The sequence below is a fragment of the Gasterosteus aculeatus genome, chromosome 16, assembly GCF_964276395.1.
Source record: "Gasterosteus aculeatus chromosome 16, fGasAcu3.hap1.1, whole genome shotgun sequence".
NCBI classification, from domain to species: domain Eukaryota; kingdom Metazoa; phylum Chordata; class Actinopteri; order Perciformes; family Gasterosteidae; genus Gasterosteus; species Gasterosteus aculeatus.
Genome location: NC_135704.1, coordinates 4,130,271 through 4,274,449, shown reverse-complemented (window position 1 = coordinate 4,274,449; position 144,179 = coordinate 4,130,271). Strand labels below are relative to the sequence as shown.

Below are 144,179 nucleotides of genomic sequence, written 5' to 3'. Positions count from 1 at the left end.
AAATACAGTTGACTTACACTTCATCGTCCAAAGCTCCTGATCCAATTTGTAAGCTCTGACTTAAAGCTATTACTGGTTTTCTACAGCTCCCATTTGGCAGAACGTACCGTTTACACAATTATTTTGAGGGGGCGTGAGACTTCAGATTTTCAACCTAGTACACAGTTTCTGCTCACATTTCTATCCAGTCAATTTATGCCAAGATATAACCCAGTTTTCTATTCCCCCGTTAGCTCTGCTGTTCTTTGCAATTAGCGTCCCACGCTAACTGGCTCTTAGTTAGCAATTAATCTCTTCTCCCACAATATAACATTTCAATAATAACTGCAGGTCTCTTTTCTCCTTCCCATCTGAAAAATATATAAACACATCAAAGCGATTCAATTAGGAGCCCACAGAACATAGATTATAACATTAGGCAAACAAGGATGCCATTAGCAGCGCAGCTCAGATGAGTTAATTAGATAATTTGCAGAGATTTGCCAGGAGAGGGCGCCGACCAAGTGTATACAAACTTTTCAATTCAATGATTAAAAAATAAATGCAAAAATATAGTTAAATATGTAAAACAGGAGACAGAAATTGTAAACTCATTATAATAATAGAAAAAAATCCCGATAACGAGTCTTTTATAGGTGACCATTTGGACCTTGACTGTTGCCCACTGGCTGGAACGAGCTTACAAGGGAATTGACTTTTCGTAATTAAGGATGCTATCGTGAAGGACATTTCTCAAATAAAGCAAGGAATTCAGACTCCTCTTCTGGAACAAACTCATTTTTTGGTTTTGTAGCGTATTACAAAGGAAAAAAATGACAGAATGACAGAAATTTTGAATTTCACATGAGGTCGAAGAATAGACAGTTGCACATCCATCCCGCCGTGTATTTCTCTGACAGCACCTGCTCATTAACAGATCCCACCCAGCCGGAGAGACACGGCATTACCATTGGAAAGAAACGTTATGGGTTATAACAGGGTTTGAAAGCTGGTTAACTAAGAGGAAAACAGATTTGCAGCCTAGGGGCAAAAAAAAATCAAGCGCCCCCTTCTTTTTATCCTCCAGTGCAACACTCAAACAGTTCAAGCGGTTGGCAGTCGCTCAGCAATTAGAACTTGGATAAATCAATACCTTCCAGGATGTGACACAGTGAAAAGGCTTCCTTTCACACAAGCAAAGAACTTTAAAGCTCAGTTAAATATATATTTATGGTGTGATCGGAGAAAAGATGGGAACTCAGTTATCGTGCGTTATATGCAGCACAGAGCAGATTATCAGTCAATGTGCACAGGGATTGCAGAATACTTGCGGATGATTGTTTGATATTTAACCGCCACAAACCATAAGCAAGTCACCTTAGTTGTCTGACCTTAATCAGACCTTAACTTTAGAGCATTGTTCATTGTCCAGCATTCTCTACGGTTATTGGATTCCTTTGGTCGCTTTTTAAAATTCTTATTACCTAAAGGACTTCAGGACTTAGTAGAGATCTAAAATCAATTAAAAATGGGAAATGATTAATATAAAATTTGCTTTAAAAGATTCACAGTTGTCCCGATGGCTTCCTCAGTTTGGTTTTTCTCACCTGAAGCTAAATCATGTAGCCCACTTGTTTATGTATCAGCCAAACAGCTCTGTTGTCCGGGGTTTGGGTCGATTCCCTGTGGCCTCCTACTCACTTCCCTCAAACAAACCTCCCATTGTGCATTTCATTCTGAAAAGTTGTTTAATCAGATGTGAGCAGTGAAAATAATTTCAGAGATTTTTAAATTCAGATATTTGCAAAAATTAGAAGCTATGAAGTGATTAACCGCACCGTTTTCAAAGCTCAATTCTACGTCTTTATCTGTAATATTTACTTGTATTCTCCGTTTTCCTACAGTAACGTAGTGAACACGAGCCCCGACTCTGAGGAAGACTGTGAAGATGTTTTCATCCTTCTTTTACCTAAACATGCATAAATGTGACAACCGGGGTGAAGATGGCTGCTTTCATCTCGTTCTCGGTGCCCCACCTTCAGTTTGTCAATTAATGTGATGCAAAGCAAAGACTTTTAAATTGGGTGTTTTGCATTTTAAGTGTGAAGATATTTTGATCTTTCCTCGGCTGACTTTTTGGAAGCGCACATAAACTCTTTGCCTTCTTCTGTGTCAAAAAACTTTTCCTTTTACGGATGATGTGACCCTCCAGCCTTCACATTACAGCATTTGATGACACATTAACATGTCGGAATGGAAGCAAAACCATATAATACCAAAACATACGTTTTGTTTTCTTGTGTATTAGATTAAAAAATCCCTCCAATCAGAAACTCATTGGTTCCACTACAAATGTGCATTAGAACATTCAGGGTGTTAATGTCGCAGCAAACAGCTATTGTCTGTGCAGAGATAAAGGGGAGTAATGGCTGGTAGAGAATTAAGACTCCCTGTGTGTGTGTGTGTGTGTGTGTGTGTGTGTGTGTGTGTGTGTGTGTGTGTGTGTGTGTGTGTGTGTGTGTGTGTGTGTGTGTGTGTCCTCCTATCTGGGATTTGCTGTGCTTTGTTGTTACGGCCACAGCCTTCTGAGTTTGTTTTTGTGATTATTAATTGGTTTGGCCCTTCTGAGTGCAGGCTCCGCCCCTGCGCACCTGAGAGCGGTTGCGGTGATGGCTCAGGCTGAGCATATAGAGGGGAGAGCGACTGAGCGCCGGGAAGGAGGAGACCTGCGAGAGCGCCAGGCCCCGGCCTCAACACCAGGAGACCAGTGTTTTGTGTTCGAGCTACTATTGTGATATATTAATGTGTGAAACGGAGAGGCTGGAGGTTGGAAAACTATAAAAAGAACTTTGCATCGCTTCCTGCCTATCGCGTTTCTTTATGTGGCTGACCCCTCGGCTGAACGAGCCGTCACCTTATCGAGGGGTCCGTAACATAAATGGGACTTTATGTTACGGACCCCTCGATAAGGTGACGGCTCGTTCAGCCGAGGGGTCAGCCACATAAAGAAACGCGATAGGCAGGAAGCGATGCAAAGTTCTTTTTATAGTTTTCCAACCTCCAGCCTCTCCGTTTCACACATTAATATATCACAATAGTAGCTCGAACACAAAACACTGGTCTCCTGGTGTTGAGGCCGGGGCCTGGCGCTCTCGCAGGTCTCCTCCTTCCCGGCGCTCAGTCGCTCTCCCCTCTATATGCTCAGCCTGAGCCATCACCGCAACCGCTCTCAGGTGCGCAGGGGCGGAGCCTGCACTCAGAAGGGCCAAACCAATTAATAATCACAAAAACAAACTCAGAAGGCTGTGGCCGTAACACTTCCCCCCCTAGAGGAAGAATCATTTTTTTTTTTTTTTCTTTTCCTCCTTCCTTAGAGGGAAAAAGAAAAACTGATTCTGCATGGGTTCATACAGAAAATCCTGTTCCTAAATTAATCCGCGAGACAACGCATCTGCAACTACGTTGTCAGAGCCTCTTTTATGACGGATCTCAAGATTGTACGGCTGAACCATTAAGGCCCAACGCATGAGTCGTTGATTTTGGTTATACATTTTGCTCAGAAAAACAAGTGGATTATGATCTGTATAAACAACGACAGGAGACGCACTAGCCCCCACGTAAACGTTAAACTGTTGTAATGCTAGCAACAGAGCTAAGGTCTCTTTTTCAATGGTTGAATAATTCAACTGATGACTGTTGAACTTAGCTGAGAAGTATGATACGGGGTGGCCTTACTGGTGGAAATTGTACCATTATTTACATTGGTGGATTTCTTCGCACATTTTAAAGTATTGATTATCTGTTTGCCAACATGACCGTGATTTAACACGTATACATTATTAAAACACATTCCATTGCATGAGTTCCCTTCACTGTGACCAGCGTGGCCGACGCTGTCGACCCGGCAACCAAACAATCATCCACATGTCACCCGGTGCAGCAGCGTTTCCCTTTCACGTGTCGTTTGATGGTGTTTTGACAACAAGAAATCTACGACAACATGAAAAGATGAAATATTGAATTTTGGATTTCTGGCTAGAGGACCACCCATGCAACGTTAAAACAACAGGCAGGGGTTAACACCGTCAATGCGCATGGGAATAAACCATTGTCATTCTTCTCATTACTTTAAAATAAAATGTTAATGCTAAACATGTGACTAGTGAATGTTGGAATGAATGGGGCTTTTCTTAAATTATATCTATATATTTCATTGTGACTCGTGTGAATGCTAGCTCAGCCTCTGCAAACAGTTTTTATCTACTGGTAAGGTGCACAGCAAAGGTCTGAAAATAATGATCAATAAAGGCCACTTTAGCATCACATCAACCTTTGGCAAAACGTGTGTGTGTGTGTGTGTGTGTGTTTGTCTGTTTGTGAGGCGGGTTAGAGGAGAAAGGGGTCAATTTGTTCCTTCCTTCCTCCGTCGCTTCCCCTCGTTCTCTTTCCCTCTCAGTCTGTAATTACCTGACAGTTGATTGCATCCGTCTTCTTACGCCTTCTCCTTCTTCATTTGTCTATTTCAAACATTTATCTGTTTAAAAGAAATAGCTTGTTGCCCCCTTTTCTCTTTTTTAGATGTCTTCTCTTTCCTCTACTGTTTCATGTTTGTTTTCCCCTAAAGACTTTAATACAATTCTGCTTTATTATTTGATATCCCTCATGATGAAATGTTCTAATAATAACGAAAAAGACTTATTTTTTAATTGTGAGTTTACGGACGATGTTAAGGCGCTCTGGTGAAGATCAGCTCATCCTTTGTGTGAGCATTACTTTGGATGTGGGACGATATCAGTGCCCACATGAAGTGGACTAAAGCGCTAGCGTGGAGTTCGCGCTACGCTTGGGGGGGTTTAACCGTCTGCCAAGTTATTTAGAAACCTCTCAAGGAATACGTTCTTTATCTGCTCTCTGCGGTTTTCTGTTGTATTGAAGATGTCTTGCAGTAAGCAGCTCACCACCAGAAGGCGTCTTCTCAGAGATGGTCTTCACTCTTCTTCCAATTAAAATAAATGCCCACACCTCCTGATCACATGCGGCCCGTGATGCTGACGTAGCAGAGTGTTTAAAGTTTGGGCTGTTTGTGGTTGAATAAATGGCTCCTGCCTTCCACCTGCTGATTTCATGATTTTGGTTTCTTCTACTAGCAGCTGCTGTGTGTTCCAAAGGCAAAGCGCCGTCAGCCCTTTACTACTGAATTGCCTTCAATTTCTCTCCGTTCGTAGACACACACACGGTCGGGGTGTCCGTGTGTGTGTGTGTGTGTGTGTGACGGCTTCCTCGCTGTCACACACACAGGATTCATGATACAGTACAGTGACTGGCCTGAGGCACTGCAGCATACTGGATGAACTGATGTTCTCTCCTCACACTCTGGCTGCCCTTATTATGGAGCGACTGGATTACAAACCGCCGCGGAGGGTCGGAGAGCAGCGAGCGCTTGGGTCTGACAGTTGAGGGAGCATTTAAAGGAAGCAGGTCGACGCGTTCGGAGGGACGGATCGGATCATTCGGCTCTGAGAGGTCCGGAGTGTGTTTAGCCTCGTGTCACACAATTCACCGCGATGAGACCAATCCGTCTGAAGCAGAAAAACAAATGGTGGCCTTTGCCTTTACCTACACCAACTCAACCCTGGTGATGATCTACGCCTTGTTATGTCAAGCTTTTGGAGGAGACGTGGTTGGAATCTATGTGTTGGGCCCTGAACTATAAAGCACACCATTTTTAAAACTGTTTAAATTTGGACAATGTTGCCAAAACTTTTTTTATTAATCCTTCTTATGTCAATGGAGTACTCAACATTTTGTACTTCTTATTAAATAAATCGTCATCTTCTGTGACGTCAGGTCATTATTTCCAACCAGGTGGAGAAGCCTTTTGCACTGGATCTTGCTGGAGTGACGGAGCTCTACAGGGGATTTGTGTGGTTTCCATAAAAGGATGGATGAGGAAAAGGATGATTACGTATTGTGTAAGACACAGATCTGAGATAACGCTCACTTGTTTCACTATGGCTAATCAAACTAATTATGTTCAAATCCTAATAAAAATGTATTGAACTACACAATAGCACGCAAGGTATAACAAGTGTGTAGAAGACGTCATTATCTTAAATACACCACTTGTCTTCGTATCGTGAGAGGGGTTCTTTGTGCGTTTGATTACGGCAAAAGCTCAACTGCAGCGAGTTCCATATTGACCCAATGTGATTTTTAAGCTCCATTTAAAGTGTGTGTATGTGTGTGTGTGTGTGTGTGTGTCCATCCATCTTCCTTCCTCTCTCCTCCCTCCCAGTTTTAAGCCCAGTACTGAGCCACTAATGGAGGACAAGCCTGTTAGAGCAACACGCCACGCTTTAGTAGCAGCACGCCAGGGACTCACACACACACACACACACACACACACACACAGACCGACAACACTCACACTCAAATTTCATCCAAAAAGATAACGCACAGAAATGCACCAACGCTTTAGCACACACACACACACACACACACACACACACACACACACACACACACACACACACACACACACACAGACACAGACACATAGATGAGAACTCTGGAAAACGGCAGCATTCAGCTCCATTGTAAGCCACTGACACACACACACACACACACACACACACACACACACACACACACACACACACACACACACACACACACCAAACACTAAACACCCCCTCACACACATCCCAGTAGAGTATAACACCATAGCAACAGACTGCAAACAGCTAATCTATTGCGTGATGCAGCAGTCGTCCCTCAGCGTGAGCACAGGCTCCAATTATACCTTCATTTGTTTGTCAGTTGTTTTGAAGTCCACATGAGAAGCGAGCAGAAGAGCGGCTCGCGGTTTGAGAGCAGCGTCAGACCTCAGCACCACACATCACATCACACGACGCGGCTTTTGTTCTCTGGAGCACACGAAGGCCAGAGAGGACGGTGGTGCTGGGTCGGTTTTTGTGCCCAGAATACTAAAGGCTCCTACGCGGCGTGTGATGACAGTAATCGTGTGCAGCTGCCTGGTTGGGCGACAGCCTAGATACCGGTCACATGGGTCTCTCTCAAGTATTTAACGTGTCTAACGTGGCATTGGACGAGTTCTGATTCATCAAACCTTACCTTGAAATGACTTGAAGAGATGTGGAATAATGTAAAAAGGGAACGTTCATTTACAACCAACCTGTCCGTCACTTTTCCCAAACTTTACACTAATTATCCCCAAAGCTGAAGAGTGTAAAACTTGTCTTGGTGTTTCTAAAAAAATTCTATGTCCTCTTGCTTGATGTATTACCACGGTAACTATAGTAAACCTGTGTTTATTCTCTCTCACTGGTTTAGACACAAAGTAGACCACAAAGCAGAGGGCAGCGCTACCTGGTGACTGGCGGCGCGCTGCCACTGCTCTGCATCATCCGTCGACTTAGCCGGTTGCAAAAAAACAAGATGGCAAACCCCGTTCTTCAACGAGCCAGTCTAAAAACCAACGGAGGGCGTCTCCAAGTTCCCAATCTTTCCAGTGGCGCCACCGTGAAGCGATCATCTGCAAACTGCTGTGAGCTCGGCATGAATATTGTTGGTTTATAGTCAGCTGGTACCAGCTCTTCTTGTTTTTCCTTTTGATGAAATGTAATTTGATATTCAAATCAGCTGCTGTGTAGATTCAGTGTGAGCACCCACATTGTGACACCTCAGTTTATCCGCCCGATGCGGCTCGCGAGTCAAAAGTTAAGGTTGTATTAGAAACAGCGTCCGTCCAGCATTACTCATCTCGTTATCGACAACAGTCCAATTGCTTTGTAAAACATATGTTAAGGCATCTAATGTCCATGTATTAGTCATCTCATTGGCAGCTATGTAGGTGCATCTTATTGACAATGAATGCAAACAAATAAGCAGCTGGACATTGAACTATAAACCAAAGGCTGGCATGTAAACATTTTTGCACTTGTCTGTCCAATCTTCTATAGACATCACAATCATTTTGCCACTAAAGATCATGTAATGAAAATTTGATTATCAATGCCCCTTGTTTGCGTGTGTGTGTGTGTGTGTGTGTGTGTGTGTGTGTGTGTGTGTGTGCTTTTTTAAATGAGCAGAACGTTATCTACATAATTTGATGGAACCGAGATGGAACAGGAGCGGAGGAAGCAAGGACGTAGCGGCCGTGTGGTAACAGGAGCTAAGCGGGGCAAATTGGACTGAATTTTCCGCCTGTGCGCTTTCAATACACAAACGCGGGCGTACATAACCGCGCTTAATAAGTGCCGGGCTAATGCATTGTATAATCTCCTCTAAATTAATATGTTAGACACAATTGCCTGGTAATTAATTCCCGTCACAGCGTATCCAAACGAGGAGATTTATTCGGTTACGTCAATCACGAAACCCTGGAGCTCGAGGCAGATGATTGGCCGGCTGGTGGTCGCATGTGTCTGCATGTGTCTGCTCTGTACAAACATACACTTCTCGGACCTTTTCCGAGAGCCGGCGATCCGAAGAAGGTCATTGGGACGACGGGATGAAGAGAGCAGCCTTTTGTTTTACGGCTTCATAAAGAACAAAAGGTCTCCGCGGCCTCTTCAACCATTCGACCCTCCCCTCGGGGGCTTTTCCTTTACTGCACTTGCCTTTCTTTATAAACGTTTCTCAGAATTCCTTTTAGGTAAATTTGCAGCTGCATTGCTACAGGCTCACCATCCGCATGAAGAATAGCAGAAAGAGCAACACATTTATAGCTCTGCGACTGAATGACTCGCTCCCTCTGGCACAGAATAATAATGGGATTTGATGGAGATGACAAACCCTAATTTTTACACTTTATTATGTGCATATTTCATCAAATAGGCTGTTAATACTAAGCTCTTAGTTGTCTATCTTTGATGAGAACCTTTATCCCTGATCCAAGCTGCTTGCACAGTGGATGCATGATTTATTTGGGCTATATGTTCTTATGTATTTTAGTATCTACCAAACTGTCAGTGTAGCGGCGTTCCTTCGGTCCCGAACATTATTAAGCCGCAACTGAGCTGCAGACACACTGAGTCCATTTCCTTGACGCGAATGACAGGAGATCTTTATATTCTTTTCGATTGGTGTTTATTTCCGCAACAGAAGTGACGTCAACACAAGAAAGAAAATAAATATATATATATATATATATATATATATATATATATATATATATATATATATATATATATATATATCCAATATAATGTCTTCAATATAAGAACATACACACTTTGTGCTCTGACAGTCAGTAAGTCGACTGCATTTGCTGATGTTTGGATCACGTGACAAGAATGTTTGGAACCTGATGTTTTTAATGTAAACACGTCGTAAACAACTTAGAGTCAAATTGGACGCCAGCAGTTTCAGCTGAAAGTACACTGTGACTTTTCATTCACAAAGTCATTATCTTTGACATATACACGTGATAAACCGACCACACTTGGGGAATTTAAATATTTCATATAAAAAATCAAGATAACTTAAATTGACTTTGTGTTGTAAACGGCGAGTACTCAGCCAATCAAAAATGAACTTTCAAACTAGCTCCATTCCCACCAGGGACGTTTCCGAGAGGTAATGTCTAAAACTTAGTTTTAACTCTGATCCCTGAGCTTTAAACACAAAGTCTCCAGGGAAAAGCGAGTGTCGCTGAGAAGAGATTACTGGTTTATTTCCACGCTTTCTCCTTCGTCTACTTCCAGCTACACGCGACCACGTGACTGATACCAGCCAAGCAAGTCAGCGGTAGTCTCAATGTGTCCTGTGTGCAGGATCTACGTTCTAGCAGAACGGGAAGGTTCATAATGATGTTTTCATTAAAGTACAAATACTTTGGAGCCATTGGGTACGTGTCCTCTTGAGAACTACAAGAGGAGGCTGTTTCAAATGTTACGGCTTCAGAAATTCGAGGATTTGCTCTTTTCTTAAATCTCTATGTCTTTGCAAATTAAATGTATGTTTGTTTTGGACTGTTGGATGGAAAATACATTGTTTGAGAACGGTGTGGGTTTTTCTACAGTTTCTTTTTTTCATGGAAAGTCTAATCAATTTAAAATGCTTTTTTACAAAGTGGGCTAATTGATTATGCACACAATTGCTGGCAACTATTCTCTAATTAATAGAGACTGATTGTCATTGCTCCAGCACACACACACACACACACACACACACACACATACACACATACACACACACACACACACACACACATACAGACACACACACACAGATACTGAGTACAAGTTTCCCCAAATACACAAAGCCAAAAGGATATTTCATTTTTCAACTACTTGCTCATGCTGATACTGGTTTGAACACACACACACACACACACACACACACACACACACACACACACACACACACACACAGGCCTGCAGGTGTGTATTTTTTCTTTATTAAAAACCAGAAAGTGCAATTAGCTACAGAATATGCTTAACCCTTTATCGCTCCCCCAGCCCGAGAACATATTACTTCTTCCCCTCCATTATTAAAAATATCACAGACATGAGAGGAGGAGGGGAGCAGACAGGAAATATTACAGCTACATGTTTGGATGGTGGAGGATGGGAATGTAGTGCTATGAAGGGAGAGTTTGCATTGTGTGTGTTTGAACTGTGTGGATGGGAGGCTTGATGCATGTTTGTCCATTATCTTTTTAATAATCTCTACTTCTACTGATGGGGAGTTTAATCTATGAAAACATTTTATATTTTCAAAACTAATCGTTTGATCTTTTTATTGAATCATTTTGTTCATTTATTTTCAACACTAAATACCAACTATATGTTCATCACTAGGATGACGTTTGAAGATAAATAAATAACTGAATCACAGCATGATCATAAAACCAATCAATACAAAAATGACATTTAAAAAGCATAAAGCACCTACATAAAGTAAATATAGATTAGTATAAAATGTTTCTCTCTGTATTGTAGCTGTGTGGAAGTATTGTTTGAATACAACATACTTTAGTCACAGTACTCAAGTCCATATAATAGAATTCCCTTCAACATACTGTAGATATGAAAACACACGTTTAACGTGTATCTTACACACTGGTACCTGATTTAATCACCATTAAAGGGTGAAAACAAACCCTCAGAAAAAACCTTGTTCAACGCATGGAAAAGGCACAGGGATGTATTTCAATCTTTTAATCAGACCAACTGAACGTTATATTCTGGATGTGCAGAGTCATTCCTGTCTTTAGGTTTTAGGTCCAACATGTTCTTCACGTCTGGTTCATTCGGGCCGACCGACACTTCTTGCTGCGCCCTGATCTCCTGCTCGGTATTCCAGCTGTGACACAGGGTGTCTGCATCATCTCCTCAGATCGGGGTCCGGGGGACACAAGGTTTGTGTTTTTGGTTCGTTGTCCACTTTGACTTGGTTTGGTGCGCTCCACTCTGTCGGGAGGAGGACTTCAGAGTCCCTCTCTGCTCAGTTGCTCTAAAGTTATTCTGTCTTAAAAAGGTTTTTTTTTTGTTAATGTAAGCTCTGAATATATTTGGATGCATGTCCAAAGCATAGAAGGCCACGGCTGGGCTGTACAGATTTATCCTAACTTCTTGTGTTTAATCATTCAAGCGATAAAAGTTCATATGTATTTTTTTCAAAAAATATTTATTACTTTTTCAAATCGCAATTTAAGAATATTCAACACCCCCAGCAAATTGTCCAACCAATCAAAATAACGCAGCTTGTTTGATATCCTAAGCTCTCCAAACCGTAATGTGTAAAGGACTTACAAACACCCTTTGGTGCACATGTCAATGACAGGGTGTCAATGTACGCATTAAGAATAATGTCAATATCAAATATCAAAATTAGCTTTACAGTAAGACAACAAGACCACTTTTGGAAAAAAACCTTTACTGACAAAATGAATCCTGTTCACATCCACCGCTCTTAGCTGTACCTACAAAAAATGATGCTATTTTAATTTATACATACAAGCCATTCATATGTAATGAATGTGATTATGCAGAAAGTATAGCGAACATAAAAAGCCACACAGGAGGGGACCAACAGACACGAGTCGTTGCAGATCGCTGTTTGTGCCGCATGTGAAGCTATAACTTTGGTTAATTTACAAAAGACTGCATGCATGTAATGAACAAATATTTAGAAAATCCTTTTTGTATGATTTCATACAAACCGTTGTGTGACGATACATTGCTAGATGTGAGAAACGGTCTCCCAGACGATAGTCTGACCCGATGACCTCAGAGACGAGGGTTTGGTCCTCAGTCACTAATAGTGCTTCTTTTTAACTCATGACAAAAAAGGATTTGCACAGCTGATTTGTGCGGGTAGGTAACAACCGTGTTCAGTATCTGATCCTGCTTTTAAAGTCAAATTGGAGCAGAGCATGAAGACGTCTTGTGGCCGTCAAGGTCTGCTAACATCATGACAACCAAACCCCCGCCGGATGTCTTCAGTCGGCCTCTAACACTCCTTCTCTCCAACGGTTTTATGAAGGACTCAAATGAGTTTACTTCATTCATTAAATTTATATGGTTTCATCTTTCTCTATTGACTTTTTTGCTTCATTCCAACAAAACTCTTTTTAACCGTGTGTTCATATAAACATATGTGTAAATGTGGTTCCTAATAAGAATATCAAAGAGGAACCCACTGTTTGATTAATTAAAAAATACATTTAACATATCTTATTCTTGATTAATCATCCTCAGGTTCCAGCTCTGATTAGAGGATGAAATACTTTTCCTCTGTCTCCCCTTTAGTCCGTCTACATCGCAAAACCACGCACCACTGGTGTATCATTACGACACTGAGTGGGCTAAAAGGTTTCTTGGTAGAAAAAGACTCACACACTGAATCACAGACACACACACACAGGTTTTGTATTTCATGTTCTTATGTCGTTTGTGTTTTTTTTCGCCAGAAACTGAAAACATGGAATGACTTTATCCATTTTACTGTGAAATTATTCCTCTACCTCTGCTCTCTATCTGTTCTCTTTATCCTCTTTTTGTCTTTCTGATAGTTAACAGAGGGGACAAAGAGGAAAAAGAAACCAGAGTTCGGGGTAAAGGAAGAGTGAGGTGTCGATAGTCGCTGTTTGTGGTACTGATATATGAATATTAATAACTACCACAGTTGTAGCTATAGTAGTAAAAAAAGGGTCAGTTTTAGAAGTAATAATCGTAGTAGTGTAAGTACGAGTACCAATGAAGTAATAGTGGTAGTAGCATGGTGGTAATAGAAGCTGTTGTAGTAATAGTTGTTAGCATTCATAAATGTTCGTCAATAACAACAGAAAACCGGTCAGTTGTAGTGCTGGTGATGGTGAAAGTAGTAGTAGGTGGAGTACTTTTAGTTACCATACCTGCTGTAGTACTAGTGGGATATGAGGGCGCAGTAGAGAGAGAAGGAGAAGAACTAGTGGGAGGAGCAGGAATGGTTGGAGAACAAAAGTAGTAATGGTAGTAGGGGTAGTGGTCATAGTGGTAATAGTAGGAGTGGTAGGACTAGTAGTAGTAATGGTAGTGGGGGTAGTGGTAATAGTGGTAATAGTAGTAGTGGAAGGGCTAGTAGTAGTAGTGGTAGTAGGGGTAATGGTTATTGTGGTAGTAGTAGGACTGGTAGGGCTAGTAGTAGTAATGGTAGTGGGGTAGTGGTCATAGTGGTTATAGTAGTAGTGGAAGGGCTAGTAGTAGTAATGGTAGCAGGGGTACTGGTCATAGTGGTAATAGTAAGAGTGGTAGGGCTAGTAGTAGTACTGGTAGTAGGGGTAGTGGTCATAGTGGTTATAGTAGGAGTGGTATGAATAGTAGTAATGGTAGTAGGGGTAATGGCTATCGTGGTAGTAGTAGGACTGGTAGGGCTAGTAGTAGTAATGGTAGTAGGGGTAGTGGTCATAGTGGTTATAGTAGGAGTGGTATGAATAGTAGTAATGGTAGTAGGGGTAATGGCTATCGTGGTAGTAGTAGGACTGGTAGGGCTAGTAGTAGTAATGGTAGTAGGGGTAATGGTCATCGTGGTAGTAGTAGGAGTGGTAGGGATAGTAATAGTAATGGTAGTAGGGGTAGTGGTCATAGTGGTAATAGTAGTAGTGGAAGGGCTAGTAGTAGTAGTGGTAGTAGGGGTAATGGCTATCGTGGTAGTAGCAGGACTGGTAGGGCTAGTAGTAGTAATGGTAGTAGGGGTAATGGCTATCGTGGTAGTAGCAGGACTGGTAGGGCTAGTAGTAGTAATGGTAGTAGGGTTAGTGGTCATAGTGGTAATAGTAGGAGTGGTATGAATAGTAGTAATGGTAGTAGGGGTAGTGGTCATAGTGGTTATAGTAGGAGTGGTATGAATAGTAGTAATGGTAGTAGGGGTAATGGCTATCGTGGTAGTAGTAGGAGTGGTAGGGCTAGTAGTAGTAATGGTAGTAGGGTTAGTGGTCATAGTGGTAATAGTAGGAGTGGTATGAATAGTAGTAATGGTAGTAGGGGTAGTGGTCATAGTGGTTATAGTAGGAGTGGTATGAATAGTAGTAATGGTAGTAGGGGTAATGGCTATCGTGGTAGTAGTAGGACTGGTAGGGCTAGTAGTAGTAATGGTAGTAGGGTTAGTGGTCATAGTGGTTATAGTAGGAGTGGTATGAATAGTAGTAATGGTAGTAGGGGTAATGGCTATCGTGGTAGTAGCAGGACTGGTAGGGCTAGTAGTAGTAATGGTAGTAGGGTTAGTGGTCATAGTGGTAATAGTAGGAGTGGTATGAATAGTAGTAATGGTAGTAGGGGTAGTGGTCATAGTGGTTATAGTAGGAGTGGTATGAATAGTAGTAATGGTAGTAGGGGTAATGGCTATCGTGGTAGTAGTAGGAGTGGTAGGGCTAGTAGTAGTAATGGTAGTAGGGTTAGTGGTCATAGTGGTAATAGTAGGAGTGGTATGAATAGTAGTAATGGTAGTAGGGGTAGTGGTCATAGTGGTTATAGTAGGAGTGGTATGAATAGTAGTAATGGTAGTAGGGGTAATGGCTATCGTGGTAGTAGTAGGACTGGTAGGGCTAGTAGTAGTAATGGTAGTAGGGTTAGTGGTCATAGTGGTAATAGTAGGAGTGGTATGGATAGTAGTAATGGTAATAGGGTTAGTGGTCATAGTGGTAATAGTAGGAGAGGTATGGATAGTAGTAATGGTAGTAGGGGTAATCGTCACATAATAATAGTCAATGTAATGTTGATACTACCCTTCTGTCGTTACCTATTGAAGAAGGTGGTGATTGGTTAGGGTTAGGGTTAGTGCAGTGGAGGTAGTAGGAATTGAAGTGTGCGCGGGAGAAAAGCAAATAAAGGTACTAGTAGGTGTAATAGTAGTTGGCTGGTTGTAGATCTAAAAAAAATAAGAATAAAACCTGATTAAGGTTTATCATTGAATGTTGAATATTGAAGATATTGCATGAGAGCGTGTTAAGGGCTTCTCATGGGCTTTCGTAGTATCGACCCATACTTCACCAGCTCCCCACCCCCATAACACACACACAGACACACACACACACACACACACACACAAACACACGCGCACACTTGCCATCTCCTTCCGGACTCCCTCCTCCTTCCTGTCTCCCTTCCTCTTTTCTTCCAGTGGCAGACTTAGCTGTGGAAATCAATAGGGAAAATGTCCTGAAACAGTCGATCTAGGAGCCATCTGGCCCTTGTTGTCCTCGGAGACCGGCAGCATGTCCCCCTGGGGGACAAGACAGGCGAAGAAGAAGCTGAGTGAGTAAGCGCAGGAGAGAGGCAGAGAGGGAGGGAGAGAGAGAGAGGAGCTCAAGCAGACAACCTCACAAAGCAAGTGTTAACTCACTAGCATGCAAATTGCGGGTGTGGGCAACACATGGCTGTTACATAAGAGAAGGAAATGTGCGGATTAAAATCATGCAATTTCCATAAAGTTTCAGTCGTTCATTTTGACCTCATAGTAATACCACCTCTATCCGTACAAGCTATTTGTCCAACTCTAAAACCAAGTGGCAGCTGTCAGAATCACAAAGTTATAGCAGTTTTATGAAAAAAAGGTTTTATATAAATACACTGCATGTATTATAATTATTCTCCCATTAGCTTATTTTCTCATTGCACAGCTTCTGTGCAGCTTGTTTTAAAGAGCTTTTATCCAATCAGATTCAGCCCCTGCGGTTGTATGTAAGAGAGGTCTGAGATCCTCTAGGTACCTTTTTTTTAAACATTAAAGTATATGATTTTGTAGGTATTGAGCCTCATGTGACTTTTTATTTCACTTTAAATGTCACAGTGTTAACAAATAATAACCTGTAACTGTGGCGTCAAACTGAGGTTATTAGGCTATTCAACAGATGGAAAAAGAGGAATTATGAAGGCCAAATGAAGCAACAGAAGGAAAAGTATTAAAGAGAAAGGGGCGATAGAATCACAGGGAGAAATAAAGGGATGAGAAGTGGGATGTCTGCAGAATAGAAAACTTGGTGGTCAAGTAACAATTTCCTGGTTAACAAACCAAAGAGAGGAGACGTGTTCCTGTTCTTGTCCGTGTTACAGTTCAAGCAGTCACAAGTGTATTGAAAAACAGCTCACTGATCACATGGTCACATCAACAGCGATTTACAGCATGAATGGAGGATTCACTTCACTTCAAGACACTTAAGGGCAAACAGCTATAAGGATCTAAAGTTGTATTTTGAGATATAAAAATCCCACAAAACCACACACAAAACTGTGAGCTCATTTCAAACTCTTTATGATAAAGTGCATTCATTTAAAGTCCCTTGATCGTGATATTGTAAAGAAGTAAAACTCACTGGAACAGGAGGACAATTTTTTGAGAATCATCAATTATTGACGAAGTCACTGCTTTCTGAGTAGTAAAATGAATCCCATTTGAACACCTTTCATGTACCATATGTTCACTCGCCCCAAGTTGTCCATATACTTTATTGATGGGAATAAATAAATGCATTTGGGCAGAGTTCACGTATTATATCATGCATTTAATTTATTCTAATCAGCAAAACATTAACTCTCTTATTTCATTCCATGTTGTAAGTAGGCTACAATTATCAGAACTTGACGGTTCTCACTTGTGGCTCAAACGTGTACTGCAGATATGAATGTTCAATTGTAGAAATCCTGCGGATGTATTTTGGTCCCTTCAAAATACTTTGTGCTACTTATAGCAGCAGTGGATCACCGTAAAGCAGGGTAAGGACACATTGTCTGCATATCTGAAAGTATAACAAATTGGGAAGGCATCACCCAAATGTTAAAAACTTGAGTAACGTCGGCGGCGCCTGACTGTCATCTTATTTACCACACTAATATGAGTGAGAAACATCTGTAAGAATACGTGTTCAAGATTTGGAGCCTGGTCGGGGTTATCAAAAATTCAGCCGAATAACTTCTCTCGTTCTGGAAAATTTATTTGTCAGATCACAGGTCAAGTATCAGCGCTGCGTTTGCAAAGGCAGGAGCAGTTCAGGCAGCACACAGGCCAGAAGAACAACTAACTAACATCAGCAAGAACATCATGTTTTATAACCCTTGAAAGACAGAGAAGGAAATATTTCTATTGGCCCTAAACTGGCGTAGAGGAGGACCTTCCACCTCCCGCATCTAAGATCCGGTCACATCCAATGTCCAGACTCCTGACTTAACGTAAACATCGTAAACAGAGTGTGTATGTTGAATAGTGTTGGTGTGTCTCTAACCCCCCTTTGGCTGGTAAATCTTCTAGTTGACCCGCAGACCTTACATTCCTCAGCCAGGACAGAAACTGACTCCCCATCCTGTCAGACTCGTGTCTGCCTGCTTGGCAGATCCTGCTTCCCCCCTTACCTAACTCTTAAATCAAGACAAGACAGCAAACCCCCAACTAAGCCCATGAAAATAACTTTTGATTATCAATTCCCCCTTTTTACATAATTCATTATGTAAACCAAAAAAAAATCAAAAGAAACCACCAATCTAAACGCTAAATATTTATATCAGTGAATACGGGTGAATGCAGCAGTCATGGAAATCCCTAAACAGTACAAAAAATCTACACCACATCTAAACCGAGTATAATAGACACAGAATACATCCTAGCCTAGAAATATCACACCATCTACGTGTATGCATCCACTATATATGATGTGTGCAACAGTTAGCAGATCACGCGGACAGGAATGTTGAACCTAAAAGGATTTCTTCTTCGGGTCCCTCGAAGTCGGTTCTTACCATACCTATCTCCTCTCCAATCTCCTCCGGCCCTAACAATTGGATCCTTTCATGTAACAAAGCCATCTGGTATGGCAGGGGTATTTTAGCATCTATTGCAGAGGTGATGCGTCGGAGACATAGTTGTCTGATAAAGGGGATGCAGCGGCATCCACAAAGGGCAAAAACCACTATTGCGATTACTAAGGTCAGAAAAACTGACAGGAAGAAGCCCTTCCATTGTCCAAAGTATTTATCAAACCAATTACCGACGGTGCCGTCTATACCAGAGTGTTCAGCTAATTCAACAGACATGGCTCTGAGTCCGTGTAATGCTCTAGTAAAGGATCCATCTGGGGCGGTGTTATTGGGGATAAAAGTGCAGCACGCTTGGCCAAACATCGCACACACTCCTCCTTTTTCAGCTAATAACATATCCAAAGCCACCCGGTTCTGGTAAGTCATCAATGAGGTGGCCGATAGTTGGCTGTGCACCCCTTCCAGAGCATCTCTTGTCATATTAGTGAGCCGCTGGATATTGAAATGTACATAATTTAGTCGATCCACATTTTTGTTTACAGTTATAAAAAGGGAACAATGATTCCCATCCGGCCGCTATCTGATCCGTTAACTTGTATTGATCAGGTACCCCTCTCGGCACACTATCACACAGTGCGTGGTTACTTCTGCAACTTTGTATGGACCTTCCTAGCGGGGATCAGTCCAACTGAATCTGGCTACTTTACGTAGTACCCAGTCATCCACCTCCACTGGTGCACACTCTCCTTCTTCTTCAGAAAGGATCTCTGTCACCTGTTGAGAGATACTCATCACAGTATTATTACACATTCTCATATAGTCAGATATTTCCACATGTTGGTACTGCAATGGGCTGACAGTGGTAGGCAAAGTGGTTGTTACCGGACTAGGCATCTTTCTTCCCGTTCATACCTCATGGGGGCTTATCCCTAACTTAGAGTTAGGACATGATCTTATCCCATACAGCACTATCGGCAGGGCTGCCACCCACGTCAGCTTCGTTTCAGCACAGACTTTAGCCAAACCTTCCTTTATGGTTCTGTTAGCTCTCTCAACTAGCCCTTGAGACTGAGGATGATAAACTGCCCCGAATTTATGTTTGATCCCAAACGTTTTCTCTATTTCTTGTAGTTCAGCGTTCGAGAAGTGTGAACCATTATCCGATCGTATGACTTCTGGAATACCAAATCTGGGTATTAGTTCTCTGGTCAGCCATTTTACTACGTCTGCTGCTCTTTCTGATTTTGTGGGGATCACCTCCACCCACCTAGAAAAAGGATCAACGCATACCAACAAATACCTCTTGCCCTCAACTCGATTCTTCATTCCCATGTCTGTGAAGTCAATTACCACCTCTTTCCATGGTGCCATAGGGGCAGGGAAACTTCCAAGTCCAGCCTTCAGTGTTAATCTCCACTTTTATTGCTCTTCAGCCCAAAAGCAAAGCAGAGGGTGGGAGACATGTCTGTTACTTGCAGATACAACTCAGCTCATGCTCAGTTTGATCCAATCCATTTATTCATTACTGATAGATCACCAACCTCTCATGGTTAGCGTATCCAAATGTAAGGGTGTACTACTTGTTGAACATTACAGGATGACCGTCTGTAACAAGTTTCCATATTTCGTGTACTGGTGCTATAAATGTTCCTTTGATCAGACATTTGCTTCCATCATCAAGATACTGTATCAAGTGTATCGTGCACTATACACTCAATAGCAGCACTCAACAATTTACCGCCCATCTCTGAATTTAGGAGAAAACTCGAAAAACTACAAACATTAATCCAAAAAATGGACAATATATACAACAACTCTCCTAATTCCTTATCACCTTCATTCCTCATTTAAATCTTACACAACCTTATCTCTTAATTTTCAATGACTGATTGTCTTGCCGTGGAAAGTGTGAACGCGTTTGACTGTAAGAACGCAACTATTCCATGCGATGTGTGCACAACAGTCTGGTGTTCCATTGTTATATGGGCCGTTTTAATCAACGCTCAATAGCAGCTACGTTTCTGACACACGAGGGATGCCCTGTTTCCACGTTATCCAGCTTACCACTATAGCACATCAAAACCTTACGATCTGTGTTACCCTCCCCCTTTGAAACAGAACGGAATTCACCAATCCGTTCTTTTCATCAGCATCCAGATGGATGGGTCTCGAGTAGTCAGAGGGGTGAAACGTGGCTGCGCTGGCCATGGCCTGCTTGGTGGCAATAAATGCAGCCTCCGCCTCCCGGGTCCTCACCAAAGGCTTTGAGTAGTTTTTATAGCCTGCACCCAATATTAGCGCCCTCAAAGGAGCGACCTGCACCGAGAAATCAGGTATATCATTCTAGCTCCATGTTACAAGTCCTCAGAATTTCATCATTTCTCTAACCGTCGTGGGCCGAGGATGTTGCAAAATGGACGACTTCTGTGTGTCAGTCATAGCTTGCCCTGCTGGTGACACAATTCTCCCCAGAAAATTCACCTTCTGTCTCCCAATCTGCAATTTCAATTTAGACACTTTGAAGCCGTTTTCCCGTAACCACTGCAGAACCGTTCTGGTAACCGCGTATATGTAAATTGGCGCCCCTTATACGTAAACGCAAACATTTGTCTCGAGCGCACAGCTAGAGGGACACAGAAAAAAGCATTCGCCAGGTCAATGCAGGTGAACCATTTTTTATCAGGGCCTATTGCATTTAACATTGTATAAGGATTTGGGGTGTCATAGTGAGTTGGTACTACAACTTTGTTGACGAGCCTCAAATCATGCACCATTCTATAGTCAGGCTTTCCGGGTTTAGGGACCGGGTTAATCGGGGTATTCCAGGGGGACCCCGTCCTCTCCAATACACCTGCCTGCAGCAACCCTTCAATTGTTTTTTCTATCCTTGCGATTTGTTCCTCCCTTAAGGGGTACTGAGGACGGTAAATTGGGACCGTTCCGGTTTTTAATTCAATTACCACTGGGGCCATTGGAATCAATCCCACATCAGCTCCCCCTTTTGTCCAAAATGTATCAGGAAAATTATCTAGCATGAGCTGTGTGTTCTCATGGTCAGTATTTTCCCTACCATGTGTGCGGCTTAGCAGGTGTTTCTCTGGTATAAGTTTTACTTCTGAGGTATGTGCAATACGGTACATGTCATTAGCCTGAGAGTAATGTAAGTTAACATTTTGAGTGGGCACCCAGTCCGTGGCATCAACCCCCGCTTTAACCATCGGCCCCATGTTCTTAGCTTCTCCTCCGCTTTGGATGAGCAAGGTGATGTGAGGAGCAGAGGTCTCTTGTAGCGCATATAGAACTTGTAACTCAGAGGTTAGTTCCACCGCAGCTGCCACACCTTGTTTCCCCACATAGATCTCTCGGACCTTAACAGCAGGATGTCCATGGACCTCGCTTTCAAACTCAAGTCCACTCCACAGGGTGTCATAGTTCTCATCAGGAGACAGCGAATAGTTCATCGTGCAATGAGGAGGATCCGCAGGTGGTTCAGTCGGGTGTAATACCTTGAACCATGGGCCCCAACGGCGGACAGTCTCATGCAGAACAGTTCGATCATAGTCCTCCACTCTCCCCCACCAGACCTCTGCTTCGTCATTCAGCGTCTGTTGAACTTCAGCTTGCAGCAACTGGTGGCCATAAGAGTGGGGTGTGGCACATCGTTGCTGTGTCCCATCCGGGAATGTTACAGTGATACATCCCTTCGTCATTTGCATAATGATATTTTGGGAACACAAAATGTCTCTTCCGTTGATTGTCAGAGTCACCATGGGTTCTGGAAACAGGTTACCGTCAGCCGTCGGATCTGGGCACCCCTATGGCATTTGCTGATGACCTGGGGCCTGATGCCGCAGGCTATTACCCTGTTGTAGTGTATGTGGTGCTTGTGGTGGATAGATATCATAAGAGTATTGAGCTGGGTTGGACTGAGGCCTCTGACCCTGAGGTGGATGGGGGCATGCGTCGGACCAATGTCCAAGCTGCCCACAGCTGAAACAAGTATTCTGTCGTTGTCTAAACTGCCCTAAATTGTTTGGAACTCGGCCACAATTTCCCCCTCCCCACTGTCTTTTCGGTTGCCTGAAGCCACCGTACAGTGGGGCCCCCATCATGTGTTGTGGTTGCGGGGCATAAGGTTGGGGATAGTAAGCCTGTGGAGGAGTGTACGCGGCCTGTTGTGGCTGCTGGCAGGCTGGCGCACATGGGAAGGGAGGGGGGTCTGGATCAGGGTCATATTGAGGTGGCCCTTCCCCCTGAGATGGCGCTGTTGTTTGGGTCATCTGTTTGGCTTCACTCTTGCCCTGGTTCACCTTCTCTCTGCTTTACTCTAGCTGTGCTTTCGCCAATTGTAACTGAATATTGTTTAATTCACCCTTTTCCTTATCATATTTTTCTTTGCTCCGGTCCACATAGTGTTTAATCTGTGAGGACCAAGCATCAAAATTCATGTCAGACAACCCCACTATTCCTCTTAGTTGGGTCTTCATTGTCTCCGAGACAGATGACTCTATGGCGCCACGAAAAAGAAGCTCGGTTCTGTGATCATCCATGACATCTTCCCCTAACTTGTTGTCCCATAATTCTCTGACTCTCCTTAAATAACTATTTCCACCCTCACTGTCGTGTGGGGGAACATAAGTGAGTTCCGTGGTAGCCACCTTCACAGGATATTGGAGTCTGAGCTTTGGCCAGAGCACTGACACTGAATTTGCCAGAGGCTCCCCGTCAGGGAGGTCAGAGGTCCTGGCTTCCCCCTCTAACTTCTGGAGGTCAGCTAGTGAGGCACACGCCACAAAAATTCTTCTAAGATCCCCCAAACCGGGAACACTACCCGCACACTGAGCAAGGAACCCACGAATCCACACTGCACCACCCTTCTCTATTTTAGGTAATGCGAGCTTCATCATGCTTAGGTCTGACAATGCGAGTGGCGCATATGTTGTTTTTTCACTTCCGTCTCTACAAATAGCCGTTAACAGTGGTAGATGATGAGAGGCCTGAGCATCCCGTCTGATTTTTGACTTCAAATCATTACATTGATGCACATTAGTTCTGGCTGCATTCCCCTGATAATATCTGTTCCTATTACCTCTTAACCCCCCTGTCTCATGGCGCTCCATCGGAGTAGATGACTGTGGTTTTTGTGACTCTAGCTCTGCTCCATGCTCCTGAAATTCCTCGTCCCAATCATCTGCAGGGCCAGGCTCATCTTCCTCTGACTCAACCTGCCTCCCCCGCTCATCCTATCCACGCCGGGTGATTGATTGCCGCTCTGCCTGGGCTATGACTAACAAAGTTTCTTCTCCTGAAACTCTTTCTCCCCCTACATTAAATGAGGTCATAGGTCTGTGCTCGGGTTGCCGCTTCTTTACGACTGTCGAGTGACCCTGTGTTGTGTTAGGATTACTCCAATGACAGGCTGCGACTGGGGCCTGTCCTCCAAATATTGTACCGTCTCTGAGAGAAAAGCAGAAACCTTCTCCACCCCATCATTCTCTTCATGTGGATATAAGGTTACCTGTAACAACCCTTTTTGAACTACCAAAACCTGAGATTCTCCTGGATTAGTAGCTTTCCCTTGCCTCAGTGGCATCTGATGTGGTTCATTTGACAACCGATTAGCCTCCGCATATGGGCCTGTCGAGTAGGTAGGAGGCGCACTAGATTTACAACCGGTCTCATGCACTTTCTCTTCTCCTGCTTTGGTTTGCGGCAACTGCATTGCCGTCTTACTCACGAATACCGCATTTATTTCTCCCAGAAATGTTCTACAGTCCACTAAGAACTCATCTGCCTTTTCTGCACTTTCCTTCTCTTTTCCACAAAATCTCCCCTTAACGGCAAGGAGCGCATGCGCTTGGTCTTTTCCTCTTCTCGCCATCCTAAGATGGTCCTGCAGCTGCTCGCCTGTTGGTTGAGAATCTATCTCCCTTCCAAACATTCCTCTTTCCTGCATCTGTGCAACCCACTTCACATATTTTTGTTACACATTTCCTATCTTTTTCTAGGGTTTTATCCATATGTCTCTTATAAGTCTTAAATAGGGCGAAACCCAGAGTGCCTTCTTTACACCTCTCCCATATCGTTATGGTTTCCTCCATTTTCATCACAGGTTATTTATTTATTCACACGTGGTTTTTGAACACAAGAGAAAGGACTCAATGCCCAATACTGTGAACCCAATCAAGAACCTTCTACTGTATTAGAGGAATACAGCGCTCGATTGTTGAGGCTTATAACACCAGTTCACTCGTATTGTTTTATTTCTCTCGTATTTATACCACCATCATTTAACTATGATTTTCCCTTTTACCCTTTAATACATATCCCCACAGATGTGTAATCCGGTCAAACACTTTTCACTGTCGGATTCTCAGTCCTTTTTCAAGTCCTGATACGCACAGCTTCCAGGTTCGGTAAAACACCAGGAGTTACACCAACCACCCACACATTTCCCAGTATGAAAAACAACAAATCTTTCCCTGTGTCCTTATTTCTTCATCTAATATTCTAACCTGCCAGTCCAAGAATCACACGAGTAGGACTGCAGGACCAGAGGTATCTACGTACCACACGGATTGCAACTTGGATTTCTACAGACTAAGATTAACATAAATCCCTGCTCTATTCTAAACTGCCAGCCCACTGCATGCAAACGTGGGACCCCAGTCACCAGAGGTATCTACGTACCACACGGATTGTAACTTGGATTTCTACAGACTAAGAGTCGACCTCAGGGAACTCAAGTGAGCCCCGTCATTCCTTTTTAAACTCCTCATATATTTACCTAAGTCCCTAAACCTAAACCTAAACCTAAACCCCTACACTGTCTAAACTGCCAGTCCACTGCATGCAAACGTGGGACTGCAGTTACCAGAGGTATCTACGTACCACACGGATTGCAACTTGGATTTCTACAGACTAAGAGTCGACCTCAGGGAACTCAAGTGAGCCCCGTCATTCCTTTTTAAACTCTTCATGTATTTACCTAAGTCCCTACCTAAATCCCTACACTATTCTAAACTGCCAGTCCACTGCATGAAAACGTGGGACTGCAGTTACCAGAGGTATCTACGTACCACACGGATTGTAACTTGGATTTCTACCGACTAAGATTATATATATTTTTACCTAAATCCCTAAACCTATGGACACTTATTCACTTTCCCTAACGTTGAATTCAGTGTGAGTATGTGCTTATACTTTACATGTGATCAACAGGAAATTTTCAAATTTAGTTTTAAATTTAATGGTCTTATAACGACCTTATTCAGTCAATGGACAGAGACGAATTCTGCAGTTGACAACAAATCTTTTTAGAAGTATCCAATCACAGACATTTTATTCATTTAGAACAAAAGGTTGTCTGCTCACCTGATTCTGTTTGCGCGCCTGTTGTCAATGCTGAACCACGCCGCTGGTCCTTTCGGCTCGGTCCGGAAAACGGACGTCCCCGTCTTTCTTTGTCCAGGTCAGCAAATCACGTCGGGGTCACCAAATTGTAAGAATACGTGTTCAAGATTTGGAGCCTGGTCGGGGTTATCAAAAATTCAGCCGAATAACTTCTCTCGTTCTGGAAAATTTATTTGTCAGATCACAGGTCAAGTATCAGCGCTGCGTTTGCAAAGGCAGGAGCAGTTCAGGCAGCACACAGGCCAGAAGAACAACTAACTAACATCAGCAAGAACATCATGTTTTATAACCCTTGAAAGACAGAGAAGGAAATATTTCTATTGGCCCTAAACTGGCGTAGAGGAGGACCTTCCACCTCCCGCATCTAAGATCCGGTCACATCCAATGTCCAGACTCCTGACTTAACGTAAACATCGTAAACAGAGTGTGTATGTTGAATAGTGTTGGTGTGTCTCTAACCCCCCTTTGGCTGGTAAATCTTCTAGTTGACCCGCAGACCTTACATTCCTCAGCCAGGACAGAAACTGACTCCCCATCCTGTCAGACTCGTGTCTGCCTGCTTGGCAGATCCTGCTTCCCCCCTTACCTAACTCTTAAATCAAGACAAGACAGCAAACCCCCAACTAAGCCCATGAAAATAACTTTTGATTATCACATCTGTTTCTGCCATTTCTTGCATCGGTAGCACAGGTGAAATGTAACTAAGTGCATCTAACTCTGTTTACTCAAGTTGAACTTTGGACTACTTTAACTTGCAGTGTGGTGCTAATGAAGGACAACTTCCTCCCCTACTGATCGTTAGCACGTGGTGCTGTGGTAGTTGCACAACAGTGATGGGCCTTTAAAGTGATAGCATGAAAAACAAGACATTGCCCTCCAGACAGATAGGTGGGAGGACCTCCTCCACGGCGTCCCTGCTCTCCTGCACGGGAACCACCAGCATGCAAACCACGTGGAGGACTTTTAATGGTGCAGCCCTCGCACTTCAGAACAAAATAAAAACTTCTCATCGCAGGCGTTTTCTTTCCCTGCGTGTTCACACATGTGTCTTTGGGGTCTCGCAGGGGGGGGAGCTTTCTGCTGCTCGTGGGTTTCTCTCCTCTCTGGCCGCGCTGCCCGTAATGACTGAGAGAAGAATGCAGAACGCTTTTATATAGCCCTCTAAAAATAACTCACCCCCATCGCTGCCATCTAGGGCCGGACTCCCAGCCTCCCGCAGCCAATGGCAGTCCCCGCCTCCACGGAAGCCCCGCCCCTCCCCCTCAGTCTCAGCGCCTCCTTAATTGGATGCTAGTGACATCATCAACCCTATTTACCTTATTAGGTCACGCATGAAATTGACTGACAGGTGGCTCCTCCCTAGCCCATCAGCCCCCCCCAACTCCCTCCCCTCTCTCTCTCTCTCTCTCTCTCTCTCTCTCACTCTCTCTCTCACACCCTCTCTCTCGCGAGCGCGCTGGTCGCCCGTATTGCAGCGTGCTCCGGTCTGCTGCTGGTGGAAAGCAAACCTGGCAACCTGGCAGCTCGTACGGAGACCGACTGGCAATCTGGCAATGCGGAAATAGATCTGCTGCCCCCCCCCCCTCTCTCTCTCTCCGGCCTCCCCCCCCCCCCCCCCCCCCTCCCACGCCCCCTCCGTGCGCGGACTGAGGAGAGAGGCGTGACGGCGCGAGCAGAGAGGAGAGGGGAGCGCATTGATAAAAAAAAAAATAATAATCAACTCTTTCCTTCCTGTGAGCTTTTTTTATTTTTTTATTCAAATGCTCAGGTGCGCTGAACTTCACCAGCTTGGATTTATTTCCCCCCGACGTTCGCTTAGTTGTTTTCAACCTGACGCGAAGGAGAGAAGAAGTGCGTTTTTTAATCGTTTGGATTCCGGACTTCTGCACTGACTTTTCCCTAGTTTTGTTTTGTTTTTTCATCAAAAATGGACGTGTTGGCGAATTACAGTATTTTCCAAGAACTGCAACTCGTTCACGACACTGGTTATTTCTCCGCGATGCCTTCCCTGGAGGAGAACTGGCAGCAGGTCAGAAATGATGCGCTTTCTCTTCCTTTTCCGGGAAATTGGAGCGGGTTAGAAACCGGGATGAAATACCACGCGTGCGCTGGTCGCTGTCTTTCTGTGTGCGTGTGCGTGTGTTCATAGTGTTTTGCGTCAGCAGAGCGCTCAGCGGCAGCGGCCCGGCGTAGTTTTTCCGCTCACTTGGAACACGGCGAGGTCCGCTGACAGGAGAAAACACACATACACACAGAGAGAGAGAGAGGGGGAGAGAGAGGGGGAGAGAATGGGAGAAGGGGGCGAGGAGGAGGGAGACCAGGGACAGGAGACAGACAGCTTTACGCACCCATGCAACTAATGGAAAAAAAACATTCTTCTTTTTTAAATGCGTAAAAACCATCGCACTCCCCGAACATTTACGCACGCGCCCCCTTAACTACACGCACGTTTTAACACACACACACATTTAATCAATGATGTAAAAGCAGGAAGGTGAAATCCCTCTTGATGATAACCGGATAGTTTGAAAGAGAATGAAGATAGTCTTGACGCCTGATTTGATTGACAGTTGATGCAGTGAGAGCGCACGAGGGGAACGTGGAGGGATTTCTGTTGTGCAGCCGGAGCTCATGATGAAGAATGCAGCTCGTATAATGCCGCTGATCTCACCACTGATACACCAGTCCGACCGCTTGATGTGTTTGGAGTGGTCACACACACACACACACACACACACACACACACACACACACACACACACACACACAGTCTGTGGAAGATGGACGCATGCTTAATAGCAAGTGACTTGTCTTAAATAATATATCCACATCTGCCGCCGTTTGTTTGCAGATAATCCTGGTGAATAATGCATGATGAGCCACTATGGAACGTATAGCAGCCTGAGAGGCATCGCCGTCGTTGGGACACGCTCCGGTCTACAGAGTAGCACATCTCACCACGTGGTGTCTTTTTGTGGTCTGCGGGAGTTCGAAGTGTTGAAAAGGACCTTCTTTTTTTCTCTCGCTGGCTTTAGACTGGAAATGAGAATTAAATAACCTAAGATTAGGTGATACAAATTGTTTCCCCACGGGTCTCCTTCTCTTTGAACTCGGGAAATAGGATCTGTTAATTGGAAGCCATCTTCGGCCATGTGTGCGAAAGTGTTTTGCCACCTTTTTTTTTTTTATATGCCATTTAATTTTCTGTGAACCAATACACTGAAAGTCTTTGTCCCAGCATGTGACACAGTCCACTGGGACGGGGCTGGTTCATTGTGTGTATTCAAAAACGCTGGACTGTTTGTGTGTGTGTGTGTGTGTGTGTGTGTGTGTGTGTGTGTGTGTGTGTGTGTGTGTGTGTGTGTGTGTGTGTGTGTGTGTTTATAGTCCTGAATTGAGCCCAGACTGCATCTCTTCGCCCCGACTGTCTTACTGACACAAATTCACACATTGCCTCGTCCTATTTTTAGCCCCAACAGCACATGTTTCATCCCGTGTAAATCACTTCCCCTCCGTCTGTAATCATTTTGTTAAACCACCGAGACGTTTCATATTTCACAAGATGGCCGGAAAAGCTGATTTTAAGGAGGCGAATGTAAAGCTGCAGCGGGAAACTTATTCCACTCGGTTTATCCACAGTTTTTATTTACAGTAAACAGTTTCCCATGTCGACAAGTGAACACGAACGAGGCATCTTGTTCAGAAAGAAACAGTAGAATGTCTCCCGTTCGGCGTGAGAGGATGAAGCGACTTGAGTGCAACGAGTTCCTTGTTCATTTGTGTCCCCACGTGTCGTTACCTTGGCAACAACTTGGGGAAATTGGAATGTGATTATATTTGATTCAAATATACTTATTTGTGTTCTTATCTAGAATTTTTTAAGAAGAAGTAGTTTTTACATTCATTGCGTGCTGAATGCTAATGTTGCTTTAGGCACTTTTTTACCCCCTTCTGTTGGTGGAGGCTAGCAGTTTGCACTCGCTTCCCATCTTTGTGCTAAGCTAGGCTAACGGCCTCCCTTCGATGCATTGGCAAGAGGTGAAACAGACATTGATTTTCTCATCCGACCATCGCATACGTGCGTCATTATTACCTTTGGGATTATTTGTGCGTCTCCATTTCACGCGTAGGAACCACTTTGTGAGCTTTTAACACGCTTTAACGCGGAGAGCGTGTCCTGACACAACCCCGGCTTCTCAGACAGCCTCATGCTGCTAAGCAAAAATAATGGGAAAAGATGTGTTTCGTCCATTTCATCGGCTCTAGTGGGAACAGTTTCAGAGAGCGGAGACACACACACACACACACACACACACACACACACAGAGCAGACGCACGCACCCATCTTTTCGTCTTTTCCACTCTTGTTCCTTCTGTCTCCCCTTTATCCCCTCATTCAGTCCATCACACACACACACACACACGCACACACACACGCACACACATGAACACGCGCTCGGCTGGCATGCACTAATGGAAAGCTATGGTCTGGCAGGACTCATCCCGCCACTTTCGACAGTAATTGGCCGTTTGCTGTCAGACGGACGGAGAAACAGACACACACTCGGCCAAACACACACAAATGCACGCGCTCACACACACAAACACACGCGCGCACACACGAAAACAACCAGGTTTGTGTGTGTGTGTCGTTGTCTCCCTTGTCTGTCCCTGCATCACTGCGTGTCTTTGATTCCTTGTAGCGACTTCTTTTATCAGCTGGCTTGCATCATTGCTGAACGTGTAGAAAACACAATCTCACTCTCTCTTTCTCTCTCACACACACACACGCACACACGCACACACACACACACACACACACACACACACACACATTTCTCACCTGTCTATCAGCCTTGTTGCCTCTGACAGTCAGAGCCCATGTTCTGCATATAATTGCTGCATCTTTGCAGGTCTGAAATGATGTGATGGGCTTTAGGGATGTGTGTGTGTGTGTGTGTGCGCGTGTGTGTGTGTGTGTCTGTGGAGTGTCCAGGATAAAATGGAAAACCCAGACATCCCAATTAGATATAATCCATTTATTTCAAAGCAGAGCCCTGCCAAAGTCTGATGAGTTGGAGGGGAAAATAGAGCGTGACTACAAAGGGTCTCAGGAGATGGAAACCGAAGCGGAGGTGTGTTTGTTTCTCGGGTTTGTTGTGAGTAAACATCTGCATTTACGGATTCCTGCTGAACGGTAAATGGACGCGCTGCAGACCGGCTCCCTCCGCCACCGTCTCGTCTCGTCCCTCGGTTTATATGCTCTGCATGTCTGTGCTTCCTCTCGGGCTGATTGATTCATTTGCAGTGGCGGCGTTACAGCACGGCGCGAGACCCACCGCCGCGGCGTCACAGATACACGGCGTCTCCATTAGGCCCGACAAGCCTGCAGAATGCAGCCCTGCATCTTGTCCTGCGGAGCGGCGGCTGTCAGTGGAGCGGCGGCGGCGGACCGTGGCCGGTTCTCCCGTCCAGTCCTCGCGAGCATTTCAACAACTGATTGCTTGTCCTTCCACATTAAATCATCCAGTTCTAGAAGATGAACAAAAGCCGCGGTCAAATATGATGAACGCCATCGTTTCATGTCTCTGTAACTATTAATAACACGATACTGTGTCAGTCACCCTGAACACATCAACTCATTTCACTAGCTGAGGAAATACTGACACGTAGTTTACACTTTTTTATCATTAATTATTATGCATTAGACATGCTTGTGTATTGTTATGATTATGATCATTATCATGATTTAGATTATTTACTGCATCCCTGTTGGTATTGATTGCAACATTCTGGAACCAACGCTATATTCCATAAACACATTTCATACCAGACTGAACGTAATGCTGTAACCTCACAACGCCGCGTCACATGACATCACAACAACGCTACGTTTACTGTTGTTTCCACACGGCGGCTCTCCTGCGTCACGTGTGTCACATTAACGCGTACAATGCCAACATGGTTTTTGGGAGATTGGTCCGCATTACTTTCATCACCGACATATTCTGGCAACACATTTCAACAGTTAATTGGAAGAATGAAATTTGCTCCATGTCGTTTGTACTTGAACATTATAGTCGCACTTATATCAATGATCATAACAGTCTGCTGGCTGTGCAGCTTCTCGCGTGCGGCGTCTCTTCTCCTCGGTGACCTGTTGACCCCACTGCGAGGACCACTGCATGGACGCCCTCCTTTCTCTCTCTCTCTCTCTCTCTCTCTTTCCCCGAGGTTCGAAGCCGCGATTTGGAAGTTTGACAAGATAATGAATTGCGATGCACGCTGCAGTTTTTCACATTTCACAGCCCAGTAACTCTGTACGGGGGGACGGGGAGGGACGGGGGGGGAGGGAGGAGTAAATAAGTGGAGGAGAGAAGGAGGGAAGGAGAAAGCAGCGGTAGACACCAAACAGCAGGGACAGGGACAGGCAGGGAAAAGGCAGTCGGGGAGACTTTCTTCACCCCATCGCCTCGTCGTGTCCGTCTGGCCGTCCTTCCTGCGTTGCCACAGACCACTTACGCAATTGTCTGGTCCGCGGCTGCTTCCTCAAAGTCCGACCCGGCGGAAGAAAAGAGGAAGACGAGAGAGGAAAAAAAACGAAGGAATGGAGAGAAAAGGTGGAAAGAGACGACGCAGAACTAAGAGGGTCGCAGAGGAAGAACGGAAGACGGCTCATTATTTCCTCTCAATGTCTAAAAGAAAAACCTTTTTAAAACTCACTTTAGAACTTTAGTCATGATATTCTCCTGATTATAAACGTCTATTGAGGAGGATGCAACTTGTCGTGTATAAATGACAACATGCTGGTTCTATATTTTCAATGTAATGAGCTGCTTTTCTGGTATAATTTAAATGATTTAGGCCTCGTTGACTCTGAAGCGTAGTCTACAATGGGGAACTTCTTGTTCCTTTAAGTTTTAATGGCTCTGACTCTTCATCGAGCGTCACACCAAGAGGCCAAAGCTTCCACTTGTGATTCTAGTGATTCATCGTCTGCAAATACCAGGATTTCAACACGCTTAATACACACGGTCAAGGCCCGATTTATGGAAATTAAACCTAAAGCAGAGGTTTGTTAGTGAAAGTCGATGCGTTGCTCCACAGCCGATACAAGTGTCAATAAAATCAGATTTCCTTTGGATGTAACTGTCAGAAGTGATGTTTTTTGCAGTCATAGTTTCACAGGTTTGACACTTTAATGGTCTTTTTTCGGGGGGGCGGGGGACGGGGAAGGGGAGGGGGGGGGCGCGGGACCCATTGTAGCCGTCAAAAATGACCCACAAACAACAACTTTGGAGTTGCAACAAGGAGGCTGACATGGTTTTATTCAGCTGCTCGCGGTTTCCTTTTCCGAAGTGAACCCGCCAGGCTCAGGCGGTCTCTGTGTGTCGGCCCCGTGATGGACTGGCGACCTGTCAAGTGTGACCTGCCTCCTGCCCACTGCATGCTGGGACTGACTACAGCCCGCTGTGACTCTGAGCACGACAAGCTGTACAGGAAACGGATGGATGGGGGTCTGAAAATATGATTTCGCTGCACATTATGAGGCGTTCCTTTGAGCATTTTTGGTGGCCATTCCTCTTAGATTCTTATCCAGTGACTTCAACAACAAAAGAACTGTAAAATAAGTCCCGTCTGTAAAAGCAGAGCTTCCAGCGCGGAAGCTGGTGCCATTATTACCCTCAATATGAGCCGCTTTAATCACTGCATTCATTCATTCACAAACGCGATTGTCGTTTTGTCCTCGTTATTTGAAATGACTTGAGTGAACGACACACGCGCACATTTGCCCGCGTGACACTTATTCAATAAGTGAATCAGGCCCTTTGGTGGCAGAGATCAGACGAGGGAGCGAGCAGTCAGACCGGCCGCTGCAGGAAAGCAGAACAAATGAACAGTTGGAGGGAGCTGATACTGTGAAAGCTGAAGCCCTGATCTTTCGAGATGAGTGTGTGTGTGTTTTTTATTTCTCCTTATGGAGGGAAACTCTCCAGCACTCTCTAGTTTACAAGGCGATCTACGCCTTCATCTCGGCGCGCCGGCCTTTGTGGAGCACCACTCTGTTAGAGGGAGAAGCGACATGGCAGGAGTCGTGCTCGTGTGCGGTTTTTACCTTCTGCTGGACGAAATAACTGACGTATCCGTGTTAATCTCTGTGGTTTAGAGCCACGGCGTTGAGCCTATAGTCTATCAGAGAAAGAGTGCTGTCGCACCGCTGCAGGGCTGCTGTGTCAGCTGGACACACATATCCGGTACTGTAGTCACTGGTTAAATGGTACCACAATGCATAATCACATTACCAAAAGAGGCAAACAGCCAGGATTATATTTAAAGAGTTACATTGTCGTGGAATTACTTGCATTTGTGATCACGTTTTCAAAATGTCCGTTTATCTCTCAGGTTGACAGTTTTTTAACCTTGACCCAAATAATGTATTTTATTTCCTTGTATTTTATTGAGTTGAAAATATAATACTTTGGGGAAAAGGGAAGAGCCGTGTGTCTCCAACAGGTTAGCAGTGTGTACAAACATATTCATCATGTCTAACTTGCACGCGTTGGAGACAAGAGGACCAAACTATGAGGATTACAGGAAGATTAAAGTGTTGCTGTATTTGTCTTCGGTACAGTTTTCACTTCATTTCTAACTGCCCTCTTTTCTCTCGTGACACTGGATTTAGTGGTCAAACACACTTCAGTGGAAGTTATTTCACAACAGGACAGTGTTTGATTTCATTCTTTCTTATGAAGAGGAATCCTCCTGGAGATCACAGGCTGAGCTGTGTTGACACACACACACACACACACACACTCAGGTGCGTTGCGTTGTGTTGTGTGCGTTTGTGTGTCCCTACATCCTGCTGAGCCAGTGTTTGCGGACCAATTGGCTCAGGGATGAAGCCTGGTGACCTGGCATCCCTCCAACCAACCCCCCCTCGTCCTCATCCTCAGCTCACCCAGCGCTCACTCGCTGTCTCTGGCTTTCTCCTCCCTGCAAACCTTTTGTCCATGCGCACATACAAAAGCCTAAGAATTACCCCAAAGTAAAGAGTATACCTGAGGAAGAAGTTGTGAAAATAACCCCCACCATTGAAATGAACTGTATTCTTTCCATGATGCTGAAAATCCGTATAGGGTTTAGTTTTAGTTGATAAACATTGATTCATATTTCAATTTGCAGACTTTCAGTCTTTGGCAAAGAGTCTAATATCTGCACATCTGGTCCTAAATACGCTCTCTTCCTGTCTCTTTAGTTCTCAGGTCCTGTGCTGCACCAACAGCCACCAGTACAGCACGCGCGCGCGTGTGTGTGTGTGTGTGTGTGTGTGTGTGTGTGTGTCTGTGTGTGTGTGTGTGTGTTTTGGTAATGACATCATTCGTAGTGTGCAAAGGATGTTGACAGTGGCAGAGGATGTGCATGTATGTGTGCTAGCTTGGCACAGAACAGCATTCAGGATGCGCACACACACACACACACACACACACACACACACACACACATTTGTCGACATTTCATTTTGCTCTTGAGATAGTTTAAAGTAAGTTGAGCCCTTTGTATTTTGATCCCGATACGTTCACCACCACCTCTCCGCATGCAGTTTGAATAAGACCAGCGTGCCCTTGTAACTTAACATTGTAATTGTGTAATTGTGTGTCCTCTCAGATTGTTCCCCAAGGCGTAGCATCAAAGCCGAGCACAGGACCTGCCTTTAAAGGGAGCTCATGACATTTCTTTGGCATGGGAGCCAAACAATAGTGCATGTTGTTTGCCAGAATCTTTTTCGGGATTGTCCCACTTGATGAAAGGTAAAAAGCATAGCCTGCTTTCTCGTCCACTTTACTTTTTATACATGGAATCATATTGTGTAAAAGCTATAGAAGACCTCTGAAAGTCTCGGCCAGTCAAAGTGCGTCTTCATAAAACCAGGTCCCGCTGAACTGCTTCATTTGGGATGTGTGTTTCTGTGTGTCCGTGTGTGTGCGTTTGTGTTGTCTTGAGAGACATAGTTGCAACAAGGATGGGGCGTGTCAGCATCCATTGGGTCTTTATGCATGCTTGGGTAGTGTGCGTGTGTGTGTGTGTGCCGAGTGGGAACACAGTAAATGGGTCACATGCAGTGGAGGCGGATGACCTTGGGAATTTGTCCTGTTTTTCTTTACGAGTCTGCCAACGCAGTTCTTTGTCTCAGGGAGACGGAGGTAGAAATACAGCGACTTGCGCTAAAGGAGGTTTGTAGAGACAAAACTCTTATCCGCACTTTTAGAAGGAAGTTTCCACTTTAGAGCTTTTGTCTGGCTCCCTGTCTTGATGCACAAGGACGCATACACACGACAACCAATGACCTCACGCCAGGCGACAACCTTTTGTGCTCTAAAAGTGACTTGAACTTGCATTCTTTCTCACGGCCAGCAGGGGGCGACTGTTCAAGTCAGATTGCATAGACGTCTATCAGACTTCTCACCTGATTTATTACCTCAGTGAATATAGTCAACATCAGATTATGGTGGCTGTAATTTCTGTTTTAAAGTCTTCGGACAAGCACGATGAGGGCATGGCCATGTAAGACAACTTCTACAGGGGACTTTTGGTTGTAACTAAGGACACGAGAGTGCGTACCACATGGTGTCCACATTCAACCTCGTGGCCTTTCTCCAGCCGTCTTTGACGTCGTTGCATGTGTTTGAAGTGTTCAACACGAGCTCGCACCTCCTCCAACTGTCTTCCCATCAAAGCCCTCACACGCGTAGCGTTCTCGCCAGTGTCGCGTTCTCTCTTCGGCGTTTTCCTCTGGCTCTCATTGGCTGGATCCACCTGATCCGATCGCTGGATATCAAACGGAAAATGAAAAGCAGCTGCTGTGCAACGTTAAATGTCTGAGTCACTAACGGAGTCTAAATCATCATGTCGTTTCCTCTAATGTGTTTCCTGCTGCAGCTTCTAATGATCCGACTTTGGAACTAGAACATTCCTCATCGGATCATTTAGTTTTTCTTCATGATGTCTTACTGAAGAGAAAGAAACCCCTCCTATCCAATTACTATCACTCTGAAATATTTCCTTCTATCCTTCATTTCCTATTCCCCGATACACAAGCCCATATTGATTACTATTTAATATTCAAATGGTGGCTCATCAAGTCACTATTTCAAAACGTTTGCGACAACTGCATGTTATGCAAGTATTTAAAAATGAGGCCAGCTGTGCACAGCTGTATGTGGACTAGTGTGTGTGGCGGCGTCTGGCCCAGCAGTGCCCTGCCTGCTATACTGGGATATGTGGGTCGTCAGCTATTTTAATCCACAATGTTGTCAGCAATACCTGAGGGAATGGACAAGTGCTGCAGTGTGTGTGTGTGTGTGTGCACGTACATACGTACTTGTACGCAGACAGGAACAAAGAGACAAAGCAGAGAAAGGCGGCGTGTGATGGCTCGATCACAACGTTGTTTCTCGGTGGTTTTCGCTTGGTGGAGCAGCTGGTACACGAGGAGAGAAACTCCTCCACGACCTTCTCAAGTAAGGATTCCAGTCGCCCCGATGCCGCCGTCGATCCAAAACTCCGTTTAACTAAATGTTAACTTGGAAGCGTAGAGAGTAAAAGCTGCATCTTGCTCGGCCCTCTCGCCCCGGCAGGGCGGCTGATCACACGATACACGTGTTGTTATTAACGCACTGTATCTCTCTGACATGTTTATGGCTAGATGATTGCACAAATAAAAGCCAGTGATGAGATCGGGGAGGTGGGGGTGGGGGGGGTCATAAATGCAACCTCTTAACTGAGGCCGCGGCTGCATCGAGGCCCCCGAGGCAACTCGCTTGTTTTTGATACGTCGTTGGTGGAGAAGTGTAAAACCAGAAATGATATCATTGATTGCACAGTCAAAGTCGGCCCCCGGGTGGGCTCGATGAGGTGGGATACAGGCTGCATGGATTGCAGTTAAAGGTCCGAGGTCTGTGTATTCAAGGCCCCAACCCCTACTACTAACATTACTACTACTAGCAGTACTCCTACTGTACTACTACTACTAGTCGCTACATCCCGGCAGGCCTGAAAAGTGTCTTTTGAACAGTCTTTGTCCTCTGGGTGACTTTTTTTTTTCCAGCCACCTTTGAGCGTGGACATCTTTGCATTATTTTTTGAAATGAGTGTGTTGATTGTCCCCCAGTCCAAGTTACAAAAGCTGCAGAGAGACGAGACGGGAATTCCAGAGCAAAGACAAAAAGATGCATCTTCAGATTCGTGCACGTTGGATGTTGACGTGGCCTCCGGTTTCCTGCTGGATGAAAAGCAAACTTCACTTTGATGCCATTCGTGGAGATGACATGCGTGTGCGTGCGTGCGTGCGTGTGTGTGTGTGTGTGTGTGTGTGCGTGTGCATCGAGGGCAGAGGCGATATATTTGAATTATTTAAGGGTGAACTGCAGGACACAGCAAAGTGGAGAAAGAGGGTGTTTCTCTTTCACCCCCAAGACAACTTTCCAATTCAGAGAATGCCTGTGTGGCAACGCACGCACACACAGCACACACACACACAATCATGTATGACTCATGCGTCACCAGCTTTGCTTTCCAGAAAGGCCAATGAGATCAGTTGCTTCCTCAAAATACAAAGACCTCAGGAGATAAAGAGGAGAGACGGAGGGAGAGACCCTGGTGTTTAAAAAAGAAAAGGTGTGACAGCAGAGGCCTCCCTGGAGTCACACACACACACACACACGCACTCCATGTCCACACTGACTCCATCTTAGGCGTAGAGCCTGAGCAAATAGTGAAGGCTACTCTCTTCATACGCATACTTCCTGTTTAAAATGTTTGTTAACCATATTGACGGTTAGTGACTCTCTAGCATACGCATCACCATGTTAAGCATCGCTGAGGAATAAAGAGCAGTGGAGCCTCATGACGCAACAACCAGTTACAGAGACTTCATGCTGCTTTCCTTTAAGAGTCTGTGAACTCACATTAGTGGTTTCTAAGAAAACGGATGAGACACAAATGTTCTCCTCTTTGCGGTCTGAACCCTTTTAGATGGCTTGTGTGTGTGTGTGTGTGTGTGTGTGTGTGTGTGTGTGTGATTAAACCGATATGAAGCAGCATAAAGCTTCTTGTTTGTATTCTTCTTAATCCTTTATCCAGTAAAGTCCCATTATTAAGTCCCAAGGCGGTTACACAGAACAATACACAATCGAAAGCCCTCCTTGTGAAATGATGCCTGTCACTGATAAAGGGCCAAAGGAGCTAAAAAGCAGATTCAGCAGATTCGTTTACCATGAAACACAACTTCTGTAATTCAGTTTCCTTCTGGAGACACTTAGGAAGGGAACAGGAAAACTTAATTTATGTCGTCAGGTTCTTTTTGAAGGTTTTTTTACGCAGTTGTCTGAACAGTTGAAATGACTCAGTGGGATTAAGATGGTTCGCTGCTCTTTGTGCAGTTTTACAGCTCATGTTGATCCAAAACAACTCCATGAAATGTACACAGGTACTCGAATTCCTGGGACAGCTTGAAATCGTATTGGTGATTGAATGTCACCGCATGGAACATAATGACTACTTTAATAATCCGCATATGATTTAAGCCCATTTTTTATTTATATGTAGTTCATTACAGACACGGACATGAATGAATTTAAAGGAGTGGAACATAAATGGAGGGATCAGCTGCTGCTCTGTCTTAATGGGTTGACCCTCTCTGTGTGCGTGTGTGTGTGTGTGTGTGTGTGTGTGTGTGTGTGTGTGTGTGTGTGTGTGTGTGTGTGTGTGTGTGTGTGTGTGTGTGTGTGGTGATGGGGTGGAGGAGGGACAATGTGAGGGATGAGGTCATTCTCCTGTGTGAGCATGCGTGACTCTGTGTGCACGTGAAACAAAGGCAGTTGGGAGTGCGTGTGTGTCTAAGTGATGACCTCACTCGTTTTGCATTTATTTATGATCAGTGTGTGTGTGTGTGTGTGTGTGTGTGTGTTACTCACATTGTGGGGACTACATGTAAGTCTCCATAACATAAATCATTCAATATTAGGGAGAGGACTTGGTACGAGGGGGGGTATGGTTAGGGGTTAGCCAGATAGTCCCCAGGTAATGTTATATATTTAAGCCACTTGACAAAGGACCTGGTATTTTTTAATCTATTCAACTATAATTTGTATATCAGCGGAGAGCAACGTGACACAAAATACCTTTTGTGGGGTTCTTAGAACATGTCCAACGTTTTCGCAGTCCGATACCAAAGTGGGGGGTCAGTCTGGAATTCAATAAATTAATAAATAAATAAAATCCGCTTCGACGAGTGCGCATCCGCCCGCAGCGACTACCCCCCCCCTCCGTCGCCCGCTCTCGCCCTCACAAAGTAGTAAACACTAAATGTTTTTAGTTTCCTGCAAAAAAAATCAATGACCTCGTCTGAAAAAAAACCTCATCAGTATTCTTTCAGTAGGAAGATCCGCCGTCTTCTTATTATGAAGAGCAGCTCAACAGAAAGATTCGCTATCAGCGCATTTTTCACCTTCATGTTTTATGGACATGCAACAGTGAAAGAGGAGTTCAGATGGAGTTTGTGAGCCTCTCTGGAAGCAGCATGTGTCTGCCAGGTGATGTTGTCTCATGAAGCCCTGCACTGGACTCAGCACACAGATGTGCGCACAGATGTGGTTTGCTGGAGTGAAAATAAGAGGCCGCTTTGCATAAAGTGGTTAAATCTTCCCAAACCGAATAAGATAGATGGATAGATACTTTATTGATCCCTCAAGAGGGAAATTTTGGTATCACAGCAGCATGTACAGGGAAGAAAATAGAATAAAAAGATACACATTATATACAATATAATAAGAGAAATATTAAATTATTAAATTAAATAAACTAAAACTGAAACAAAAGAATAACCTTCCAAAAGAGACAATAATAATAATTTGTAAACGGAGAAGAGGAAGAGCAGCAACATCACAGCAGTACAGGGTTGTTATTGTCATTATTTAGCCAGGGATGATTTATTGTAAAGTGTTATCGCACTGGGCAGGAATGATCTCCTGTATCGGTCCTAATAAGGAATAAGTGACGGTTTTGCCTTTTGTTCCGCCTCCAGAAAGGTCGTCGCTGACACTTGTGGTGGCTCACGGCGAGATGTGGCCTCGCTTTTAGAATCCATCCACTCTGACTTTCCAGCGGGGCCGAAAGCCGAGACGCCTCTACTACGTCTCTACATCTCTATACTACGTCTCTACTACGTCTCTACGCCTCTACTATGTCTCTACGTCTCTACGTCTCTACTCTACGGCTCGTGTGTTGGTTTAAATCTCTCTCTCTCTCGTGCTCTGCTTGCCTTTGCTTCTGTAAACACTTCTCCAAACATCATCTGCCGGACAGCAGTGTTGTTGACTCTCCGCCTCCGATACTAATCGCCAGGTCCTCTGCAAAGTCTCTTTGTTATCTCAGTGGGAACCACAGCGGAGAGGATCACGCATCGGGTCACGTGAGGATCACGCATCGGGTCACGTGAGGATCACGCTTCTCAGCGGAGGACAGTGTCGAGGTTCCGCCGCAGAAAATGTGCTAATCAAGCATCCAGATGAGGGCCGGATCCATTGCATGTTATCGTATTGTCATCGGGACGTCACATCTGGATCGCTCCTCCCACAAAGCTGAGAGCACAGCTGTGTGCAAGAATCAACGGCTGTGGACGTGAGTCTGCAGAGGAGACCCTTAAATGGTATTTGTGCGTACTTCTGATCTGTTGCGAGGACAAAAGATGCAACTGGTTGAGACTTTCATATACGATCATTTTCACAAATATCAGTTCAGTACTGAGTTGTAATGTTTGTTTTACACGTTCTGCTAATCAGGGCTTCAGTCAGGTCCAATGTTCTCCTCACATGAGAGAGAGAACACTCACATCCACTCATCATTTCCTTCTGTTTGTTTTTTCATTCTGAAAATCAACTTGATTTGGATCAAAGGCCTGAAATGCGTTTTTACCTGAACATCATCCTGGACCCTGTGTTCACTCATCGGTTTCCCCCGAACATCAAAGACGCCGTCTGTGGTGCGAGCCGGCAGACGGGCTGCAGACAGAGGCCGCACACACACACAGTGCACGGCAGCAAAGTGACCTTGCACGGGGGGAAAGGTGACGATCCTCTTTGTGTGCGCTGTGAGTGTCTGTGTGTGTGTGTGTGTGTGTGTTTGTTGTTCTACTCCATCTCCTCCCGCCTCTCGTCACGTCTGCCGTTGTTCGCCTTGCCGGCTGCTTTCCTTTGGTCCTCTCATCGCTCCGAGCAATGAAGATTAGCTTGGCACATGGTGCACGCACGCACACACACACACACACACACACACACACACAATCCAGCGTCTTATAACAAGCTGTTAACCCCCGTTTAGAAGTGCGGCCTTTGAATCGGCTCGGTGAAAGGGAGTGTAATCCGTGCCGGACGATTTAATGGTAATCTCCATATCCTGATTAGATTACACACACACACACACACACACACACACGTCGTCTGGAACACTTCTAAAGGAACTGAATTGAAACCAAATGTCATTGATGTAAGCAGGAGATGTCTTTATATCTTCTGTAATTTATTTATTTTCTCCGTTCTCGGGTCATTCAGAGTTTTTGATGCTTTGTTCTTATTTTCTTTTTTAAGGATAATGCATCGTCAGGACGGCCTACAAAGACCATTGTTGTTGTTGATGTCTTTTTATAGCACCGTTTCTTTTATGCTTTGGTAACTGACAGTACAGAGTGAAGTGCAGAAATGCCTTCATACATCCGACATTCTACTATATTTTTAGACTGATTCTAAACGTCAAATAAACCTTTTTAGTGTCGCCGGTTCACTCGTTTACTCAAATGATGTTTCACACGTTCCCGTTCGAGGGTCTGGCTCTCCACGGATAATGAAAAGGGGAAGTAAGTGTCAATAAATGTGTGAACTGATCTGTGTATGCAGAGTGGGTACAGCGCTGTATATCTGATGTCTATTCCATTAAAACACAGTTAACAGCGTATCACCTAGAAATGTGTCCTCTGTATCCATAGAGACACACCTCCAACACCCTCTGGGATTTGTTCATTCCGTGCCAACACAATCTGTAGTGTTGTTTTCATTTGAACAGATATCTTCTAATTCTTACATTTTTATTTTTTTATTCTTTTATAATTTATTGTTGTGCACCGTTCCAGGCTGCTAAGGACACTCTTTAGGAGACGTAGAGTCTCACTTCCATTAATTGACATCATGAATCATTCAAATCAGTCGGGTCAAACCCGCGCTGGAAGGTAAACAGATGTGATATTATTATTCTAATATGTCTATCTGCCGTGTGTGTTCAATTTAATCTGCTCCATCTGTTCTCAATAAAATATATGATGGCGAAAGTCTGTCAAGTTTTTGGTGCTGTGACCTCCACGCACGGATCCACCGGCTCAGCGAGCAGCGGGGCGGCTGTTTGCACACTACTGCTGACACACACACACACACACACACATGAACCCAGCAATCATTAAATGAATGTATTCTTCAGACTGCAGGCTGTCAGCAATATACCATGAATACATCAGGGGGTGAAAGTCAGCATGTGTGCTGTGCAGTCTGTCTTCACACACACACACACACACACACACACACACACAGCACCAGGGCACTGACATCATATATAAACACCATCATCATGCAGAACATCATTTAACAGCTTGCGGTGTCTGTTTGCGCTCAGACTGATGTGTGGGTGATAAAAATCAAGCTTGTTGTTCAGGGTCGCCGCCATTTAAAGCTAAACGATCGTCGCCAACAATAACCTCATTTAACGGGATGAGAAATGGCCGCTGAACGCCGGCTCACCAGGGCGACTGCTGTGTGGGCTAATGAGCGCTCTGCCCCTGTGGGGGGGATCAGGGAGTTATTTTCTTAACGTGATGTATTTATTTATATGTCACTATGGGTTAGAAAGGGTTGATCTTATTGCGCATTGACTGGGCAAAGCGCTGCTGTTTGAGGCAACATTTCAATTTGGCCCTTTGGCGGCAATACCATCGACCCCCGGAAGATGCTGTGAACATTCGTGGTCCTCCTTATCAGACTATTTTGACCCCCGAGGTTGAAGGCTTTCCATATTGGGATCTTTCCTGTAGCGCCACTATCAAAAGAAACTTTGTGTTTTTAAGTCTGCATGGATTTGACCCTCGTGACGATGTGAGACGGCCGTTTGAGAGACGACGTGTGCGAACAGCTTCATTCACGAGAAGCCAGTTTGAAAGATAAGTTTAAATCACCATCATAGCCGTCGAGTTCCCAGATCGCTTTTTGGCAAATCAGCTCCTGCTCTTTTTTTGTTCCCTGCAAGTAAAGCGTGCTGCAGCTTGATTGGTCAGCGCTATTCAGTATTTGTTCTTGATTCCAACCTTACGTGATGCCTTAAATGTGACGCCTCTTTTGACATTTTTTTTAGCCGTAATTTGTAGCAACCGCTGTTATTTTAAAATGTCAAAAAAAATTGCCGTTACTTAAATTCTAGACTTCATATGAGAATGTCCGGTAGGTGTTGTGTGTAACAATAGGAACTATAAGTAGGAACTATTGTTTAGTTCTGTGAGTCACACGGACTGTTATTGTGAAACACTGCCTTGTAACCAGACCGAGCACGATGGACCGTACACGCGACGTGAGAATGTATTAAAGTTTACAACCCAGTGAGGTGAGACCTGAAGAGTGTCCTCGTGTTTGTGATTAAACACCGCATTATAACATGGTGGCAGCGGGAGAGGACTCGGTCTGAGTACGTACTGGTTTACTCCGGTCTGAAGAGTGTTAACTGCTGCTAGGTTGAGCCGCTAGCGCGCGACTGCCGTGTGATTCCATGGAGGGACTTAAGCCGCCACAGACGTTGTGTTTGGGCTCCAGCAACCTCTCTAAAACATGGAAGAATTGGAGGGATGAGTTTGTCCTGTATCTGGATCTAACAATGGCTGAAGCTGATGATAAACAGAAGGTAAAACTGTTCAGCTATCTTGTCGGCGAGAGTGGCAGAGAACTTTTGGATACCCTGATGGGCGACACAGCTAGGGATGCATGGAGGATAGAGGACATCGTCACAAAGTTTGATGATCATTGCAACCCCAGTGTGAACGAGATCGTCGAACGCTATTGTTTCTTCACGAGAAATCAGGGCGCCAGTGAAAATATAGACAGTTATGTCACAGAACTGAGACTGCTGGCCAAAACATGCAACTTTGGGACTTTGAGAGACTCGCTCATTCGTGATAGGATTGTGTGTGGTGGTAACAACACGATCATGAGAGAAAGGCTGCTGCGGGAGAAAAACTTGACACTGGACACATGTTTACAACTGTGCAGAGCAGCAGAGCTCTCCAAGGAGAACGTTAAAACCATCACCGGGCCGATGGTTGAAGAGGTGCATGCTGTGCAAGGGGCACAGTACCAGTGGAAAGGCAACAACACAGTGGAGTGTAAATTCTGCGGAAGAACACACGAAAGGACCAAACAGAAATGTCCGGCGTTCGGAAAGAAGTGTGCAAAGTGTGGCAGAGAGAACCACTTTGCAGCCAAATGTAAAGCGAAACCAGACCAAAGGAGGAAGAAAAATGTGAGTACAATAGCAACAGAATATGTGAGTGATGAATATGTTGATATAACATGTATCACTGTGACAGACACTGAGATAGTGGATGCAGTGGAGACGGACTTGGGCAAAGATGAAGACCCAGAGAGAGAACAGGATGTGAAAGATAAAACTGTTAAAGAGGACAGTCAGCTTCTCTATGCTGGTATGCTACTAGGCAAAGACATGGTCAAATTCCAAATAGACTGTGGTGCTAGTTGCAACATCATCCCCATTAACCTGCTGAATCCAGACACCGAGCTGGAACACACTAAAAGTGTACTAGTTATGTACAACAAAAGCAAGCTGAAGCCAATGGGGAAATGTAAGATTAAAATAAGGAATCCAAGAAATCACAAACTATATCGCTTGGAGTTCCAAGTGGTGAACACAGACGGTGCAGTGCCTCTGCTGGGTCGGAAAGCCAGTGAGGCGATGAAACTGATTAAAGTGCACCATGAGAATATCATGGCAATGGACAGTATAATCACAACAGGAAAACCGACAACAGGGTGGACGATGGAACAAATCAAAACAAGGTATGCTGACGTGTTCACTGGAGATGGCTGCCTTGGAGGAAAATACAAGATGGAGGTGGACAGCACAGTGAAGCCGGTGCAGCTGCCAAAGAGACGGGTTCCAGTGGCCCTGATGAAACCACTGAAGGAAGAGCTTAGAGACCTGCAACACAGAGGGATAATCACTCCTGTAGAATGCAGCACAGACTGGATCAGTGCTATGGTGGTAGTACAGAAACAGAATGGCAAGCCAAGGGTCTGTATTGATCCCAAACCCTTGAACAAAGCACTAAAACGCAGTCACTTTCCACTTCCAACCATCGAGGACATCTTACCAGATTTGTCAAAAGCTAAAGTGTTCACAGTGTGTGATGTCAAGAGTGGATTCTGGCATGTACAGCTGGAGGAGGAGTCCAGCTATTTGACAACGTTTGCCACTCCATTTGGAAGGTACAGATGGCGGAGGATGCCGATGGGGATAAGTCCGGCCCCTGAAATATTCCAGAGAAAGCTGACACAAGCGCTGGATAATGTACCTGGTCTGTACATTATAGCGGATGACATCCTGATCACAGGACAGGGGGAGACACAAGAGGAAGCGGAACGGGATCACGATGAAAAACTGAAACAGTTTCTCGACAGATGCAGGGAAAAGAACATAAAATTGAATGCAGAAAAATTCAGACTGCGACAGAAGGAGACCACATACATTGGACACCGCTTGACGACAGATGGACTCAAAGCGGATCCTGAAAAAGTGCGTGCTATCGGGCAGATGCCAGCACCGACGGATGTAAAAGCAGTGCAGAGGCTGATAGGTATGGTTAATTACCTCACCAAGTTTTGCCCACACCTCTCAGACCAATGCAAGGTATTGAGAGACCTGACACACAAGGACAGTGAGTGGACATGGACAACAGAACATGAGGAGGCATTCCTCAACCTGAAAGAGACAATTGCGAATGCTCCAGTATTGAGATATTACAACCCTGAGGAGGAGCTGACAGTACAGTGTGACGCTTCAGACACAGGTTTGGGCGCAGCACTGATGCAGATGGGGAAGCCAGTCGCTTTCGCAAGCAGGGCACTTACACAAACTGAGGGGCGCTATGCCCAAATAGAAAAAGAGTTTTTAGCAGTGGTTTTCAGCATGGAGAAATTCCACCAATACACATATGGCCGCAAAGTCACTGTACAGAGTGATCATAAGCCGTTAGAAACCATTGTACGCAAACCCCTGCTGAGTGCACCCAAAAGGCTGCAAAGCATGATGCTGCGCATACAAAAATATGACTTGGATGTCATTTATGTGCCTGGAAGAGACATGTTACTGGCAGACACTCTCAGCAGAGCCTATCTTCCTGAGAGTACACCGGTGGAAGCTGAGCTGGAGACTGTCAACATGGTGCAACACTTACCGATCTCCTCAGACAGACTACATGACATAAGGTCTGCCACAGAAAAAGACACCACATTGCAGCTTCTCATTAAAACAATGAGCCAGAGATGGCCCAAGGACAAATCACAAGTACCGAGTGAAATCAGGCCTTACTTCTCATTACAAGGAGAATTAAGCCACCAAGATGGAATAGTCTTCAGGGGTGAGCGTGCCGTAATTCCTGACAAGCTGAGATCAGACATCACTGGTCGATTACACTCATCGCATCTGGGTGTTGAAGGATGCCTACGTAGAGCTAGAGAGTGTGTCTACTGGCTGGGCATGAACGACCAGATTAAGACGTATATAGCCAAGTGTGATATCTGCAGGTCAATGGACAATAAACAGCAAAAAGAAACATTGATGTCACATGAGGTTCCAAGCAGGCCATGGGCGAAGGTGGGCACAGATCTGTTTGTGTTTGACAACAAGAACTATCTCATCACTGTGGATTATTGGTCGAACTTTTGGGAAATAGACTACCTGATAGATACCAAATCCACCACAGTGATAAAGAAACTGAAAGCTCATTTTGCCTGCCAAGGCATTCCGGATTCAGTGATGTCAGACAACGGCCCACAATACGCGTCCCAGGACTTCCAAAAATTCTGCGAACTGTGGGGATTTCAGCATGTGACCTCGTCACCTGGCTACCCACAGAGCAATGGCAAAGCAGAATCAGCTGTCAAGACGGCAAAGAGACTTCTCATGAAAGCCAAAGCAGCTGGACAGGATCCTTATCTTGCAATTCTGGACCACCGCAACACACCGTCACAGGGCCTGGATAGTAGCCCAGCACAGCGACTACTCAGTCGCCGTACCAAAACACTGCTGCCAACGAAAGCAACCCTGCTCAGGCCAGAAGTCGTTCAGGTCAGCCAGAAGCTGAAGAACAGGCAGCAACGTCAGGGTACATATTACAACAGATCAGCTAGAGACTTGGACACACTTGCCACGGGTGACTGTGTGAGGATACAGCCACTCCCACCCAACGCTGTCTGGAGACTAGGCAGGGTGCTGAAGCCAGTTGATGGGAGGTCCTATGAGGTTCAGTTGCAATCTGGAAGTGTCATTAGGAGAAATCGCAGACACCTCAGGCGTGCACCTGGTGTGACCTTTAGTGACCCTCTCGATATGGAGATCAGCATTCCCAGTCAGCCACAGGCTGTGAGACAGGAACCTGCAGAGTCTGTTCCTGTCCCCCACGGTGTAGCAACAGAACATACACCCAGAGACACTGGTGGCGGAGACACCCCTGTCACGACCAGAGCCGGGCGTACAGTGGTGCAGCCACGTCGATATAAGGACTGTGTGGTATCATGCAGATGAATGCTGATGTTTACATGCACCTGACACGTGAAAAGTGTACAAGCGCAAAAGTTATGGTTTATTTGATATTGTTGTGATCATTTGCACATTTCATGTTTGTAGCGAATGGTTGAGTGTTATCTCACTGTGAAATTGGTGATGCTGTGTTTTTAGTTAGTTATAAGCTATGTTCAGCAGTTGCTGAGAGAAGGTTTTATAGATGAGCATATTGAATTGTTTATAATTTAGCAATAGTCAGTGTCAGTATTATAATCGTGCTTGTTGGTCACAGTCAAATGTTGAGATAACAGCTCTAACTCTGAAAAGAGAAAGGATGTAACAATAGGAACTATAAGTAGGAACTATTGTTTAGTTCCGTGAGTCACACGGACTGTTATTGTGAAACACTGCCTTGTAACCAGACCGAGCACGATGGACCGTACACGCGACGTGAGAATGTATTAAAGTTTACAACCCAGTGAGGTGAGACCTGAAGAGTGTCCTCGTGTTTGTGATTAAACACCGCATTATAACATTGTGTAGTAATCACACACTGATCACTTTGATGTTGGTCGTCTTCAGATTCATTTATAAAGCAGTTCGTCCTGCTTCCGGAGAGTGTTGCACCAATGGCATCAATAGCTTATATACCTGAATCCGGCCTCCACAAAGTCAGCATGTCTTGGAGCAGCAGGGGGGGGGGGGGGGGGGGGTCCACAGCATGATGGTTACACTGCTCCTTACACTGTTACACTGCTCCTTGTCCTCTGACAGCATCTGCAGGTCTCGGTTGGCAAAGACTGATGCTTTCACTTCTTGTGCGTGACACCGACACCACACTTCAAAAAAAATGTCCGTGAACTCGGTCACGCAATGCGGACCGCCCTGCGGAGTGTGTGTGTGTGTGTGTGTGTGTGTGTGGGCGGGGAGGGGAGGGGCTGTAAAGGCCATGCTCGACACAGCTTGACTGACCTTAAACAGGCTTCTACTTCATCCCTCACACACACACACACACACACACGGCTACAGAGGGGTCGTCATATCGTCCCACGCTGTAGAAAATGCAGCAGTAATATCAGCATTTTCCTGGATTTAAAGGATGGAAAGCGGGCTACCTGCTGACAGACGCTGATTCCGAGCTGGAACTCACCTCGCTGCACGAGACACGGGTGTAACAGTAATCAAATGTTCAATTTGCATACTTATCATGATTGGACCAGCTGCCATGCGCACGCCGCGGTGAGTCTTTCATACTCCTAAATAAAGCCAGAAACCCCCCTGTGGATTTGGATGGAAGACTTGAGTGTGAAGATTGTGGGCGTGCGCGTGTGTGCGCACACCCGCACACACACACACCCACACACACACACACACACACACGCGCACACACATCTCCTCTCCTGGCTAGTTGGCAGAATTGCAGGCTCATGTCTCAGCATTAACATAATGTTGTACTTCAGCGGGTTGGTTGGGTTCAGTGCTGTGTGTCTACGTGAGGCTGGTGGATACTTCATATCATGTACTGTAACATATATCATCCTCTGGAAATATAATGTTCTCAAGAGCTTTGACTTTTAGTATGTGAGGACATTTTACAGTTCAGTAATGCAGCTTTAATGGAGTTCAACATGCCACTGTTCATATCGGCTCTCATTAGAGGATGAGCCGTTATTTGTTCTTAGTTTTAAACAGTCAAACCCAAACATGCTGTTTGGGATTCTGAATATTCTTTCGGAAATAAGCTTCACTTCTGTAATAGAAAATAGTTGTGAATTGAGTCGAGTGAAAAATCAGTGTCGCGTTTAAATATTTCAACAGTGAGTGAGAAAAGCTGCGAGTGATGTTATTTGAATGTTGATGCAGCAGCCTCAATGTCAGTCAAAGTCAATCTTGCACCGACGGAGCCAAACTCTTATAAACATGCATTTGAAAAGTTCATGTTGTCTTGTTCAAAGACCTGACAAATCATGAATTCAGACTACAAATCAGCAATATAGAGTCGTTGTTTTGGGATTGTTGTATCTGTTTATTGCAGGGAAAATACCACAAATCTGTCTACACCAATTAATTCAGCCAGCTTGTGATAGCTTGATCAAATGTACCTGGTAGGCAGGTAAAACGGGCGAAACATTTATCTTCCCATCATGTCGGTTTGTCTGTTGCTGGATCAATGGAAGTATTGGTGACATTTAGGCAATAAAATGCATCTAAAACCTTCAGATGATTATAGATAACCATCGTTGGTTTATATTATCATGGTATCAAACTACCGGCCGCAGCAAACGAGAGATGGCTGGTTTGGTTTCCACCAACACTCCACTCCAAGAACAAAGCGATGGAGTGAATGATTTAGCAAACGGTGCAGAAGCGCCGATTGTTCCGTGCCAAAGCAGAGCCAGCTGGCACATTTCAGACCTGGTCCCAGAGTGTCTCGGCCCCTGACAGGCCGGGGAGGGGACAAATGAGACTATGTCAATATTGAAACAGGCTAATGGGCTAATGAATGTGGAGAGTTCTGCCTAATGTTCCCAACAGAGCTCCTAGCGAAACCATTAAAGCACTTTTATATGACTAGACAGGCACAATGCAGTAACTCAATTTATGGGGTACTTTCATGGTCAATTAGGAAGAGAAAGAGAGCAGGGAGGGCTGATAGGGGAGGTTAGTGTGTGTGTGTGTGTGTGAGAGATATATGAGCTTATTGGCTTTAGACAGTTACGCCTGTTGTTGTCAATATTGTCCTACTACTTGTGATTGTGTCTTTACTGATCAGCATGTAGACAAACTGAACGTCGACACAATAAATTGTGTCAATCAAACATCATCATATATGTAAGATACTAGAGGGCACGCGTGAGTAACTGGACATTTGGAACAAAAGAGTGATACCAGTTAAAATACTCAACTGGGAACGTCAGTGTGTCAGACTAAATGATAAAGTTTGTTCCTATGAAGGAAGACGCTCTCTATGGGACCTTCCCTTCAGCCTCTTTTACACAGCTGACTGCAGCTTTGTCAGAATGTCCTTTCAACATGATAAATTTCCACATTTACCCCAGAGAGCTCTGGGAGACGATCACACCTATACAGGTGAGGTTAGCCAATTCAAGTAAAACAACCCATTTTATTCTTGACCTTCGTTCTTGTTGACATGAAATGAAGCGGGCAGAAACTGTTTCTGCAAAGCGTTCAAAGGGATCCATCAGGGTTCTCGGAAGCAGACTCGCCACCGTAAAGACTTCTGAACGGCCGATTTGCTCCAGTCCGAGACTCCGGTCATTACTTTTTCATTTTGGATGTGGGTAGTTGTATTTATTGGCCGTGGTGTGGACCAGCCTGGCCCTCTCAGGCCCACACAGCACAGATTGAAATGTCAGACCTGAAAATATAGTATTGAGGGGCCACGTGACCCGCCCCTCCTAATTTGGACCAATCCATTGTTTTTGTCAATTTCCATTGTGAATATGACAAAGTACGGCTTGTGTCCGGCCCACCGACGGCGGGATGACGAACCCTGCTGCTTTTCAGGCCGGATCCATCGTACTCTGCCTCTGGTTAGCAAGAACTCAATGCGTTTGTTGGTTGTATGAGTCAGGTTTGAGCTTGAGGCTTGAATTTGGTTATGGTTAGAGTGATAATATCAGGGAAAGACGTGATGCGGTGGAACAGGGATGCTGATGCCTTCACTGCGGTCACATAGAACATTTTACTGCCTCCTTTATGATTCAGTTCATTGGTGCTCAGAGACTGAGCAGGCAGGTGTCAGCGAGACATCCGGAAGCGTCTTGATGGTCTTCAGCATCAGCAGAAGGTGTATTGGGATTAAAAGAGAAATTACTGCCAAAAAAGTTACAGCCTGTTCCCTCTCGACGCTCGATTGAAAGGCGCCTCCATCCCAAAGCCTAGAACGGAATCTAGTCCCAGAACGTCGCTTCTTGTAATGGCTTCAGTTTTATGACCTGTATTGCTGAATGCGGTTTAATTGAACTGTGGTTTGTTTCTCAGCTGGTCGCCTCTGATCGCAGCTGCAGACGCTTCAGAAAGGATCTGTGTTACAAACCGTTCATTTGGGGAGGGGACGTTAAAGTACCACGATCCGACCCAACAGCAATTTAGACATGAGCCAGAAGGCCCCCATAGCCAGGTGGGTGTAGCCCTAGTGGGAGGGGGGGGGCTGTATGTTGAAAACAGTCTGAAACCTTTGTCGCCAGAGTGTTGAATTCAAGAGAGTATAAAGCGGAAATCCAGCTGAACCTCAAATATGTGGAAGCCTGTGGATGCAGTCACCCAACGTGTGCCTGGTTTCTAACTGTGCATTTAGCGAATACTTTGAAGTCAATGGAATTCATCTCCCCCATCAAAGGCTGTCTGCGCTTTGAATGTGGACCGTGCTTTGACTCTTCGGTTGAGCAGGGTTACATGAAATTGAAACCTGAGACGGCTAATATACAATCTTTCATCATTTCTGACTCGGGTTTTCCATTCTCTCACAGGTCAGTGCAGTTGAACCACGCGAAAGCTTCACATTGACTTCAGCCAGCAAATCCACCCATTACAAATCAAACCAGTTCATTTTTGATCAGAGAGTTTGCTTTTCACACATTAACGCTTGTTCGCGAGACCTTATGCAGTCTCTCGTGGTCACGGCGTTTCAGACAGATTGCTGCTTTCATTGTGTTGGAGGAAAAGGAAGAAGGAGATTTGAGACCTCAGCTAGAAAAAGACTCTTTGGGGAAAAAAAACATGTGGATTGACTGATTAGCACATTAACACTTTAGTGAGTCCTTTGTCTCATCAGTTGTGACACCTGCGGATGAAATGTGATGTTGAAGGTTGAAGTAGCCATACGTGGAGTTGGTCTTTACATCCAGTCGGAACAGACAGATTAAGGATTCAAAAGACCATCACAGAATCCAAAGTAGTGATGAACGCTTGTGTTTTTGTGGTGGGAAGGCGACGGTAGTCAGAAACGGTCCCCTGATGTCTCCCGTGTTGTCTCATCAATATCAGACCTGCCAAAAGATCAAGAGGAACCTGAAATGTGTTCGATCATCGGCAGCAAAGCGCGTTCTCTGAGTCGTGCAAATGCTGCTCTTTGCTCCACACGCTCCACCTCTCCAACCCTCATCTCACCGTGCAGCGCTGACGAACGCTAACGTCACGCTACGCTGCTGTGGTTTCTGGCTGGGCCTTTAGCATGCAGCTAGCGTGTGCAGCTAACGTGTACCAGAGAGCAGCACGGACGTGTTTATTCCCAGCGGCGATGGTAGCACTGCTTTCCCACGTCTTCGAGTCGTTTGCTTCCATGATGTTGTTAAAGTGATGTTTTGTGGCTTCAGGCTTCAAATATGCTTCTGCGTCAAGGTTTGGAAAGTGAAAGATTCGTCAAACAACGAGTTTCAACTATTTTTACGGTTACATAAATGAATGAAATTGCATGTTTTTATGGCGTACGATATGAAAAGAGCTCCACCAAGAGGCACATTCTCACAAGCATTCAGCAACCAGTGTGTTCACTTTATCATGTTTTATTATGAAACCGAGCCTCAGTAGATACAAACAGCTTTTACTACGCAATATGTGACGGGCCAGCAAAGCAGTTTTTCCATGAAGTTAATGTAGTTGTGATGACAAAACTACTAGAATCAGGCAACAAAACCAGGTATTAAATCTCAGGAAATACACCGTGGTTGATTGGTTCACTGAGGAAATGAGTTTGATTGGGTTCAGTTGGTCGATTACAGGCTAGTTTCATGAGATGCGGATCATCCGAGCTGAGCGTCAGGCAGTTTATGTTCTCATCCTTCTTTGTCCTTTAATCAGTGTGAAGCTCTTAACCGAACCACTTGGCAGAAGAGTCTCTTCACCTTTCTCCTTCACTGGTATTTAAGTTTGGGGTCGATGGTTCTCCTGAAGTCGAGCCTTTACACTCGGTGTCACTCGGTGGCTCTCAAACCAGGTGGCATGAATGAAGGTGGTTAAAAGCACTCGGGGCTTCAACGATCCCAGATGCACTTTGGCTGATAGAAATTTACATGAGAAGAAAAACACTTTTGCGACGTGTTCGCACGCTTTATTTTTAAATGAGATGAGGCCGAGTTTTTATGATCCCTGCGGGGAAATAAAGTCATTGCAGCGGAATACTGAGACGAGACACCAGAACGTATGAGTGGATTCATTTGATCACATTAGACTATTCAAACATGGCAAAATGACGTAAATCGTTGCACATAAAAAGTAGACTAAAGCTTTTATAGAAGGACTCGTGTCCGGGCTGCATTCAAGGTCAGACGTGTGCGGGTGTGTTTGTGTGTTTACACATATCTGCGTGCACTGTCTAGATGTGATGTGTGGACAGCCAGCCCATCATTTTTTCTGGATTGGACAAATGCCTCATGGTGGAGGACAGGCCGTCCCACATAACGAATGACCCGCAGACACAGACAGAGAGACGGAGACAGACAGAAACCTTTAAGCAGTATTAAATTATTCCTCAAACTAAAATGCTGTACCTGTTTTGTCCGAGAGTGTGTGTGTGTGTGTGTGTGTGTGAGCGATTAAGCTGTTAATTAATTTGATGTCCTTGTACTTAATAACCGTGGACAGTAAAGATGGAGTGTGTGTGATTGAAAGAGAGCGAGTGAGAGGGTGAGTGAGTGTCTTCTGGGAAATGTCTCCGCCGTAACATTTTGTCTTTGGAGGACAAAGAAAAGAAGACCCATCAAGTCAAGTTCACGGACACATTTTTTGAAGCTTTCGCCAAAATGTTTTTCCTCAAGCAGAAAAGTGCACAAATACTGAGCTGCAGCTGTAATATTTGGGCTTCCCAATGTGTCAACGGGACTCATTGTTGACTTAAGATTTAGAGGCAAAATGCAAAAGAAAACACGCGAGACGTGTGTAACATGTGCCGTGTGTAGTGGATGGAGGATTATGGATTGTGTTGCTCATGTAACGTGACAACATGCTGATGTGACGTAAAACAAAAGAAACTCGTGACAGTCAGATTGAGAAGCTCCACTGAAAGTTTCCTTCCATAATCTTAAATCAGGCGAGAGGCTTGTTTTTCATTCGACTGCTGTTTCTTATTCTCCACACAGTGGGAGAAATGTAATTACCGTTAATCACCGTCAATTCCAACCATTATCAGCTGGATTTGACTGTTTAACTTTCAGATCAGTAGTTCTGATCAGAAGTTTCTAGAGTTCACCGAGCCGACGAAGCGCTCTGAGACACCTGAGGAGGAGAAGCGACGGGAAAGACGTGAACGAGAAGCAGCGAAAAGAGGAGCGACCAACCTATTGCTTTGTCAACGAGGAAGGAGGAAGTGAAACGTGTGCAATGAAGGGAAAGGAGGAGGAGGAGGGAGGAGGCTCCTCACGAGCCCCGAAAGATGGAGAGAATAGAGAAGATGGAGAGAGCATTGACACAGCAGGAGAGTCTGAGTGCTCTCCTCCATCAGAGACTGTTGATTAAAATTTCATTGGCTGAGGCTGGAGGTTGGAGGTGATGCTCCCTGTGTGTGTGTGTGTGTGTGTGTGTGTGTGTGTGTGTGTGTGTGTGTGTGTGTGTGTGTGAGCAATAAAAGCTCTGCGCCTCTTCTCGCTCTCATTGGCTGATCGCCGTCCTTTGTCTCTTGAGCACCGCTGTTTTTTTTTAATTAGCTGCGTGCGCTGTAGTTACGACTCGCTCGCTGGTTAAAGCGGCGTGATGGCTTCCACCTCGCGTCCCGCTCGTCTCCCCCTTCGATCCCCACAAAGGGATGTTCAGCATTCATAATAATAATAATAATAATTTATAGATTACCCGAGTAGTGCTCTAAAACGTGTCTTTAAAGGCAGGTTTCTCAGAGCCGTGAATCTCTTCATCTCCATTTTCTTTACAGATTGTGTCTCATTCAAAACCTTTAACCACACGATTGCTTTGTTAATTTAAACACAATTCACTGATGAATTGAATTATTGCCAAATCTATACGTATGTTTTGCGGCCCTGGATTGAGTCTGGATTAATCTGTCAAGTCGAAAGTCTGAGAAATCCCAGCGATGTCGCCTCGTTCTTCCATCTGCTCTCGTCTCCATTAACCTGTTTTATCGAAGCCCCCGTCTGCCTTTTTTTTCATTCGGACCCCCCAGGTCTGAGCGCACTGCACACACACACACACACACACACACACACACACACACACACACACACACACAGCAACGTGGGGTCCTTATGCCCGCTGTGAGTGGCACACTAAATGCATTTACTGTTGTGTTTCGTCTGTGTGTGTCTGTGTTTGACTTTGTTGTCTTATTGTTTGTCTGAAGCTCATGATTATTATTTTATCTCGTCAAACAAAAAGCGACGTTTTCCTACATGAGCGAGCGCTAAATAATTCCAACCAATAACATCGTGACATCCATTAATGTGACGTTTTTATCAACAAGGGAGGACGGTGTGTGAACGCATCTCGCCCCAGTGGAGATCTGCACTAGCGAGTGCACTTAATATTGATTTGTATTGATCATTTCTTTGTTCATTGAAATGTCAAAAAGGCACCATGTTTTACTGGTTTTGAAAGCTCAACAGGGCGAATTCTGCTTTTGTTTGTCGCCAAGCAGAGGGTTGGTTTGTGTACTTGCCGTGCCAAATAAACACAGCAACGTGAAGGTCGTCCTGTTTTCAGCAGCAGGAGGAACGTTTCTCCGCATCACCGGAACTCACAGCTGATCAGCAGCTAAATCGACGGTACTATTTTGACCCGGGAGGAGAGGCGAGCGTCGTCTCGCTGTCCCGTTTTGGGGTGCACGATTTCATTCGCGGAACAGCGATCAAAACCCCGGTTCCACTGGCATTGTTGGCGGGCGCGGGTCGAGATGGACTTTGGCTCACGACTGCAGCTGGCCGGGTGCACGAGGAGGCTGGTGCCTGCAGGATGGCAGCCGTCCACCAGCAGGACGGCTTTTTGTCACAACATGGCTGGTCCGCTCAGAGCCACAATCTTACAGTTTTTTTCGATTGCTAAACGTCAGTGGGCACAACTGGAGTCACATGTGCAAAACTCTAACTACAGTCTGCACTACCAACAGTCACCTGAGCTAAACAGTTCACGTCACGTGCAAAACTCATTCCAAGCAACACAACTCTTAACACACGGCTCAAAACAGGCTCAGTGCAGCAAACACTGTGCACAAGCCTCACTGACAGAACACACACTGTCACTCAGAACACACTGAGAGTAAAAACACTAGCATCAAACACCAATACAGAAAATACTAAATTTTCATCTTTACAGTTTGAACAATTTCAGTGACTTCATAGAAAGTAATATTTTCTTCAATGAAAAGATTGACATTCTTTCACATGATTTATTTTATTTACATTTTTAGAACATAACAATTCTTTAAGGTAAATGAAAATTAGCAGTTTGCTTCAATAGTCTGTACTGTAATTTACAGAATTACAGTAATGAGAAAAAAAAGGTAGAAACTAAAAGTACATACTTTAATTCTAACAAATAATTGAGGGGCTAATCCTGCCTCTCTCTAGCATCAGGCCACAGGTTTTCGTCAACATCACATCTAATGTTCTCTCTTGCCATGCACCTGGGGAAGAACCTTCTGGAGTGCCTTATCCATCCCTGGCAGTCCTCTGGACTTGTGGCCTCACATCCGGCACGCATGGCTTCCAAAAGAGACATTTGGTCATGTGGGTGGTGATCAAACACTTTCCACCTCCAGGCAGAGAAAAACTCCTCTATTGGGTTGAGGAAGGGTGAATATGCAGGCAGGTACAAAACTATAAATCTGCAATGTGCTGCAAACCAATCTGTGACAGCTGCAGAGTGGTGAAAAGCAACGTTATTGCAAACTATGACAAAAACTTGGGGGTTTCTTACTGGCTCCCCCTGTTCTGCTGGCACTAGCTGAGCATAGAGCTGTTCTAGGAAAGCTATAAGCCTTTCTGTGTTGTATGAGCCAATGAGTGGTGTGTTGAGAAGCAAACCATCATTGGCCATTGCAGCACACATGGTTATATTTCCCCCCCTTTGGCCTGGAACCTCCACAGTGGCCCTTTGACCTATAACATTCCTTCCTCTGCGCCGTGTTTTGGCAAGGTTAAATCCAGCTTCATCGATAAATACAAATGAATGTGGTGTTTCCAGTGCTTCCACCTCCATTACTCTCTGAAAAACAGTAAGTGCACAGTTTACGTAACTGTAGTAATGCTAGTGGTTTTTTTACTGTAAATATTTTTACAGTAATAGCTGTGTATGTAACCTCAGACGTCTTACCTGGACATATTGGTATCTTTGCTCTTTTACCCGTTCACTGTTCCTCTCGAACAGTACAGTGTATAACTGTTTCATTGTAACTTGGTGTTTCTGTAGGACTCGAGCAATAGTTGTTGTGCTGACAGAATTAACATTTTCAAATATATCATTATCAGCCAGCACTCTATCTTGAATCTCCCGCAGTTTTATTGCATTGTTGACAACAACCATGTCAACAATAGCATTTTCCTGCGCATCTGAAAATATTTTTGCTCTTCCTCCTGTTGGGGGCAGCCTTTGGGTCCTATTGTAAAAATATTATATTTGTGTAAATATTCCATAATTGCAATACAAAATAAATTCCTGTAATGTTTTCATTTACTATAAGGATGTAACTCTCACCTGTTTGTATGATGGAAAATTCGCATTACAGATGCCACTGTGGATCTTTGCAGATTGGGTTGCACCCTCAACCCTGCCTCTCTCAATGAGAGACCATGGTTCACGACATGGTCTATAAGTGTAGCCCTTATTTCATCTGAAATAACAGCTCTTTGTCTTCTTTGTCTCCCTCCACAAACCCGCCCTCTCCCTGCCACCCTTCTCCCTCCACGAACCCGTCTTCCTTGTTCCATTTCCAAAATTAGTCTTTCTGAGCTTTACCTGTGTATATATATATATTTTGTGTGTGTTCACTAACAAGTCTAAAACAAGACACCTGCTTAGCCTTTCAGCTGAAATTGCAATCAGCAGTGTTTGAAAGGCACAAGGCTGAAATCTATTCCGTTTTGAATGTGTGGTTCACAGTTTTGACAGCAGTGTGTTAGCATTTGAACAAAGTGCTGTAAATCCACAGTGTTGTGCAGGTTGTGGTTAAAGTCATGGGATAAGTGTGTAGAGTTTTGAAAACTGTGTTCAAGCAATGAAAAATGAACTAGAGTTTGGTCCACATGAGCTGCTGCTGTGCAGACTGTAGTTAGAGTTTTGCACATGTAGTTCCAGTTGTGCTCACTGTCGTTTAGCAATCGAAAAAAACTGTAAGCCCATCCAGCAGCGTTTGGGAGGAACTGGAACATCGACGTCAGGCAAAAACTCCTGCTGGCTGAGTGGGAAGAAGAGACGCCTGTATCGTGTCACATTAATGCTCGTGGTTTTTAAAAGCAAATCAACATTTGCCTTTGTTTAGTAATGTCTGTTAGATTCATCACCACGCAAGAGTTCACTAGATTCGGGCGTATTAAGGCAATTATTTCAATTTGACAGTGTCAACGAGGGCAAACATCATGCATGTTAATCCAGACGTCCGCGGTTAAAGTTGTTCATTTCTACTTTCAGTCTTTATTTACTTCGTGGCTGAAAACAGGGAGAATATGAAAGAAAGCCCGTACATGTGCCTTCAGGACCTCTGTCTCGCTCAGCGGCCGACCGCAGCCTCAGAGCAGCAGGATGAGCTATTTTCCACATTCCTTTGGAGGTAAGTAATAAGTTTATGACCTTGATTTGGGATTTATTTCAGAGAAACTTCGCCCCTCCCCTTGCTCTGTAATTATGAATTTCCTTTACCCACAATTGCCCTAATACATGTCTTCTACTTAATAATTGCCCTAATACATGTCTTATACTTAACAATTGCCCTAATACATGTCTTATACTTAATAATTGCCATAATACATGTCTTATACTTAACAATTGCCCTAATACATGTATCAGTTCACCGATTCAAGGATTCACTGCCTCATTAAAGCAGAAGTCACTGCTCCTCTTCCTTCTTATTCATCATGAAATGATCTGCCGCTGAAGGAATGAGGCCTTCAAAGAACTAGAGGCAGCATCACTTCTCGTGCATCGTTTACAGAACTGAGACTGGAAACGACTCCGATGAGGAGGTGTGAGGTCAGGATGAGCGGCTGCAGGTCAACGTGGCTCAGCCGGCCTCCTCGCAGGCGTCTCAGTCTGTAAGGGAGCGCCGAGCGCGCCTCCTCCCCACGGCGCCTCCTCCTCCCCACGGCTCCTCCTCCCCACGGCACCTCCTCCCCACAGCGCCTCCTCCTCCCCACAGCGCCTCCTCACAGCGCCTCCTCAGAGCACCTCCTCCCCACGGCGCCACGCCTGCTCAGACATGAAGGAGGCGGTTTGATATTGAGCGCGCGAGGCGTTGCATAGTCAGACACATCAGATAAAAGTCATTACGCTCTTCTCACTCCTACAAACACTACACACACACACACACAAAACACACTACACGCACACACACACACAAACACACACACACACACATGCACACACACACACACGCACACATCTGCCGTGTACACAGCCGCATCAGCAAATTAGCTGAATAAAGAGGCTCTTTTTGCCTTCTCCTTTGAGTGGCTAATTAGCCATCAGAGCCCGCTGCGTTGAGAGAGCGAGATCCATCAAGAGGTAGAGCTTCAAAGAGCAGTTTATGGAAGCCCAAGCACTTTAATTAGGACCTATTTGTACGAGCGGGCGAAGAGAGAAAACTGAATTTGAAGCCAAAAGCCGTATCGGGATGTGGGAAAATAAACACTCTCTAACGCAAACATGGATCGAGAGAGACGGGAACAAACTGAAAGGATTAGAGAGACGAGAGGAAACGGACTCCTCGTTCTGCCACTTCACAATCATTTGTGTGATTTCACTGCAGCAACGGGTTCAATTACAAGGACGTGTGTTTGTTTAAAGGCATGAAGCACTTTGTTTGTCAATTATCTACAAATGACAAAAACTCTTATCAAGCTGCAATCATCCGCCGCCCCGTTGTTTTGTCCAAAAGATGCAAATTCCTCCATCTTCACCATGGCGCACCGCCGCCTTCTACGGTAGCCCAGGGGGGACAAAACTGAGGCGCTAGAGACGCCTCCGACGCCGCCGTGTTACACGTAGGCCACCGCGGTTCTCCGACACCTTTGCGAACGCCTCGATGTGCCGAGCTGGTTACGGTAAGGATGGGAGGCGAGGGGAACGCCGTGACCGTAGTCTTGGAAAGGGAGAAGTGTGGGAGGGTGGGATGCTCAGTGGGTTGCTATGAGCAACCACACAGCCAGAGGCCGCAGACTGGTCTCTCATTCCTTTACCTACTCAGCAATGTGAGGATGAGACAGGAGCTCTGCTCATTGTTGCTCTGAGGTTATCAGGAATAAAATCGTCTTTATTTAAGGCATTCTTTTTATTCACTTTTACTAGCGTGACATTTTGATCACGTGACTCCCATCCTTCCTGTATGGAAGCTCATGAATAATCATGAGCGAAGAGTTATTGTGAGGTGTCGCTGGTAACGGTGTAAAGCACTTCAAGTCATTGTGAAGGCTTTTAATGAGACGAGTGCTCCACTGTGTGTGTGTTGGTGATCATTTTAGGGTGAAATATTACACTGGTAATAGTACAGGACTCATTTGACTGCCTGGCTTCTACTCAACACCATAATTAGATGCGTCTCCTTGTTATATCTTAGTCTGGCAAAGCTGTTCTTTGTTTCAATGTGGTGAGTTCTGTTTCTATAATGGGAAAATAAAGCTGTAAAATTTTGTCTGAAGCTGTACACCAGAGTTTTGCATCAAACTGAAAAAAGAATAATTCTTGCAGAGGCAAGAATTTACAAAAGCCTGCTTCATTTTACAGAAGATACTTTGGATAAATAATGTGTTATTATCTAAACATTCATCAGCTGGTATCGGATGCATTCAAACGGGCTCCATGAGCATCGCAGGACATGAAACCTTGCAGAACTAAAGCTGCTGATGGCTACAATGTCGGTCGTTTATGTGGCAATAAGCACATGCAGAGCACACCATTACCGGAAGTGTCACTTCACAGAATCACGTAAATGGCTTAATTCCACCCTCGACCCGATGCTAATGTCGGTAATAGTCACACAACTGCGCGCGTGCAAACACAGGCGCAGCATCTCCTGCTCGACACACTTCAGTCTGTTTGCTCAGCATCTGTCCTCAGTGATCTTTTGTCCGTCAAAAGCTCTTAGCGCTTCCATCCAGAGCCCTCTGCTCTGTGCGTTTCATTATTAATGGAGCTCAGCAGGCCAGGAGCACACACACGGGCAGGGCCTGCACGTCACCGCTAGCTGTTCTAGACAAGATATGAAATCATACGCTCGCAATATAGAGGGAAATAAACGGTATAGAAAGGACGTGTTTATCTTCGGCTACTTGTATTGTATGAATGTGCACAGCAACATGAAGATGTCCTGCATGGATATTGACGCTGTCCATACAGGCCGTTACAATATAATATGCTGTGTTCAACACCAGCTGGCTTTTTCTTTGGCGGTGACACTGCTTTTGACCTTGTTCGCCGTTGACCTCATGCACACAGTGACCTAATTAAATCGGGTTACCTTGAAACGCGTGAAGTGAAAATAAAATCTATGTTAGTCTCCGTACACCTGAGCCGGACAAACACAGAGTAAAGGGCTTTACCGACGCCTGAATAAATAATAAGAAATAGAAGATTCCCACAGCGATGCATCAAATGTGAGCTTCACACATGGATACCGACTCGTGCTCCGCTGGCTGGCAGTCCAGTGTTGTTCCCCTTTGTTGTTGTTTTGTGGGTTTGCTTGTTATTTACCTGCAGTGGCGGTAGGGCCACGGTAACCATCTTCATATAAAGCACGATGGCCGAACAGTCAGCATAGCGGCAGGTTTTCCCATTCAAGATGACGTGAATGCAGCCTTAGTTATTATTTATTCATACTTTGTTCTACGGACCATCAGCTGCCAGTGACGGCGCGTGAAGCTCTCTGATTGGACGACTCTCACCGCAGCGAGTCTCTAGTTGACCTCAAAACTGTGGCGTTCGCTGCCTCGCACCTTTGACTTTCTGCCGTTGACGCAGGTTTCTTCCAGCTCGATATCTCATCGCTTGGGCCTGACGATTCAACCAGGAGAGCTTTGCGTTTGTATGTATTTTTTATGTCTACGGGAATGAGTGTTAGTGGCTTCCTGTGTGTGTGTGTGTGCGTGTTTTTCGATCTGACCTTTCCCCATATGGTGTGGGACTGAGGGGGGGGGCAGGAGCTGAGCCCTAGAAATGATATCAGCCCGAGTTGTTATCCATCTGACACACACACGGGCGCATGCACACGCTGCAGGCCATACAAGTCGTTGTTACCTGATATTCATGGTGTGTAGGAGAAACAGAGGGAAGGAGAAGGTCATACGTGTGATGTCGGAGGCGGCGCGTTCACTGCCGGCCGTGGGTTTGATTGCCGCTCGCTCCCCCTTCCACCGCCTTGGGCTCTCTCTCTCTCTCTCTCTCCCCTCTGTCCTCCCCCGCCCACCTCCCACAATCCTCAGCATCGGTCCGCCCCCCCGCCGGCAGACACACACGGGCCTTTCTATTTATTTATTTCAAGTCGTGAAAACAATGGTAGAGTCGTTGCGCCGTCGTAAATCACTAGTAGAGAACTGATGTTCGTGGTGCTTTGGTTGTGTCTGATGATGAATTCTGTCTCTTTCAGGCCCCCCTCACAAATGGTATGGGGGGGGGGGGCAGCATATTCTAATGATATGTCCCCTCTTAACTTTCACTGTATCAGCTTAAGGACCCTTATTTGCATTATTGGTTTGACAGGTTGGTTACTGTTTGTAAGTTGATACGGCTTCATGACGTCACCACGAGTGGTCAACGTGCACGGCGCTCATCATCCTAAAATCTATGTTGTCTTGAAATAAAGCACTCGGCTGTTTAAGTTCCACTCCAGATAACCTGATGTCTGTTTGATAATCTCCAGTATTGGTTTCCAGATGCATTAGCGAGGACTGATCTAATTTAAACAGATACATAATTACCTCCTTTAGCTTGACTGGATATTGTATTACATACACAGCGGTTACTCAAAGGAATACCAATGCTAGCAAATCATAGCAACCATCGAGACAAAAGGCCGACCCGATGGTTTCTCCTTACAGCACGAGTACCAGCGTTACTTGGCCTCGTCTTTGCGTCTAAAGACGTCCTCATGAAGAAGTGTAACCCTCCCAGAGAGATGCATCTGATTGATCTTCATATGCAAATCCAGTCTTTTAAGGGGAAGAAGAAAGGGAGAGGGAAGTTTAGCTTATCACCAACCAACAGATGTTCAGACCAGATGTGCGTTCTGTCTGTTTTGTCTCTGCGTCTGAGAAGAGCCGAGCTTCAGCGCTGGCCGGTCGGAATGGAGTCGACCAGCTGCTGCTGAGGAAATAAAATATAAAACCTTCTCACAGTGGCTGCTGGTTGATCTGATAGCCGAGGCAGAGCGAGCCAGAGGATCAGGATGAGAGCGTCTCGCTGGAGGAACCGACTTCAGTGTCGTAACGACGGGATGCTGCAGGATGCTGCTCGAGCAGCTTGCAAGAAGGTGCTGAGTGGACGGTTTGCGGGCCCTGGACCGCTGTCTTTAAAACTCCCCACCCCTCACCCCCACCCACCTCTCTCTCTCACCCTCTCATGTAAAACAAGCCAAGCCAAAATAACGAAAGTGACTTTTTCTGATCTACACATTTATTTGCTTATTTTTTTAGTTACATTCTGTAACTATCTGTTGTCCCAACATCGGATTGGCATCTGTATCATAGTAGCATTCAATAAACCTCATTTTTTGACATTTGGTGTCATACAGCTGTGAAAATCTCTTTTATTATCATTATTATCATCGGCTACAAGAGCTGCACACTGCGTCAAAAAGGCAACTGTTAGCTCCAGTGGGAGACGAACAGGATTACAGAATACAGAACAGATCGGAGAGCAGAGGTGCAGCCTTTCAAAAAGTAGGGTAGTGACCCATAAAGGTCTCTGCGTTAAATCCCTGGAGGTGTTGTGGCCCGGTGCCCATGACCGTGGAATTAAAGCCCCTGCAAACAAACAACTGGCTGCCAGAACCCGCCGCCGTGCAGTTGTTGCACTGCTAGAAGTTCAAGAAACAATTGTCCACTTGTTTCTCGCTTCTTATCTCCCTTCCTTCCCCTTTGTGTCTTTGTTTGACATTCCCTCCCTCATCCCGTCCTCACGCCTTCCCTCTATCTCGCATTATAACTTCCATGCCTAGTTGATTTGGGTGAGCGGAGGGAAACAGGCAAAGCTTCCGCGGTTCAGGGCTCTGGAGAGCTCGGCCGGGCAGCAGCAATCAATCACGGGCTAAATCCCTCCTCTCTCCGGACTGCCAGGTGACACGGTCAACAGCTGCAGAGGAATATAAAGCCTGCAGTGGGCATTTGAATCTGCAGGTTCAGAGTAAACAGGGTCTCTGAACGGCCTGACGTCTGGAGAAACCCCCCTGAATATTTAAGACCAGACCGTCTTCACCAATGCGTTGGTCAAAATTGGTTTTGATTTTATGATAACAATGTTTCCTTCTTGATACCATCATTTACGTATCGGCTGATAAAGAGTAACTTTTTAATACCAGTCTTAAAAACAAAACACAAATGCGTTTTCTTTTTTTCAAAGCTGTAAATGACAAAGCCTGTATGGATGTGATCAGGTTGATGTGGTTGTTGTCTGACCTGCTTCAGGTTAAAACCCTTTTAATGCAGATTTTCCAGTATTCATTTCATTTACCAGCTCGTTCTAATCTTAGCCTGCTGATGATGGAAGTGGCTAAGACCGAGCTATCTCCTTTCTGATACCTATCGGGTCTCGAGTGACGCGTGTTTTGGTCCCTGACAAACATAAATGAGCAGGGAAATGATATTTATGTGATATCGGATCGCTGCATAGAAACGCTTACTCCGATACTCATTCCAGCATTTTAGACTTCCAGAACAAGTTTAAGTTTAGACACATGCTAGCGAGACTTCCTTCCCTCTGGCGATCAGAAACGTGAAGGCTGCTCTTCCTGGCATCACAGTGCATGCTGCGTAGAACTTACAGAACGGAGTTCCAAGCTATGCTTTTGCTGTGAGTTCATTGGGGATAAGTGTTCCATTCACAGCTTATGGTAAATGAAAATGTGCGCTTGAAGCAGCAATGACGAATCCCCCACCAAATCAATTTTTATTACAGAGCATTTTAGTGTACTGAGTCTGGATACTGCCTCATACATCAACATTACACACTCGCAAAGAACGCATAACCAAAAAGCTTCAACGGATTATAAATTGAAGTGGTCGAATCCCCAGCAGAAGTACACAGGGTTATGATATGAGGCTATTTAAAGAAATATATACCGTACTTGTATCCTGGCAAATGAATGGATCCATTGCAACTTCAACGTTCTGCCTGAACTATAATGTACTGTATTTAAGGGTTGTGTTAAACCTGGTAACGCGGCATCCTGCGTGCGTTGACTCTAGTTGGTGGAAAGTATATTCACGTCTGACTCTGGGCCAATGTGCTTCTTCTTCTTGCAGACGTGTCTAGAGTTGGAGCGATACCTGCAGACGGAGCCCAAGCGCCTCTCGGAGCTCTTTGATGAGGAGCTGGACGGCCTCTTGACGCCCACCTTCATGCAAGGGGGCGACAGTGACGAGGACCTGATGGACCCCCTCCTTCCCAGCCTCTCTGACCAGCCCAGCCCGCCTCCGCTGCTGGTGTCAATCCCCAAGGTCCAGGCTAAATTTCTCCAGGTGGCCAACTCCAGCAAGATCCCAGCCGAGGTGGGGAGCGAAACCCTCACACCGAAGGACCACGTCCTGGCAGGAGTCAGTGCAGCACAGCTCAGCGCCGCTGTCACATCCCTGACACCGCCATCGTCACCGGAGCTCGGCCGCCACCTCATCAAGTCCACACAAACACTGACCGCGACGGCGGACGGCACGCTAACGCTCAAATTTGTGGCCAAGAAAGTAGGGTTGGGGGCGGCCAAACTGGTGGCGGCAACGGCGTTACCGTCGCCGCCGAGCCGAGGGGGGGCCCTCAGTGATGGCGAGCAGGGAGGAGGAGGAAGTCAGGGAGGAGACGTACCAGAGAACAAAAAGAGGGTGCACCGGTGCCAGTTTAATGGCTGCAGGAAGGTTTACACCAAGAGCTCCCATCTGAAGGCACACCAGAGGACTCACACAGGTAAGACCTTCATTACAAGCGTTGACATTACCCAGGATTCTGTCCTCCCCATCACACGTTTTGGAAACCATGCAAACGAACAGCAGTTTTTTGTGATCTGTGTTCAAAGATTGCTTGAATTAGACGAGTGCCCGGTCACCCAGTATTAGGACACTGCAGTGGGACAGAATACAGACGTGAAAAGCAAGCGTTTTTGTGGACAGATATTGTAACGTTCTTGGTGCAGGACTGGATGCAAAGTGCTCTGAAACGAGAAGCAAAGCTGGCTGCAGCACAGGTGTGACCGAACATCAGGACGATACCCAGCTGGTGATGTCAGTAGGACTTGGCAAGGCTTGAAAATGTTGACCTTGTTAGAAGTCGTAGAACTTCTCTGTTGACTTTCTGAACCCTGAAAGGAAAATACATACTGCATGTGCATAGAAATGGCCAAAAGGGCTCCACTCCACTAGGTGGTGTAGTTATATGTTGGCGAATGAGAAATGTCACAGCTACATTACAAACACCAGCACTGGGGTTTTGGCACTACCGGATGCCGTATGTTCAGCAATGTGACCAAAGATCTTAAACTTTCACCAAAGCCGATTCCTGCTTGGCTGAAATTACGTCACATCAGTTTTGTCCGTTCCGAGCAAGACATTTACCAACATCCAACATTTTCTAACGATGCATTTTTTATGTCCCAATTGGACTTTGGGAAGCTTTGACAAGGAGTGTTGGGAATGATTGTGCATGTCCATGCGACTCCCTTTTGGAGGAGTTTTTTTGGGGGAGATTATGACCTCGCCTCGTCTTCTTCCGCTTCTCAGGTGATTCTCTAGATCCCATAAATTTCCTCATGCGTCTTGATCCGAGCTCAGGGCCAAAAGGGCCTGCCACAGTAATTGCCGGATAAGTGATGGACTGGTAGTAAATGACATCGGTAATTCAGCCGTGTCCAACTGGGTATAAGACGGAGCTTTAGCTGCTAACTACAGCTGCCCTCTCAGTGACCCTCAGAGAGAACAGACAGCTGGCTGATGTGTCCGGGGGCCGTTGCAGCGAGCTTTGCAAAGTGCACGTAGTGACGAGCTCACAGTTCGTGAAGGGGACTCACGGATGCAGACTGGTTGGAATGATGCAGACGAATTTGGGATTTGCTTAAGTTTGCACAGCCAGAGGTGACCTAAGCTTAGATTTACATCTGTCAACGTGAAGAGGTCGCTGGATAAGGAACACGGTGTTGTTTTCTGAATGAGTTACTCAAAACCTTGAACCAATAATTTCAACAATTAAGTCTATTGACAAAAGAAGATGTTGTTTGACATATTGTAATGTAAAGGGGGAAAGATTCTGGCTGTAGACCAACCAAAGTAGAGTTAATAAAAATAGACAGGCCGTAGGTTCGGACTAAGTGGCAAGCTCCGGATTTAAAAAGGGACGCCATGCTGATTAAAAAGGTGGCAATATAGAGGCCATTATCGTGTCAGGCACTGGTTACCTATTGTTGGAGAAACATATCAGTTCAAAGGCTATCAGACGTATAAAAAAAAATACTGCACAGTATTTAACAATATCACAAGGAAGGAATTCACAACTCTGAGAAGTAATCACAAAGTCAGTCATGTTTTCAAAAGCAGCGAAGATCAGCAGGTATAAACCGTTTTTTAAAGTTTGCAGTAAACTTCTGTCACCGTACCCACACTTACAATCAATGAGGTCAATGTGTGCTTCAAGGCAATACTGTTACCTGTCTGACCTGTGGAACTATTTTACCAATTGTAAGTGGTAAGCAAAGAAAACATTGATTCATTCACAAAATAAACAGCTATTTGATTTACATTTACAATTTACAGTAAATCACTACTTTAAAGTTATACAAAATATTGTACCATCGGATTGGACATCCCTGTACATCCTTCCAACTTTTTTAAGGTCAAAATGCATTCTGGATTAAACATCTTTGAGCCAGAATAACTTGATCTGGGTCCATCACTTATCATCTTGCCCCACTGGGAGCTACATTATTCACCTTTAGCTTTAGCCGCAGCATCATTTAGAGAATCTGGAGTGGTTCACGGCCTCCGGTGGACATCATCTAGTGTTAGCAGTTTCCTTGGTGTTCATCAGGATTACGGTCCATAGCCTGCAGACCCCCAACTGTATTAATACTGGCAACCTTGGCACCATTAATCCGGCGTGTTACATGCTCATATGATCCCAGCGGCCATTGCTTTGCTTTAAGTATAGCATTACATTTCAGGGCAGCAGCTAGCATAGCCTCGGGAACCCGGTGCTGAGCCTTAATAATAGCTAATCCAGAATGGAGCAGCTAGATTCCTGGTAGCCTGGCGGCCGGCTGCAGTATCTCTCCTGGTGATTCTATAGTCGAGTCATGCTATCCAACGATGAGCTTTTCAGGGCAGAATCCTTCAGTGAGGGGGGAAAAAAAGACACCCTGGAGACACTGCAGCTTCTTCAGCGAGGGTGTGTGAGTATAAATGTGGGGGTGGCGTAGGCCCTCCCCATGTGTTCACTACAAGCACCGCACCGTGTTTAATTAGCTTAATCCTCTTTTGGGGTTATTATGACCATAAAGCATTGAACATACATGTGGTTGAGGGATTAGCGTAGCGGAGAGTGCAGGGAGGAGCGAGGGCAGAAAGCCTGCACAGCATCAATACTCTTACTGTCACATGGTGCACACCAGAGGCCATCGTGGCCCCGTCAGGCGTTCTACTCAACATGTGCAGCGATTCCACATAACGGCCGTAGCCGGGTTCCTGTGCCGGTGTCCAAAAGTATTTCTCTGAGCTACCGATTTAATTGGAGGCTTATTTTGTTACATGAAATGTTTAATTAGGGAAGGTTGAAACGGTAACAGATGTACAAATTAATTAAAGTAAGTCTCCAAAGTACCCAGTCAGAGCTGGTCTGAGTTGAAGCCAGCGTTTTTCTGGTTCTCCGGTGGTTTTCACTCTCCCTGATCCAATTTTATCTTTTAAAACATTGCATAGCGTGTTGTTCAAGCTGCCGTCCAAAACGATATGCTAAACTACATATTTGGAAACAGAGATAGTAGAATATATGAGCATTGGTCTCGTCTCGGCATGAACTCAGTAAGCAGTGTTTTCTAAAATAAGATGAAACAGAAGGAATATAGCAGAGACATGTTTAGTGAAGCACCAAGAGAGACGGGTGGAAACTACCTGCTTATAGCTACATCAGTGAAAAAATACACCCTCCACTTACTCCGAGAACAAGCTGCTTGTGTCAAAGATGATTGGCAGTTGTATCATTCCCTCACAACATAGAAGAAACACAAAAAACAAATACTACAAATACTATTGTGGTACAATATATAATACAGGGCGATGCCTACACTGGGTTCTCATTATGCATGTTAAACTATGTTCATCCTTCATTTGTGAAAGCAACTTTTTTATTGTTATTAACAATATGAGCATATCAAAAAAGGTCTTGATCTTTAAGTCTTTTTCAAACGTTTACAATTGACCTCTGCTCACGTGGAGCTCCGTCTCCATGGACCCACACAGTGAGCGCACACACTAGTGAGCACGATCCCACTAACGGGCCGAGAGCACTCGTTACAAAATGTTGGTATCCGGACGTCTGTCCGCAAAAAAAATCTCCAGCTTTAGACCTTGGACCCCTCCTTCCCTCCACCAGCCCACCAACCCCCCAATCCCCCGCACCACCACCTGAACACATCGGCTCCATCCCCCACTCTCCGCAGGTACCGTTACAACCTCATGTGGATTCAGGGAAAACCCTTCTGTAACCCCAGACCTCCACTCACACACACACAAACACACACACACACATGTATATATATATATACCTTAAAACTCCTCTTCACCCACTGGGTCCATTCTCCAACCTGAGCACTCTCTCTCTCTCCATTTGATCATTCAGTTTGGGTTGCCAAGCAACTGCATCACCCTCTTCCATAATTGGATGGTGGCTGGTTGATTGTCCATGCCTGTTAATCTCTCTCTCACTCTCTCACTCTCTCTCTCTCTCTCTCTCTCTCTCTCTCTGCAACCCCCCCTCCCCCTGTTCTCTCTTTCTCTCAGTTGCTAGGTGACTTAACCGCGCATCCTTGCCGTGCTATAATTGGCCGGCGTCATGGTTTCCGTGGCGTCGGGCCCGAGCTGGCCTTGCTTCATTCCACCAACTGTGTGTATGTGTGTGTTGTAGCATGTATACACGTGTGTGTGTGTACATGTGTGTGTGTGTGTGTGTTTTGGGTATGGGGAGGGGGGGTATTGAAGGAAGATGGGTGCTCTGGCCAATTACAGAAGACGGGTGTGAAACGGCCGCCTGTCTGGCACCTGCGGCCCCCACTCGTACCCCATATCACACACACACACACTCACACACACATGCAGGTTGAGAGTGTAACATTTCTCCAACAGGAGAAGCTGCCAAGTGGTTTGCTAATGCATATTGAAAATATTAGTCCCGTATTCATTCCTGTGGAGTGAGTAGGAGGATTCACTAGAATGCATCATGGGGGATGTTTCCTTCTCAACACAACCAAAAGAAAATCGGTTGTAGAGTCAAATGTTAGTGGAAAAAACATGTCGCATTTGTTGCAGGAGTCTTTTTGCTCCTGTATTGATTCATCTTTTTGAACAACATTTGTGGATGTGAAGTTCAATAGACCAAATATTTTAATTATACTGTTTTTATTCGACAACTAAGCCTTATTTTTTAAAACAGTAGAATATCACATGCTCACACGAGATTCCGCTGTTCTCACGTGTTGAGCTATACTCATGGTGACTAAGTATTGTGCTCTGAAGAGCCACCCACTTCCTCCGGCAAGTTCCTCGAGCTGTTCCTGGGGGGCCCGGCTCATGCTGACAGAGGAAGCCTCTCCAGCTGGCTGTAACCACATCTGACTCACTTATATCTGTTTTCTCCTATTCGCAGTCATCACAAATGGCTTGTGGTCACAGGATTTCTTCTTTCTCCCTGTCGATGGCTCCTTCAAGGCCTTCAACACTGCAGCCGAATGTCAGTCAAGCTCAAAAGCCTTGTAACCTGTAACAACCCATTAAGGCTTTCATAGTCTACGATGAGGCTTTCAATGTCCGAAAGAGCACCACACCGATCTAGCCCTGCACTCTCAGATGATGGCTGGTGGAAAAAGAGATATTGATGCAACTAAACCGTGGACACTTTTACCACGACAGTGCACTTAAATGTAACAGACGAATCAGAATTGAGACCAAGATTCGGTTCAGGAGGATACTCGACGGGACGGAGGGAGATATATCTCCAAAAGCGCACAACAACGAGACGGCAGCGATACCCGGATCCCTGTTGTGGAAATCAGCAACCGACGGCACGAAATTTGACTGCGACCATTTGAATAGGCAAATCCAGGAGGGCACCGCCCACGACCTGGAACTCATTCGGTCCGAGAATAACCAGGTCACCTTGTCACGTCGCGGCCGTGGATGAAAGACGACACTGATCAAAGAGAAACGGGAGCCGGGGGGAGAAACGGAGGGGTCGGGTGTTCCTGTAGGACATCATCTTTTACTTGCCGTTGCATCACCGCGCTGTCAGAGGCGCTTCAGATGCCGGTCCATGTGAAGGTGTGCTTTCTACAGCTTCCGTCATCCTGACACCGCGCTTCAAGGCGCCGAATTACGCCAAATACAATCTGGCACTTGTTTCATGTGTTGCTATGTGACCGAAAAGTACGATAAAGTCAAATACGGAACAAAGAAATCGGCATCTGCTGAAAAGTCTGCATTGAAATGCATCCAAACTTTCAGTTACACAATGAAATATTTGAATGGATTTTTTGCACCTGCGTTTGTTGGACACAATAGTGGCTTGTTTGAGTGTATCAGTAACGGACCCTGCGATTGGACGGTGCTTTTATTCGCAGTCGGGCCTTGCTTTGCAATACCGTATGTTGACCAAAAAGTCCCCTTGGCTGTAAAGTCTTTACTCTGGGAAATCATTTCAAACTGTTCATTTCTGCAAAAAAGTGATTTGCCATTTAGTTTTACCTGGCCGGAACGTTTGACGAGAGCCACAAACATCTCAGTCATCACAGCAGCTGCACTTCATTCATTCATCAAACTTATTTTCTTTCCTGCTTCCAGCGAGTGAAATGAATAACAAGTCTGTTCATTTGAAAAAGAATTTTCACTGCAAGATGAGTCATGGTCTTTTACTATTAAATCATTTTATCTGATAACTATTATTAACGTTTGTTTATTTAGTTGACCTTGGCCTCCTGTCGTTTTATAAGAGTCCATTTTAAATCCTTTCAAATCCCATAAATGCTCTTCATCTGCTGAGTGGTGAGCGAGGTCGACTCCCGTTCTGCCCTCGCTCCCTCACGGTCCCTTTTTCAGCTACTTTTTGTCAATTCTTTCCTTTTTTTCTGTCCCCACCAACCACTAAATATCACGTAAAAAAGTATTTAATAAGTACAGCACCCTGCCGGTCTTTGCCTGTGTAAATATCCACGCTTAATGTTCTGGTCTGAGTCCGGTTTGACTTTGGGGGGGAAGCATTCAGTATTTATTACAGGTTACACACCAGACATGCGTGTCACATTGAGACCGCTTCCATATGAAGTCACTGCAGCAGCTTTAGATAAACGCACCTCAAGTGATGAAAAAACACTAGTTTCTACTACTTTATTTTCAGAATGATTTGCTCAGAGAGAAACTCGCCCTCGTACAGTCAAACATCCTCATGTCCCGTCTGAAGACGATCACACTACGCACACTGCACACTCATTATGCACACTGCACACTCACTACGCACAATGCACACTCACTACGCACAATGCACACTCACACTGCACACGCGCACACAGCTGCAAGGCTTTCTATCGTGGAGAGATAACTACAGGCCGAGAACAATAGAGCATCTCTCCTCCCATCTGCTGAAGTGGGGGATGAAACTTCATTTACATTTTGAGATCCCACCACCTCAGGGTGTGTGTGTGTGTCTGTGTGTGTGTGTGTGTGTGTGTACTGGGGGGGAGCGAGATTCATTTCAGGGGGAATTTAGGATTATGAATTAACACGCCGCAGTGCTGAAAGACTTCATTTACAGTTAATTGAATATATTAGCTCATTGAAATGGCTGTCGTGTTAAAAATGGCCTGTCTGTCTGGCCGTGTGTGTGTGTGTGTGCGTGTGTGTGCGTGCGTGTGTGTGTGCATGTGGCTCTGGAAATAACAAGCGGTGATTACTTGTATATTATTGAACAGCCGTCATTGAATGTGTGAGATTATAAAGAGTAATAAAATGCGACACCTTCCCTCCCCCCCTCTCCCCCCAGGTGAGAAGCCCTATAAGTGCTCGTGGGAGGGCTGCGACTGGCGTTTCGCCCGCAGCGACGAACTGACGCGACACTACCGCAAACACACCGGAGCCAAGCCATTCAAGTGCAACCACTGCGACAGGTAAGAGCATCCGCAGGCCCACCGAAACACCACTAAGTGAACAATCGGGGACGTGTGCAGACACATCAATAAAGTGCACAAAGCCGGGAAACTGCCACCGGGCCCCCGGCTCCTGCATCTGAGACAGTTTAGCAAACATCTCGTTAAACCACAATGGCGGGCACGAGACACAACTCGGCGAGCCGATAAATGCATCACAAGGGCCCGTCTCCGCTCCGAAAAACAGCGGAAAATGAAGGGCGATCAAACTGACATCTGGCGAGGCGGAAAATGGGCGTATTTACTTTCGCGCGGCTCTTTCATGCGTCTCCTTTAAATCAATAGTTGCATTCGGGAGGGGGGGGGGGGGGGCGTCATGGCATAAGCAATCTTTTTCACGTCTCTTATCACAGAAGTCCTGACATCGTCCCTTTTACAGACAAAACACGGCGTAGGAGAGACCTGGTCGTTTTCAGAGGGACAGGAGGAGCTCAGGGGACTTCTTATCTGGTTCAAGACTTTGAGTTACAATGCACTCAGTTTAACGATTAGGAATTTTTGAATTCATTTAAATAGCAAAAGGCTTCAGGCCGTAGGAATGCCTCCAACAAATAACGTATTATTGGCTTTTTGTGTGAGGACTCGTTGGTCCAGGGACTCGTGTCCGACAGAGATTGCTCCTTACAAAAAGCAATCTCCCCGTGGACAAAAGCCAGAGACGTCACAGTATCTCTGTTTGGTCCCGGAGGTGGAGTGTGTGTTTCGTCAGTGTGTGTGTGTGTGTGTGTGTGTGTGTGTGCGTGTGCTTACCCATGCCCCTGTGCTGGAAGTTAAATGGATTCTGGCTCTTGGCAGGCTGGTCACAGCTAATTGAGTGGCACCAGATGCCAGCTCCACTTTAACATACACACTCTCTGTATGTGTGTGGGCCTGCACTACCTTTTCTGGTGAATAACACGCACACACAGTCACACACACACACGTTGGCCCTAGAGACAGTGTAATTGGCTGTAGCGGGTTCCCTCTAGTTTGGGCTTTAGACATAAACCCCTCCAGAAACCTGCTGGAAGCTTCTAATCCTGGCTGAGGGCTGGGACTGTATTAGCTCCTCCTTGGCTCACGCACAAACGCCGTCTGCAGGGACTCACACACGCGCGCGCGCACACCAGCAAGACGCAAAGTCAAACGTGTAAAAGTCCAGATGTAAGATGCATGCATCAAAGTCTGCAGAGACTATCAAAGGCGTTTTTCAAGCCTTTAATAGGTCTGCTAACTTTGCGTTTGGATGTTTTGCCAAAGAACCATCAGTGCAAAGGATGAACATCAGTGTGAGAAAAAGAACCACAAGTTCAGAGAGACATTTCAGTAACATCCAACCAGCGCGTCCTCGCTGCTACAGAGCTTCAAACTATCACGCCCTACGAACGCCCCGAGCCACCATTCGGAACTCGTGGCGTGCAAAGTTTTCTTTCTTTTCTCCACGGGACGACGTTTGGGACGACGTTTGGGACGACTAGAGTCAACAGAGCAGGGAGAGATGTGGGGCCGGCGTTGTGTTTGTTTCACAAAGTTACGGTCTGATTTATTCAAGGGAAACCTTTTCAACCAGCTCTGTGTGACAGCAGCACGGGCCCAACCATGCACGGGTAGCACAGGGATTCATTAATGGGGAATGTGTATAGACGTGTAACCGGGGCACACTTCTGAACACTTTATCTTAAACATGCGGCTCTGTTTAGCTGCGTAATGAGATTAGAGGCGGACAGCAGCCGCCGGATTCAAAATTCTCATTGTGTGAAAGCATCAACGGGCGGGTTTACATATTTCCAGCATCCCTTTAGGATAAACCTAAAGCCTTTTTGATACTGAAATTACAAAGAAGATGGAGACATGCTTAACATAACCAGGATGTGTCTTTACAGTAGCACACACACACACACACACACAAACACACATCTGTGGTGGGTGGAGCCCACTAAAATATTACCATGAGAATGGAAAAAAGTGGCAGCCATGGAGAGGTTAACATTAGATGGACTGTTCAATCTGACACAATTTCTCTTGGGGAAACACACACACACACACTGCAGTCTGTCATTAATCCGGCCTAATCAAGCGGGGACCCCCCGATGTTTCTGGATGGAGGAGGAGTGATGAGGAGGAGGACAAAAAGAAGTGAGGTGGAGAAAGGAGAGTTTAGAGGAGGGGAAGTAGTGTGTGTGTGGGGGGGGTTTGGGGGGTTTTGGGGGGGGACCAGCTGGTCTGGCTGCTCCGCGCCCCAGCAGTGACACAGTAACTGGCATGGCCATCTGTCCAGTCACACACACACACACAGATTGGTGGAGGTGTACAGTAGGTACCACATGGCCACACAAGATCACAGACAACAGAGAAGAGGGCAAAGTTCAACTGTACCTTCGCATCGTGTTATCAGTAGTACGTTGGAACCGGACAACTTGAGGACATTTTAAATGTCTGGGGGGGGGACAGGACGGGACGGGGGGGGGGGGGGGGGGGGGGGGGGCTGGCCCACATTTTGACTTCTTTAACTAATATCCTTGAAGTTGCCCAGACAGAAACACACACAGCAGAAAGGAAAACCTGCTCATGGTGTGACGGCGGCGGTTAAGGTTGCAGTTAAGCAGTAAGAGACGTCTCGCGTCGCTACTTTGACGCCGGGGGACGCTCGGGGGGACGCCGTGTAACCGCCTCGGTATGAAACGGTCGCAGCTAGCATGTTGTAACCAACGTTTTTGTGTTAATGGCAACAGTTACCATGGTAACGAAGCGATGGCAACACGTGGTGTATTTTTGCGGTTGTGTCGTTACGATACCGAATGCACAGGCGCATTAGGCTGCTTTAAACTGTCTTTTCTACGCTGGTCACAGATCTCCTTCAAGGTGATTTTGTGAGGACGGCTTCTTTGATTGAGTTGGACATTTTTAACCGTTTTTTTTAATCATGTGACGTTGCTGTGACTGTAATTACTGAAGACTGATAGAAAGCGAACAAACAATGTGAGAGACGTACACAACTTTCTATTGTGCTTTTGAGTGTTGAGCTCTGTCTGGATAGCTCGCCTAAACACACACACACACACGCACAATAAATAGCCTTGTCTGATTAATAATGAATAAAGCCTCTGGCAAATTACATTTTTAATTTCTCATTTTCTCCTCGCCCACATTTTGTTTTGCCTCTCCTTTAGTCGTATCCTCTGCGATTCATTTTTATTGGAAATGTTCAGCTTTAATGATGTAATTAAATGAAAAAGCTTGTGACGTTAGGATTTTTATATTACTCATCAAGCAGCACCTGATTTTATGTCTCTCTCTCCTGTGAAGTCCTGCTGAGTTTCGTTTCCCGGCATATGAGAGTACCGCCAGCCTGTGAGCATTACTGTCTATGCTCCCCATGCATATCGTATGAGTGGCTACAATAATATTCTACTTGGCGCTGGAGGACTGAGTGCAGAGCGGTGGAGGTCTGCCTGTGATTTATGGTCGCGTTTGAGTCGTATTTAGGAAATCACCGAGGCTGAATGGGCCGGTGTTCGTCTGTACGTCCCGGGTTAACTGCTGTGACATAATGAAGAAAGAGTATTGAAGTTCACCGCCGTTTAAAAGGAAGAGCAGTCGGCTGCGTTGGTGCCGTTGTATCTCAAACGTCTCCTAATTATTTGACCTTTTAGCGTTTTCTGGTCGCCTTGCTCGACGTGTCCTGGGCCACAAGCAAGATTATGCTGAGGGGCAACACAGTCTATTACTATGCTACAATACAATTATTAATCAATGCCATTATCAGAATTTTATCTGTTGCATCAGTCCCATTCAAACTCCGGCTCTAATATACATTTTCAAATATCACTTAATATTTGTCTTAATGCAGTTGGCCCAGCTCATCAGTATTTTAAATTCCCTATTAGGTTCAGGTTTAGGTTTATTCCCATAAAGGTTCACTGGTGTTAAAGCAGAGGGCACGGTGGTGAGTTCAGGGGGCGTGGGACCGACGAGGATACAGAGAGCCGTGGTTCAGAGATTATTGAAGCTGCCTTTAACTGAAGGGCCAACATGTAAGGGAGGGAGGCTGCGCGTGTGGAACGTTTCCAGCAAATACACATAGCCAGAGGGGGCTTCGAGGGGCCCGAGATCATGGAGAGTTCCCAAAATATACACAGAGCCCGTTAGATCGGGGGGGGGGCATTCATACTTTATACAGAGTTCGTGGCATTGACCAGTAGTACTTGCCTGATATATTCTTGTTGTCTTTTAAAATTGCACTTTTGTGCCTCTTCTTATTTTCATTCTTGGGGTTCACAATGTCTTTGTCCTGCAGCATTGACTCACTTTAACATTTCTTGACGTCTCCTTTCTTGTGTTTCTTTAAATATCGAATTAAATACTGAATTTGGGGTGTTGGCGTGACCCGGTTTCTCCACTTGTCTCTGCAGGTGTTTCTCCCGGTCGGACCACCTGGCCCTGCACATGAAGAGGCACATCTGAGGGAAAAAGAGAAAAGGAGCGCGAGAAGGGGAAGAAGTAAGAGGAGAAACAAGAGGAGGAGGAGGAGATAAGAGGAAAAAATGGATTGGGCGCTGAAGCTACCAACCGCCCCGCCTTGCTCACCCCGTCCACGAAGCAGCCGGCGGCCACGGCGCCGCATCCATCTGACGGGGCGGCAGCGATGGAAAGGAGCGGCGGCCGTCTCGTCGAGGAGGGAAACGAGGAGTAGCTAGATTGTTGTCTTTTATTCTTTAAAACTACACACTTGCAATAGCGAGCACCCAACACACACACGTCTTTGAATGCATCATCCCGGTGACCCCCGGCCGCTGTCATGTGGCTCTGGGGGCTTGGACACTGCCAAACCAACGTATACTTACATTACTCAATTACAACATTACGCCGCCTTTGTTTCCGTCTCTGTAGTCAGCGTGTTTGAACCATAAAGAACACTTTAGGTGAGCAGATAGTTCAGTGAGGAATCTTTAACTACCATATACTCTAGTCTGTTGTTAGTGGTTACCGGCTTTGCAAATCGAATACTTTTCCATTGTTTTATTCAATATTTCTCATACACGGAACATCCAAAACCATCATCCGCCGCAGTCAGCTTCAGTAATCTATGTGAAGAAAGCAACAACGAATCTGCAGGAGACGGACTATCCGGACTGATATCCGGCCCCGCTGACAATCGGGGGCCCGGACGCTGGGGGTTTTCTCCTCCACGCCACTCGGGCCTCGGCCAGCGGGGGGCTGCTGCAGCTCTCCGGCTCTCCTCCGGCGGGTGTTTGCATCGCTCACCTACGCTGAGTGCTCGCCGCCTCCGCAGGGCAATCTGACAGAAATGCGCAGCGACACTTTCTTCCCTTTTTTTTCTACTTAGAGGACGATAGTTCTTCTTATTGTGGTTATTGCAGCAGAGTGACACTTCTTTTTTTAACGTCTTAAAATTCACTGAATTGTGTTTGAGAAAGAAAAAAAAAAAAAGAACGAAGAAGAGCTTTAAGATGACTTCAACCGAATGTGTGGGACGAGAAGGAGAGCGTTGTTGGTCTTTTGATCTGCATGTGCACCAGCTCTGTTTCTGCAGTCTGTAGGCAACCAGTGGATGAACACACAGACAGCAGAATCGGACCAACACAAGAGGGATTTGTACTTTTTTTGGACTGAAATAAAAGCAAAGAGGGCTTCAGGTTTGTTCGTTTTTTTTTCGGCGCTGTTCTTCCTGCGACTCACTCCAGCTGAAAAACAAAACCCTCGCGTGACCTTTTGTGGTCTCGAACGCTGACTGGAGTAAGGCAGCGTTGGAAAAATTAGGAAAACCTGTTTTCTCTTCTTTCTTTTGGATTGTGTGAGTGGTCCTGGAGCTCTTTCACAGACTCGGGGGTCTCTCCTCGCCTGGCAGGGCCGCCGGGCGTCAGCGCAGGCCGAGGAGCTGCTTCCCGCTCTCTTGCGTGGGACTCGAGGCGCCAACCGAACCTTTGCGTGGCGGCGCCGAGCACACGCGGACCCGTCGGCCCAGTCGAATTTGCCTGTTTCGTATGCATTGACTGCACTGACTCTGTTTGTTTTTTTTTATATAATGTTATCTGTGCTTTTTTTTTTCTACAGCTGAAAAAAAAAAAACTCAAGAAAAAAAAATCCTAAAAAATCCTAAAAAAAACACAAAAAAATCTTCTGTCTCGCGCTACACATTGTATAGAGAACAAGAACACACACTCCAACAACACACAGACTTACACTGCGGTTCCTCTGCTCAAGGCTCCTCTTGAGATAAGACTAATACGATTTAGGATAATAATTATTAAACGAATGAACAAAACACTGCATGGCAGGCTTTTTGCAACACACGTACACACACAAGCTCATGTGCACGCACACACACACACACACACTCTTCCTGGAATTATATGTTCTGCTCCCAGATCTTTTTTCACAGTCGGAATTTAGCAACTGTTGTTTAGTAGAAGAGCGTCTTAGCTCCTGGCTGGAGGTAACAAACGATTCCAAATCCTTTGAAGTGAGAAATCGGCTCGTTCTCGGTTGCAGCGATCGCCCGCGTGTCCCTCGCCGCTGTCGGCGCCTCTCATTCAAGAAGCACCGCTAACACTGGTGGTTTACGACAGAGGGAAAGAAAAACACTGCTGTCATCGAATAATACCTAGAAGTTAAACAGCTGCATCAGGTCTTTTTTCACAAACCACGTTGAAACCGTGTCCGTGGTCCTCATGGAGCTTCCTACCCTGCCTCTCGTGTACAGTGAGTTTGAATGTCGACGCGGAAATCTAAGATATCACTTTTCTACATTATATGACAAACCGTTTTCATATAATGCAAACAACCATTGGGATCACAAGCTCCTGGGATTTCTTTCCCACAACATACGTGTTGTTGGTGGAGGATTGAGTCTTGTGGTCACCTTCATGTTTGTGATTAGTGCAATTGGGAAGTAAGTGAAATACATGTTAATGCCTGAGGCCTCTGGGGTGGTTTGCTAGCACGTCTTCAAAAAAAACACACATTCTCAATTGACTTTCATCTGTGAACTGAATGTAGTCACTGAAAACATACAATGTGCAAAAGGATAAGTCGTAGGCAGGAACTGTGTCGAGCACATTTCCACGCCGCCTGCTTCTTTCTCTTAACAAGAAGCAGGACAAAAAAAAGAAGAAGCTTTCCTTCCAATCAGGGCATTACTGATACCGCTGACACCGCTGCTCCATCCGCCCACCACCACCCATATGCCCCGTAGCGCATGCAAGCAGTCTTAACAGCCGCTGCCGTTGACTGGTGGAGGCGCAGGGTTCCCTGAAGCTGGCGGGGGGGGCGGAGGGGAGGGGAGGGGTTCACGCCCAGTCATCGTGCCAGCCGGCCTTGCCCGCCTTCATTAGGTGAAGCAGTGTGAACGTTCCTCTTGGAGGGGGGTCCGCGGTGCAGCCTTCAGCAATCGATACCAAAAACCTCCAGCGTGGAACTGCCCTTTAGCCATGGGCGGGGCCTCCCAGCGGGAGACCGCCCCCGTACGAGGCCTCTGTACCCGGCGGCAGCTTTTCTCTACTAACACTCGTTCCGCTAAATGCGACGTAAAGAAACCCACGTCCGAGATGGTTCCTTTCGTTGGTTTCTGTTACTAAAGCTCTGTTGCTGGTTGTTTTTCTGTAGCTTGGGTGATGCAAAGTCATGCTAAAATATTGTGAGATGCGAAGGGATGCAGAAGGAAGTACAATCATAGGGATGGGGATCGTAGCACTTTTGTGAGGCTTTTGATGGTATGAATGTGTGTGTGTGTGTGTGTGTGTGTGTGTGTGTGTGTGTGTGTGTGTGTGTGTGTGTGTGTGTGTGTGTGTGTGTCCATTAGGCATCTCGTGAGGGAAGCAGTGATCCAGCATAGTGGTTGAGAACTGATTTTTTTTACTGCTGAAAATGAAATGTTGTTTGATGCGTTTGCTATTAATCTGAGCAACGGCTGACAATGTGTTTATTAGGTTTTTGTTCAGAACCCTCATTCGTTCATACACAAGCATTCATTCATTATTTCGAGTCTTGAAACTTGCACTTAGTAGAGGGACAGTTACAGTTACAGCTTATTATTTCTGCTTATCTTTTCTCCCTCCAAAAAGTCTCCAGAATTTGTTCTGATTAATGACGTATTAAAAACCAAGTAACGCAAATTAACGGCCAGCGTGTTTTCATGCATAGTGGCTTAAAGCTGAAATTGAATAACAGTTTAAATTGATCGTTTTTATCAAAGATTACAATATTTCTAGGTTTAAATTCAATAAACAACAACAGTGATGAGCCTTAACGGTGCAGTGTGTCGGATTTCGGGTCAATTGGCAGTGAGTTGCAGTTTGTCACCAGCTGAAACTTTCCCTCCATGTGCCAAACATGCAGGGCTGGATGGGCAAACGCTTTGGATTTGAAGGCCCTTTTTGAAATGTTCTTGTTAATCAATGAGCCTTATCAGCGTTAACATTAACATTCATTTTATTTATGACGCCAAATCAATATTGAATTCTGCAAAACTCTATTCCACCCGTATATGGAAAAGTGCATGCTTTCTTTAATTCTGCAAAGAGTGCTTTCAGAGGCGGAATAGGCAGGTCTTGATTCATGATTCATACTAACGTGACTAAGAAGTAGCCGTTGGAGACGTACCAGAGGTACCAGAGTCCAGACCGTTCTCGCTCACTGCACTTACTCGCCCCATCTGGAGCCAGTGTTTGGTTTGTCCATCACGGCTTCCTGTAGACGTTTCTTTTTTAAAAGACGGCTCATATTGAAAAAAACACTGATATTCCTTCTCTGCCAATGGGTCCCTTAAATGCTACACACTGTTACTCAAAGTACACTATAAGGAACGCGTCGCTTCCAGCACATTTCTGTAAAGTTCTTAGGTATAAAACATACATCACATCTTCCCCAAACCCAAAAAAGAGCGTAAAACAAACCCAACTCATAGTTCTTCTCCTCCATTAAAGCCCATGTTGACATCTAGATTCTAAAGCCCCTTCAGAAACACTTTTCTGTCACAGAGTTGCTACGGGTCTCCTGCCGTCTCTCAGGACGCTGCGGGCCGTCCAGCAGCTCTGATTAGCATGAGCACTCCTGGGTCCTCTTCTCTAGTGGCTTTGCAGCTAATGAGATAGCGCTGGATCAAAGGGGGACTGATTGGTCTGAGGGAGAGAAAAAAACAACAACAGGGACCCGGAGCCCGGACCGATCGCTGTGCCGTGGACCCGGTGGACCCGGTGGACGGACGAGGAACAAACAGAAGATCCCGTTAGCGTCAACAAATACCAGGAGATGGGGGAGACGGTGAGGTGAAAAAATGATTTCCCCACATGAATATTCCAATCATTAAATCAGCCTGTGCGTTTTATCTCCTGGATTAAGGATCAAATAAATTACCATTTATCTGCAAAGGCCCCACAGATATGAAATCCACTTAGTGTCCACGAACCCTCCCTCTTCCTCCACCCCTCCACCCCTCATCCCTCCACCCCTCCATCCCTCCATCCCTCCATCCCTCCACCCATCCACCCCTCCACCCCTCCATCCCTCCACCCCTCCATCCCTCCATCCCTCCACCCATCCACCCATCCACCCCTCCATCCCTCCACCCCTCCACCCCTTCACCCCTCCATCCCTCCATCCCTCCACCCATCCACCCCTCCATCCCTCCACCCCTCCACCCCTTCACCCCTCCATCCCTTCACCCCACCACACCTCCGACCCTCCATCCTTCCATCCCTCCACCCCTCCATCCCTCCGACCCTCCACCCCTCCATCCCTCCACCCCTCCACCCCTCTGACCCTCCACCCCTCCACCCTCTCTGTCCACAGCTGTTGTCCGTGGGAATGCTGAACGCACACTTCAAACGTTTTGCCCAAAGATAAGCGCATTTACAAGTTAACTGCTGTAAATGTAGGAGGAGAAGAAAGGGCAGAGAGGAGAGAGACGCAGAGAGGAGAGAGACGCAGAAGAGGAGAGAGACGCAGAGAGGAGAGAGACGCAGAAGAGGAGTGTGAGGAAGGTGGAAGGAGACGGATTGTTTTTCTTATTAAATCATTAAATCTTAAACCGGTACGCTCTGACTCGCCTCACGGCGTCCTGCGTCTCTTGTCTACTGTTAGCTGGAGCCAAACTCATTGTTCACAAATGTAAAATAAGGAGCTCATGGTCTCATAGGCAGGAGCGAAGAAGCTCTGCTTGAAGTTAGCTTCTAGGCACACGCTGCAAATAGTCAATGTGGTGTTTCACAGGTGGGCTGGAGACCATTCCTAAACATCCAGTGGTTAATAAAAACCCAGAGGAAAAGACCCGTCCTTTGGGATTTAGTGAGGGGGATTACACACGGCGGGTTGGGCTGAATGTTGGACTTGTTTGCGCAGAAATACAAACTTTTGTCAAGGGTGTTCAAGAAAGTATGTGCGATCTACCTGAAGGGAGGTCGTCCCGAAGGCAAACTAGCGCGGTTCCCTTTGGTCAGAAATTGTCTGAATGTCCCCTACGGAGTCATTACCGCTGCCTCGCAGAATTCAGAACCCCAGACCAACCAACCCAGCGTGAAGGCAGCCACAGGCTCCAGTCCTCTACCGTGTAACCCCGAAGAAGGACGCTTTTGTAAATAGCTTGAGATCTTACACGCTCTGTGTGTAACGGGGCCGTAGGCCGTCTCCAGCGCTTCTATAGACCTCCTTTTAGTTCACGCGAAAAACATTGCACTACATGATTATATTTAGCTACCGCACTACTTCCATGTGCACGCACTGCTAGCTTAGTCTGTCAGAGCACTCCGTCAAATATCCACTTAACATTTTGTCCAGGATGCACTTTGCCACCAAGAACCATTGACTGCAGGTCCATTCGTGACCCGATCAGAGTGACCACGAGCCATCAGTCGCGCCGCGTCGTGGTATCAGTGGCTTCCCCGACTGACTCCGTCGGTCTGCAACTGTGTTCGTCCGCGCTTGATGTGTCAGTGTATGAGATCCTCAGATCTCTACCGCCCTCCTTGTGTCCGTGTGTGTGTTTCCCCTCCGCCCTCTTCACCCTGAACCACTAGCAGTCCCACCCCCGTACGGCCTAAAGGTCTCCACTGGGGCACCTTTTCTCGAGGGCCGCATGCAGGCTCCCAGCAGTCCTTTTGTAAGGTAGACTACGATGACTCTTCCAGCCCTACGGCTAAATGCGTTGCCGGTTGGGACAGTTTTAAGTTCAGTCGACCCCCGTAGGGGCTCTTCTGCCGGTTCATCTGCTCAGTTTTCTAACTGGGCAGATGAACCGGCAGCCGTTGATTCTTAATGCCTGTGAACTACTTGTTGGATTTTGCCCAGTTGTTTGACCCCTCTAAGTATGTGAAAAAAAAAGGATTGGTAACAAAAATGTTCTGTTTGTCTGTACGTCGAACAACACAGCGAAGTGAGGAAATTGACAAACTTGTTTTGCTGATTCTCCTTTTAATACCTTTACAAACTGAACGGACATGCTTAAACTAGAAAAAATGATTGTTCGGCTCGGTAAATGTGTTATTTCTCTCATAAATAGGTATATTTTTGGAATTGTACAATCCTCAACAAGTCAGGAAAATAATCCGACATGTCGTAACCATCTGCCCACCCTGCTTCCAGACAAACACAATGTTCAGGGGTGAATGGAGGAAGATAAATGAATTCACTCCATCTACTGAAAGCTGTGAGGCACGGCCACCTACGCACCTGAATCTTTTATACAGAGTTAGAAAGATACATTTTTATTATATTTAGACTCCCTTATCGGTAAAACACAAACACAAAATGGTTACATCAAACTTCTTGGGTCTGATTAAGTCTCGTTCATGACTGGGTAGAAACCAAAGAACCCTCATATTGCTGATCAACGTGATCCAACACCGACGATTCTTTAAACCCTGCTGAAGGCCCCTGTATGTTACAAGCGACCGAGTCAGGCCCACGTTAAAGGAAAAATCCACTCCAACTACAAATACCCGCTGGAGACAATGGATTTTTGTGCCAATCCTCAGGCCACATATTTGGGGATCCGGTGTCATCATGTCGGGAAATGGTGGTTTTATCTTATCACAGGGATGTCAAAGCATAACTGAGTAACTATCTGCTTCCTGGGATACGAGAAGGGAGGACTCGTCCGGTTTGTTGGTACCACGACAACATCACGACTCACCCGACCTGCAGTGGCTCCGTTAATCTGAAAGCGTTCATATCAACCTTTGATCCATAAAGCTTCACTCCACATCCGCCTCCTCCGTTACCGTCACCATTTTAATCTTAAGTTCTCTGGTTTTGTTCAAATGTTTTGCTGTACAAAGTGTTTAAAATATTATTTGTATTATATGATGTTAGTATGGTAATGTTCTTTATTAAGGAAGAAGAAAATTTATTTTTGTTACTGGTCTGTTTCATAATTCTTTTTCTAAATTGGTATTGTAAGATATCTATGCAAGAACTGTTAAGTGGAGCATTTTTATTTAAGAATGTAATATGTGTAATAAATGGTAGAATCTGCTGATGCCTCTTGTGTTTTTTTTTTAATATTTAGTGTGAATTATTCAAGCTTCAACTGATGATTACTTATTATCTTAATTAATAAATTCATTCATTATCAATTAGATGCGCTGTTTTCTTTTTGTCCATTTCCAGTCAACAGTCTAAATCATATAGATATTACTTTTGTGAACGCACAATTAAATTACAGTTAAAACGCTTAAAGAGGAGCTTTTGGACTTTTCTGCTTACAAATAGTTAAAACAGTCGATTGACTTAATTGCTGCAGCTCTGGAGATGATGCACATGGTCTCAACCAAGGTGTGAGGGACGCCAGGTACGCATTGCATTTACTCTTTTCATATATTCTCCATAAACTCAGGATCCCCTCTGGAGGAGTTCAGCTCTGTCAGGATTATTTGTTCACCTGTAAGATAAACTGCGTGTAAATAAAAGACACCCGATCATCGTGTATCTTTTCCCTTCTCACGCCCTCACTTTGAACGAGGAGGCAGAACAACCTTCTGGAGACGGCCTGAAACCCCCCCTGCGCTGTTCATCCATGGCAGCGCGTTACTTCCACACGACACACACCCTGTCCAGCCGCCGGCCGTACGGAGGAGCGCCGTCGCATTACTGCAACAGCAAGGCTCATATTCTCAACGCTGCTGCTAATTCCGCTCTTTATTACAGATTAAAACGATCTCATGAATATCTATCGCTCCCCCACCGCCTGTAAATGGCTTCACCGGGGCTTCGTAGTGCCCTGCTCTTTGATTAGAAGCTAACACGTCGCCGAATGAGCTGACATACAAACCGATGACACGCAGACTAAATGAGCTAATCAAATAATGAATGGCTAATTGGGGATCAATTAAGCCGACGTGAGGGAGCTCATGTGCGGTGTATCTGTGTATCTGCTCTGCCAGTTGGTCCTCTTACATAGAAATGGCCTGTTAACTTGTTAAAGGGGAACACATTGTGTTTCTCTGGAAGGACACGGAGGATATTCAGAACCGTGGTTTAAATGCTTGTCACTGCTCACGGGGCCTCTTCTGTTAAAACACGCTTCCTGTTCCTGCGTCCTTTGCTCAGGACGCTGGATGAGGACGATGATCCCGTTTGAGGTTGAGCCAGTTTCTTCGGTCCCCGTCAGTGGGAGGAGGAAGACGAGCGAGCCCGCGACGTGTGATCTTCTTCAGCAGCCGTCGTCCGCGCGGCGTCGGTTCTGTTTACAGCAACGGCACACGGTCAGCTTTCCTCAGCGGCATCAATGACAGCAATGCGTTGAGTCGCCCCGTGGCATTCTCCATGCTTATCTCCCAGAAGGACCGTGTCAGCTCATTGTTCCAGCGGCTCCACCACGCCGTCCGCCCCCACGAACCCCCATGACGCCTCTCTGCGCTGCGAGAGGAGACACTTCCCGGAACGAGGAAGGCAGCAGCTTTGAAGTGACTCACGGCTCTCTGGCTGTTCCACCGCTGCAGGAAATAACCCACTTTGTTGACCAGGTGGTCCCTGATTACAGCAGTTTTTTGTTTTGCTATCGTTATTGCGCAAATAGCGGCCTGCTGCAGCCAAAAACATCTTAAATGAATTTTTTACATGCAAGATGTTTCAACATTTGCATAATGTTTTACCTTCTGTGTGCTCAAACTTTCTCTGAAAGGAACCAGACAGAATAAATGCGCTTGACGACGTTTAGGTTGTGGGCCGACGCAGACGCAAATGTCTTCTCCCTGTCTGCAGCTCTGTAGAAACATCTACATAAAATTAAAATATCTTCCATGCTCTGCAGCCCGCAGAGTATTAATCCTTCATAAATATTCAGTCTCTTCTAAAGTTGCCGCCGTCGGAGGCGTTTGTTTCGAAGTGTTTGCGATGAATACAAAGGAACCCGTGACTCCCGTTGTGCTCCACTTGGACAGGTGTGTTTCTCTGCCGCTGCTCTCCTGGCGTTCTGGGTCGCTTCATGCTGCCAAACTCGATGCAGCTCCTGCCAGCGCCTGGAGCCGGAGACCTTGATCACTTTTGACTCTTGTCTTCCTGCGTTCCAAACGCCGCGGACCCGGTGGTGATAGCGTTTACCTGCCTGTCTCCCGAGTTCTCTTCTGATCTATTGCAGATTGCCTGAATTATTATGTTAATTGAGGGCAACAAAAGGCGCACGCGCTTCTCTTAGAGTCCTGCAGCTTAACCTGCGGAGGTCAAAGCTCAGGAGCCTGAACTCGCAGGGTCACCCGAGCAGAGGGACGTGCTCCGTGAAACGTCTGTCTTTACATGTTCAGATAGATGGACTAATTACAGCGAGCGTCCGGGAAGGTCCGCAGACAATCGAGCCTTTAGCTTATCTGCTGCTTACAGCCACTCAGGAGGTCAAACACACATTAGCCCGCTATCGCCGCTCATCTCCGTCTCCCTGTCAGTCTCTGACTCTCTTCAGGGACTCTCTTCCTCACGCGCTCACGCAGTGTGTGTTGATCCGTTCTCAGTCCACGCAACCCGTCCTCGTTGCGTCCCACTATGTCCCTTTAAAGCCATTTTCCACTCGTAGACTTTAACTTGAGTAGGTTAGAAGGGTTTCGTTAATAGTTGGTTACATCTGGTAAAAGGGGTCGCTTGTCTCAGAACGGTGGCTTGAGTACGGAAGTTGCAAAGATTGAACATTTGGTCTCATGTGGCACTGTGTGTGTGTGTGTGTTTGACCCGATAAACCAGGGGTCTCAAACTCAAATCAGCTGCGGGCCAGATGCAGCCCACTTCAACCGAACGCGGGCCAGACTAGCGTCCGAACGGAATGGTCGACAATAACACAACTTAACACTCACTTTCAAAAGCAGACATTGAACCCCACCCTGGGGGATCGGTCCGAATGAGACTACAACACTAGTCCTCCTTTAACTCAGCGGGGGAGACCTAAGGTCATGTGACCGTGGAATACCTTTATAGCCAAACGTGAAGTCACGTGAATCGAAGCTGCGTAGTAATGGACGGAGACGCTCGTCAGTGACGTCAGATGATTCATGTGTTGTTAGTGTGAGTCGTAAAGGAAAACTTTATTAAACAAGCGATGCTAACGGTTAGTCACATGATCACCTGCGCGAAAGAGGGCAGGAAACTGAATTTCACCCTCCTGCTCTCTGCACCTCGGCCTACACACACGACCCGCCCCCCATGTCAGTCACATGCATGCCACGTTCACTGGACAAGCACACAGTAGGAAACCAGAACATCATAACATGTCCCACACAGCAGCTGACAGTGGGGTTACAGTATAAAACTTGCGGGCCGCACTAACATTACACTTTCATATTAAGGATGGGGCCACAAAATATCGTCCCGAGGGCCGCAATTGGCCCGCGGGCCGCGAGTTTGAGACCCCTGCGATAAACTCTTTGCCCTCCTTTACTCCGAGGGGCACTTGAGACAGCCAAGAGAAGGTTCGAGAAGTGTCCTCAACAGAATATTGCTTGACAGAGAAAAAGGATTCCCTCTGTAAACATTGTAAACTTTATGTAAAGTTTATGGTCTTCTTCAATACAGCATGACGTTCATTCAGTATATGATGGTCCGTTCAGAGTCAAATAGACCATTTTACTAAGGAGGGACAAAAGTGAGATGAATAAAACTAACAGTTTAATACTAAACGGCACGTAATGAGAACATCTTCTGACTCTACAGGGAAGGTTGACATCGATGGACGTCTTCCCTGAGCACCAGCAAGATGAATCCCCCCGGGGAGCCCAGAACTGGTGATGGTGCTGGACTGAGGAGCTGATGAAGATGATGAAGCTGATGAAGATTGGGCGGGATGATGAGGTTGAGAGACTACGGCAGAATGAACATACTGTAGGTAGAGAGACAACCACATTTAAAAAGGGACAGCAGCAAGATGATCGGCTAATAACGCAATTGGTTCGATGTGCTTATTCGATAGAAAATATCTAAATAGCTGATGTCCTGATTGACAGCTACGAAAAATTACTGCAAGGAAATAATGAGTGAGCAGGAGTGATTGGCAGATGTATGAGAAATAAACTACGGGTTTGGGGTATAAGTGAGTCTTATGTAAACTCTGGCTTCACAAAGCAGAGTAGGCGTTTTTGGCAGGTGTACCTTGTGATTGACAGGTTGCTGCTACTCCTCCGCAGCCCAAAGGTTCAAACCTCAGATCAGTGGTTGTAAAATGCCTTGATGGCAAAGGTCAATCTGCCAAACTCGAGGCTTTTTGTCGAGGCCTCCTGCATCGTGATCCCACTGAGACGGTGCACTTTGTTGAATTTTAAATGTGTGAATCAATATTCATCTTTCCATGCAAATGCTGACTGCTGACTTTTGAACATATGACACACAGTATATTTGATCATTTCCATATGCAGTTTGAATAATGCATGACTTTTTAAGTCCTCCAGCAGTCTATACTGTCTCGAGTCATTAAACTTCATTGAGCTCTTGTGCTTTTTTTTTTTTTGTTGAAATCTTCAAATCTTCTGCACAGATCATATTCATTATTTACCACAACGACATTGAAAAGGGTTTTTGCGTCATCACAATGCCCTCATAAGAAAATAGCACTTGTAAGCTTTACAGCAGAAGCACAGACACACAGACTAGTGTGATGTAATCAACGTTACATCTGTATCTGCAGCAATAATCTAAAGCGGCCTCATTGTGCAAACAGTGAGCGCTGCGCCTTCCCGCTTATCGCACGGAGGCGGATGTCGAGCAGTGATGCTCCCCACCTCCGCCCTCCTCCGTCTCAGTCAGTACTTCTGTTGTTTTGTTGGACTTCATCGTCGGCTGTACTGTAAAGCTTTAAATTATTCAGTGCCTGCACAGATCGAGAGAAAGAGAGTGGGGGGGGAAGGGAGGGGTAAGGGGAGGGGGGGGGGGGGCATTATCTTTGACAGCAGCCTCTATTTTTCCTCCTCTTCCGTCTCACTGCGCATCAATCGGGACGGTGTTTACCGGAATAAAAGCTCGTCCTCCTTCCTGCTCCTTTGCTCCTTCCTGCGGACGCTGCCTCTCATTCCCTTGTTAGCAGTGGACAGAAGTGTTTTCACTGCAGTGATCCTGATCCTCACATGCTGGAGTGGAACATTCAGATGCGAGCACAGAGTCACACTGACGGCTAATTCCCACCCTTACAATACGGCATATTGCAGTTTGAGAATGATTTACATACAGTGTTGTAATCTCCAGTCACAGAGTTTTTCTCTTTACCACTACATGCCCTTTATGGGTCCATCAGTTGTTGCTTATTCGTTTGGTGTAATAGAGACGAATCGCTTGTTTCAAACTACCGTTTATTTGTTGATCGCACGGCAAGTCAGGTTTAAAATGCAAAAATGTGAAATGAGTCTTGCCGGCATAATGGATTTAATCTGGGCTTCATCTTTGTTTTTTTGTTTACAGCGAAATTCCTTTTTTCCAACCAGGAACTTCGTGGGGAGTCGCCGGAATCGCTTCACGCGATGTTTATACCACTTTTTACATTTTACATCTTTAATGGAAACAAATCCTGTTCATCACGTAATGTGAGTCAGACATTTTTTCTTACTTTTACTGTTAGACTTGATTAGACTTGATGATTCGCCTCCGCTCCACTATAATGGGACTATATGGCTCAAAGCCGACATTGACGCCGACACTGACGCGGACCTTGTCATCTGAGCTGAGCTACGTACCACGTGAGGGTCGCGTGCAGATCCACGTTTCCGTGAGCGACACCGTTGAGGGATGTCGATCGGTGACACGGTTCCATTATGGGACAGAAGACGTGCACATTTGGGCATTGATTGGTGTAACAATAGAGAGACATTGAGTAAATGAAGTCAATCTGCTATCTGTAGCTATACCTGTTTGCCGGTGCCTGAGGTCAGCGTCTCAGTCTCGTCTACCTGTTTATGCTTCTCAATAACCCGCAGAAAAACTGGTCATTAAAACATATCCTGGCTGTAAACAACAACGTCAGTTATCCTTTAATCAGGAGGACGTCGACTCTCCTCAGAGGAGATCCTGCACTCCTCCGGTCCGCCCAGCTAAAAGCCTCCAGCTCTTTGTGTCTCTCTCTCTGTCAGTCTGCAATCATCAAACATGAAACTGTATCGCAAAAAAAAAAAAAGAGCCAACTCCGGTGCTTCTGAAGGGCCCGTCTCCCCTCGCAGGAAGAAGGCTGGACAGGACGAGAACAATGAGACGCTGTCCTCAGCCAACCACTCCAGAGGCACCATTCTGAAAGGTACCTTCGACGGCGGCGGTGCCCGCAACTTGACAACGCTGCTTTTCAATCGATATCAATCTAATAATGTACCAAACGGAACGACGACATGCTGGGATCACTAATCGCTGAGTAGCACTAACAAGTTTCCACGCGTGCGCGGTGACACAAGGTGATTTCGTCTTCTTCTTCTTCCTCCTCTGGGATCGACCTCTTGGCCCCCCGGTTCCACAGCCTCCGCTGGGAGCTGCGGCAGCTTGTAACGTGTCATTTAATTGCACCCCGAGGCTTTTAATATTCTGTGCAGACAATAGGTGTCCTTTTGAGGAGGCGTGATTCATACGGTTTTCTTAATGGTCATTTTTTTTCCCTCTCAGCGACGGTGCAGATCGCTTCACGTTGCATGTCGCACCGCGCCGCTTTCAAGCGGGGACGCGCCACGGGAAACGCAGTCGATTCGCAGCAGCGCGTTTTGGAATAATAACGGAAGCCGTAGAGCAGCATGGGAAGCAGTCCGATGATTCGCCCGTTCCCTCGTGTGCATTCGGGTGTTTTTCCGGCGGCAGGCCGTCGTGGGAGAGGAAGAGGAAGAGGAAGAGGAAGACTGACACACACACACAGGCCGCCTATTCACTCTCAAACACAATGAGCTTCCTCTGAGTCAAGGTCTCGGGTCGCCGTTCGAGGGTCTGCTCTGATAGAACTGGAACAAAGAGCACAATAACACGGACTCACAGTGTGTGCAATGATTGGATATGTCACGAAGAGGGGATGTGCTTCAGGTCCAGCAGCTCCAAGTGCCAATGTGTAAAATACGGAGATAATTTCAAATGTCAAATATTACGAATAAATTTGCAATTGTGAAGAATATTCCTTCTTTATCGTTAATGCTGATAAGGTCTCATTGCTTCCAGCAACAAAACCCAAGAGTTGTATCTTTCAACTCAGGAGCACTTTGGGTCCGTTTAAAGCTGCATCGTCTGCACAAAGCGGTCCGAAATAGTGTGAAAGTAACTCAGCAACAATCCGTCATCATCATTTCTCCTTTGAATTGAGTTCAGTTTTACAGTTTTACAAATCAGCATGAGGACTGTCAAACACCACAAGCACACGCCAATGAGTCCAAAGTACGAGCTCACAACTACCAGGTCAGTTTAGCTTCACGTATTTCCAAATCGTTCATAAAACGAAACCCGCATGCTGGCGCGTGTATTGAAAGTGTTTATGATCGCAGAGCAGTTCCTTCAGCAGGCTGCACGGCACGAATCATTTAGTTGGATTATTGAGTCATTTTTAAAAGAAGCCACAAATCAAAGCCAGGGCTCTACTTTCTTTCTTTAGGGCTCCAAGCGTCAACAAATCTTATGCGTTTGTTTCATTTGTTTTTCAGTCCATCTAAAGGAACGCTGTCAGCAGGTAGCAGTTTAACGACATCACCTCAGCCGCTATTTTGCTTCTGTCACTCGCAACCTGAACGCAGCCAAAATATTCCTTTTGTGCGTTTTGGTGCTGAGCCTCAGCGGTTTAATGAGGAGGGAATTTAGCAGTAAAGTGACCTTTACTATTGTAACGTGACAGAATGGACAGCAGGGCAGTGAGTGCTGTTGGAAGCGATCCTTCAACTTGACGTGAGACTTAAAAAGCAAACGCTCGTTTGGACTTAAATGAACGCGCACCTGATTATTGATGTGTTCATCACTTTAATGATTAGCGGATCAATCGGGACCAAAATGTAATCATTTTACTGCTTAAGATACGTACGTACTGGTACAAATAACGTTAACCTAAAAATGCATGATTTTGATTATGCGTATGTGTCCAAGAAAATCCCTTAATGGAGCTTAGAGCTTTCAGAATAAATAACTCAAAACCTAAATTTGTAAGTGAGCTTGTGTGTGTGTGTGTGTGTGTGTGTGTACGGTGTGTGTGTGTGTGTGCGTGTGACTGTGCTGTCAGCCTTTCCTCGCTGTGTCCAGCGGTGACAGCCGAAGCTTTGGTCCTGTCACTGCTCATCGCCGCTTCCCGTCCGCAGCGCTCACAACGTGTCAGTGTTCCTGTTCCACATGGGGGGGGGGGGCAGTGGGGGGCATCATTAGCATCTGGCTATAAGGCTACACTGATGTCAAATATAGGCCAGCTAACACACACTCACAGGCGGGCGCACGCCGATCGTGCACACAGGCCGGGGGGGGGTCGGGGTCGACGTGGGACTTGAGGGCGAGCCGCTGTGACGTTCCATCCAAGTTGACCGCCAGCGCTCTGGTGGCAGTTGGCCTGGTTCCTTCTCATTGCTCTGTGACATTCCCTCAATCAGCACTGTAACACACACACACACACACACACACACACACACACACACACGTAGAGTGATATCCTCCAGCGGCCCTCATTGTCTCACTAGACCGTCCATATGAGTCATTCTTCCCCCGACTACGGGCTTCCAGTAAAAATACACACACACACACACACACACACACACACACACACTTTATTCAGCAGCACAACACATGTGGCCCGTTTGTGACAAAAACAAGAAGGTCAGTTGACTTTCAGGAAAAAGCTTTCCTTTTTCAGTCTTTCCATGGAACAAATTACAAACAGTTTTGAGGATGACGTTCAAGATGTTCTGGTTTAAAACTCAATTTACAAGAGCGCATGTCATTACCTCTTAAGTTGACACAGCAGACTTGTTTCTAATACATTCCAGCAGGTGTGGAGCGACATTAACATTCATTTCCGATGTGTTGCTGACCACCTGTCCAATATTCTCCTTCTCTTTAGCTTCGTTTTTGGTCTCATACTACTCCTCAGAGCAACATCTGGCTCTCTAGCAGCTCATCGCTCCATTTCCTCACCGGTTGCTACGTTGGTCTGTCTTTGGCGTGCTAAATGTGCTTTGCGTACAATGACTCCAAGCTGGATAAGAGGTTGATGAACCACACGAGTACATGTATGGTGAAACCAAAACTATGAGCGAAATGACTTCTCTGAGATAAGAGATCCATTATCTCTGAAGTAGGAGCCCAGTTTTGTGCAGGATTTGAACGTGTGTCATCAGTGAGCTCAGTGTGTCTTTTTTAAAAGATGAATCAAGAAGTGTATTTAGTCGGTCATCATTGTGAACAGAAGAGGCGAGGCGAACGCTTATCATTTAGGAGTTGTGTTTTTTTTGCATAAAGGAAACAGATGAATGCTCAGCTCATCCCTGGTGAGCTTCACCTTGTGAGAGCTGTTACTCTCATTAATCTCCTGCTTTCCTTCCCCTGCCTGCCTGCTCTCTTTCTGTTTTTTCATCCCTCGCTCCTCCTCTCTCCTTTCCAGACAATGATCCAATTAGCTGCTGGCTGCGGTGGCACCAGTTGCCTACAGATGTCAGATGTCTCTGTGTGTGCAGCTCACCTGCACATTAAATACATACAGGCTTGATGGTCTGTCCGTCTGGTATCTCCAAAACCTAAATATCTATATTTAGGTATAAATCTAGATATATAGATATATTATCTATAAACACACAGCATTACTAGTGTGGTATTTTCACTCTTGTATTTAATCTGTGTTGTTGTATTTAACTTTTTCTTTCTAAGTTACATTTGTCTTGCTTTATCAACTTACCTCTCTCCTGTTGTATGGTTTTTTTGACAAGGTGCTAGTATTAATAATTGTTATTCTATTGTCATACATATAGTTTTTTGTCATACATATAGTTTTTTTAATGTTATTCCTCGCATTGGCTCTTCATCCACTTTAGTTTTCACTGGCCGCAACACAGAGAATATCAATTACAGTTCAACCTGTTGTTAGATGCTGAATATACGACATCTATGCAAGATGTTATTATCCATAAATCCACCAAATGTCCTTTAAGAGCTTTCACGTGTCCCGTTTTCATGATTCAAACTGCACAACATTTACCATCATTGAGGGGATTTCCCGTCCTCAATGACCTGCAGCAGGTTCCTGGAAGCGAACCCGACCCCGCGGCCGTGTGTCGCACCTGATCGGAGCCCCTTTGGACACATTGGATCCAGTGCTTTGGTTGAGAAGCTTAACGGCACGTCTCATATCTCACATCTCCTTGGAGCCCAGCAAGAGTGTGCTCAGCCCGGTGGACATCTTGTAGACCGGGACTTCAGCTGAGGAGCTTGCTCTTCACTCCTCTACCTCGAAACGATATTTATAGATCGCACATTTGCATATGAATGTGATTTCTGTTCGGTTGACCCAGACGCGGCTGCGTTCTCCCCACACGTCCTCATTCCCCCCTCACAGTCCTCCAGATGCCCTCAGCGTGTTGCCGCCTCCCGCCGGTCACTTCCTCTCCTCGCACGCCCGCACACCTGCTCCTCGTTTCCTCCCTGACTCTCACAGTATAAATAGCTGCTCTCTTGCCTCTCTCCGTCGTGGCCTCGCGCTCACACCTCGTGTTAAAGTCCGTCATGAGTGCAATGGCATGTCGCGACAACATGCGTTTGTCGTGTTGCTGGTGATGAAAGTAGGTATTGTTGGGTAGTCAATCAGACGTACGGGCAGAGGGGGCGTGGCCTAATAAATGTTACAAAAAAATATATATACAGGAATTTTGTCATACCGAAATGCAAAAAGCCCTAAAATATCATAGTTTTTTACCGGTCCTGATACGAATACATACTTATGTGCGTTTTTGACCATTTAGCATCAGAATCTAATTGATTTGGCATAAAAAGAAGAAAAGTCACGGCTTCCAAAGGGCCTTCGCTCACCTGACGTTGTCCTTGCTCGTGCCCTAATAAACAAAAATGGGTTGACATAAAAGTTTGGAAATACAATAAAAAATAAAAGCTTTTGAAATGTTAAGGTTAAGACATTAATAATACCTGCTTTTGTCTGTACCTGAACTCCCTAGTGATGATAATAAAAATGCCCTCTTGTTAATGGAACCCCTGAAATCAATTCTCTGTATGATTTATATTTGACGATTCGGCATCAGTGCTTCACGACGTCCCGTCCAAGAGGAGTCACGCTTATCTAGCACCGTAGATCTGAAGGTTTGCAGCCTTCCGACGGCGTTTGAGAAAAGGCTCTTTTCTGCGCATTGAAAAGCAAGGCCATTGGGAAGATTTGATTTTCAGTGAAGTCTGCAGGCTGAGTGACGATTGAAGGCCAAATGTAAGAGGAAAAAGAACCACTTCAAAATGTGCCGGCATTGTTCTGTAGATGCGCGCTGGGGGAGAGACGTGCGCGGCGCCTTCATCCGTCTGAAGGTGCATTACCGATCTATTGTCCATCAATGTCTTGTCTCCTTCCCTCCTTTGTCCTCCGTTTGCTCTGCGGCCTTCGAAACCTCTTTCATCAAGGCCCCCGGTTCAAAGGGAGCAGCAGCTGCTCCGAGGCTGTTTAGGGTCCTCAGGGTTTGACCTGTGACCTTCCTATGCTACGGCGTACGGTGCCATCCGTTTAGGCTGGATTGAACAGAGCGATATGAGGGCAGAGCACGCGGGATCAATGAGGGAACATGCCTGGAATTCAGCGGCGGGGCTTCATCTTTGCACAAAGAGATGGGGGGCCGCTTTGTGGGAGTGTTTTCATAGAGCCGTGACAATGTCATGTTTAATATAAACAGATATGATCCAATGTTTTATTCAGTGTTTTTATTGATAGTTGATTTATAATTCATTGAGCTTCTCACAATTTTAGCTGTTTTTGCGGTTTTGTACGATTGTGAATTTCATATCTGTGTGTTTGGGAGTGTTGGTTGGACACAACTGTTTTAGACATTTTATACACAATTTAATGATACTGAAAACAAGAACAATAGTCACCGGCATGCTAGCAGCTGTGTCTGGCTGGACTTAGGCAAGGTAACGGTAATAAGCTCAGCGTGAGCAACATTTTCTAATCAACACCCGACACAAAGTACACCTGCAGCTGATGTTATTAGTGCCGCAGGTCTTGGGTCATAAACCAAAGCCAAAGGTTGACTCAGACTTTAGTGATGGTGCTAAATAAAAAGTTAAAGGGATCCTTCATGGCAATCCGTCCAATAGTTCCTGTTACATTTCACCCAAAACCACAAAAGTAGAGTCAAGGGAGACATCAACTGAGCCATTTGCCATGAACGTCTTTACAAAATGTTGGGATAATTCATTTTTTAGATGTCGTCAACTCTTACAAAATCAGAAAGCGCCAATGTAATCCATACGATAGTTGTGATATATTTAGTCTGGACCAAAGTGCTGGACTAAGCTGATGCTCCCACGTTGCTATCGTATCTGAAACGTGTGAGATGCAGCACAACAAGTCATTGCAACATGTTTCCAGTCCCATTTCCATCCCAAATATCCTGGTCCGTCGTCCATCCAACCCTAATCCTAAAGGCCTTTTGGGGTGTTGGTATTTTATTTTTTTTGTCAAATGTATTCACATTGTGAATACACAGTATATTTCCTCAAACCGTTATCATCCTGAATACTTGCGTAAAAGCTTTCTTTTACTTCTTTGCACAGAATGAGTTTTTGTGTGATTTGGCACCGCAAATGAAAAACATCAAAGAAATCACATTCTGCTGAACAATTTGAGTTGTGACTCTACTTTCATTTTGTAATTAATCGGTATTATTCTGCATTTGTTATTATATTTTTGCTTCTTTCCAGGTGTGTAAAGGATTTTAGACATTAATCTCCAGTATGTTAAGTAATAAAATCCTGAATTGAATCTTTCTGTGAAAGATGATGGTTCAATTCTAAGATTCACTCATTTTGTTTTGTTTAGAGTCCTGAAGAGAAAGAACTGCCGCTATTAAACTAACAGATAAAGGAAAACTAATTTTGATTAAAAATGTCCCGTCTACTTAACCTTCTCACAGCCGGTCAGGTTTATCTCAGCAGGCCTCTGGGGTCCTGACCCCACATTGAGATGCACAGGCCTGGGGCGTATATACTGAGGCCTCTAAAAGCCTCTGGCTGTGGTTTATATTTGGCCTATATATACATCACACACCTTATCAGAGCCCATATTGCCTCCATATATTGATGCATTTACAAAATGAGTCTCTGAGATGTCCATGCAGCCACTATGAGAAATGTATTCCAAAGACCTCCAAAGCGTTTTGACAAACAAAATGAGATCATCATCACATCTGCCAGATTCAACGTAAAAATGAGATTTACAGCTTATTTAAAGGATGGTGGAGATTGCGTGTGTGTGTATGTCCATCCATCCATCCATCCATCCATCCATTGTCAAACCTCTTATCCTGCACACAGGGTCGCGGGGGGGCTGGAGTCCATCCCTGCCAACTTCGGGCGATAGACAGGGTACACCCTGGATTGGTCGCCAGCAGAGACACTCAACCATTCACACTCACATTCACACATCTACGGGTAGTTTAAAGTCCCCAATGAACCTGATCCCCAGAGCATGTCTTTGGACTGTGGGAGGAAGCCGGAGAACCCGGAGAGAACCCACGCAGACACGGGGAGAACATGCAGACTCCACACAGAAAGGCCACTGGGCAAAATCGAACCCAGGACCTTCTTGCTAACCACCACGCCACCGTGCCATGTGCCGTGTGTGTGTGTGTGTGTGTGTGTGTGTGTGTGTGTGTGTGTGTGTGTGTGTGTGTGTGTGTGTATTTTGATATCTATAGAAAGTGAAATTATAATAATAAGTAAAGATGAACTCATTGGAGTTCAATTTTGTCCAAATTAATTTTTATTGTTCAGTATTCATATTTATATATTCAGTTAATGGGGAGAAAACAACCCTAAAAGGCAAAATAAATGGGAAGGAAGTGTGTGAGTGTGTGGGTGAGTGTGTGTCTGCCAGTGTGTATGTGTTTGTTTGATTCCGTTTGTGTGTATGTAGATGTTTTGTGTGTGTGTGTGTGTGTGTGTGTGTGTAGGTGTGTGAGTGTTTGTGTGTCTTTATATACTTGTGTGTTTCTGTGTTTGTGCGTCCTCGAGTGGGAAAGATCAGCTGCTGCTGATTCTGCTGGAAATTTCAGGTTTATTGATGGATTCTAAAAGCAATTTGACCTTTTGTATGTGCACTTGATCTCACTCACACCACAGGATAATTGGACCTTTATTTACTTTTTCTATTTTTTAAATTACTTTCCATTTTGGGCATCAAAGGGGGAAACAGCTCAGGCAGGACATCTAAGCTTAAATCAACAGTATTCTGAGTAAGAATCTGAAATAACTATAAATCACATCAATCAAATTGATCTGTGTGTATTCATGCAGGTGCACTTACACTGGGATTATGTGCCTGTGTGTGTGTGTCCGTGCAGGTGCACCTATTAATATACAGAGATATTGCGTGTGTGCGTGGGCGGGTGTGGATGTGGGTGGGCGGTTGCCAGGTGTGGATCACACACAGACGCAAGAAATGCACAAACAGGCACAGATGGCCAAAGTCTCCAGAGTCTTTCATATGCACATGTGTAAACAGACACCATACAGCAGGAAATCCTACTTAGAATACAGGATTCTTTATCACAAGCTGAGAAAAGCTAGTGCACCTTTCTCCGGGGGGGGAACTTCTCTCTTCTGCTCGGTCCCAATCCCCCCCCCTCACCGACTCACGGACCCACAGACTTTGAGGCGCTGCCGCGAACCCCGTGAGGGTTTAGTTCTGTCCCGTTGTCACACCGCCGAGTGCTTGAGGCTCTCTGGCAGACATTTTGAGCCCCTTTTCCGTTGGGAATTACCCACAAGTCATTGCAATGTGACGTTAGAAACGTGATAACCAGTGAAAGCATGGAGGAGTAAAAAGAGGTAATCAAAGCGGACGGCACATTGTCTTATAAAAATGGATATATTTAAAACGTTGAGGTTTTAAAAAGCACATGAAATCAGACGATATTTCCTTGTTTATTCATAAAATATGACATTTTGTCATCAAAACAGTTTTGACAACAGTAAAAACGTTATTTGAAATTATCTTATGAGGAAAAAGCCAGGAACACGTTTAAATAAATGAGTAAAACGTATGAAATAAATCAATTGTAAATCACATTTTTGACGTTGTCATGGTGACGTGACATGCAGCAAAGTGCTGTCCCATTCATATTCAGACCATTTAGAGCCCTCCCACTCAACCACTTAGGTGATGTCATTGAAGTCCCTGAGGGTTTAGGGGGGGCATTGGGATTGGGCCTTAGAGTACGAACCTTTCTTAATTCCTGGAAAAAGGTGACATTTTTCTATATATTGTTGTTGTTCAAGTGAATATGTAGACATCAGACATGCACGATGACAGGTGCAGTTACAGAGATATTATATATAAATATTACAATATAAATAATAAAGCAAGGCTGCGGGGGGGGGAGGGGGGTGTTTAACCTGCTCATACTATGGCGTCTTCCCAGCAATCCAAATGTATGTGGTGTTTAGACATTTTGGAACAATTATTACTGCAGCGAGCAGAAGCCAGCGAAGTGCCTTCAGGCCGATGACATACAGGAATGGAAATTATTCTCTTTGATACGTTAGCAATAATAGGGATGCTTGATGCTATGCTAACCAGCTAACTTTTGCTGTTGAATCTAACCCAAACCCAGATCAACTCTAATAAGTGACCCATAGTGACCATGCACTCTGAGTCTGGATGTAGGAAAAAATGGCCTCAGTGAAATATAAAAAAGTAATATTTGAAATGATAGAAATCTTAATTCAGGGACGGCTGGAGGGCATGCATTAAAATGTGGCGTCCCCCGGGACTCAAAGGCGTGCTGATTAGATTGTGGAGGTCATAGGTCACTGTGACCTCACACCTGACCCATTCTCATGGTCGAGAGATTTCAGGAACGCCTGGAGCTAATTAGGCTCAAATGTTCACTTTCAATCGAGGATAAACTGATTAGAATGGTCTCATAGTTCAAAGGTTTAATGCTCCCTGTTACTCCACAAAACACATTTTGATTTGCTAATTATAAAAAAAAAGCAAACAAATAATGATGTGTGTGTCACTTTTGTGTCCGCGGCAACCTATTTGCTCCATGTCAGCTGGGTTTGGCACCCGCAACCCTCCACAAGATTCAAAGGTGTACAAGCGGAGAATTACGGATGGATTCCCATTATTTATGTATTCATGATCTGACAACACGTGCTGCATATTTATTCTAAAGAACACCAATTGGCATTTCACAGAACTTTGAAAAAGTATGATTCTTTTTCTATTGACAGCCATCAATATGTAAATGTTCTGTATGGTTTTAGGAGCATCGCAGTCGCTGCAACTACAGATACGATGCACAATCACAAGAACACACAAACCCCAAAATCAACAACCAAGAAAAACACATATCCAGCCAAGTTATTTTTGGGGGGCTGAAGAAAAGCGGAGTAAAAAGAGACGTAATAGCAGGCTGCATATCACACGTTAGATTCGGCATTAATCTGTGAGAATATTATTTAAGAGCAACAAATCTACGCCATCAATTTGTTCCCTCTTGAAAGGCACCCGTTCCTCCTTCGGCTGGGTCTGCGCCTGCAGCCTGGAGAGCCCCCGATGTGATCACTGGATGTTGTTGTGTTTCTGTCTGTTAGTGTTTTTGTTTTCATTGTCTGAACCTTGTCGTCATGTTTAGGTTGTTGTATTTGTTTGGGATTTCTGTACGTGCCTCTGAACTTACATCGCCGTGGCCCTTCTCGGCCACCGCACAGCGTCGACAGAGAACGTCTCGGGGTCTTTGTCACCCTGTCAAACGTTAAAGTGTGCGCATGCACACGGCCGAATGCTGCGCAGGCGACATGAAACGTCAACACCTTCGTAGTGGAGAGTCGTGCTTTGCTGCAAAAGTCAGACTTCAACGGTTCATCATAAAAACAGGCCTGTAACCGTCGACGACGAGCCTGTGGTCTTTTAATTAACATGTCTGTGTGACAGTGGAGCATTGGTGTGTGTGTGTGTGTGTGTGTGTGTGTGTGTGTGTGTGTGTGTGTGTGTGTGTGTGTGTGCGCGCGCTGGCAGACGAGTGTGAAATTGGCTAATTAACGTGACCTCCCCCTTTGAGCCGGGGTGAAAACACATTATGACATCTGAATTGGGGTGAGCCTGAGGGATGGGAGGGTTCCTGGAAATTTATAAAAATGCGTTTGTGTGCGTGTGTGTGTGTGTGTGTGTGTGTGTGTGTGTGTGTGTGTGTGTGTGTGTGTCCATGTGTTCCCAAGATCGCCGCAGCTTTGTAAACTTGATTTGAGCCTTTGTTGACGTCCAAGTTGCAAAACGCAGAACGAGTTTTACCGTAAAAAGGAAAACTGCAACTCGTTTGAGTGGAAACATTTGGCTAAAATGAACTCTGATGCATTTAAATGTTTGCTGGTAATTATTTCAGGAAAAAGTCATTCATTTTTCTAAGGCCTTCTTCTCCGGTGGCAAAATTTTTTGTTTTTGAAATGAGTCGGCACCTTTGAACTGTGTTGTGTGTGTTTGAGTCCATGTGACAGCGAGGTTCATTTGTAGTCTCACGTTAGCTTCTTACTTCTGAAAATTGCATTCCAATTAAAATATGACAGAGGTTTTCACTGGTGAGGATTATCGTGCCAAACACAATCATTTTTAGGTAAGTTTGTTTGCTTCCGTTCTCTGTTTTTACATTACATTACATGTCAGTTAGCTGACGCTTTTATCCAAAGCGACATAGAATAAGTGCATTCAACCATAGGGGTACAAACTCAGAAGAGCAAGAATCAAGAAAGTGCAATTTCATTGCACGTTTTCTGCTGCAATACAAAATCCAACCGAAGCATTCGGTTTTGTCGAGGAAACCAGTGCGATGCAAACGTCCTCTGTTGACCAGCATGAATGCATGTATGACCATATACAAACAAGTGAATGCATTATTATCTCCTTAAAGCATAACCATTTTTTTGTTTATGCTGGTTTCTAAATGTTAACTCAACCGTAAACATCTAGATAAAATGTTAATGCCCTGGCAGTAGCAAATAGCTTTGATTTCATATTTGATTTGATGACATTTATTCTTATTTTTACATACATGTTGAACTGTTACTGTACTGCTGTCAAAATCCACCATTTACATGTTTTAATCATTGCCCAGGAAAAGAGAAAACATGTTTGCACCCTGGAAATCTTTACCGATGACATCCTAAAATAATAATGGTATTAAGAGTAAAAACAACCAAACCTGGGTTTAATTAACGTGGTGTAATAGATAAAATGAATATGTTTGCTGTTGAATCGCGGTAAAGTGGTTGTAGGAGTGAAGCAAGCTGCTCTGTGAGTGCATTGCTGCACCAGATGGAGTTACAATGAACTGCTTCACCACACCAAGGTGTAAAAACCGTATTCACGGACTCCTGCGGTGTGTTCCCTCCAAAAGTATCATCAGCAGCATCACTATTATCACCTCACTCCTGTAAAAGATTAAGTCCCACCGTGGTCAGCGGGCGTTAAGGGAAACTAATATAGAGACAGACGCTTCTGTCATGAAAATGGCAGAACGTGCAAAAGCTCTGTCGAGTGAATGGATGAGAGGAAATGAGACACTCGTATCTGGTTCCCTGAAAGTCGTCCTTGATTAGTGACCTGTTTGGCAGATGTGTTAAACATTTGCAAATCTATATTACGTGTCATTAACATATGGTCAGGTTTTGCAAGGCCACTCGGGAGCATTATCTTAGTATTAACTCATTGGAGAGGACCGTTAAAGACAAACTGGTGGGTATAGGGATAGTTTTTATATTTCAATAATAAATTAGTGTCAGAGTTTCCAGGGAAAATAATTGCTAATAAAAGAATGTTTTTTAAAGTGCGCTTGGGAGCACTAACTGGGGACGACCTTCAGGACTGAAGATTGAGGACAGTGCTGCTAAAATACTCTTTTAAATCCTCGGGTTCTGCGTTTTTCCCCGTCGCTATCTTTGATTATGACGATCGCCGTCTGTACTTTTTGCTCCCAGTGAACAGATGTGACCATATATATATCGACACTTTGAAGAGTGACAGCTCTGGTAGCAACCTGTCAATCAAAAGATAGTTCCACCCGTAAGCAGACTGCTTTATGCTCTTTAATTCACCAACTGAACATGAGTTAAAAAACGAAAACATGCCTTCCTCAGCTTACGATGTATAAATAAAGGAATCATACATTCATAGATTGATTTTACTGCTCATTTTTTAAAGCCTTGAACGATTTAGCTCCTTGTGAACTCCCTCCTTCGTGACCCAAGGCAGGCAAATCCACTTTTATTGGCGATTTATTTTATCTCTTTATTATCTCACTGACTTTTGTTTTCTTTTTAAAGGAGCTATTTAAGTATTTTTCATTAGAAACGAAGTGGCCTTCTGCCAAAATTGCCCAAAGCAATGGTTGACATCGCGCTGCACTTCTTATATGCAGCACAATGGTACCAACAGGAGGCCCGTTTGTTGATTTGGAGAAACTCTTGGATGTATTACGGCTTTTATTGGTGACATATTTTAATCAGCAGCGAACGAGCTTTTGTGCTTGTCTTCTATTAGTGACTCTTACTACTTTAGGTTCAGCAATGCTCGCTGAACAACAACAGGTGGCAGGTTTTTACGTATTCTTCATTGTACATTCTAAGCTTTGTAATATTTCCCAGCTCCTCTTTCATACTTTCACTGTTCCTCTTTGATCCCGTCGTCTCCTTCAGCGGTCCGTCCTCTCTCATCCCGTCTCCCCGTCTCTGTCACTTCAGCTCTTCCCTGCCGTCTCTCAGTGTCCCTTCCCGGTGTCTTCCCCTGCGTCTGTCTGTTTGCCACGCCGACGTCTCTGCTCTTTCTGTCTCTTTTCTTTCTCTGTTTGTCTCTCCTGCTTTCCAAGCCCCCCCGACCCCCCCCCCCCCCCCACACACACACACCCCCGTCCCCTCTCCCCCCTCCCCCCCCTGCCTCTCTGTTCCCCTCCATCACCTCCTGGGTAATGACAGGGGGGACAGGTGGAAACCAGACCATCTCAACCACCAGTCTGTGTGTGCGTGAGTGTTTGTCTGTGTCATTTACACACACACACACACACACACGCGCGCGCGCACACAGATGGTGGACAGGGGTCCCTGCCGGCCGGCCTGTCTGTCGAGTGATGGGGTGTTGTTGTTGTTGAGTGCACTCAGCCACACATGATTAGCTAGACAAACACACACAGTCTCACACACACAGGCACACACACACACACACACACACACACACACACACACGTATTACCTTCTACGTAGCACATATGGGGCTCAGCACCAAAACAAGTCACCTGCTATTCCAGTCACACACACACAGACACACACACAAACACACACACACACACACACACAGACGCACACACACACAGGACAGAAAGAGGATCAAAGCACGGTGGGACGGATTATTCATCGTTTCGTCATATGTGTGTGTGTTTCATGAAGCGTTGTTACAGGCCTGTATTATTCCGAGGTCGTGTGTCTCTCTCTCTCTCTCTCTCTCTCTCTCTCTCTCTCTCTCTCTCTCTCTCTCTCACAGAACACTGTTTTATGGACTGAGTGAGAATGTTGATTGGTCCTAATTAAACAGGGAGAATGTAAATGAGGCTGCTGCAGTCAGACTGCTCCTGTGCGCTGATTCCATTTCACCAACCCAACAGCCTACAGGCTTTCTGATTGGCCGTTTACAAATGTGCATAATGAAAAGACCGTAGTCCTGGCGGAGCTCAGTGGGTAAAATACAACAACAAGTCCCACAAAACTGTGATCTCCTGGGTGACGGTTCTGTTTGTTTCAGCCGTCCATCATGCATGTTATTCGACGTCAGACTGTTGTTGTCATTTGAAAGTATGTTTAGGCTGCATGCAGATGCTAACGGGGGCCTCGGCACGCCGAGGGGCACTGAGCCGGGGGCGGGTCGCTTTGTGTGGACAGGAAGGGAAAAGGACCTCATCACATGACGGAGGAGTTGAACCGTCGGTGATTGTAGAAGATATTTTCTACATTTCGTCATTCTTTTGAGGGCGACTACGGGAAAGGCCACGGGCGGCTTTTTGACCTTCATACAACAACAACAACAACAACCATGCGGGGGCTGACGGAGCGATGATGGAGAGTGATGACGATACACTTCTGGGTGTCTGCTCTCCGCTCCGTGGATCACATCAAATGCCTTCTCACGAGCACCTGCTCACCGAGCAGCGCGCTGCAGCGTCGCCTCCACGTCAAAGCTGTCGTCACACGGAGGCTGAGTAATAACGCACGTCTCCCCACAGCCGGCGAGAGATCGGAGCGGCGATGGAAGGGGAAGCCTGAACTCTGAAATAAATCTGAGCATCATTTCAAGAGCAACGTCGCCAAATTCCACTCCAATCCGGCACGGTTCCAGGAACAGCACTCTCCTCTGTGTGTGTGTGTGTGTGTGTGTGTGTGTGTGTGTGTGTGTGTGTGTGTGTGTGTGTGTGTGTGTGTGTGTGTGTGTGTTGTGATCACATGGGGCCGACAGAACAATGGAGCCATTTTTTCTCGAAGCTTGTTAGCTTTGTTACACAGAATGCTGTTATTATTTCCTGAAAATGTCTCTAGAGGATTGGTGTTGGTGACTCGTAGAAATCATGCTGACTGAATGCAATCTTGTGTAATTTGGATCATCTCACTGTGCTGTATTTTATTGTGTTGGCTTCTCTACCAGTAGTACACATCCCTACCGGCCACAAACAAGACACTTTGATTTGGGACTGTTTAGTGGTTATGTGTTGCATCCTAAAACTGGTTTAATTTGCAAACGCACACACAGATAATGTTGATTTAAACTTCAGATCCCAAAACATGTGCAGAGGACCGGCTACAAGCAGCCTATTTTGTCGCTTCATGTAAAGGATTTATCTACTTCCTCCATTGTACATTGTTAATTGACGACATATCAACGCCCCTCAAAAACCTGTACGGGATTCAGAGGCACTGCAACTGTGTGTGTGTGTGTGTGTGTGTGTGTGTGTTGCTCCTATCTCTTCTCTTCACAGCGCATCAGCGGCAGCTGTCAGATCAGCATCAGGCCTCGCCAGTCCGATTAAGGATGATACAGCAGCATCCTCCTGGCCATCAGCCGAGCGGCTGCGGATGGATTTCACACACACTCCGTCTCTCTGCCTCGGCCTGCGTCTCTCTGTCTTCGGCGTCTCCGCGGGACGCCGCCGCTGTCGGCTCGGGGGCCCAGGGTCGAATGGAGGTGAGGCGAGCTGAGCGGAGAGGTGACGGGACAGGTGGCGCGACGCCGCGGTCTCACCGCAGCCTCCGATGAATCACGAAGGGTCCCATTACCGGAGGAAATGAACTCGTACATGCGTACCAGGTGGTGCAGGAACGGAGGATTCTGATGGAGATGAACACGGCCATGTGGAAAGGTCAAATTTTAAAGGAGAGCTTTTTCCTGCCGTGCCTCACGTGACACATCGTTGGATTTTAAATATGCTAAATGCATAATGATGATTGTCGAAGGAATGTGTCTAAAATAATGGACAAGACATTTAAATTAAATTCCATGTTTGAGTATCTCATGTGAGTTTAATCCAGCGTGCCTTCAATGAGATGTTGGATACAGTTTTTTGGATGCTTTGGTTGCCAATGACCTTCATTGTGTATCTATTAAGCTGTTGCCATGGCGCCTTAGAAAGAAGGTGTACCAGGTCATAAGCATAAACAATATGAGTAGAATTTAATGACTGACATCATAGTAGGGCTCTCTTTAAACTCCTTCACAGATTCATAGGAGATTGTATCACTGGTTAGAAAAAATAAAACAATATATTTTCCGATCCAATTTCATTTTTTATGGGTTAAACAGAAATTACCATATTTTGACGTGTATACGGAATATGTATATATTAAATCTGCATAGAATTGAACAATAAATTGCCTCGTTACAATACTGATGGGACTAACTGTCAGGGTTGCGGGGTGGAAGGCAGGACTCAAACGCAGACTTGCAGAAAACCAAAAGACTTTAATAGTCAAAGCTCAAAAAACAGGAACCGGGGGCAAAAGCACACAGACGAGAAACTACGGCGATCCAAGACGAAAGACAGGACATGCGTGGCTAAAGACAATGACGCGACAAGTGACACAGGAGACACATGGCTTAAATACACAAGGGAGGTGCAGGTGATTGGACACAGGTGGAAACTATTAGACGATCACAGGGGATGACGGGACAAGGCAGGAAGTGAAGTTACCCGGGGACACGAGTGGCAGAAAACTACAAAATACAACAGGAAGTGAAACCACACCGTGACAGTACCCCCCCCTCAAGGACCGACTTCCAGGCGGCTCACACTAGAGCAAAACAAGGGGTGGGGGGGCAGGGAAACCAGAGACGTTGGTCGGACCACCCGAGAAACTCTGGCGGGCGGCCCGGCGGGCAGCCAGGCGACCAGGGAGCCTCCGGTGGTCGGCCTGGCGGACGGCCATTTGGCCGGCTCCGGAACGTCTCTGGAATTGGAGGCACGGGGACACGGGAAACCTCCGGGGTAGTCGTCGTCGGCTCGGGGACACGGGAAACGTCCGGGGTAGTCGGCTCCGGCTCGGGGACACGGGAAACGTCCGGGGTAGTCGGCTCCGGCTCGGGGACACGGGAAACGTCCGGGGTAGTCGGCTCCGGCTCGGGGACACGGGAAACGTCCGGGGTAGTCGGCTCCGGCTCGGGGACACGGGAAACGTCCGGGGTAGTCGGCTCCGGCTCGGGGACACTGGAAACGTCCGGGGTAGTCGGCTCCGGCTCGGGGACACTGGAAACGTCCGGGGTAGTCGGCTCCGGCTCGGGGACACTGGAAACGTCCGGGGTAGTCGGCTCCGGCTCGGGGACACTGGAAACGTCCGGGGTAGTCGGCTCCGGCTCGGGGACACTGGAAACGTCCGGGGTAGTCGGCTCCGGCTCGGGGACACTGGAAACGTCCGGGGTAGTCGGCTCCGGCTCGGGGACACTGGAAACGTCCGGGGTAGTCGGCTCCGGCTCGGGGACACTGGAAACGTCCGGGGTAGTCGGCTCCGGCTCGGGGACACTGGAAACGTCCGGGGTAGTCGGCTCCGGCTCGGGGACACTGGAAACGTCCGGGGTAGTCGGCTCCGGCTCGGGGACACGGAACACCTCCGCAGTCGGCTCCGGCTCGGGGACACGGAACACCTCCGCAGTCGGCTCCGGCTCGGGGACACGGAACACCTCCGCAGTCGGCTCCGGCTCGGGGACACGGAACACCTCCGCAGTCGGCTCCGGCTCGGGGACACGGAACACCTCCGCAGTCGGCTCCGGCTCGGGGACACGGAACACCTCCGCAGTCGGCGGCGGCTCAGCCCCCCCCATAACCCACCCCGTAGCCCCCCCCTCAAGGGCCGGATCCCAGACGGCCCTCAAATCACCAACGGGAGGGTGGGAGAGGACCATGGGATGGGAGGGAGGGAGCCTGAGTCTCGGAGCGGGGACTGGGGGCGTCGGGGTCATGAGTCTCGGAGCGGGGACTGGGGGCGTCGGGGTCATGAGTCTCGGAGCGGGGTCTGGGGGCGTCGGGGTCATGAGTCTCGGAGCGGGGTCTGGGGGCGTCGGGGTCATGAGTCTCGGAGCGGGGACTGGTCGGGTCGGGGTCATGGAGCGTGGGGCCGGTACTGGTCGGGTCGGGGGCATGGAGCGTGGGGCCGGTACTGGTCGGGTCGGGGGCATGGAGCGTGGGGCCGGTACTGGTCGGGTCGGGGGCATGGAGCGTGGGGCCGGTACTGGTCGGGTCGGGGGCATGGAGCGTGGTGCTGGTACCGGGGCATGGATCGTGGCGCTGGCTCGGGGGTCGGGGGCATGGCTGAGAGTCTCGGAACGGGAGATCGCTGCGGCGGCCCAGCGGGAACGGGAGAACGCTGCGGCGGCCCAGCGGGAACGGGAGAACGCTGCGGCGGCCCAGCGGGAACGGGAGAACGCTGCGGCGGCCCAGCGGGAACGGGAGAACGCTGCGGCGGCCCAGCGGGAACGGGAGAACGCTGCGGCGGCCCAGCGGGAACGGGAGAACGCTGCGGCGGCCCAGGGGGAACGGGAGATCGCTGCGGCGGCCCAGCGGGAACGGGAGATCGCTGCGGCGGCCCAGCGGGACGTCTGTTATTCCTCTGGCCAGGGCTCCTCTTAGGATTTAGCAGATCCCGGAGCTCGAGGCAGGCGAGCTGATAGCCCCTGGGACCGAAGATGAAGTTCGTTTTCCGCTGCCAGAAGGGACTCCTTACGTCCAGGTAGTCCGGACCGTAGTCTGGCAGCGGGTCTGCTGAGCCCTTCTTTGGTCGCGTCATTCTGTCAGGGTTGCGGGGTGGAAGGCAGGACTCAAACGCAGACTTGCAGAAAACCAAAAGACTTTAATAGTCAAAGCTCAAAAAACAGGAACCGGGGGCAAAAGCACACAGACGAGAAACTACGGCGATCCAAGACGAAAGACAGGACATGCGTGGCTAAAGACAATGACGCGACAAGTGACACAGGAGACACATGGCTTAAATACACAAGGGAGGTGCAGGTGATTGGACACAGGTGGAAACTATTAGACGATCACAGGGGATGACGGGACAAGGCAGGAAGTGAAGTTACCCGGGGACACGAGTGGCAGAAAACTACAAAATACAACAGGAAGTGAAACCACACCGTGACACTAACTACCTAATGGTAACGGTGGAAGTGGCATCTTTCAGGAGTTTTTATTTAAAGATATTGTACACGAGTAAACTTGCCTGTGCAGTCTGGATAATGTCTCCCGGCTCTGTCCCTTTGTTTATTTTCATCAAACCCTGGAGTATATTTAATACATCACATGAGCAGGCACGGCCTATTTATACCACCCTGCTGGACCTCAGTGTCATGTGGGTTTGTTAGACTTCAGTGTGTAACGTGAAGCTGGTGTGATTCCTGGAGCTCTGTCACCAGGAAACACGATATTCTTGCCAGTCTGAAAGAGTGATTCAAGGGCTGGAAAACTGTGCACAGTCAAGGCACGGAGGGGTTTTACTGAGCGTGACACGACCCTGTGAAGGTCACTCATCCATGTAAATAATATGGCACCCGTGGACAAACACACACTGAGGAACAAGCGCGCTGCAGGACGGCGATGCAAAGAGCATATCAGGTATTAACATGAATCAATCCACGAACTAGCTGTGAAACAGGAGATGCAGATATCACCCCAGAGAAATAGATGATGTGCAGAAAGACATCTGAATCTAAATGAGGTACAAAAACACTCAAATACACTTGAATTGAAGCAGACACTGAGCCGAGGAGCAAACAGCTTTGAAACAGTAAAGAACACCACATGGTTTACTATACATCTTTAATTACATACAATAAAATAAAAAGTATTCATTCATTCATCATTCATATTCATTCATTTCTATACCATAAGCACCTTAAAAGACCTGCTGAGTCGGCGTGCTAATCATTAGCTTGATTGTTACAATTTCTACTCATTTGGCCACCGGGTAGTAAGCTAGCAAACATTAGCTTGCGTTCATGATGTAGTTACAGCAAACAAACAACACATAATCACATGTGGTTCTCCTTATCGCTATTCCGAGCCACCGCAGCTGTCATATTTGTCAACTCTGCGTCGAGGCTTTCATCATACATCACAATGGCGAAGTGGGCGGACGCAGGCTCACACCTGAGGGTGGAGATTCATTTAAAAGGCTTTTCATTTCCCAGACGCCGCTGCCAGCGCAGCGCCGCATTGCTATTTCATCTCGCCCGCTTCATTAACATCAAGATATCCCACTTTTTATAGGAAACACACACGACGCTGTATGAACTCCAGTAAGCTGTGTGTGGATGCATCACTTTCTCTATGCATGAATGTTATGCAGCTGTTTTTTACAAATGAAATCCAAAGTTCCATTGACTAGAGCAAATGGCTGCGTGTTGGTGCTGGAAAGTGTTTTTTATTTAAAGCGCTGAGACTAAAGCACACGGTAACTATACCATCAAAGCAAAACAATGAGCAATAAGAGCCCAGAAAGTGCAGTAGAGCTGCAGCGCGGGGCGTCGTTTGGGATCTCTTATACGACAGATATATATCTGTCGTATAAACTGTTTGCACGATTACAGGATCTTTTAACGCGTACATCTGTGAAATCTCCTTGTAAGGTCACTGCATATGTTTTCTGTCCATGACGGTTCTCATGGGTAAATATATTCAGACCTCTGTGTGTGTGTGTGTGTGGGGGGCTGTGAAAGGTGTACCAGCTGCTGCCCATGATCCTCTTCTGGGCCTGTAAATAATGCACAACTCACATTTTCATACCACTTTCTCATACGCCAAACACACACAACACTATAGTGTAGTAAAAATAGAAGCGCCGACGTTTGCTCCAGTGTTTGCACCGTCGTGACCCTCCCCACTTCTTCTCCCTCCCTCCCTCCTGACAGTGGGGTTATTAGTCTCATTCATCTCGGCGTGTTCGCTCAATCCTCAGCGGCAGCCTGCAGAGCAGAAACAAGAGGAGAGGTTGCCGGGGCCGGACTTGGAGCAGGGAGAGGGATCCTCAGGTAGCACCCGGATGCTCCATCTCCATATCTTTATTATGAGCCTCTTAAAAATAGCGCTGCTTAGGCCTCTCTCCGCCTCTCGCCTCCCACTCCTCCTCTAAAATGCACTCAGTGTGCGCTCTGGGGAAATGAGGAGGCTGCTCTGCTCAGACGGTACATGTAGAAACTGGGATGCACAGGCAGGAAAAATAAGATGCCTGCTCCTGCTCTGTGGATGCAAAGCAGTGATAAAGCTGCTCGTCGGTACAGAAATGAACTCACAGGCTCCGTAAGACAACAACTGCTTTATTTGTTTTGGGATTTTTAGCATGATTGGATGTGCTTTAATGTCAGGGATTATATATACATAACTCAACAGGGCAGGCTTAAGCCAATTGTCAAGATATGGATTTTGTAAAAGACAAATATTCCATTTAAAAGAGTGTCGACACTCTTTTGTTATCACTTAATCCGTACCACATAGTAGACTAAATTAATTAAACTGTGCATCCACTAGCATTGCATCCACCAGCGTTGCATCCACCAGCGTTGCATCCACCAGCGTTGCATCCACCAGCGTTGCATCCACTAGCATTGCATTGGCACTTACCTATTACCTGTAGCACTTTCGCAGTTTGGCTACATCAAATAATTTGTACTTCTTGTTGTTCTGGTTCTGTTCCCTCTTGATTGAATGCACTTATTGTACGTCGCTTTGTACAAAAGCGTCAGCTAAATGAAAATGCATCCAAGGCCAATAGTTAGCATTTCATTAGCTAACTTACTATGTACACTGGGTAGTAGATTAAGTTGGAATCCAACTAAACAGCATTCTCAACGTTTCTTCTTTTTTTTCAGATTGCAGTTGCTAATTTAAACAAAAACACAACAAAACATCGAGGTTTTGATTTACATCAGTGATGTTAGTGATGTTTGTGATCTCCCTCAACCTGTCAGTGGTGTTGTTGCCCAAATCTAACTGCAGCCCCTGTGTATATTGACGTTATGTTAAATTGCACTTAAATGCATAATGATGACAGCTACTTACATGCACACCTCTACATGCGTGGTAAAATAAAGGGGGGTGGGGGACTTAGTGCAGGTTTTCCTTTAACGCTTCTATCTACATCCTCCATGGATACTAACTTACTCATAACGTCCTTACCAACGGACTGAGCTGGATCCACCTCGCACCTCTGACTTTGAAAGCATAAATAATGAGCCGCTTGTACTACGAATGGGATACAGCAGCTGTCGCGCAGCAGGGAACACCGTTCTAGTTAGTGAACACCAGCAGCAGAAAATCCCTCTGTTGATAAAGGTCTCGACTAGCCTCTTGTCGTGTCTCCTCTTCCTCTCTATTAAAGGGCACAGTGGAAACAAGGAGAAGATAGATGGAGCCGACAACACAATAGTGTAGAGGTGTTTGAAGACGGTCCTCCCACACACACACACACACACACAGTGGATGTGGGGCTGACAAAGAGAGAAACTGTGACTTCAGGTATGTGGGTGGGAGTTGAGTGGATGTGTGCTGTGCAGACAGTGGAGTGTTAACACCAAAGCCTCCGTCAGGCTGACACTGTTTAAACGCACCAGCCAGAGAGAGACAGAGACAGACAGACTGATCTATGGGACAAAGACCCACATTTCACGGTTTGCTGCCCTTCAAGGTGAAACATTTTGAAAAGATGTACAGCGTGTCAAATATGCTTACGGTCGGTGTGTTAGACACCGCTGAGTTGGTGGTTTTGTCACCGTCACTGAATCAACTGCACTGATTTATTTTGGCTCAATTTTAGGATATTTATTAATGACTTGATCGTTTTGTATTTAGGTTACACAAATTGGTTCATATTATATATCCTATTACATAAGTTGCTCCTCCTTCTTCGGGCGTGTTCCTAAGGAAACGCCAACACGGGTTCATTTCTGCTCCTTGCAAGACTAAACAACTCATTAGGCTTTGGAAAAGGTGGTGAACCATTTAGTGAGGGTTAGGAAACAGAATTATTTATTGATGTGGTTTATATTTAAAATAATTTTGTGTAATTTAATTACAATTTACCGCAAATTCTTTTTCTGAGGTAAAAGTGCAATGCTGGATAAGACCAGCCTGTTGTGAGCTCATTTTCCAGGCAGTGTGTTTGGCTTTAATTCAGTCCAAGTTTTTAATTTAATAGGTAACGTTGAGTTATTTTAGTTAAAAAAGTAATTTTCCAAATTTAACAAATTGTTCAGCAATATCACAGCCACAGAACTGTGAGGGCAAATTATGCTTCCCATTATAATTGTAAAGGTCTGTGAGACGTAAAGTCCAGAAATGTACGTAACTTCAAACCTATTAAGAAAATTCCACTTTGTGAGTGCTTCTGCACATTAATGTGCTGTCTGTGACGTCCACCAAACCCCAAACGCTGGAAAGAAACCACTTGTGCGTTTTCTGGTGATTCCTGTAAGGAATAAGTACTAATTAAAACAACCTGTTTGGAGTCTCTCCTACACGGCCTTGGCCCCCCATCACATCCCCCCAACACGCCGAAGCACTCAACCCCCAGAATGCGCTGTGTGGTCGCCTGCACAACTCCCAAAATGATTATTTGAGTAACTGAACTTTAAAGAGATTTGTTAAGCCCAATTGTGCGGCGTAGTGTACAATGTACTGGGAAGATTCCACAAGACAATACTGCATCCGGCAATAAACCGACCTCCACTACGCAGAGGAATGGGTTGTAACGATAACTTTAAACCTCATATTTATAGACTCCTCTATTGTCTCCATGAAAGCCATGTAAAGAAACTATTCAAGTATAAAATGCATAATAAGGAAACAAATGTTGAATGTTTTATTCGACCGCTATTTTTACTGGAATAGAAACAGACGTCCTGTTTCTAAGCACCTTCAGGTAAAGCATGCTTGATTTAAACTAAGGTGAGTAAAGTTCACCTCCGCCCGTTGGAAAAAGGGAAATGTTAAGCAGAAAACAAGCCCGGCGTGACGGATCCGAGTCCGTGGCTCTATTTGAAAGGACGGCAGAACAAAAGCAAATCAGCTGAAAGAAAACAGAGCCGTGACACGCTGAAACATGCCGATACGTAACGCGCTGAAGGAATCAAAGAGTCGTTTTCGGACCCTTTGTGAATATGAAGCGTATCGCAGACAGTCTGTCACACCTTCTTCTTTGACCATTTTCTGTGGCAGGTTTTTTAAATTACCCCCCAGGACACCCTGCAGTCTCCTCAGCTTTTCAAAGAGCCTTTAGTTTGTCATTTGATTCCCTGTTCTCCCTTTTCTTTAGACGCGTCTGTTTCCTGCAGAGCACGCTGGCAGCTGAACGGGACTGTTGGAGGAGTCCGTCGTTATTCAACGGGGAGAGGAGACGGAGGAAGGAAGAAAGCAAACGAGAAGAGGAGACAAGGATAGACAGTGGACAGGGAGGGAGGGGCGATAAAGTACAGGCAGGAAATGAAACAAGGAGAAAGGGGGAAAGGAGCAGAGAGAAAATAATTAGAGAATGAACAGATGATCAGGAGGCAGGGGAGGAGGGAGAAGGAGAAGATCACTACAAGCACATGAAAGAGAAGAAGAAGAAAAGAGGATCGGAGGATGAGAGGCCGGTCGCTCTGTACCACGGGGGGGGGGGGGGCCCAGTGGGGGTGAGGGAGGTGAAGGGGGGGAAGGTGGGCTCCTCATCCCTCTCTCCTCCAACTGAGCCTCCTTCCTCAAGGTCAGTCTCTCACACACACACACACACACACACACAGGCAGGCAGGTTGGCAGACATGGCACACACACGCACACTCACACATGCACACACAGGCACACACACACTCACACACACACACGCACACTCACACATGCACACACAGGCACACACACACTCACACACACACAGGCACACACACACAGGCAGACACACGCATTTAGTGGAGCTGAAGTAGAAAAGGCGCCTTCTGCCTGCTTTTCTCTCTCTGACTCTGTACGAACCAGCCAAGTCTCAGTCAACCATCTGGAGATGAAAACACCATTCTTCCCACACACACTGAGTGTGTTTATGATAATAGACCAAATGCCTCTATTGATTCTTTCTGTGTCTGTGTGCATGTAGGATGTAGAAAATGTCCCTATACACACTTGTTTTGGGAACAAAAATCAGTCATTCACCCTATTATTGAGCCCGGCATGTGAAAACACGATATAATGGTTAAAGCTCCCGAACTTCATTGAATAAGACAGAATATTTAAAATATACATTTTTTCACCTGCCGTGAAGAAGATCCACCATCACGCCGGCACCAACAATGGCCAGCATGACCTCATGTCGTCAGAACTCTGGAAAATGATACAACAGTGCAGAGGAGACAGAGTCTGAGGATACAGACGCCGCCTCTGGCTTCGAGGGGATCATGAGGGATGATGTCGGCCAGTCAATGCATCGTTTTGTTAGAATATACGAGTCCTTCAGCTAATCTGAGTAGTTTTTTTTAGTGCCACCAGATCAGGAAACATGTGGTTCTGGAGGGGAAAACAACGTGTGTTGTCATTTGTCCAACAAGCCCCCCCCCCGCACTGTTCTTTCACCTCCAGCTGTTCCTGACCCCCCCGAGCGGATCTTTAAGCTCCGGCATTTAGTTTCCAAACATGGGCCACATTCAACTCCAGGAGCCGGTCCAGAGAACCAAGGCAACCGGGGGCGAGCCACGCGGCGGCGTTCACGCATCAGGTTGCTATGCCCACGTGCAACCAGAGCACCTCCAGGACTCACTCACACTCTCCAAGCCTCTGCAGGAATGAACACGTTCAGAGCAGATATTCTGCTTGTCTGAGGGGGGGGGGGGGGGTGGGAGGGGGGGGGGGGGGGGGGTCGTAGGGTTCGATAGACGTTATGTGCAGAAGCCTCTGTGCTCATTATGTGTCTCCTCTCAAGTTTATTACAGGTTTCCTCCTTGATTTATTGTCATATTTTCTAAATGTATTCTTACGGCTGGTATTAATTGTAATTGATATATGTTGCATAATGGCACTTAAGCGCACGGCATTAAACATGTGGCGCTCTTGTTTTTTTTTTTTATGTTGAATGTTAACTAAAGGACGACAATCCTGCAAAACCAGATGACAACTAAAAACCAGCCATGATGAAACCCCTAATGGGACGTGCTTCCTCCCCCGCCTCGTAAAATATTCCTCCTCTCCTCTTTGGGTCAAATTGCCGCCCCCCCCCCTCCTCCACCCACTCCCTCCCTCGCCCCATCCTTCATTTTTTTGAATTTCTTTTTTTCTCCAACTGGCTACAAATACGCTGCTTTTCATTACCCAGGCAGGGTCAATTCCCCAAACAATGTGTTCGGTGTCACAATAAAAAGGGTGTTCTTTACGGCGCATTGCAGTAAAATGCTATTAAACAGATAAAACACCGGCAACGAGCATCAGGAGGATTATAAAAGGAATTGCCTTGATAAACTCTGCGTATCTGCGCGATGACACGCCAGCAGCTCTCTCTCTCTCTCTCTCTCTCTCTCTCCTCCCTGTCGCCGGGGAGGAGGGGGGGGAGGCAGACCTCGGGAGCACATGGTCGGGGGGAGTTTGCACAGCACTGAGGCGCCGCCATCTGGGGAGACGAGGGAGAAGAGGAGAAAGTCAAAAAAACAGGCTCCATCTGTGTGCGGAATCCTGTCAAGACTGCATATGATGATATACACTCAGAGCCTTGGAAGGGAAAAAACATTGAAAATGAAATAATATCAACTGAAAACCTTTTGTTCTTGCTTGGGAATCCATGTCACATCTGAAGAATGATTATATTTATATCATATTTGTACCCGAGGCACGGTAATGCTGCCTCCAGCATTGGGTGTATTTTGAAACCAGGGGTTCCTTGAAGTAACCCATCCTGAGACGTACTGGTGCACACAATGGGGATCAGGTATGGCAGCAAATCTGATTCAAGACCCCGGTTGGTTGGAGGCGATAACTTGGTCAAATGTGCCACAATCCCATGAAATGACGGGATGCGCGTAGAGGCGCATTGCTTGAACGTGTTCCTGCAGCTCCTCGCCGCCGCTGTGTGCTTTGAAAAGGTCTCCTGCTTCCCTCTGGTGGTCACAGGGAGAGCGCCTTCACCGAGGCCCTGGTCACAGCAGACATTTTGACTTGGCATGAAACGCACAGGAGCCGCTAACAACGGCAGCGATGGAGCTCGCTTCGGTTCCAGGGTCGCTGTGAGCCAGAGACCACTTCCTGGACCCTGAAACTGCAGCAGCTAAATGGAATTCAGCCATTGTTCATTTGATTATTTACACTTGTGCTTTTGCTACTCTGAAATGTAAAAACGTCTTTTTTGTATTACAATTCTGCAAGTATCCATACAGCGTGGAGGCGTGTGGGTGGATAGCGTTGAATGTAGTGTCTGTGGAGGGGTCGGATACCAGGTTTGTGATCTGGATGATGAAGACCAGCCAGATGGTGCCATGGTGGCGGAGCGGTTAAAGCACCGTAACCTCACAGCGAGGGTCCTATTTCTGACCCAACAGGCCTGGTGGTTGAGTTTCCAACACGTGTGACCCCTCCTTTCTGCAGGTCTGTAATTGATTAGGCCACCCAACAACAAAACATGTATCCCCCCCCTTTGGTAACCGGTGCCTATAGCTCATATGGGTAAGACCAGTATACACTTATCTCATTCTGAAACATCTGCCTCGGTACAGGTTGATGCTGCGGATAACGGGGGGATACAAACACAAATTAAAATGGTCATTTCTCTCACCAGAAGCAATGTATTGGTTCCCCTTGATGATTTCCCACTTCACTGGAGACTTTCCAGTAGTGAAAGGAGAAGGCTGCCCAACCTTCTACTTACATGGAGGTATCAATAGTAAAACTACTTGTTCACACTCACAAAAGTACTTAAGATTATTTATAAGAATATATCACAATGTATTACCCGATTTATAGAATTACCGAGTACCTAGTGTTAATAAAAGAACGTGTGTAGAACTTGAATGTAGTATAAACATATAAATACTCATGAAACAGTACTTGATGAAATGTATTTAGTTACAAACCTCACTGAAATCGTCTACGCAATCAATACTAGTTTTACAATCTATCTATTTTTATTTGCCAGATTGTAAAAATGGTATAGTATATATTAAAAAGCGTTTCCTGTTATTAAAGTGAACCCATTCACGAGGCGGGAGGGGTTCGTTATGTTCCGCTCCTTTTCGGTATTTTCCGTTCTTCTCCGGCCCGACGTCGGCCATTTCCGGCCGGCGTCGCCTTCTGCTGTCTCGTCCTTCTCCAATCTCCGTGTTGTTGTTCCCGGTGACGCGGCGGAGGTGTAGCCTGACGCGGGCTCTTACGTGTCGGCCAGAATAAAAGTGGAGCTCCGGAGGCCCGGGAGTGACGAAGGGAGCCCGTACCGGTAAGGACGCAGCGGTGTCCGGGGCTCAGGGAGCGGCGTGCGAAGGGTCGGTCTGGTCGGGTTCGGCCCGAAGGAAACAAAGAGATCATGGCGCCGCGGTGTGTTTGGAGCAGGGTGGAGGGAGGGGAGGCTGCGGCGGTTTTGGAGAAACGGTGCAAACTGTGCGGCTTTTTCGTAACGACCCAGGAGGGACCGTTTGTGTGTTAACACGCTAGAAACCGTGAAAGCACTATAGTGGGTTTTTTTTTGGAGTCCCCTGTCAAAGTATGCTTTAATGCGCCGATTTATGCGCACATTTCTTGCGCCGTTTCCTAGATACACGGCGCATTGAACCCCGACCATCAGCGACACGCTCATTTATTTCTGCTTCTGGCGCGATTTAATTCGATGTTTCCGATTTTTTTTTGGTTTCCCGCTCACATTTACAACCGTCTCGTGTTTCCCATTCATTCACACTCCATATTAGAAATTGCGAGTTTTTTCCGCAGGACGTCGCGTTTGGTTTAAAAAAAAAAATGCCCGTCTTTACTTCATTTCCCCAAAACCCCCGTGGTTACATGTGCCCCGTCTCCCGGGGCCGGCGTGTGCGTCCCGGGGGGGCGGGCGGGGGGGGCGGCGCCCCGGCCACGTGGCTCACGCTGTCACACGAGTGATGTTTTGAAAAGCAGAGGGAGAAATGAGCAAAGCCAATCATGCAGCGAGGAGAGGAGCGACGCACCGCGCGTCCCCACGCGAGCACGCGCCCTGCCGCTCGAGGTCCGACCCGCGAGCCCTGAAGCTCCACGCGGCGATGAATGAGGAGTTTCACAATAAGAGCTTAAAGTGTCTTCTGGCTAGTTAGTCTCTCATATCTCGGCTTTGCTGGTGAATCCCGCAGCGTGTGATCAGTGGTAGAAAGTACATTTACTCCACGAGTACTATTCATGCACGCAAACTGGAACTCCGTGTTCCTCCTCTAAGTTTTCTCATATGTTCCCACAGCACATTCAGTATTGGTATAAATACCTGGATGTGAAATGCAATCCACTGTTACACAACCAACGACAACAACAAGAATGTCTGTGGAGGGAAATTTACACGTCTACAATAAATAAGCACTACAAGGTTCATAAATGTGGTTTTCATTTTTATGTCTCCATCTGAAACATCTGTTCTCATTACTTTTATTTTATTCTGTATTTCAAGTACTTTACTGTAAAAAAAAAATCTTAATATATATATTGAAACATACATGGAACTTTTATTTTAAAACATAATTTATTGCCAAATCGCTCTTCTCATTATTTCAGTAACGCATGAAAGGAGAAAAACAACATCCCGGTTGTAGTGATCACAGTTGCCACTTGCTTATCTTCATTAGGAGAGAAAAAGCTTGTTTATCGCGTCATCTGTGGCGCAGTAAACTGATAAAAGAGCTCAGCTGCAGAAATGGAACTATCCGATACGAATTTTCAACATCAGTCGTCATTGTTCTGAGCTGTTTTAACACATGTTGTGACATTTGGTCCAGCGCCATCCAGATCCAGATGTTGTCATCCAGTGCACACATTCGGCCATGACTCCATGCTGCGCTTCACCACTGCTGCTGTGGAGGTGCAGCAGAAGACAAACATTCACGTCAACGTTTCCCCATCGAGCAGAACATAAACAACAACCACGAAGATTTGATACGGTAACAGATCTGGCGACAGTTAGCAGGACGAAAGCATTCCTTCTGAACGAAAGAATACAAGAAGCTTTTCTTCAGACGTCTGAAGTTAATATTAAAGAGCCTGAAGACAGGAGTGAATCAGATTCAAAGCACGCTGCTCGGGAGCCTCCTCGCTCACCGTCCGTGATGGTGCAGGGAAGGGGGCACCGGTTGGGGGGGCTTCCGCTAGTTGAACGGTTGTAAATGTTCTCACTTTGGGACGCCGGGATTGGGGGTTGTGGTATCGTTGGTGACGATACGGTCGTTTGATTATTCCGCTTTAATTTATAGTGTGGTTGCTAAACCGGCGGTGTCTTTCATGTGCGCTTTAATATGGCGTGTCGGGGGGCTTTAGAGGAGCTCCTGTGCTGTGGCTTTAGGCCGATTCCCTTTTTCATAGCGGTTTGACAGTTCAGTCGATGAGTTGAATTGTTACAATGTTAACGGAGTCGGCCTGGATTCAACGCGGGAATCAAACCTACGGCACTGGTACCTGGTCAGTGTGATTGTGGTTTGGCACTGTCCATTTGATGAAGCAACATCACTTGGTGTAACTGCCATAAAATAACATCCTAACATGTTCTACCAATGTTCTCGGTTAGGAGACAGATGGTATTCATTTCAACTGTAGGTCAATATTCTTCATTCAAAAATATATATTTTCCCTAAACTGTTTTACTGCTTTTAGTGACCTTGCTTTTGGGATTTTGTTTGTGCATTTTTTATTTTGTGCCATCTGGGATCGTGATGAAGAGATGCGGCGGCTGAAGCGCTTTGTTTCTTTTTTTTAACGTCCTCTCCCCAAATGTTCCTCCTCAGCCCGGCCGATAGAGATGGAATCCGTGGAGGTTCAGCAGGGGGCAGAGACTGCCGTGAGCGAGACGGAGACCCAGCACATCACCCAGGCACAGATTGCTACTTTGGCGCAGGTAACCGGGCGCATGGCCGCCGTCGGGGTGTTGAAGAGGTGGCGTTTCGCCACCAGGTTCAGGGGCTTTACTCCAACATTTTGCGGTCAATGAATTTGAACGTAAAATGAAGAAAAACACAGTTTTTACTTAAATCCGCACGCGGCAGGCAGCACGACTCACGTCCTCTCTGAATTCTCAGGTAACCATGACAACAGGCCACGTCTCGGCAACCGGCCCCACGGTGACGCTGGTTCAGCTTCCCAATGGGCAGACGGTTCAGGTCCACGGCGTGATCCAGGCCGCACAGCCGTCCGTCATCCAGTCCCCGCAGATCCAGACCGTGCAGGTGAAACACACACACACACACACACACACACACACACACAAGCACTCGTTTTAGCCACAATTTAAAGAACATGAAGTCAGAGGGTTTGTTGGTTTGTTCCAGATCTCCAGCCTAGCAGAAAGTGAGGATTCACAGGAGTCCGTAGACAGTGTCACTGACTCCCAGAAGCGCAGAGAGATTCTGTCACGACGCCCCTCATACAGGTAGTGTGTGTGTGTGTGTATCTGTACCTGCCCAGCAAAACACTTTTAATATCCTCAACTATGGGACAAAATCAAACGCTTGCTTCAAATGGCTTCAAGCTGCATCTATGAACATGCTTCATATAATTAATAAAACACATTGTAACACAAAACTCTTTTTTCTTTTACTCATGATGTTCAGCTCCTTTTCATTTTCTTCCTATGGAATCCTGTTCCGGCTTGTTCACTGTGAGAAAACGTCGTTCCTCGTAATCTCTGATGATGGAATTCTTTCCCCCCCGACAGGAAGATCCTCAACGACCTCTCGTCCGACGCGCCGGGCGTCCCCCGCATCGAGGAGGAGAGGGCCGAGGAGGATTCGTCCGCTGTGGCCGCCACACACTCAATCACCACCGTCACCGTGCCCACGCCCATCTACCAGACCAGCAGCGGCCAATACAGTAGGTGATGGCTGATGACGTGCGGGCAAACACAACAAACGGCCCAGATGACGACGAGTCTCGGCCAATTTTTTGTTGTTTTGTATTGATACAAAGACATGAGCAGGTTGTATCTCATTTAAAACGTGCTGGATGGGATGGACTCAACTATTAGGAGGACACGTGCATCCGTCAGCTTCATCTTCTCTTCAGTAAAGTAGCAAGTTGTTTACTCGATGAAAGCGGATCACACTTTTGAGCAAACGTACAGTTTGTGTCTCGCGCTTCATTCCTTTTCCTTTGTGCCCTCTCATCCAACGCGCAGTCGCCATCACACAGGGTGGAGCCATTCAGCTGGCCAACAACGGCACGGACGGAGTCCAGGGCCTCCAGACTCTGACCATGACCAACGCGGGAGCAACCGCCCAGCCCGGAGCCACCATCCTGCAGTACGCGCAGACCAGCGACGGCCAGCAGATACTGGTCCCCAGTAACCAGGTGGTGGTCCAAGGTGGGCGCGCTGTGCGTGACGGGGCTGCATCTGTTGTCTGGATCCGTTACTGTTGAATCTACGTGTGTATTTAATTAAATATCCCGGCAGAAAGAAAGAAATGTTATTCCTTCCCCTCCTCGCCGGGCCTTTTTGGACATTTGACGATTCTCAAAATGTGACACTCGTCTTTCAGCCGCCTCCGGTGACGTCCAAGCTTACCAGATCCGAGCGGCCCCCGCTAGCACCCTCGCCCCGGGGGTGGTCATGGCCTCCTCCCCAGCCCTGCCCACCCAGGGCGCCACCGTGGAGGTGACCCGCAAACGGGAAGTCCGCCTCATGAAGAACAGGTATGAAAACACAGACAACCGGATGATGGTAAATAAACGATGCAGCGTTCATCGAAGTGCCCCACCCCCCCTCCCCTCCTCCCTCCCCTCTCGCCTCACCCCCCCCACCCCCCCGAATGTGAATCGGAAAGACAAGCCTGTGTCTCCTCCTTCCTACAGAGAGGCGGCGCGGGAATGTCGCAGGAAGAAGAAGGAGTACGTCAAGTGTCTGGAGAACCGCGTGGCCGTCCTGGAGAACCAAAACAAGACACTAATTGAAGAGCTGAAAGCCCTCAAAGACCTTTACTGCCATAAATCCGAGTAGTTTGTGGAGCCGAAACGCCAATACCGGCCGAGTGGCGTTTCATTTCTCTTCAAAGACTGCCGGCCTTCTACTTTGCACACGGCTGCTAACAAGTTAGTGGAACACTGTGCCCTTCGCTGCCGTCGTCGAGATACCCGGCTGGATAACGGTCCACTGCAGAGTCCAATGCACGAGGTCCTGTCCTTTAAAAAAAAAAAAACTAAATGGTGGACTTGCTCATATTCGACGGCCTCCTTGGACTGTATTAAAGCAATAACACTCGACAAGCTGCCCTTAAAGCATCACCGTTGTTGCTATGGTTACCTGGAGCTCCTACGTAGAACAGTTAGTTGAAATGTAAATGGGGATTTTTACAGTTTAACTTTACAGTCACAATAGTGAGTTCAGTCAAACAGTGAAGTGGTCCAAACTATGACTAAGAAACACAGATTATCAATACTACTTAATACACAAAAACCATGCTGAGGATATGCGGCTTTATCCTACAACTATGTGGCGTTTCGGTATCAGGCGAGTTCAGACAGTTTCAGAATGAATTATGATTCTCAACTTGATCCACGTAAACCTTTTCAGACATGTGACCATTAGTGTAGCGGACTGTACAACTGATTGGACACAAACAAGTATTTGTAAAAAAAAAAAAAAAAAAAAGATGTCACCAACTGTTGATCTTTAAGGCGGAGGTTTGTCGGCAGACAGCGGATTGTTAATAAAGGAGCGAATCCTACTGGGACGTCCCGGTTTATAGCGACTCAGCATTGTTTCTCTGCTCACAGGCAGCAGACGCTCATCGGAGGTGCTACCAAAACGAGACCATTTGCAAGCTTTAAGAGTTGTTTTTACAACTTTTCATATTTATAACTAACAAAATTCCCATCAGTCAAAGTAACATTGCTTACTGACTTCAGCAACACAAGGCTCCGTTTTATCTTAAGCGCATTATTTGGAGGTGAAAACAAATCAGATTGTTGCAACAGCAGTGGACACGGTTCTGCATTCAAGTAGCTCTTTAGGGCAAAGCACCATTCTAATGACATGTATGTCTGTACGTATACATCTCTATATGTAGACCCAGGTTGGTGATGGATACAGCTGGGTGAGTAGAAAGATTAGCATCTAAAGAAAAAGACAATAACCAGGTGGTACAGAAGCACATTTGTTGGGTTCGTAAGCAGCAGAGACCTCGATGTTCGGTCGTCTCATCGCCGCAGGAAACGCCAGCTTTGGGGTCAAAAGGCAAAACACCATAATCAAAGTTAGCATTTCAACGTGACATTTTGTTTACAATATTGTGTCTGTTTTTTTGTTTTTTTTTGCAACATCTGTCAATCCAACGCTGGTTAAACACGGATGCCGACAGGATGCGAGATGGCGGAGCCATTTAAACAATTGTATAGCCGATTCTTTGTGAAATCCACAGAAGGAATCTGCTACAAAAATACAAACTCAACACTAATGATCCATGTTATCTTATATAGGACTGTGCTTTTCGAGAAGATACATGTAGGTACTGGTCCATTTATTTTTTTATATTACTGTACATGGACATGCGGCATGTGTAGACCTTGTGTATTTTGGTTCATTTGAAATTTTTACGGCTTTGATGAAACCAAGTTTTGCATATTTGTAACAGGCATTAATGTACACAGTGTACGTGTGTAATCCACCAGGCCACGGCAGCTACGTGTGAGGAAAAGGCCTTTGCTGGTTGTATTGTGGAGCGCTGGGCTCTGGATCGGCGAGGAGTCGGGGTCCACAACACACATCTGGTTTTATTATTTGTTCCTTTGAAAACCGCACAGAACATTTGGTGTTTGCAGACTGTGTTTTTGAATGGAAATGTGCTTTTATGTCAGCAGGAATCTCCCCTCTAAGAACTGTTTTTATATCCTCCAATTCATCGAATGAAAGCACAAGTTTATTTTAAGGTACTTCCAGTTGAACTTGATTTTAATTAAAGATACAATATAAGTATTACGCTAATTATTTACTGATTTAAAGAAGAAAACTAATACTGAACCAAAAGAATTTGACAGTTTTCGGGTACAAAGTACTCGATTGTTAAGGAAATGATTATTGTTTCCTCCAGCTCACTGCTGATGGTTGAAACCTCGCGGGCTCACAGAGTGGACATATGTCTGGACTGTGATGACAAATTACGCCTTTGGTTGATTTTCATTCATTTGAAAGCTACAGAAGCCAGTTCAGAACCTCCAGGCCCTGAGCCAGGAGGAAATTTGGGGGCACCAGTGTGCTCCTTACAAATTAATTTAGTTTCTTTTACATCTCGTTTGACAAACATCATCAGTTCACAGTGTTTTCATTTTTCTTGTTTTCAACATGTTGATATTGTACAGTTTATGTATGTGTAATGTATCATGGATTAAAGGGTTGAATCAGCTGAAATGATCACAGCAGCACTCGGAAGGATTTGAATAAATCATCTTAGTGGGTTAAAATGTCCGCGTGGGACTGCAGAGCTCTCAAACTGCTCAAGACTACATTAACACCGGAGATTATGAGATAAAACGTGTTGTAAAATAATTTCCACCTCTTGCAATTCACGCATGTCGTGCTGGTGCTGAAAAAAAAACAGCAACATATTAATAATCTCTCTTTTCTTTGTTTAATTACATTGTTCCAACCAAACCAAAAGTGTTTAATGTCTGTGCCAGAGCGATTTATACCCACGGGCCGCACCTGTGCATGAAACCGATTGATATCCGTGTGTGTAAAAGTATATAGAGACATTCTAGAACCGTTATAATAATGTTTTTTCTAACTTTTAATGTGATCAGTTTCTATATTGCCACTTTTACAAGTTATCAATTTGAAAATGCCGCATCTTGTATAGCATCTCGTTGACGACGTCAACATGCGATGCGTTGTGTAGCGTTCGTTTCAACGTTGTCACAGTATAAAACTGTACCAGCCCTTTATTGTAAAATGCTGTTATTCTGACATTACATCCTTCTTTTGTAAACACTTGTAATATTGCAATAAACTACTCTTGAAGATTGTTATGAATTATTGTTTAATAAACAGTCTGCTTATGAGAGACAGAGTTAGCAGTAAGATGACGTTTCAAACGTTTTGTTTTTTTCATTTCCATGCAGACTTGACGTTTTTCGAGAAATAAGTCTTCTCAGGAAGTAACTTAACTATAGTTTCGGGGGAAACTAATCTTACGACCAGATACGTGTGATATTGATTGAATGAGGAGGAATGTTGATTGGCAGGTTGATGCGGAATAGAGGGACCGGCTTCAGTTTCCACTCTCAAAAAAGGGTGTGGGTCGGTGACGATACAGAAATAGTAGTGTGGTAAATACACTTCATCGGTTTAAATCGTCTGTAACAGACAGCTGCTTCAACCAATGTGCGACTCCACAAGGGCAGTGTTTTGATTTGTCAGCCAATGGGAATGAATGGAATCTCTGGGTAGGAGGGGCTACAACATATGCGGGGGACGTATGTCAGCTCCGGCAACAGATGGCGGCGGTGTCACGGACTAGAGCCAGCACGAATCTGACGGGGTGCAGGCACCAATAGGGGAGTCAAGACCAGTAACTAGACCTGTTTACCTAATGAAGAACTGAAACCAGGCTTAGTCAACCTGATGTCATTGAGACTCTGGCCTAAAGTCTCGGATGTTTCTCTCTACCTTCCTTTTCCATTGGAGGCCGCACAAACCACGGGCTAGATTTGGCTAGGCGCCGACCCGGTTTGCGCGATTACTTAGAACATCTCGTGAAAATATTTTTGCCAGAATCTGGCAGGTTTTAAATCGTCGTCGACTTTGTATTTTTTTTAGATAACATTTATTTTTGCACTGTGTTTTTCCATGTGGAATAGAAAGTTAAAGATACATGCTAACTAGTCTGCTAGCCTGCTACAATGCTAGTTAACTAACGTTACCTCGCAGCGAAACTAGCATGTTGAATGAATGAATGCATTGGCGACTCCCTACATTTAATGAACAGCTATTGGTTGATATTGCAATAACACGATTTACCGATCTACAGCGGGGTGAATCTGTGTTGTCCGGCTCCTTTGGCTGTTAAACTACACAACGGGACGTTACCCTCAAATGGACAGGAACGCGATTCCACGGATTCGGCGGACAGCGGCGACTTAGCACGCTCACTTAGCACCGTGCTAATAGCGCCGAAAGCCCGGTAATGTTCACGAAGCTGTGGCGGGCTCATTTTAGCTAGCAACACACCGCCGCACTACTCGTCCTCGGCTGCAATAGTGTGAAGCCTACGCCCGCCTCGCGATGGGAAACACCGTGTCATGCTGCGTCTCCCCCGAGTCGAGCCCCAAGCTGCCGTCCAGGCAGCCGGCGGAGCGCCTGGAGGAGTTCCAGACCAGCACCGAAGTGAGCGATGACAACACCGTGCCCTACCTGCAGCACATCAGCGACAGAGAGGTCCCTGACGGTAGGCGTCCACCTGTGCTAGATTTTAAATGGTTTAAAGCTCCATTTTCCTGTGCTTGGCACGTCACGCCCCGGCTGTTTGTTTACAGGGAGGCTCGTAGTGAAGGAGCTCCCTCACATGAGATCTAAGCATGCCGACTCAATGACAGATCATGCAAATATCCGCCCATGTGCGCACACACACACACACACACAGCTGTGTCAACAAGAGACACGCATACGGGATCAATGTGTAGCGTGACAACTTCATGAGGCGTTCACTGCCCTCCGACCACCAGCGGTGCGCTCACGAAGATCATGTTCGTCTCACTATTTAACGTTAGCTGGTCACCGCAGCTTCATGTTGATCTCGCTGACGTCACATCTCAAGCCTCTCATCATTTATTCATTGTTGACTAAGCAGCCTCAGTTTTACATCCCTGGGATCCAGAAGTTAGAAGTGGAGCGGGAACAAACATCTTTAACATTTGCTGTGTGTGTGTGTGTGTGTGTGTGTGTGTGTGTGTGTGTGTGTATGTATATATAATATATATATATTTATATATATATAGGGGATATGTGTGTATTTGAGCACAAACCGGGTGTGGTAATGTGGTGCTTTTGACATTAAATCAGTCGCACTATACCAACTGATACTGAGACATGGGAGTAAGCGTGTGTGTTTGTGTGCGATGTCCGGTTGAGAGCAGCTGTCCCAATCCGTCCCGCAGTCCTTCCCACATTCCTCATGTCTCCTCTGGGCGTCCTCGCCTGGCGAGCGCTCCCATCGCCTAATCCCCAGCCTTTTATGGAACCCGTCTGCTCGGATTTAGATAAAGAACACAATCGTCATTCTCGTGGACCAAACGGGGCCATCTGTGTTTGCATTGCCTGAATTTACAGTTCAGTTCAGTGAAGTATCCTCATCATAAAACGTCCTAATATGATTCTTAATGAAACCATTGATAAACAACCGCTCGTCCATTCTCACTCCAGACAGTTTCTCACTGGGGGATGACGATGTTAATACAAAAGTCCTCTGTGTCCCTGGTAGTTTAGCGTCTGCTTTTCATAATGACAGAAGGAAACCTGAAAGTGATGCTCTACGGACTTTAATCGGAAAGTAAACAGTTTAGCAATCATGTCCCACTTCACAACACAAAAACATGCATTATAAACAGTCCACTAGTTAAAATGCATGAGTCTTTTGCCGTCTCTGACCCGGAGACCCGCTCGGATAAGGAATATCTGTTGTGCAGCCGTCGTTCTGACTCCCGTCGCATTATTTCTTCGCGGCTTAATGGCTTTCTGTCGTCTCCTTTGACTTGCTCGTCTCCCACAAGCGATCGTCAGCGCGCAGCACTTACGTTGTACTTGTTGTTTTCTCAGAGCTGGCCTCCGAGTCCAACCCGTCGGACCACGCCCGGGCCAGCACCATCTTCCTCAGCAAGTCCCAGACCGACGGTGGGACACACACACACACACACACACACACACCTCTGAATCACATGATTGTTTTTTGTTGAGACCGCTTCAGGGGATGAAGTGTTAATTCTGTACCAAATGTTTTTGTATATGGACAATTTGAATAATACGCGCGTTCTTTGGTCGTGTACCAGATGTGTAACGCCTCTCCTCTTTTACAGTCCGGGACAAGAGGAAAAGCAACCACATCAATCATATCAGCCATGTAAGTGTTGGGCTGATGATAAATATGATTCTGTGTTTAGCTGAATGCGGACCTGGAGGGGATTTTAATCTGTAGTTCGGCCAATTCAAAGGCGCTTCTCAGGTTAACTGATCTGCTTCTAGATTGTTTATTTCTACCGTCAATAGGAGCTGTTGGTTAATGACGATGAGCATAATGTCGGACCTCGATATTTAGGACACGTTCAACCGTTCAGTGGTCAAGTGTGTGCAGATGTAATGAGATGAGTTCACCTGACGGAGCCATTTCCGCTCCTCAAGGTATCGCCTGGTCCGCTGTCCAAGAAATACAGCTCCTGCTCCACCATCTTCATCGACGACAACACCGTCAGCCAGCCAAACCTCAAAAGCACAATCAAATGGTGGGAGGATTTCACACTGGCTCTCCCTCTCTCACACACACACACACACACCACGGCCCGGGTTGTCCCAGAAGTGCCTCATCTCACACAAAATAATCCCACTGCGTCCCAGTGTGGTAATCCCAGAGTAATACTGTACTAACAGTGTTCTGTGGGGACGCTATTTCATTCGGATTATCCTCCTGTGTTAAAACGGGGCCTCCTTGCTTAGTATGTGCAGATCTTTTTGGAGTGACACACACACGCACGCTAACTTTTTTTTCCCCCTCTTTCTCCAGTGTCACGTTAGCAATATACTACCACATCAAAAACCGGTACGTGTACACGGTTCTCTTTGATCAGCATCATAAGATTTGCTCGTTTTTACACCGGTCCGTATGTATGTATGTGCGTGCGTGTGTGTGTGTGAAGCGTGTTGACAGATGAACGTGTTGTGTGTGCTCCTCAGGGACTCCGACAGGTCGCTGGACATCTTTGATGAGAAGTTGCACCCTTTATCAGTGAGTATGTGGATGAGATTCCCTCCGTGATCCAGATGTCGTCCTGTGAAGATATGAATGTTTACGCTGTAGCCTCCGTGAGCCTGTAGGCTTTAAATAAATATCTGCATTGCATTTACAGATTCCACAGCAACGTCTCTTTATCTGACACTCGTGTCTCTTTTTGTAATGGCAGTGGGAATGACGACTGCTTAGTGGGCGCATACGGCCCCCCTAGTGGGATGCGAACCATCGACCACATGTACACGGTGCAAAAAAGGAAGGAAGATGAGACCAAAGATGTGAAAGAATAATATGAAAGTGTCTCGTATTAAACGTAGAGCGGAGAGGATCGTCCCTGAGTGCAGAATGACTCTGCGGGTTCTCTGCCTGAAAGCCTCCTGTGGCTTTTCCAATAATCACAGTATTTACATGAGTCATTTGAATCGCCTGCTTCTGATCCGACCAAAAGTAAACGCACTCATCATCCCCCTCCAGGCGCAATTTGGGCAACGCATGAGCATTTTATCACTTTCCAGTCGTTGTTAATGGACCCCCCCCCCCTCTAAGAACGCTATCTATTTGGTTTCTAGAGAAATAACCGTAATATACTGAGCTTCAAATTGGGCTTTTAGGTTAATGCGAGATGTATGACAAAGGGAAACAAACTGAATTGAACAAATGAATGTAAACATTTCATCATTTATGCACAGATGAAGCTGTAGCCTCTCGGCTCCCTTTTGACCTCTGTGGTCCAGGTTCTTCTCGCGTTGGTTTTTTTTCACACTGACTGTGTGTGTGTGTGTGTGTGTGTGTGTGTGTGTGTGTGTGTGTGTGTGTGTGTGTGTGTGTGTGTGTGTGTGTCTGTGCGTGTCCGTGTCCCACACAGAAAGAGCCAGTCCCAGACGACTACTCCCACGTCGGCCCAGAACACAAACTCATCTATCGCTTTGTGAGAACGCTCTTCAGCGCCGCACAGCTCACTGCCGAGTGCGCCATCGTCACCCTGGTGAGTCCGACTGACTGATATACTATATATATATATATATTTAGTATAATGCAAAACAACAAGACCAGTCGTTAAGCTGCTTCTATCGGTGGTCTGTAGCATATTGTTGACATTGTTATAAAGTCTATTAAAAACACCCATTGCTATAATTAATAGTTGATGCTGGACGTAAAGAAGACGGTGGAAGCAGGTGGTGGTTGAACTCTAAGCTGCCCAGCAGAGGGCAGTAGACTCACACAAATCACACCTCCAGGGCTTTTCCCTCTTTCCCCGGCTGCAGGTGTACCTGGAACGCCTGCTGACCTACGCCGAGCTGGACATCTGCCCCGCCAACTGGAAGCGCATCGTCCTGGGGGCCATCCTGTTGGCTTCCAAAGTGTGGGATGACCAGGCGGTGTGGAACGTCGACTACTGCCAGATCCTGAAAGACATCACCGTGGAGGACATGTGAGTTGGTCTCCAGGAGGAGGATGGAAACCAAAGGGATCAATTAGGTCTCGTTCTGCTGCTGGTTAGCTAGCGCCTTTTTATGAGTAACTGCTCCTTGTTTTAAAACCCCAAACAACCGTACGATCAATCACAAATAGGACTTCTTCTTTTTTTTGTCGTGTTTAACTGTTCAAGAAAATGAATTGTTGACCGTTTGTTTACACAGAACCACGCGAGAGGCTGTTTTGGAAACAATGAGCCATGGCTCGTGATTGTATGAACCCGCTGTCAATCACACGTCTTTTCTGTGTGTTGTGTTCTGTGCTCTTGTTTCAATGAAGAAATCATCTCCAGTTATAGTTCATATCTTTTATTTAACAGCACAATGAAAATACGTCCAAATATGGTCTCTTTATTTTCTTCTGAGCTCCATATTTTCCACAAACTCAACACTGTTGTCATTCTGGCCCTACATGCTGCCAGCCCTCTTCATAATAAACATGTAACAAAGATGCACTTAGATCAGACACAGGAGAAGGGCTGCAGCCTCCTTCCTGTCGTTGGGGGCCGCGAGCCGCTGGAGGGGCCGGGGGCTGCACTCGCAATGATTGCTTGAGTTCCGTGTGTGTGCACGAGGTTGAAAGAGCCTCCCTGTTGTTTGTGATTGGGAAAGGTGCGTGCACCGCCTGCATGTTGGTGAGCCCCCATCCCTCAGTGACCCCCCCCACCCCCCTCCCGCGCTCTACGTCTGACCCGCACTCTCTCCGCTCTGTTTTTCGTCACCGTCATTGAAGTGTCTTTTGTGAACGTGCTCAGGTCTGGATGGACTGATGGGAAGGAGAGGGAGAGGGGGGAGGAGGGGGGGAGGAGGGGTTCTCAAGTGCTCTCACTGCTTCTACATAATGGCCCCCGGCTCTCGCCCACTCCATTAGTTGCCCCGGGAGACCAGACATCACATGCGCAACTCGCACTCACCCCTCACCACCTTTTGCTGACCAAAAAGAAAGCATCCTAGATGCCGTCTCCTTGGTGACCACCTCCCTCAGCTCTTCTCATGCCGGTGGTGATGATGATGATGATGATGAAGGCTGATATCAGATGATGATGTCTGGTAGTCTTGAAAAAGAGTGTGTGTGCACACAAGATCCTGCTGCTGACTTACACTTTGTCCATTTTTTGGGTATTTATTTAATATTTATTTGTTTTATTTTGCATCGCCCCAAATTACAAATTTGTTAATATGAATCTATATTTTTTTTTCTCCTGAATTCAATCAACAATCAATTGTTGTCCTGATCAAAATTCTGCTATTTTCCTTTTTCTCAAAGTTGTAGCCAGTGACTATTGCCCCGGTCCCTTTGTAAACCTGTGGGCTTACTTATTATTATTATTATTACTACTATGGAATAACAAAATGCAGCACATGCTGTGTTGATTTGACAGTACACACCACACAAGATGACATGGTGGCTCTTGTGCCCCCCCCCCCTCCCCCTCCAGGAATGAGATGGAGCGCCACTTCCTGGAGCTGCTCCAGTTCAATATCAACGTGCCGGCCAGCGTCTACGCCAAGTACTACTTTGATCTGCGGCAGCTGGCGGACGACAACAACCTCAGCTTCCCCCTGGAGCCTCTCAACAACCAGCGCGCCCAGAAACTGGAGGTGATGCGACGTGTTCTGGTGGATTGTGACCGAACCGCAGCGCTCGGTTTGCTCTAACGTGCGTTTTTTCCTCTGCAGGCCATTTCGAGACTTTGCGAAGACAAGTACAAGGACCTGAGTCGAGCAGCGATGAGGCGATCCATCAGCGCCGACAACCTGATCGGCATACGCCGCTCCAACGCCGTGCTGTCGTAGGCCGGGCGGCAGCCGGGCCCCCCCGCGGAGCCGACCGGGGGTCCGTGCCAGCCGAGGGATCCCGAATAGTGTTTTCACAAACACCTTATTTATTTCTCACTCGACCCTTGTTGCTCTGTTGCAGTTATCTGTGAGGGGGAAGGAGGTGTAGACGGGGGGGGGGCTCTGGTCTTAGTACATCAGCCCCCCCCCCCCCTCCAAGTAATATTTGAATTGTCCCACGCAGCCTGGTGTTATTCTGTATTTTACATGTCATCACCGAATTTCACAAGACAACCAAAACCAAGAATGTTGTTCTTTGATTTCCCCGAACTGACTCTACTACTACTACTACTACTACTACTAGCACGACCACGTCTACTACTATGACTACCACACTTTGTGTTCAACGTAATGCAGGAACACTATGGCCCTCTGAGTTCTGTCCGTCTGAGCACACCGATGGTGCTCGATGGTCGGATCACTTCAATGTTGGTTTTGGTGTCTTCGTGGAATCGGTTGATAATAAAATATAGGACGAGACGGCGTTTTAACATGCAATCCCTTGTAAGTTAGAGTTCCTTTTTTTGAAGAGTTGGAGCAAACCATGTACACACAGACAGGCGTGTCAGTATTAAGCGATCCATGCGCAGGGAGGCGTCGGACCTTCAGTCAGTGAGTCGTTCACTGCTTGTCCCGGACCCCCGAGGCACAGCGCTGAAATAAAAAATAAACTACATAGATACCGAGGGGGGGGGGGTCAGAGACGCTGGAGGATGCTACTCTCCCCCCGCCCCCCTTTTTTTGCTTACTATGTAGGCTACTTAGCTGTGAAATGTGTCTTGTTTTTAATTGAGCAAAAAAAAAAGTATTTTAAATAAACACTAATCCTGTATAACAAACCTCTTGGTCATTTCTCATTTGTTTTTATGATCTGGGACCTTTTTAAAGTGATTAATGTGGTGTTGTATTTTGCCTGGAACAAAGCCAGTATAACCAGTACAACTGGCCCCTGAAACGTTATCAATTAGTGGATATACACTCATCAGATGTGACATTATCCTTTATAACATAAGCGCTTCATAATAATATTATTATCCCAATATTCTCTACGTGTCGTGTAGCTGATCATGAGGCGAGCCACGTTGGGACCGTCCACCTGGACATTATTTACCTCTCCAGCTGTCTTCAACCTTTGGTGAAGTTTGCATCTTAACGAGCACCAATCAGAACGCAGAGACCCCTCCGACCCCCCAACAACCAAGACTTTGATCATCCTCTCAAAGGCAGAGGTTTGCACATATTGTAGGACGAATATTGTAGGAAGAAGTTGGAGATAAACACAATACTGTATTCATAAACTCTGGAATTGGGGTGCAGCTGCAGACTTGTGGGAGACCTTAACATCGATGAGAGGAAGGACCGTATTTAAGTATTTACTCTGCAGGACACATACTGGAATATTCCATAGACGTGCAGGTGTCCCGCTGAGTTCCTTGTTGTAAATTAAGCTGCAGGGAAACAGGAGCCTATGAGGTGAGTGATGCTTCGTTGGTTTTTAATGTTCCCCTTCACGTCTTGGTTTGGGGTATAATGGAAGTGGTTTTCAATACATGACAACTGAACAGAGAGATTCCAACTGAGGTATTTTCCCCTTTTTGACTTTAACATCAATTATTTAACAACAATCATTTCCCCAGGTAGAACATTCGCACAGATTGCAACGTTCAAATACAGCGACTGACTGATTCTTTCCCACTAAAAAAAATAAAAAATTAATTTTGCCCAAACATGTTACGCCGAATATACTGGAACAAGATGTGCTTGAAACCACAGATCAACTCTGTTTTAATCCCACAATATGATTCATAATCCACATTATGTTTTCCATTTTGGGAATTCAATCAACATGAGCAGATTTACATTTAGACACAAACAAAAAGCTAAACGTCAGTTTTTACCAAGACTTCCCAGCATCCGTCATCACTCGCACAATTAAGCCTAATAAATAAGAGATATCATCCAGCATATGGACGCGCAATAAATGAGAACACCCCCGACACTTCCAACGCTTCATTTTCACCACGTCGGCTCCTCTGAGGACTTTTCCTTTTTTGATAGTTTGTTCTTTACAAATCCAGTGAGTTTGTTCTCTCAAGCCCTGATGATTAAAGCATCATCCGTCCTGCTGAAAATGACGACAAATGCTCAGTTCAGCCACAAGTTCAACTATAAGATTATTCCCCAAACCCCTAAAATATAAAACTGAAAATGTTCATGTTCTTTAGATTTAAAATGTTTATCACTTAGTACTTTTATTCAATTAATAACCATAAACATCATTACTGTTTATAACAAATTCAGTAAATGAGGAATATTTCAACTTGATTCAAGTCTCTAACATTTAAGTCCAATAGTTCCAATAAAAGAACACATGAAAGCCACCTAATGGGTAGAATTAATATCCCATTTGTATCTTTCTTGTGAAATGCCTGTCACCGAGTGTTCCTTTAAATTGCTTGTTTCCTCCAACCAGCAGGGCAAAGATACTGAGTGTACAGTGTTAATAAACACGAGAACAGCAGCAATGTATTTCATTCAAGGAGCTGAAAGGATCATTCTTTAAAGGACAGTAGTAATTAGTGGATTATTCCAATTGTTGCTGATTAGTTTTCCACTGATTAGTTCATCCAGTCATCAAATTACTATTTAAAACATCGGTCCATGAACATAAACTGTGTGTGTGTCGAGGCCGTGACATTAAAGCAGAAACAGAGTGACGCTTGACGAGGTGAGGTTCATTTTTACAGCAAACAGAAATCACAACAAATTTAGAATAAATAACTATTCCAATCGTATATTTCATTGGTTGTATTCCTTCTTCTTAAATAGTTTTGGTTCAAATCCTTATGGGACGGAGGGTCTCGGGGGTTTGGGGGGAGGGGGGTGGGGGACCAGCAGATGGGGGTAGAGGCCAAGTTCAGTTTCATCGCGCAGCTTTAACCTGTCGGTTCAATCGACACGAAGCCGACCGGAGCTCAGAGGTCATCCGGCGATCATTACAAAGACCCCTCCGCAAATACGCCGGCAGCACCGCAGCAGTTTGACAAATAAAGTTTGTCCGTTGTACATAATAAAAAAAAAAACCTCCAGATATCACACTCAAACATTGACATGAAACAGCACATTTATGTACAAGTCCATACGACTCAGATGAGACAACATTGGCTTCTGTGGTGTCTCACACCAACTAAACAGATCACATGATACACCTTCTTTTTCAACAGCAACTTTATACAATATGTACATGAATAAATATGTTTTTCTCTCTCTCAGTGCTCAGGGTAAACGGATAGGAAGAAGCGCGTGTGGTTTCGTTACGGATCCACGTGACTTGGTTACGTTCAAATGTTAAATGTCGCTCTAGAGAAGCATTTGGTCTGGAGTCAGTTTCTCAAAAGGCAGATTCTCTTTTCAGATATTCTCTCATGCTTAAATTGCAATGCTGGTTGTTTCTCTGAGCTTTTCCCTTTTTTTTTTACGCTGGTCCAATGTACTTTTTTAAATTGTCACAATCGTCCAGTTTTTTTTTTTTTCCAGTGAGAGCTAAATCTCAGAGCAAGGCGGCCCTGCAGCTGCTGGTCCTCTTTCTCTCTCTTTCTCCATGTTTGGATACCTTTAGTTTGGTCATCGCTCAGCCGCGGCAGCCCCTTCATATATGCGATGGAGCGGCCTTGTGGTAGAGCCCCGACGTCAGTCCGGTCCCAGTATGTCCGGTCAAAGCGCTGCTGGCCTCGCTGTACATGGAGGGCGGAGCGGTTGCTTTCTGCGGCCAGCAGGGGCAGCATCGAGCCACGAACCTCCTCCAGGACTCCACGGTTTTGCCTGACCAAATCCAGACCCCCGAGGTGATGCCCACCACTAAGCACATCAAGTACTTGAGCATGAAGACGGCGTAGTCCGGGCCCACGCCCGCACGCTGGCGCTCTGAAGGGCAGGAGCACGCCAGGGCTCGCTCCCAGCCGGGCCGGTGGTGCTGCTCGTAGACCAGGCAGGCCACCACGATGGTGGCGGGGACGGTGTACAGCACCGTGAAGAGCCCGATGCGGATCATCAGCCGCTCCAGCTTGTCCGTCTTGGTGCCGCCTTGCTTGATGATGCTCCGGATGCGGAAGAGCGAGACGAAGCCGGCCAGCAGGAAAAGTGAGCCGGTGAAGAGGTAGACCACGAGGGGCGCGAGCACGAACCCCCTCAGGTTCTCCAGACTCTGGTTCCCCACGTAGCAGATTCCGGCCACGGGGTCCCCGTCCACCGAGCCGAGGGCCAGGACCACGATGGTCTTGACGCTGGGGATGAGCCAGGCGGCAAGGTGGAAGTACTGGGAGTAACCCGCGATGGCCTCGCTCCCCCACTTCATCCCCGCGGCCAGGAACCAGGTGAAGGACAGCACCACCCACCAGATGGAGCTGGCCATGCCAAAGAAATACACCAGCAGGAAGACCAGGGTGCACAGGGCGGGCCCGGTGGTGTCGTAGAGGACGTGCAGCTGGTCGCCGGCGACGCTGCCGCTGGCGCCGCACGCCACCCGCTCGTGACCCGCCACCAGGCGGATGATGTAACCCAAAGACACAAAGAGGTAGCAGGCTGCCAGGAAGATGATGGGCCTCTCCGGGTACTTGAAGCGCTCCATGTCGATGAGGAAGGTGGCCACGGTGGTCAAGGTGGAGATGAAGCACAGCACCGACCAGAGTCCCACCCAGAAGGTGGTGAAGGCGCGCTCGTCGGCCGAGAAGTAGGCCTGGTGGCAGGGCTGGGCGCAGTTGGGGAGGGGGCCGGTGTGGACCTGGCCGTACAGCGTGTGGGACTCCCTCTTGATGGGCACCAGGGGGTCTCGACAGCGGCACTCCCTGTCGCACAGCGGAGGGCTGGGGGGTCTGGTCCGGCCTTTCGGGGTGGGCTTGGGGAACGGCGGCGCCGGGGTGGTGGCCTCGCTGCTGTTCTGGTCCATGCACAGGGTCTCGTCGCCCAGCTGGGGCAGCTGCTCGCAGCTCATCCTCTCGGGCCACTCGAAGCCGTACTGGCTCATCAGGGGGGAGCAGCCCCGCTTGGCCCGCTCGCACACCGAGCGGCAGGGCGGCAGCGGCTTGCGGTAGTCCGGCAGGCAGATGGGGGTGTACATGCTGCACAGGAAGAAGAGCAGGTCCGGCGAGCAGCGGATCCGGACCAGGGGCCAGAACTGGTGCACCTCCAGGCCCACCTCCTCCTGGGTGTCGTGGTTGAACTGGTTGGGCATGTAGGTGAGGTTGTAGCCGATGCCCCTGCACATGGGCACAGTTATGGGCTCACACACCAGATCTTTGGAAGCCGCGGACGTGAGACCGGGACACCGGAACAGGAGCAGCAGCACGAGGAGCCGCGGGGCCGCCGCCGTGTGAAACATGTTAGAAATGATTAGTTTAGGGAATTTAAACGATGAAATAGAGGTGGAAGCTTCAGCTGATGCCAGGAAAGCTCCTTCTTCTTCAGAAGCAGAGTTTCATTCCGCTTCTCTTAAACTCTTAATGATTACAAGTAAACAGGTTGAAGTCCAGGCGGTTAGTTCTTTCTGTCCGTAGAGGTTGACGGAGCCTCCGCTGTCAATCATTCACCGCGCATTCCACGCAGAGTTCATCTCCGGTGGTCACGTCCCGGTAAATGGAACGACCTTGTGACATTTCTACCGGGCCGGTTTGTTCCCGACGCGCGCCGGGAAAAGTCGCATCGTGAGACTCGCGGGATCGCCAAGAACGCGTCAAAGGAAGTGCGTTCAAAAACAAACGAGTGTTCAAACGTGGGCATTGAAGAGAATGTGCAGCCTCCGCAACCGTAGCCCGGGGTCAGAAAAACCCACCTTAAGTTTATTCCCCCGGTAACATGGGCGGTAGTTTAGTTTTCTCCTTACTTTTCAAAGTTATGCCGGTGCTTCTAACGGAAAGTAAAATGTAAGAGTATTCCGAAGCGTCGTGCAGGGTAGTAAACCAAACGCATCCCGTGCGATCAGGTGCAGCGGTGCGCGGCTGCTGCCTCCACTGAGCCCCAGGACGGAATAAAGTCCTCCTGGAGCTGCAGCACCTCCTCGTCACACACGCACACACACACGCACGGCCACTGCTGCGTTCAGGGACTCTCGGAAATGTCACACTCAACCATTTAAGCGAAGCCAGTGACGGAAAAATAAGGAGCTTCAGCGCCACGTGCAATGTCCGTTTTTTAAATGACACGTTGGGAATAAGGTAGAACTTAATTGATCGCAATTGTTGCGCAGCTTTTGCGTGGAAAAGTAGCAACAACAACAAACATAAACATGTAACAAGATCAATGAGTAACAGGTCGGTCAAATGTGGTTA

At 46.1% G+C, this 144,179-nt stretch overlaps 4 protein-coding genes and 2 long non-coding RNA genes across 6 annotated transcripts; 3 read left to right on the top strand and 3 right to left on the bottom strand.

The window, feature by feature from the left end:
• The first annotated feature begins 27,066 nt into the window (after positions 1–27,066).
• On the top strand, positions 27,067–87,762 carry klf7b (Kruppel like factor 7b). Its single transcript, XM_040201650.2, has 4 exons — positions 27,067–27,675; positions 67,157–67,808; positions 75,132–75,255; positions 79,686–87,762. Exons 1-4 carry the CDS (start codon positions 27,574–27,576, stop codon positions 79,735–79,737), a joined length of 930 nt encoding a protein of 309 aa, XP_040057584.1. The 5' UTR covers positions 27,067–27,573; the 3' UTR covers positions 79,738–87,762.
• Positions 57,866–59,821, bottom strand: LOC144388795 (uncharacterized). Its single transcript, XR_013453042.1, has 2 exons — positions 58,806–59,821; positions 57,866–58,697 (listed from the first exon to the last, which is right to left on the bottom strand). It is a non-coding gene; the product is annotated as an uncharacterized LOC144388795 (long non-coding RNA).
• Positions 87,763–122,592: 34,830 nt separating the features above from the next.
• Positions 122,593–130,570, top strand: creb1b (cAMP responsive element binding protein 1b). Its single transcript, XM_040201116.2, has 8 exons — positions 122,593–122,838; positions 125,348–125,457; positions 125,639–125,785; positions 125,888–125,988; positions 126,274–126,428; positions 126,733–126,918; positions 127,094–127,247; positions 127,407–130,570. The coding sequence occupies exons 2-8, from the start codon at positions 125,362–125,364 to the stop codon at positions 127,549–127,551; spliced, it is 984 nt and encodes a 327-aa protein (XP_040057050.1). The 5' UTR covers positions 122,593–122,838; positions 125,348–125,361; the 3' UTR covers positions 127,552–130,570.
• On the bottom strand, positions 124,065–125,754 carry LOC120833725 (uncharacterized). Its single transcript, XR_005714376.2, has 2 exons — positions 125,620–125,754; positions 124,065–124,423 (listed from the first exon to the last, which is right to left on the bottom strand). It is a non-coding gene; the product is annotated as an uncharacterized LOC120833725 (long non-coding RNA).
• A 418-nt stretch (positions 130,571–130,988) lies between the features above and the next one.
• Positions 130,989–138,695, top strand: ccnyl1 (cyclin Y-like 1). The gene is made up of 10 exons (XM_040201114.2): positions 130,989–131,992; positions 133,360–133,434; positions 133,617–133,660; positions 133,939–134,039; positions 134,318–134,353; positions 134,488–134,539; positions 135,408–135,527; positions 135,808–135,974; positions 137,457–137,619; positions 137,698–138,695. The coding sequence occupies exons 1-10, from the start codon at positions 131,830–131,832 to the stop codon at positions 137,812–137,814; spliced, it is 1,038 nt and encodes a 345-aa protein (XP_040057048.1). The 5' UTR covers positions 130,989–131,829; the 3' UTR covers positions 137,815–138,695.
• Positions 138,696–140,070: 1,375 nt separating this feature from the next.
• Positions 140,071–143,940, bottom strand: fzd5 (frizzled class receptor 5). Its single transcript, XM_040201113.2, has one exon. It carries the CDS (start codon positions 143,231–143,233, stop codon positions 141,506–141,508), a length of 1,728 nt encoding a protein of 575 aa, XP_040057047.2. The 5' UTR covers positions 143,234–143,940; the 3' UTR covers positions 140,071–141,505.
• Between the last annotated feature and the right edge of the window lie 239 nt (positions 143,941–144,179).

Coding starts and splice junctions, on each gene's coding strand:
- klf7b (XM_040201650.2), top strand. CDS start 27,574: ATGGACGTGTTGGCGAATTACAGTATTTTCCAAGAACTGCAACTCGTT. Junction 27,676..67,156: donor TGGAGGAGAACTGGCAGCAG/GTCAGAAATGAT, acceptor TTCTTCTTGCAG/ACGTGTCTAGAGTTGGAGCG. Junction 67,809..75,131: donor ACACCAGAGGACTCACACAG/GTAAGACCTTCA, acceptor CTCTCCCCCCAG/GTGAGAAGCCCTATAAGTGC.
- creb1b (XM_040201116.2), top strand. CDS start 125,362: ATGGAATCCGTGGAGGTTCAGCAGGGGGCAGAGACTGCCGTGAGCGAG. Junction 125,458..125,638: donor AGATTGCTACTTTGGCGCAG/GTAACCGGGCGC, acceptor CTGAATTCTCAG/GTAACCATGACAACAGGCCA. Junction 126,429..126,732: donor GACCAGCAGCGGCCAATACA/GTAGGTGATGGC, acceptor TCCAACGCGCAG/TCGCCATCACACAGGGTGGA.
- ccnyl1 (XM_040201114.2), top strand. CDS start 131,830: ATGGGAAACACCGTGTCATGCTGCGTCTCCCCCGAGTCGAGCCCCAAG. Junction 134,354..134,487: donor TACTACCACATCAAAAACCG/GTACGTGTACAC, acceptor TGTGCTCCTCAG/GGACTCCGACAGGTCGCTGG. Junction 135,528..135,807: donor AGTGCGCCATCGTCACCCTG/GTGAGTCCGACT, acceptor CCCCGGCTGCAG/GTGTACCTGGAACGCCTGCT.
- fzd5 (XM_040201113.2), bottom strand. CDS start 143,233: ATGTTTCACACGGCGGCGGCCCCGCGGCTCCTCGTGCTGCTGCTCCTG.